Source organism: Lutjanus erythropterus, chromosome 15, assembly GCF_056507025.1.
Source record: "Lutjanus erythropterus isolate fLutEry1 chromosome 15, fLutEry1.hap2, whole genome shotgun sequence".
Taxonomy (NCBI): Eukaryota; Metazoa; Chordata; class Actinopteri; order Lutjaniformes; family Lutjanidae; genus Lutjanus; species Lutjanus erythropterus.
This window is the reverse complement of record NC_139331.1, coordinates 15,817,896-15,946,511: the sequence shown is the minus strand read 5'-3', so window position 1 is coordinate 15,946,511 and position 128,616 is coordinate 15,817,896. Positions and strand designations below refer to the sequence as shown.

The following is a 128,616-nucleotide window of genomic DNA, read 5'->3' as shown; positions in this document are numbered from 1 at the left end:
GTATGTTCAGAACAGGGAGCTTTTGTTTTCAGGATGACAGGCTTCATTTTAAATTGAAAGACAATTGACAATTATAAACAGCGAATCACTTACAGTGGAGGACTCGTCACTTGTTTTTGTGCTCCTGCAGTGTTCCTGCAGCCTGCCTGAGCTTCCCTGAGTCTGGGGAGGAGGGGACAGGGGGCAACAACTCCCTTCAGCCACAGACTATAAGGTCTTAAACAGGATTTCAACTTATTTAATATACTGTGGCTCCAATTCGCTATTTGGACTGCTGTACTCATTTTTGCACATACAAGTGCTACTTATTGCTCCTTTAAACAACGAATTCACCCCAAAAATAAAAATTCAGTCATTATCTACTCATCCTCCTGCTAACTGAAGGTCAGGTTTAGTTTTTTTAGTCCACAAAACACTGCTGAAGTTTCACAGGAAAACAACGCTGCAGAATCTCCTGAAAAGTTGAAGTGAATGGTGACCAGTTTTCAAAACCCAATTTTGAAGACCTGTATCGATTGTCACTGGTGTTTTTAAGTATGTTTATATATTTATATTTCACCTATAATTCTCCCATTCTTGTGTCTGTCCTGTCTACTCTTTACCCTTATTTGTTCCGCTTTGTTGTCCTTTTCCTTGCTGTTATGTCCACTCTTTTGTTAGCACATTGGGAGCAATGAAAAATCATAGTGAAATTATTTTTATGCGTATGTGTACACAAACTTGGTGAATAAAGCTGATTCTGATAAACACTGCAGGTTGGTGCTGCACTGTTGCTGTCTTGTCGACTTTGTGGCTATATTGAGGTGTTTGTCATGTGTGAACTTGTTTGTTTTTCATGTGTATTTTCTTTTTATGTGCCTCCGCTGCTAATACATTTGGGATGATAACGTTAATCAACAAAGAATTACACAGTGTCACATTTTGATTGTGAATTGTTGTGAAAGCTGCAGACATGACATGCCAGTCTTTTCTGCTTTTTCTCAACAAAACCCGGATGTCCTGGGTGTCTTCAGGTCGTCGGTGACATAATGAGCCCAGAGAAAACTTTGTACTTTGAAGTGCTAATCACCTCGTCGTTCCCAGAATGCTAAGTGTGCTCTTCAGTTGTCTCATCTCAAGAACTGCATGCACTTCAGCTGTTCACGACTTTGATCATGTGTGGTCATTGACAGTCACTGTTAAGTCATTATGTCCCTTGATGACTGCAGATTAACATAAAGGCAAAACCTGACAACATACAGTAGAAAGAAGTGTATCTGATAATTCCTTGAATGACCAAGGCATTCTTCTTGGAAATTACATTAAAGGGATAGTTTTGGGTTTTTGAAGTAGGTGATTACAGTCAGTGTATGGCGGTCGGCACTCCCCCAGTTTGGACAAGCAGCAGGAATACTGGTGTAGGAAGCTAAGCAATATTTTGGTTTGGTTATATTTTCACCACTTTACCTTGCTGTCAGACAGCCTTTTTTTTTTAACCATGAAAATGCCATTATATTTGCCAAATATCTCTATCTATCTCTATCTATTGGCAAAATCAGTCATTTTAAACTGGAGAACACAGGACCTGCTCATCTGCTCCTGCCTCACATGGTTTGTTTGTTTGTTCGTATTATTGAATCCAAACTAACCATTCAAAACATAGTAGTCATGGAAAAACACAAACAAACTAAAATATATAGACAGTAGTAGAGCAGCAACTCACTTGTTCTGAGAGGTAAAATCACTGATTTTGTCTATGGAGTTTGGTTGGTTTGGAGAGAGCAATATTTAGTTTATATAACAGCAGTTTCTCATCATAAAAGGCTGATAGCAAAGCAAAGTGGTGAAAATGTTAAAGTATATTGTGCAAGTAAAATTACATTTTTTTATTGACCTATTTTACTGGTGACTGTCCACAGCAGTACATCGCTTACGACAGTGGTGCCCCTGCTGCTTCTGCAAGCTGAGGGGGTGCCAACCACAATCTCTGGTAATACACTGGTTATTGACAAGTACTTCATACAGCCCCTCTTCAAAAAATCTGAACTATCCCTTTTAAGTGTCCTGCAAAAATGAGCAACGGCTCATCCACTGCTGGTGACTTTTTTTTGCAAGTGTTGGAGGTTGTTTGCATATCACCCTCCCCGCGTATTACTCAACTGTGTGGTGACAAGCAGATTCATGGAGGCGAACTGAAGCTGTTGACTGTGGGACAGAAATAATCGTTGTTGCCTCCAGGCACAGTCACACAGCCGGGAACTGGGACAATTCTCACTGGCTTTTCTCTACATCGAAACTGACAGTTTATGTTTTGACAGTTTTTCTTTTAATCAACAGACAATTAATGTGACTGACAGGTTGACAGATTGGCCTTTGTTATGAAAATGAACTCTATAAGTGAATTATGTAGGAAATAGGGAGATAGTATTGAATTTAAACATTTCATAGCCACAACATGTTTTTCAGATCCACCAGGTTAACTATTGTTTTTTTCTACAATGCATCTATAGTGCATTATGAGAGCATTCATGGTGAATTATAATGCATTTGTGATGCTTTCTGATACACTATATCACTCAAAAGAGTCATAAATTATCGCAGTTATGACTTATAATGAATTATAACTTCAAGCGTCTCTTGAATGATCTTGATTCATAATAGTGTAGTTTGGCTGATAGAGCTTATAATACATTATGACTACCTAGCCCACATGATATCATAAGTTTTCATAAAGTAAAGAGAAGCATGTGGAAGCACTACAAATACATGGTTCATGATAATGTTTAAATGCATTTTCATGCATTTAAAAGAATCACTGTCTGATTTAGACATGGAACCTTAAAAGGACAGGTCACCCCAAAATCAAAAATACACATCTTCTCCCCTGGCGTGTGGTGCTATTTATCCATCTAGATGTTTTTGGTGTGAGTTGCAGACTTTTGGAGATATCAGCTGCAGAGATGTCTGCCTACTCTTCAATATAATGGGACGAAATGGCAGTTTTTCTGCAGCAAGAAAGAAGTTTCTACATGAAACTGCAGATTATTTTGAGCAACCAGGTCATGAATTCTGGAAAAAGACAAAAGTTTTCCAAATGCATTTTTTTTGCAAGCTTCGAGCACCACAGCACTAGTGCAATCTGGTTCCACTGTATTGGAGAGAAGAAAGAAATCTCTGCAGGTGATATCCCCAAAACTTGGAAACTCACACCAAAACAGTATGGATGGATAAATAGCACTGTAGACCAGAGGAAAAATAGGTATTTTTTAATATATTTTTGGGAGAACTATCCTTTTAAAGCTTTTTTTGAAGTAAAAACTGGCCAAAAAGTCGATGACAAAATGATAATATCTACAAAATGACAAAAAAGTCACTTTGTAGATATTTCTTGGGTGTTTTAATGGTATTTCAGAGTTTGCATTTTACCGTAAAATGCCTAAAAACTGTTGATAGCTCTTCTTGCACTTGGAGCGCTAAATTTGCACCCAATGAAATGCTTTCTTGCTGATGACGCAGAAGCAGTGGTGCGTCGAAGGAGAATACATCCATTCACCGTTGCTGGAGTGTTTCTGGGGAATTTGTTTCTGCAATATTGCAGGTGGCCAAGTTCATATTATATATCTGTGACGGACAAATAGATTTAGCTTCATTGTTGTAGCTAACTGTCCATACATCATCTGTTTTATTTTGGGGAAAATCCTGCATAGTATTCCTTTAACACGTACAATAATAATGATACTGCATGGACTATTATAATATTTTATGGGTCCTTACAACAGTTGATTCTTGAGGTGTGTTTAGGTGAGTGTAAGTAGTTATAATGTATAATGAGCCCATCAGCCTCTAGTTTATAACAAGTCAAGAGCATCTATAGAACTGAAGTAGATTAAAATTCATTATAAATCACATCTGTAATGTTTTATGACTGCTGATTTAGTGCATCAGAAAGCATTACGTGTAGCAATGCATTATGGATGCATTATAATTGATTATGAATGCCCCCATAACACACCATAGATGCGGTCTTCATAGAACTGCATGTTTATGTTTGTCATCTCTTCCTTCCACTTCAATTTTTAATACTGTCACCCAGTCACAATGCTGCCTGCTTACAAACACAGACCTGTCACAGATTCCCAGAAATAAACAAACAGCCAGTAAATTGGAAATTTAATACAATAGAAATACAGTGAAAATGGACATGTAAATACAATAACAAGAACAAAAGTCTCATCAGAGAGGGTGTTTTTGTCTGTGTGAAAGAGACTCTGTGAGATGTGCCAAGTCTGCCCCAAAGCATAACTGTTCAAACTGCCAATTCTGGTGACCGAGGAGCAGCAGCAGTGAGCCAATAGTCTTTGTCCCCAGCCAGGCAGACCTGTCGGTGCACCTGCTGATTCCCAGGCCTCCTTGCCAATCTTCGACTACAGTGAAACCCAGCGAGAGTGAAACTGGCCCTGAGCCAAAGGAAGACCTGGTTGACTACTCCTAACACAATCACTAGAAGCAGGGGATCCTGGGAGAAGGACCGGCCCTGTGTGGAGAATATGAGAAAAAATAGATGACTAACCATGAGAAGAGAAAAAGAGGAGGAGGAGGAGGAGGAGAAGGAGCAGTTCATTGAACTCCTGGGAACCCAAAACCTGTCTGACATGGCCTCCACGATTGCTCAATGAGTGTACGATGACTGCACAACCTGTGCAGTGTCTATGTTTGCATTGTGAGTGACTATACAACCACACTTATATAATGGTACAATATGTAAGAATTTTTGTCTAAAACATTCAAAAAATAACTAAAATTCTCAACACAATGTGAGGAAATAACAGTTTTGATGTTATGTCAAAGACATCTATGTATTGTGTTGCAGAGATATCTACTCAGGTTAGCATGTAAGCTAGCCCCGGCCTGTCCTGTCTTGTATTTAGTACATCAAAAGGCAATAGTGACTCACTATAGTGTCCAGTCTGCCTGTTAGTCAAACAACACCGAGGTGGTTCTCTTGCTGAGTTTGGCTCCCGGCACCCTACAGCTGATGCCACCATAACCCCAACCATAAGTGGGCGCTAACTGATACCCAAAGTCCCCCTAACTCCGCTCCCGCTTCATGCTTTTCCTGTCCCTGCCTGAACCTGCTGTGTCGTCGTCATTCCCGAGGTCAGAGTCCTGGGTGCTGCCGTAAATCAGCTTGGTACTGTATTCTCTGTTGTCAAACTGGCCTCTGTTGGTCACAGAGGTTTGTTCAGTCCTGGTCTGTTAATGTGTTCTCTGGGAGGCTGCGTTCCCACATTCCCACTAATGGCTTGCTGGGTATGGTTGTGGTGCGAATTCTGGTGCCGCTCCCCACCAGCATTTCTTGCTGCCCCCTCCCGCTACAGGCCTGAAGCATCTTAGCATCTTCCTCCCAAACGTCCAAAGCTCTGATGTTAGCGATGCACTAACACAAATACTCTGTGCTCCAGGTCATTAGCTGCACGGCTGACTAGCTAACGGCAGCTACAGTTAGCAGCAGTTAGCAGTTACTTTGGCGATATGTCTCCTCCTAAAAGTCTGGCCAATTCTTACATATTGCACCTTTCAGATATGACATTTTTCACATTTTATATATTTTTGTATGAACGTACCGTGCACAGAACCTTGCAAAGCATCTGTGCTTTGCCTTTAAATGACAGACATGAAAACGGTTTCAGCGGAAAAGAGTCATAAATAAGACCTGATGTTTAAGTGTGTTTCTCAAAGGAATCTCATGACCTGCCCTGACCCATGGCTGCCACCTTTCAAGATGTTTATAACCATAGCGCTCCTGACCTTCACCTGCCCTAACTCACACAGAGTAGAACTTCACTTACTTTTATGCAAAACACAGACACAAATGGGAAAAAAGTTTGTTTCCTTGCAATCTCATCTATAATTTGGTCTTAATTTTGCAATTTTGTACATAATTTCTCTTAGTTGTGGTAATATTACACTCATTCAAGTACATCCACTCAAGTTGACATCCATAATAACATTTCAGAAAATGTGGTCTGAGAGAAAACTAGACTTCTGCACCTTTTCTTGGTTGGCTGTGTTTTCATTGGTGGGGATGAGACTCAACAATCAGTTGTCTTTCTTAAGAATTGCTTATTGCACTTTTAAACCTGTATTGGCTGTTTATTTTGCCAACACAACACTGATGCATAATTACCTCATAAAGTTGTATGGTAATGTGGTGAATGTGTTGGCAAACATTCATTTGAAGTCATGTTTCTTGCAAACCGATGATTGTAAGTCCAATATTCATTCATTTTTAGCTTTTTAGCATATTTGTCTTGTGGCTGCTAGATATGCGATGCTCAGCTGACTGTTGCTTCTGAAAACAATGCTGATAAAAGCAGTAAGAGTGAACCAGGGTGAAAAAAAAAAAACATAACTTGAAAGATACTACAACTCTCCATGGCGCTGAAAGGAGCTGTGGCGTTGGGTTAATAATTCCTTTTGTTTTCACTACTACACATTGTACTGTACATAGTCATTGGATCCACGGTTGATATAAAAATATTGATTAGAACAGCTTGTATACTCGTGATATTCCCCTTGATTTCCAGACGGTCATGGTTAGCACCAACTGGCCCATGAGTCAAAGTTCACCGTGAGTCCACGTGTGTCAGCGGTGTCATGACTGAACACCAGCTCCTCTCTGTGACCTCTCTCCGTACGACGTCGTTGGGCCGCGATGAAGGATGTCCTGCTTTAACCCGTTGATAACAGCCGTTCAAACAGAACCCTGACATAAGACTACGTGATGGACGGCGCACTGACTAATGACAAACAGACTGCTGATGTATTGGGCTGAGTGTGTGTTTATTATCCTCTCTGACTCATCCACCCTGTTTTGAACAATGCTCTGCAGAGCTGTCAGCTCCACAAGTGTTTTATGACCCCGCTGTGTCTTTATGTCGTGTTCACTTCAGTTTGCTGCGAGAAACCTCTGTCCATGTATTTTTCATGGTCACACCTTTCAGACAAATGTCAACGATGATGTGCACAATCCATTGTTGTGATAAGCCACACACAGCTACTGTTTATTCTCAATCAGTGAATTTGACTCAATCACACTCACTCTCCCGTGGCTCCAGCCCTTTTTAAAAAGGCACTAATCAGACGCAGCAATCAGTCACAGCATGGCACTGCCAAACCTCATCAGCAGTCATGTGGATTGCATTAGAATTGGTCGACCAGGAGCACGGCTGGAGGCCAGAGGTTACTTATCATATCTATGGACACAGAGATGGTTCAGGAAAAGTACCTGGGGTGGAGAGTCGGATTAGTGGGACTCCCTGCAGAGAACAGTGCTCTCTGCTTTTCACTGCTTTTGGTGACTATTTTAAATCCCTTCCCTGAAAGTAAAATAGTTGCTACTATCAGACTTGGTTGTGAATTGCAGTAACAACAAGAGGTGGGAAGCAAATAAGTACAAAGTAGAGTTTTCAGGTATCTATACTTGAGTATTTGTTTTTCTTACTTTTTTCTTTTACTTTTCATTTTAAAACAAATATCATTACGCTTTACTCCTACTTAGAATAAACATTTCAATTTAAATGACTAGGACAAGAAAACAGAAAGACATTTCCTTAGTGTATCCATCAGTGCATATCATGCACAGCAAAAGTAACAAGACAAAAAACAATGTAAAAGAGGTAAAAAATCCAGGTAAATTAGTTTACTTTAGTGTGTCAGAAATAATCATTTAAGAATACAAATGTTATTCTAAGTATACTTGTACTCTTTTGCTTAATTTAGAGTATATATAAATTATGTTTTTAAAACGCGTATTTCAAAATAGATGTCATTAAGTTCAGTTTAAATGTTAAATGTTGCAAATGGTATCTTAGTTTACTTACTAGAAGTGTACTTTTGTAAGTGTTTAGTAAGTGTAAATATATTGGAAATTGTACATTAGTTTGCTTTTTAAAAGTATGTGAAATTACAAATATTTATAGTGATAAGTTAGTTTACTTTTGAAAGGTGAAATTATTTCCAAGTCCTTTGTGATAAATTATTAGTATGATTTATTTATATTTATATATTTATTTATATAGTGTACTTTAATTTCACCTCATTAAAAGTGTATTTAAGTATTCTTACAAAAAGTGCACTTTAATATAAGTTTACTTAAAACTATACTTAAGTGTACTTTGAAAAACTTGTACAAACAAGGTAAACCTTCATTTCATTAATCAAGCACGTTAGTACATAACCAGCCATATACTTAAAGTGTTAAAGTATACTTGAAGTTGTTCCACAAAATACACTTCAAAATGTGCTTTTCTACAATTTAACTACAACCAAAATATACAAATTACAAATCTACTAATCAGCTACAACCTTGTTCAAGTATGCTAAAATTTGATATACTTTGCGTATTTATTTTTCACCCCAGGTAGACTCGACCACAAAGAAAAGGTGAGGCTTTGCAGTGGAAATGTTCTTCAATGAGCAACTTTTTTCTTTTATACTTACAGTATAAAAATACATTTCAAGGCCTGTACTTTTTAACTTTTACTTAAGTAAAGAAGTTGAAGCAGTACTTGTACTGCTCGGACTTGTGCAGTCCTTCTTTACAAGTATCTGTACTTCTACTTCAGCAAAGAACGTGTGTGCTTTTGCCACTAGTGAACTGCAAGCTGTTCTTAAAATATACATAACACAGACAATATAATTTGCACTTCATTTATTTGCATCACATCACTCCAACATGTAAAAAACACACATAGGTGACAGAAGGAGGTGGTAACTTGAGATAAGTGACCGTAATAGAAAATGTTTGTGGAGCATGTTAATGCATTAAATCCATGTTTTACCTTTCAAATACATAAACATGACAAATGACCTGTTTTAACAAACAGAATAAATTATACATTAAGATGACTTCCACAAGAAGTATAATAAAGCCCTGTCTCTGCTCACTTATATACATTTGTATATATCCAGAGTGCAAAATATGACTTTCTTATGCACATACTGTACATCACAGACACAAGGCTTTTATAAAAGTGTATTACTTTACGCTTACATTCAAGCAGAGGCAGTTTAGCATCCTCTACCTTTGTACATACAAGGAGTGTATTGAGCATATAAACAAAGAAGAGCGAATAAAAAAGCCAGGCCGATGGAGGGAGGATCCACAGGGTGGAAGTCAAGACTCCTGCAGTGCTTGCTTTCACAGATGCAGATTGATGGAACAAAAAGCCAAAGGTTCCCGCTGCTTACCGTTCCCATGCAACCTTTCACCTCAAGACGAGGGGACTTTTTCAAACAAGTTCCTGTGCCAGTCTGAGAGTTAAGAACTACACGTGTTTCTGATTTGTCGCAAACAAATCATCCTGCTGTGTTGATGTTGAGTTCAGATCAATGTAAACGTGAGAGGTGATAAGACTGTCAGAGCAGAGAGCATCAGGCCAAACCAGCCAGGGGAGCTTTCATTCACACACAGGTAAGAATGTGGCACCTCGCGCTGCAACCTGAACTTGCAGCTGCTGCATATAAATAAGCTGCTGCGGCCAGACAGCCAGAGCACAACAGAAAAGCAGCTAACGCCCATCTGCTCCAACACAGCCCCGACACTTTCTGTTTCTCTCTTGCCTACATTAAAGGCTGCAGCTGGTGGCAAAGCACACCATGCAAATTCACAACATTTACATGATGGCCAGATCATGTTAACTCAATACGTTCCTTTAAAGTCTCAATTCACTGCTACTTTTTTCTTGAGTGGCTCACAGTGTTGCAAACACATGAAAGCACAGGCACGCTTTGATTTTAAAGGAGAAATATGTAATATGTTAACTGTACTAAATCATAAAATGACCATGATATGCCGTCAGAGATGAAGGGAACATGCTAATTTCAAATACTGGCTTCTCAAACAACAACGCTGCAGTCAGTGTGTTCTCCTTTGTCATTGCCATTCCTGTTTTTGTTTGTCCATTTTATGTTTACTGGAGTTAAAATTAAAGCCGAATTGTTTTGCCAAATAAGTAACTGTCCGTGTATGAGTCGTAAGAAATCATTAATAATCTTTTAAAAGGTGCAGATGTTTGTAACGGTTTAATTAAGCAACATATTAATGTAGTCTGGCAGGCAGTAAGACAGGAAGTCACAGAAACTCCAGAGTGTGAATTTTATCGCCATCGCTCGTCACTGTCAAAATAAGATGTTACACTTGTCTTGCACTCCTGTTCAGTGTCCCTGCCAGCATGTTGTCCTTTGAAATTTCCATTCTGGTGCTGAACATTTGTTTTAGTTTGCCCCTTTTGCATTTATTAGAGTTAAAAATTATGCAGAATTGTTCACTAAATGATTCATTGTTTATGAGTCGTAAGAAATCATTTTAGAACGAGTAGATGTTTACAACAGTTCATAAGGAGATCATAAGGAGTCTGGCAGGCAGTCACTGAACTCCTGAACTATGGCTCCAACTTGCCATTTGGATCACAGCATTCATTTTTGAATTTTTGAATGCCAGGTTTTACATATTTCTCCTTTATTAAGTGAGATGTTTTTTCTACTGCTTTGGAACAATCAAACATTTGCATTAATGTAAAGGACATTGCTGTCCTGACTTTGTCTGCTGCAGTGTGAAACCAGCTGAGAATGACCCAGAATCCTCTCTGCTGTCTCCACAGATGTGCTCATTGTGCTCATATTGTGTTCCCCTTCAACCATTTGGCAAATATTTAACAGTGAGGGATGTTGAACTGCCACAGATCGGAGCTGTGACGTCAAGCGAAAGTATAAATAAATTAAGAGATTTGTCCACAACCCACAGGGTTAACAGTCTGTTCATGAGTTCAGATGAAGCAGAAGAACTTCTTCCAGCTGCACCTGGAGAACGCTTTTGTGCGCCTGTCAGAAAACCTCCTCTTCTTGGTTTTGCGGGCTTTGTTCTTAATTGCAGCGAAGATGGCCGAGTCAAACGCCTCCTTCAAGTTCTTTTGCGTGAGTGACGAACACTCAATGTAGTCCGTAGCCCTGATCTTCTCCGCCATGCTCCGAGCCCGGGAGCTCAGGACCGGCTTGACATTAGATTTGTCCAGGTTGATGAGGACGTTTACGTCCAGCAACAGGTCTGACTGAGTCCCAACGAGGACGATGGGCGAGGATGGGTTGTAAGCCCGGATCTCGGGAACCCACTTCTTGGTGATGTTGTGAAACGAGGTGGGGTTGACCATACTGAAGCACAGGAGAAAGACGTCCGTGTGGGCATAGGACAGAGCCCTGAATTCATCAAACTCCTCCTGAATGAGACATGAAGACAGAAAGTTAGTGTCAGTCAGACTGTGCACAGACATGAAGCAGGAATGAGTGAAAGAGACTGAGTCACTAAAGGTCATCCATTAACATTCAGAATGAAATCTTGTTACTGAGTCACATATTGGATGAGGCAACTGGTTTCTGCCTTCATAGTTTATCTCTCATGACATTACGAAATCAGTACATTATATTAGAGATGCAACAATTAATCAATTAATTGTCAATTATTAAATTAATTGCTATTCTGATCAATTAAACTGTTTGAGACAGATTAATCAACAATGAAAATAATCATTAGTAGCGGCCCTACATTACATAACAGATAAATTCATAATCAGAGACAATGAACTCAGGATCATAAAAACAGATAAACACTTGGGACTATAAATTCAGGACTAAGAAAACAGTCCATGGTATTTGTCTACATACTTTCTTGTTGTGAAAACAAACAAACTAATAGTTTTACCTGTCCAGCAGTGTCTACAAGCTGAACTCTGACCGGAGATCCTTCTACTTGGACCTGACCTGTTGGAAATCAATAACATTAATCAGTCACTTCACTTTATTTTACACATATTTCAAAGAAAGAAGCAGTTTCAAACATTAAAATCACACACATCAAGAGCATAAGACACATGCACACATTAAAGCACAGGCTACATATATAAAAGTTTAAAGCTAAGCCCATCAAATGACACTAAAATCTCCTCAGAGCAGCATATTCTGACTTGTATAACTATAAATTTTATGGTGTATTACCTTCTAAGCTTTGGCACATTATTGCCTATAAGCCTCTAATTCAGTGTTAACCTTCATACTGAATCAAAGCAAACACAAAGCCTCCATGCAAATTTATGCCATTTTTACAAGAAAAGTAGTTGGCAACTATTTTGATTACTGATTAACTGTTTCAGTCATTTTTTTTAAGCAAATATGTCAAACTTGCTGTTTTCAGCTTCTTCAATGCGAAGATTTTCTGCTTTTCTTTCTCATTTTATGACACTTTATAGACAACGATTAGACAATTAATAATGAAAATAATAAGCAGATTAATTGATACCGAAAAAAAAGTTAATTGACTAATGACCACTGCTGATACTGTAAAGAAAGTAGTGAATAAAAGTTGACTGACCGGAGAAGACATCAAATCCAGTCTGTTGGTACTCTGTCGGGTATCCATTGGAGGTGTAGCTGACGATCATGCTGGTCTTGCCGACGGCTCCGTCGCCGACCAGCATGCAGCTGATGACCCCGGGGTCCAGCTCGTCCTCCCGGGTCAGCCCGCAGGCGGAGGGGACGCGGGACTCGTGGTAAAAGTAATCCATGTGAGGTGGCATGTCGAGCCGCGCATTAACCGTGTTGCAAATACAGACTCCTTTCCTTCGGTGGTCGTAGTGAGACTGTAGGTACCGAGAGTGAACTAAGGAGTGTCTCTGTGTGTGTCACATACCGTCAGGCTGTCTGTCCTGCTCTGACTGACGGGAGACATGTGCGGGGCGAGACGCTTTTAGGGTGAGTTAGTGCCCAGACAGGTTGTGATTTGCATAGACACTCCCACCTAGAAGAGACAGAAACAAACCACTTTCAATACTCAAGTCCACTCCAAATGTCTGAAATGTCATTATGTTCTAACCTTTTAATTTAATCCTATTTATTCATTTATATACTCATGAAGGATTAGAGTCACCTTTATTGCCAAGTAGGTTTTACGTTGCGCTTTACAATTTCCCTTGGTATTTTGATGCATAACAAACGTATAGAAAATAACAAAATAATATATATATATTTTAAAAAAACAAGTCCTGCAAAAGTCAAGAAACATGAGTATATGGCTTAACTTTAAAATATAAAAAATGACAACAGAAATACAAAACATGTACTTTATATCTTACAGCTGTGTTTAAATGCAAGGGGTGTGCAGTTTTGCTTGGGAATGTGCAAAATACTGAAGAAAATGCACGTTTAAAGAAAACTGCACGGGGATAATAATCCAATGCGTATTTCTTTATAAGTATTTATTAATTTTAGTTTGATTTTCTTGTATGGTACTTTATTTTATTCTTTTTTTTTTTTTCAAACAAGTGTAAGTTATGTCATGGTTATACATGAAACCTGCTGCCATGTTGCTTATGAGGTAATGTTTAATAAAGAATAAAAAATATATAGTTTGGGAAAATAAAGACTAAAGCAGTTTGGAAGGCATTTACATTGGTCGATTACAAGCTGTTTTTCTCCCCTCCATTCAGGAAGAAGATAGAGGACAATCAAAAAGCAGAATAACAAGACCTAAAAACAACTTTCACCCCCAAAAGCTATAACCTCTGTTCCACTTCCCTCCACTACTAGAGACAGACAGAAACAACTTTATAATGCACTAAAACAAAGAATGGGGGAAGCACAGGCACATCAGAGTTTATGTATGTACAATAATTTCCTATGCTGCTTAATTCTACTCCGAAACAAACCAGTCACACGAAGTTTGGACGAACTGCGCCCCCAGTGTCAAATAGAAGAACTACATCAAATGTGGTCACATGATTCCGTGTGTCACCTGATTCTCAGGAGCCACCCTGTGGTGTGTAGTCGGAAGCTAAGCTAGCTGTTATGATGCATGAATGATTGAAATTTCATATATTCCTGTTTGAACTACTGCGTGAAATATTTTATTTTACACATTGCTTCTTAAATCAGATGCACGCGTAGAGAGGACTTACGGTTTCGTGCCCTTAACGGGTGGAAGTTGTGATAGCTAGGTAGCTAGTTAGCTAGCTTTTTAGCCATGTCGTCTTAAGATTGTTTCTTCGTCAGTCTGTTTATGTGGAGAGACGCTGATTTACAGGGTGTGAAACAAGGTACATTCAACCATGGCTTCAATTCTTGACGAGTACGAGGACTCACAAAACACCAGGCAGACTGCGCAGCAGCATGGCCGCCTGTCAAACACCAACATTGGGATAACTCATTCAGGTAGGTCGCCCTCCTCTCTGGAGATGCTCCGTATGATTAGCTGATTTTAGTGTGCTATAACGTTGTTATTCCCTGTCTAATGAACGTTTTAGCACACACTTAAATGTTGCAGTCATTTTGTTGATTATATTTTACTTGTTCACACACATTAGGTTTTGTGAATGTGAGACTTGAAGAAGAGAAGCCGATATTCAACAAGCAAAGGATCGATTTTACTCCGCCTGAGAAGATAAACCATCTTGCAGTCTGCAACAATCAGCTGTGCATGAGTCTGGGAAAGGACACCCTGCTGAGGCAACTAATACCATCATATCAAGCACTTAAAACACAGTTAATCATCGGTGTTTGTGTGGTTTTGATTGGATTAGTTTGAGTTAATGGCTATTATTCACTGATTAGTACTCATCTGTTGTTGGCTATTGTGGTTGATTGGAGCCTGTTAAAAGAGTTGTTGATCCAGCTGATACAAGATGCTGGTACTAATGTTTGATCTTCTGTTTCATACAGGATTGACCTTGCCAAGCCAGATCAGCCCAATCAGATTGAATTAGGGAGGAAAGATGAAAGTAAAGTGAACAAACTGTTCCTGGACCCAACTGGTGAGGAAAACCATAATACATATTCATATTATCATTTGAAAACATTGCACACAGGCCATAATTAGACAACTAAATTGCATTGTTTGTTTTGGAGACTTCCTACAAGTCTTCCTTTTATCATATTATTTTCTTATTATAATCTGCAGATTTGTTTCTCGCTTTTTGAATGCATATTGGGTTTGTAGTATCACATGAGGTACAATGCATTAAAGGAACACTATGCAGTGTTTTCCTAAAAAAATGCAAAGATATGTATAGACATAATCCCTCTAAACCCTCACTTCTGATTTACTAGAAGTGTGTGGTGGTATCTAGAGATGTAATGATAATCAAATTTAGAGTCCATGATACAATATTTATTGCCATAATAGAAAAACAAAGAAAAAATATGATGTGAAAAATGTTACTGGTTAAATAATAAATGATGTATATAGCATTGTTCATATAAAAGTTGTTTTTCTTTTTAATTTGCTTAACTTGCTTCTGGTTTCCTTCTTTAATAAAATAAAATAAAGAAGCCAGCTATGACCTAAGCATGTGCAAAAAACTGGCATGCATTTTCTTTGTCAATGAATGTTTGAATCATGTACAACTGCAAACCAAAAACAATGAAACAATGCAGCAGTTATTAACCATGTGGTATCGGGGTAGATATCTTCACAGTCCAGTGCACTTTTTTGTGGTATTGCAATATTCGATACTTTGTTATATCCCTAGTGGTAGGCGTGTCTGGGTTTTAGTGTGTCTGATAATGGTCTGTAGCCCCCAGTCAACACATCATGCAGGTTTTGAGGTTGGGACTAACATAGGGAAAAACATAGTGTCCAACAGTTACATTGCTTTCTCCGTCTCTTTCCTCTGCTCTCTTTCTGTGAGAGCTGTACAGTGAGATATACATACACAAAGGCATGCTGAATATTCTACCCCCATGACTGTCTCAGAGACTAAAAGAACTACTCAAGCCCTCTCAAATCAAACACCCAATGCTGCTGCATCATTTGTAAGATCTTGGTGGCAGTGTTATGGTTTTTATGACTTACTAACAGCAGCAGTTGTATCCTCCTCCATATTTTCCCACTGCAGGCTCCCATCTGCTGATCAGCCTGAGCACCAGTGAGTGTCTGTACCTCAACAGGAACACGCAGAAGGTGCGCAGTCTGTCCCGCTGGAGAGGCCACCTCATCGAGAGCGTAGGCTGGAACAAGCTGCTGGGCAATGAGACCAACACGGGACCCATCCTAGTCGGCACGAGTCAAGGCATCATCTTTGAAGCAGAGATCTCTGCAACTGAAGGCAGCAGCCTGTTCAACACCAATCCAGATCAATACTTCAGACAGGTTAGAGCATGTGTGGTCATCTGTCATATGTACAGTGTTTAGTATGTGTTCTGAAGTTTCAGTACATATTTGGTCAAGATTGTTTAAACTGTTCTAATGAGAACAATATCTGACTTTTCCAACCTTTTGCATATATATTTGGTAGGTTTGTCTGTATTACTGCAATCAAAAACAGTTGAAAATACTGACCTACATATTTTATTTCTTCCTCTTTGTAAGCAGTTAAACAATAACACTCTCTTCCTAACACAGGTCCACTCCCTTGAGGAGGATGGGAGGCCTGCACCAGTCTGCTGCCTGGAGGTGGAGCGTGGCCTGGAGAACAAGTACTTCATCATCGCCACCACCCGCAAACGCCTGTTCCAGTTTGTGGGGAAGGTGGCTGAAGGGTCGGAGCAGCAGGGCTTCAGCTCCATCTTCAGCCAGAACCAGGACCTGCTGCCCAGTTTCCAGGAGTTCCCGGCCAACATGGGATACAGTGAGATCACGTTCTACACCTCAAAGCTCCGCACATCTCCTAAGGCGTTCGCCTGGATGATGGGTAATGGAGTTCTTTATGGTCAGCTGGACTATGTCAGGCCTGACTCCCTGCTGAGTGACGTGCAGGTAAATGTTTGTGTGTGTGAGCTTGTTCTTCTGGTAATGGCCATGAACATGAAGGTATCGTTATGAATATTTACAACTGTTGTCATTATGGCCACATTCAGACAGAATCAGACATTGCAGTGATTAATAGTAGGGTTATATGGTGGTACAATTTTTGCTTAGAACATAACTGCTGTGAAAAAAAAGGAAATAACTTTTTCTTTCTCTGATTCATCGGCTTTCCCTTAACTCATTGGGTCTTGACCACAGCCATGTGCTCTCTGTCTCAAACAAATGGACACAAACCAAAGGAAGCTTCTTGGTATCAGTATTTTGCAGCATAAACAACTAAGCTAGACTCAGACATCGAAGCTGGGTACATGAAATAAACCAAGAGAAGATGCAACTGGGAGAGTATCATAATATGCTCTATGAATTCCGCCTTAATAGCACCAGGTTTGAGAGACATTTCAGGCTGAGTGTATGCCTGATTGCTTATGTGATTGGCTACTATAATAGGTTGCGTTCCTCCATACATTTACTCTGCTTTAACTTTTCTGCTGCATGCTGCTGCATTTTGTTCAGAATACCCTGCAGCCCTCATCACCACAGCCTAAATGATCTACCTCCATTCAAAGTGAATGAGATAACTGATGTTTTCACTGCAAGGCCTGATTCTGTCTGAATTTGGCCTAAATGTTATTCAGTCAATTACCCGTATGTCATTTTTAATGCAAAGTTGTGGTTCCTAAACAATGCTTTACACATTATACATTTGCTTTTGGTTGTCTTTATGTTTCTCATATATATCTCTCTATATTTCCTCCCTCACAATCAAACAGGTATGGGAGTACACCGCTGACATAGATCTCAGTGTCAACAAGCCCATCTCCATTGTGCTGACACAGTTCCACTTCCTTATGCTGCTCCATGACCGAGTTAAGGCCATCTGCACTCTGAATGGACAGGTGGTGTATGAGGATGTGTTCCCAGATAAATTTGGCACCCTCAAGAAGATGATCAAGGACCCAGTCGGCGGGTTGGTGTGGATCTACACCGAACGGGCAGTTTTCCGATACCACGTTCAGCGCGAGTCCAGGGATGTCTGGCAGATGTACATGAGCATGAATAAATTTGATCTGGCCAAAGAGTACTGCCGCGACCGGCCAGAATGCATGGACATGGTGCTGGCCAAGGAGGCTGAGCACTGCTTCCAGAACAAACGATACCTCGAAAGTGCCAAGTGTTATGCTCTGACGCAGAACTACTTTGAAGAAATAGCGCTCAAGTTCATTGAAGCCAAACAAGAGGAAGCTCTAAAGGAGTTCTTACTGAAGAAACTAAATAATCTCAAACAGAATGAGAGAACGCAGATCACCTTGCTGGTCACCTGGCTGGCTGAGCTCTACCTGAACCGACTGGGCCAGCTGGAGAGTGACGGTAACAGCATAATCTTCAAGGAGACCCGAGAAGAGTTTCGCCAATTTCTCAGCAACTCCAAGCACAAGGAGTGCCTGTTCAACAACCGTAGCACCATCTATGACCTTCTGGCCAGTCACGGCAACGTGGATGACATGGTTTACTTCTCAGTCGTCATGCAGGACTATGAGAGAGTGATATCCCACTACTGCCAACACGACGACTACAGCGCCGCTCTGGACGTGCTCTCCAAGCACTGCGATCAAAAGCTTTTCTACAAGTTCTCCCCCGTCCTTATGCAGCACATTCCCAAAAAAGTGGTGGATGCGTGGATTCAGATGGGCAAGAGGCTGGACCCGAAGAAGCTCATCCCAGCGCTGATGAACTACAGTCAGATGGGCAGCACCCAGCAGATCAGTGAGACCATCCGCTACATGGAGTTCTGTGTGTACGAGCTGACCGTGACGGAGGAGGCCATCCATAACTACCTGCTGTCGCTCTACGCCAAGTACAGGCCTGACTCTCTGCTGTGGTATCTGGAGCAGGCGGGTACGCATGCCTCAGAGATCCACTATGATCTGAAGTACGCCCTCAGGCTGTGTGCAGAACATGGCTACCTCCGGGCCTGTGTCCTGGTTTATAGGATTATGGAGCTGTATGAGGAGGCAGTGGATCTGGCTTTACAAGTAAGTGATGTACGTTTTTGGGGTCAGAGTGGCATGTGTTCAAATATTATACAGAATTCCATTATTCAATGCACATTTCAATCTAATATACATGGTTATCTTAGCCAGTAACATGTTATTTTTGATGGAATTGGTAGTAATTGTTCAAATAAAAAAATACATTGACTCATGGTGTAGATTTCAGAGAGTGGGATACAGTATGCAAGAAGCGACATTATGCAATCGCATTAATCTATACGTTATATATTAAATGATAGCCAGTGAGTGTTTCAGATAAGATTTGCTGTCATTTAGGGCGGGAAAAACATGGTAACATTTAAAGAAGATGATGGTGACTGAGGGAATTTACAGCAGGATGCTAACATCGTTTCTCAGTCTGCAAATATTTTTTGTTTATAGGTCTCTTGAGCACAGGCATCGGCCACTGCTGATTACCTCAAAATGCCAGATAATGGGCCTATCACTACAAAAAATATTCATCTGCGTTTTTATAATCGTCAAGCATTTTAAACATTTGATGAAATTCGACATTCCTCTAATTTGCATCGTGTTCATCATCCATAGGTAGATGTAGACTTGGCCAAGTCGTGTGCAGACTTGCCTGACGATGACGAGGAGCTGAGGAAGAAGCTTTGGCTGAAGATTGCCCGGCATGTGGTGCAGGAAGAGAAAGATGTGAAGAAAGCCATGAACTGTCTGTCCAGCTGCAACCTGCTCAAGATCGAAGACATCCTGCCCTTCTTCCCAGACTTTGTCACCATTGACCATTTTAAGGTCTGTAACAAAAATAAACATGTGCTTCTATTTAATGTTGAGGTGAAACTAAGTGTTATTTACAATCCTTTATTGATACCACATATTAAATATCCTTTCACTAATTATGAAAAGAAGAATGTAAAGCCAATTAGATAAGATATTCCTTTATAAATCCCACAACAGGAAAATTTGCAGTATTACAGAAGCAAAGTGGATAGAAAAGTAGACAAAAGCATCAGTAAAAAAACAATAAATAATAAATATACAAGCAATATAAACAGGAGGAAATGTAAACAATAGGAACAATATACACAATAGAAACATAAACAACAGCACAACAGTTGGGTTACATTTATATAAACACCATGTATTGCTTCAAAGTAATGTAATGTATTCTGTCTTCATTCTGGTTTCCCAGGAGGCCATCTGCAGCTCCCTGGAGGAGTACAACCAGCACATCGAGGAGCTGAAGCAGGAAATGGAGGAGGCCACAGAAAGCGCTAAACGCATCAGAGAAGACATCCAGGAGATGAGGAACAAATATGGAGTAGTGGATTCCCAAGAAAAATGTGCTGGTTGTGACTTTCCGTTGCTCAACCGGCCCTTCTACCTGTTCCTGTGTGGACACATGTTCCACTATGACTGTCTGTTCCAGGTAACTCCCCGCGGCTGCTTCGATAGTGCTTTTAATTAGTTTAGGAACTATCTTATCAAAAAGATTTGTGTTTGAAACTTGTAATGATACATGCCTAAACAACTTTTGTATAGAAATAATGTCCATGTGTCCTTTTTTTCTTCTGCCCTCTAGGAAGTGACCCCTCACCTTACGGTCTATAAGCAAAGTCGTCTGGAGGAGCTTCAGAAAAAGCTGGCTGCAACCACACAATCATCCAAGTCACGCCACCGCCCAGCGCCCAAGGACGAAGGAGACACATCCAGCCTGGGAAAGGGCAATGCGGGCACAAGCCGCGAGCAGATAAAGTCAGACATTGATGACATCATTGCGTCTGAATGCGTGTACTGCGGTGAACTGATGATCAAGTCCATCGATAAGCCTTTCATTGATCCACAGAAATTTGAGGAGGAGAAATCCAGCTGGCTATGAATGAAGCCTCCTTGTCCCTCAATGTGAAAAGACGTGAAAGCCCACCATCTGTGAACTGCAGACTCCATCCATACGACCCATTCAGTGGATACAGGCGTTCAACTTATTGCCTGTTGGTAGTGCCTACTGCTGCTGCGTCAGTTGTTCTCTATGGAATACATGTATTTTGTTAGCAGTATTTGAAGCTGATTTAAAGACCCTTGCACTTTGTTTGGGAGCATGTAGTTGACATTGTGGGTAATGATACAAGATGACACAGTGATGTAAAATATTGTCAGGGCTGTACGATGCATACAATGTGCCTGAACCTCTGATTATAATGGTAGAAAATGATTCAAAAGCTGGAATCAGATATAACTGCACTATACATCTATTAACTACATTAAAACATGCACTTGTTTTGTCTGTTGGGAACATAACCTACACTTAGACAATATCTGTGATTCCTTAGTTCAACCACTCCACTCCACAGGTCCTTTGTTCATCTGAAAGTTAATGTGGGGTAGATTAACAAATTAACAAGCTATTCCATAATTGACTGTTTTACAATTTACCTGTGGCACATTAAAGCTTGTCAGTACAAATGGACTGATTATTTTGGTTTCTTAAAAGTGTAATCAATATTTAACAAATGATTATAACTCACCTGTACCAAGATAGGTCAGCACATCGGGGCGATGAAGCAGGACATGGACAAGACCATACTTATGCAGCGTAAGAGAAGCATTACTTATGGTTTGGTTGTAAGCTGTGGTTGAACAGGAAGATTTAAGTTTAAGCAACTGTGACAACAGGCATAATTTGGACCCCTACCAGTACAATGATGAAAATTTTACTTCTATCATAAGACATGAGCACAAATAACTTAAGAGTATCTATATACAGACTGATACTATCACATTTAGACATTTGGTTGCATCAGTAGCAACATGTAATAATTTTAGTTAAATAAAATAAAGTAAAATTATCAATAACGTGAAAAAAACTGTTATATCAAAGACATCTATGTCATCAAATTGGCCTTCATTGGTATTCAGTAAGTGTGCAGTTTAAGAATAAAGTGGCATATTAAACAATGCATTTTGAGTATTTCAGATACAAGCTCTTAAAGCTTTTTGTTATAAATTACATCTTGTTTTTTCTGCGAAGTAAAATACAAATGACAAAATTCTCAAATGTTTTTAAATGCATATTAAATACATCTAATTTGAATACTGCCCATTTAAGGCATTATAGCTAGAAATTAAATACATATGCCAATAATTTATACAAAATAAAAATGAGCACATATCTGCTGTTAACATCAAATAATAATTTTATAATTGTCACATTTCATTGTGGATATCAAACTGCCTCACCATACCTAAAACGGAGTTCCCTTATGGTGACGTAAGACGTAGCTCGGTAATCTTCGCAGTGAACAGACACTATTAATCGACATCGGAAATTCATCGATAAATTTGGATTAGTTGCGCATTTCCTGCCCAAAATGGCATACGCGGTTAACGTGTAGCTGACTTTATTTGAAAAAGACGCCACTTGGATTTCTTGTCACATTTATGTCCTTGCAGACATTGATAGGCGAGCGTCCCTTTATCTGCGATTGATTAAAACGCCTGCTCCTTGCTGTACCCTCGCCATGGCGTCGTGTCTCTGCTCTCTCAGTAACAGAAAGTGGCCGCCTCTCTGGTGTTGCTGCCGACTCAAAGCTCACAGACTCGCTCGGCGCCTCAAACCGCCATTTTGGAGTCAGAGAACCGAGAGTCGGCAGCAGCGAAGAGAGAGGCGAAAAGGGGGACACGGGGCCGAGGTGAGAGACTCCATGGTGGTTGTTATGGCGAAGGAGCAATGGGGGAAGATGGCCGGGAGGGAGAAAGAATTAAAACATGGGGATCATTCGTTCACCAGGCAACCGAGTCCGCGCTCGTGTCCGCAACAAGGGTACGAGAGGCGCGGGCGGAGGGCCTTGCTGTGGCTGCAACGCGACTAGCCTGTTAAAAGAATTCCTATTAAACCAATATCATATCTTAATACATTGTTTAGGCAGGGAGGTGGTGGCCTTAAAGAGACAGAACCGATTTGAATACTTCATATTAATGGTGTGAAGACGTCTATGTCAAAACGCTTTAGTGTGTGATAAGCTAACGTCTCTAATGAAAAGCTATGAGATAGCAAGGATTCAGTCGCCCTGTAACAAAGGCCAGACGCAAACCGTTTCCAACGCTAATAAATATCTTTGGTGTGGTTTACTTAAACCAGTAAGCTCAGTCTGTGTTAACGCTAGCACCTTGACCCTTTACTGTCATTGATCGGAGGCAATGCTACTTGTGCTTGCACAGCAAGGCAGCTAACGGTCGTTAGCTGGCAAGCTAAATCCCACTGCTACATCCAAGGTTAGCTAGCAATCCCTGGCTAACGCTAATTGAGATTTGCTAGCTAGCTAGCTAGCTAATCATAACATAACGGTGCGACAGTAAAGGAAGCTAAATATTTCTTAGAATATTACAGCTATTTTTTCCCTCATTTTTAATAAGACCAAACTCCTTTTTGGCTTCAGTTATTATCATCCTGTCACTCTTCAGGCAGTGAACTTGTCTGAGAAAGTCATGTGAATATGTAATGAGTAGTAATTACAGAGGGCGACGGGTTTAAGTTTATCATATAATGGCCACTATCACAGCGATCACTTGCACACCCAAAAATGAAAGGATAATGTCAACCGCGTTATAATACTTGATTAAATCACATTTATAGGAGGCAATTTAAATTGATCCATTCTGACTGTTTAAAAAACTGAAATTCATTGACTGAACTGAGAACAGTATGCAGTATAATGACCTTGTGTGTTATACAAGCAAAGGGGAAACAACTCTTGAAAAATTAGATGACTCACCTAATGATTTTTCCTTAGTTATTTATTTAAATTATTAACATTGAAGAAGATTGTGTACAGTTTAAATACATGGTAGCGTTGCAGGAGCTGTGATTCCCCATTTTTTATTTATTAGTTGTTTTGACATTTTTGAACAAAATATTTTTATGGAAAATGTCACCTGAAAACCATAAGTCCCTGTGTAATACTGCACCTACTCCAAAATAAGTATTTCTGTTAAGTTTTTTTACATTGTTAATGAAAAATTTATATTCCACTGATGCGCTTGTTTGCATGCAGCTGTTAATAGTCTATGGGCACAAAATGAAGTATGAAAAAGTGGAACATCTGGAGCCTCTGGAAGCATTTGTCCTCTGTGTGTCAAAATAGTCTCATTTCAGTTTTACACTGTTGTCAGACTTGTCCAACTTCGCAAACACAACCTTGTTTTTCATTTGCTCACCCACCTTCTTGAGGTCAACATTGTAATATTTGTGCATATCTGTAAACCTGTTGATATCCACGTCTCTCATAATGTCCAAAAGTAGGTGTGTCTCTCCTTTTGACTAGGAATGTGGGCTTTTCTTTTGCACATGCATCTCTACCCCAGCCTGGTGAAAAACCCAACTGAGAGGCATATTCTGAACACACTGTGAATGCTCCTAAAAACTGACTAATACCAGTATATCCCACATATCTTTACTGAAAAATGCTCCATGTAGAATAAGGCCATATTCAGAATACCCAAACAGGATATGATGTTTACGTGACTTGTATCAAAGTCAGAATGTTGACATATTCTGAATAATAGTTGAAAATTAGTGTGCATATAAACATAGGCATTGTCAGTACTGCACAATAAATCAGAACACAACATGTGAAAGACCACAGTAGCGCCCTATGAAATCAATTTATTATTGTCATGTGACTATCAATGTGTGACTGTGGGTTTCTTCTTTTGTAGGGGTTTTCACCTTTGTCTGATCATTAATCTTGGAATCAAGAACAATGGGAACCCTTCCTGAGAAAGTAGGTGCACTGTTTCTACTGTATTTTGCACAACGATCCATTTCTTGGTACTATACGGCCTGCCCAGGCTTTGGAGGAGAGCAGTTTAATATTTGAACTAATTGGCGATTTTGTTTCCATGACAAAATTTGAGATGTAGGCAGTGATTGAAAGGTGTGGAAGTAGGCTATCTCCCACGTGCCAGACTAGCAGGAAAAATGTGTAATGGCAAAGTGAAGGCAAAACTCAGCAACTGCTTATGAACATCTCATGAGTCATCTACAAATCCTTTAAGTGGTATGAAGTGGTATGATTTAGATGAATTATGATAAAACAGCTGAGTCTTACTCATCCCATAGTTAGCAGTGTCCTGTGCTGTTCAGTCAGACTTCGAGCCATCTGCTTATCTCTTTCTGTCTGTCTCCTCTCCACTTCTGTCTTTTTAGTAAAAGTTGCTGCCCTGCTGGGCAGAGGTGTCTGTGCTGCATGGCGTCAGGGCAAGGTGGCCGGCTCGAGGTCGGGGTGTCAGGGAGCTCTGCCCTGGCTAAACCTCTCTACCTGCAGCGCCTTGAAAGAACCCTGAGGTTGGACAGTTTCCTGCGCCAGACTGCCGCCATCTTCAATGGAGACATAACCAGGTACAGGCAGATGGAGTGTGCTTTTAGAATAAGATTTGCTCCTGAGCACTTGCTAGGATCAGTTTTAGTAGGTGGTGCATTTTAAAGAGTAGTGGTGTAAATGCTATTTTCTTGCCGTTGGGAAAATGGTGGGCTTACAGCCATGTGTTTCTCATGTTCTAGTGATGACAGTGATGATAGCGATGATGTACTGGGGACAGGGCTGTCCCTGGACCCCTCCACTCAGCACACAGCTTTGACCGTGAAGAGTGAGCCATGTGAGCAAGGTGACGGGTTGACAGAAGGGAAGCCGCTCAATGGAGTTCTCCTGCAAGGTAAAGGTAAGATACACACAGAAACACTAATATTTATGTTACTCACATAATACTACAGATGCACATTCTCACTGATGACATTTAACAGTTCAGATATCGTTCATGCACGTTTGTGTGATATTTCTTCTCTCCCTGTGAACTCCACAGATCAAAAGGCAGATAAAACTAGCTTCTACAATTTCTCCAAGCTGAAGAAGAATAGGAAATGGCTGAAGGTATTTTAGACATTTTCTCCATTATACTACAGATTTAAGCATTCAGTTGATTAATAGACTGCACAAATAACTAATAGATGAATAGATAAAGATCATAAATTGCAGCCTCACTACTGATCTTGTTTTCTCTCCCTCGTTCTTCATATTTCACACATTTCAGTGTTCTACTATGTCTGCTTCCTTTCTTATGCACTGTAGAGTGAATAACTGTGATGTCATGCTAACAACAGTCATTTCTGGGTAGTCAGCTGGCAATTGATTTGAATTGCAGCAATGTAAAATCGGTAAACATATTTATATGTGTTGTCATTTATAGCCGTAGCTGTAACGTTTAAAGACATTTTGTTAAGCACATTGATCAAACCCACTGAACGTTCCTCCTGTGCTTATTTTATGTTCTATGTTGCTTTGCTAGCATCTTTGTAAACCACCCAACAGCAACATCTCACTGCTGGTCAGACTAATTGCTAGTTTTGGGTAAACTTGTGGCCCAACATGTAAATTATGTATTCAACCTAACTTTTTGTGTGTTATGTTGTTATTAATGCAATACAATTTTTAGATGACTGAGATGTATACGCTTTTAAAATACATATTAAAAAAGAAAATGTGTTGCTGCCATTAAATTGTATTGTATTAATTATATGTACATAACACAGGGCGTTTCCACCTGGAAGTTATTGTAAATAAACATTGTGATTGGTTCTTTATATCCTCATATACATATGCACACTCTCAGCCTTTTTTTAAAACTGCGTTCCTCCTCTGTTTCCTGCAGAGTATCCTGTTAAGTGACGACACCACAGACTCGGACACAGACTCAGATGACTCCGACTTCACTTTGTCTCGGGAGGAGCTGCATGACATGCTGAGGCTACATCGCTTCACCAGGCAGCATCAGAGCAAGTTCCACTCTGACCGGGAGGTACAAATGCACACACACACACACACACACACACACACACACAAACAAACACAAATGCAGTGCCCAGTAATATTTATAATAGTTTTTGAATTGTCATGATCGCTTTTTTTCTATCTGTGTTCATTTCCCCTGCAGCTTCACCAATATCAGTACTACAGCACTGGACTCCTCTCTACTCATGACCCCTTCTATGAGCAACAGCGCCATCTACTGGGTCCAAAGAAGAAGAAAATCAAAGATGAGAAGAAATTCAAGGGTAAGGGAATCTGTCAGAGTCATGATTGTGTCAGTGTCACATGACAAATTTTTATTATTATTAATTACAGGAATAGTTTACAAGATTTCAGAATTGATTGTTGACCTGCTTTTGTTTTTTGTTTTTTTAGCCAAACTAAAAAAGGTGAAGAAAAAGAAGAAACGGGGAGAGGGTGAGTTTCTGGATGAGGGGCGTCCTTATGTCACCAAGATCTTCGCAAAGTTTTCCCATGATGCTCCTCTGCCCATGGTGAAGAAGAAGCATCTCACCATTGAGCAGCTGAATGCAAGGCGACGTAAGGTCTGGCTCACCATTGCAAAAAAGGAGATCCCCAAGGTTAGTATGCGCGGCACTCATGACTTATACATTTCAGTTCAATGCCATTTTTAAGGTAATTAGTCTTAATTATCCTGTTTATACTTATTTTTCAGTCTTTCAAGCAGAAGACCTCCGCTAAGAACTTAGTACTGACCAATGCTAAAAAGGTAAGTAAAGTGTTTCACACTGCTTTACTTTTAAAATTAACTTTGAAGGGTTTTTATGTAGAAAAAGTTTGAATCATTTTGTTAAAAATACTAATTTTGATCCACATATTTCTGTTGCTGGTTCACTCATGACACTAACTCTTGACTTTCTGATGAAATTGTAGAGTGCAATCTCTAACTTGTGTTTTGCTTGTCCCAGTTGGCTCATCAGTGCATGAGAGAGGTGCGGCGTGCAGCCATCCAGGCCCAGAAGAACTGTAAGGAGACGTTACCTCGGGCTCGCCGCCTCACCAAGGAGATGATGCTGTACTGGAAGAAATATGACAAAGTGGAGAAGGAGCACAGGAAGAGGGCGGAGAAGGAGGCCCTGGAACAACGTAAACTAGATGAAGAGATGAGAGAAGTAGGTGTAATGGAAATAGTGGTCTTTGGAGATGCCTCATTAAGCTTTTGCTTTCTACACCTATTTTTTTATGGAGTTTTAAAAAAAGATTTGTAACATATTACACCCAATTTTTTTCCCTGCTTTTCTCCCTGTCTCGCAGGCCAAGCGTCAGCAGCGTAAATTGAATTTCCTCATCACTCAGACAGAGCTGTATGCTCATTTCATGAGCGGTAAAGCCAGTATGGGGGGTCCAGAGGGAGACACAGCTCAGGAGGAAATTCTGAGAAAGCTGGAAGACACTGCGGCGCAGAGACAGATTGACATTGGAGGAGGCGTAATGGTCAACATGGGACAGGAGGACTATGGTATGAACAGCTGAGTCAACTTTATTCTGCTTCTGGATCTGTATCAGTAACTGAAACTGAATATTGATGGTTCGCATTTGTGTATCCCTTGGAGGAACTGTTGACCAAGAAGCCCAGATTCAATGCCAGACAGACCAGTTATCATTATATTTATTGCTGCTTTAGCTTCTTTTTCATCTGAAGATCATATTTCATATGTTTTTCTTCCCCACAGTTTTTAGTGTTTTTTGAGCAGTAGAGATATTTGTGCAGTGAAGTACTAAAAATATGAGGCTGGACATTTATGGGCCATTGTTTGTCAACCAGTGAAGATATTCTACAATTAATGTTCTGATTGTGCACGATAACATTTTGTTTTGGACTTTGTAATATGATCTTGTGTATGGGAAATAAATATAGGATTGAATTTGATTTGAACTGAATGTGATTTCAGACAGTGAACACTACAAGTCCCAGGCCCTGAGGAATGCCAAAGAAGCCTATCAGATCCATCAAGAGAGAGTAAGTAGATGCAAAAACACCCTCAGGAGTGAACATATCCTTCACACGCACACACACACGCACGCACACACACACACACACACACACACACACATACACACTCGCCCCCTGTCCACACTGTGCTAAGCTCCAAATCTCTCCCTGTAGACGCGGATGTTTGATGAGGAGGCGAAGGACAGCCGCAGTGCGTCGCTACACGCGGCTTGCGGCTCCTCCTCGGGTGCCGGCTCTGGGTTTGGAGAGAGCTACAGCCTCTCCAACCCGTCCATCCACGCAGGCGAAGACATTCCTCAGCCCACCATCTTCAACGGCAAACTCAAGGGTTACCAACTCAAAGGCATGAACTGGCTGGCCAACCTGTATGAACAGGTACTCACGTCTGCTTAGTGTTAATGTTGTTATGAATTTTAAATTCAGTTGTAGTCTTTAGTTGTTTACTGAAAATTTTAATCACTCAAGGTCACATTTTAGTCTTTTGTTTTTTGTGTATCAACTCATTTACTCAGTGAAGCTCAGTTTTAATTTTTAGTCATGATTTTAGTCAATGTTTTAGTTATACTTTTCTCAGACAGTTTCATGATGCTGTAATAGATTTTGCTGAGTGATATTTTGGCTATAAAAACTACAATGAGAAGAAAGCAGACGATGATCTGTATGTTTAGTGAATGAGGCTGAGATTGTACTATTCAGTCCAGCTCAGCTCAGTTAAATTTGACAGTATGGCAGTGCGCCCTGAATCCACACAGAACATTATAGTACCATTACATTTGGTCCTAAAAGGGAATTATCATACATGTTATTGAATCAGTCAATAATCAACTGATATTTACCTTGGAAGACACTGTTGTATGGTGTCTTTTCAGGAGTCTTTTCAAATTAGTTGAGTTTTTAATCCAAAGGCACTGTGTCCTGTGTTTCTTGCTCTCTTTTTATAAGAGAAGAGCGTCCACAGATAGGTTGTCTTTCTTTTCTTTCCACCTGAAAGGTCACTGGTGAGGATGAGGCATGCATTTTGCTAGATTTGTTCATGCTTTAAGATGGCTGATGATCTGACTGTGATCTAACTAGGTTGTCCTTCTGAACAGAGACAACTTTTTCGTCAATGAATACTTAGAGACCTGTCTGGATGGCATTATGTTTAAATTAAAACATTTGTATCTGCTTATTTTGTGGCCAGAAGTATTAATTGCTAAAAGAGTTCAGTGCTGATGTTTTGGTAATATCTTCAGTCTCACTAACATAATACATTAGTTGACATGCCTTTTTTGGTCAGCAGATGATATGCATCAGTGTTTCTGAATCAATTAAAACCTACAACAGGGTGTTTTTTGGCCCAAAAGATACAGATTCCATATTATTTTGTGCTTATTTGAACACACTGAATGATCTCTTTTCCTCTGTTTCTGCAGGGAATCAATGGAATCCTGGCAGATGAGATGGGACTGGGGAAGACGGTCCAGAGTATCGCTCTGTTGGCTCACCTAGCAGAGGTGAGAGGGAGCCACAGGCCAAGGGGTCGCTTTTACCACATTCCTCCAAAAAGCTTTGTGGAATATTCAATTGTCTCTGCTTTATGAAAACATCTAACATCCAGCTTCTCTGTGCACCTGCATCCTTTAAAGAGTCCCTCGTTTCTGGCTGTGCATTTCATCGAATGACTCATATGTGACTTATTTCATTGTTGTTAGTGGCTGATTTGCAAATCATTTGGTCTCATAACCCCAAAAGGAGAAAAAGTGGAATTTAGGGGAAACGTGTGCTTTTCAGTGTTGAACTGTGTGTTCTTCCAGGGCTTCCTGTTATTGGGTGCTCGCACATACAAAGAGCACCTGTTGTGGCGGCTGACGGTGTATTCTCTTTTTTGTTCCTTCACAGAGAGACAACATCTGGGGTCCATTTCTAATCATCTCCCCTGCATCCACGCTCAACAACTGGCACCAGGAGTTCACCCGCTTTGTGCCTAAATTCAAGGTGGGAATCCACAACGCTGCAGAGTGAGCTCGGAAACACCTGCAAAAACATGTCTGCAGGAATCTTGTTCTCATTAGTTGTTTTCACTGCTTTTTTCAAGCTACTACAAGAAACTTTCATGTTGTATTGATTTTGGAGATAGCTGTGGACAAAAGCGGTAGTGTTTCCACCATGATAACCACAAAATATAACTAATATAACTCAGAAATACAATGATCCAACTAAAAATATCCTCCTAATTATGACTCACTGTAACTTTGCTTGTGAAAATGTAAACATGGGCACTTTTCATTTGATTTCACAGAGAATCCGACCCAGTGGCAGCCGTTAAGAACAACTATTTAGAAATAGCTTCTTGCTGATGGTTTCATTAATTTATGGAGGTCATATAGAGACATCAGTAATAAACCGTTTTATAACCACTTAAAAACACCTTGTAGTAGCTTTAACTTTATAATGAAGGTTATTTATATAACACTTTTCTTAACAATGTTACAAAGTGCTTTACAAAAGAAAATCAGAAAAGGTAGACAAATAAGGTCAAAGAAGCAAGAGCAGATCAAGTAAGATCAAACTGAAAAGTAAATAAGTATAAATGAAAACATGCAAGCTTTTCCTCAAATGCGCTGGTATTCAACCTGGGTTCCAGTCCCCCAGTTAGAGTCACCAAAGGTGCATGGGGGGGTCATGTTTTAATCCATACACAGTAGTTCAAAATCTCAGCAGTGACTCATTTCTGTGAAGAAAACTAAATGAATTTGTTATTTTTTAAAATGTATGTTACTAAAGATATAAATTTCACAGGATGAGGGTACAGACCTGAATGTTAACTGAAAGCTGAATCTCTGCTGAACAGCCTCATCATGTGTTAGAAAAGTAAGCGGTTAAAACAACCAAGTAGCTAAAAGAACAACAGCCAAATGTCGGGGAGAACAAAAGACTGAGTTTTGTCAAAAAAGAAACATGACATTAAAAAAAATCATAAATGAGCAAATTGTTTAAATAGTTCCTGAAAATTTGAGGAAAACTCACTTAACGTCTTGAGGTAATTGTAATACTATTTTGGTTACGTGCACAGTTTCTCAATGTTATTGTTATACACAAGGCTAAAATAATCTCACCCAGTTGTCAGTTTGCTCAATCATAGGAGTCAAAGTCAAAGTTGGGAAGTACTGCACCAATGAACCTCCTGCTGTGTTGTTTTTGTGAGAAATTCTGTCAAGAACTAACTAGGATAATGTATGTATAAAACAATTCATTAGGGGGCAGTATTGTACTGGGACAATGGTCGTGTTGCCTGTGTTAACACATGACTCCAAAGCTGTTTTAACTTTTATTGTTGAGTGGCTGCTCTTTTTTCTTTCAGTGTGTGTTAACCAGTCTCTGACAGGCTACATGCATTCTTGAATGTTAAAAAACCATTCATCAAACACATCAATATGTCGGCTATGCTTGCGTGCATAAACACTCACACACACTAATATGCATAAGTCTTTGTTGTGCTCAACGCTCAACTATGCCCGTTATTCTCTCAGAGTTTGAAAATAAATCAATTCCAGTCTGTTTTGGTAATGAGGTGTGAAAAGACCCTATTACACAATTTGAAGATAAGCTTCCTGAACACTCAAAGCAAGACTGACCGCAAACAATGGAATCCCAGTGTGTGATGAGTGATGTAATGATGTTCAAATCTTTTCACGTCGCATTTTACATCAACCTCTCAACAACTGGAGCAGTGATTCATACATGATGCTATGCCTTCCCAGTGTTTCTTCTGGGAACATCATGGGAGCTCTGTTTTTATTTTACATTGCTCGGTGTTTAAAGTGAGCGTTTTGGAAAAGTTTGAATATACAGTAGATGAAATGGATCCACACACAACTCATGACGAACTGTTCTTTGTTTCTCAGGTGTTGCCATACTGGGGGAATCCTCATGATCGCAAGGTGATTCGCAAATTTTGGAGCCAGGTAAGGAAGAGATGAACGAAGAGTTGTGAAGATATAATAGATCTTGGTCAGTTTTTGTTCTTGTTGTTCATATTGTTCATATTCTAGTCTCTAACCCTGTCTATACCTGTGTTTGTCTATGGTTCAATAGAAAACCCTTTACACACAAAATGCACCATTCCACGTGGTGATCACGAGCTACCAGCTGGTGGTCCAGGACGTCAAGTACTTCCAGAGGGTCAAGTGGCAGTATATGGTTCTTGATGAAGCCCAGGCGCTGAAGAGCAGTACCAGGTAAGACATTAACTGCTGCTCTGCTGCTGTGTCATTATGTGATACTGTATTCTGTATATTATTTTAAGTTTCTAATAGTTTTGCATTTCTCCTGTGCCCCATTCAACCTCTAGTTTCAGCAGGTAACACACCGTTCAAAGTTAATAACATCACTTACAGCTGACAAATAGTAAATATAATTTAACTGTATGTTTACCAATAAGATTAGCTATCCAGTCATGTTATTGTCCCAAACAAAATATCAAGATTTTCACGAACAAATCATATGCCATGTGTACCGTCTGTAGCCTGAAGTAACAAGTTGAATACAAATGGGGTGTGAGATGATGTGATACAGACCTATCAGTAAGTTCAGTGGGGCAGTTTGTGTGTTACAGTCGCCGTCCTGTGGTTTTCAGAAGGTGAGGCACTCAGTGTTTTTAATAATAGGTGCTTGTTAATGTGTTGCAGTAAATATATTGTTAACAGATGCTTCGACACTGTCCTTGTTGCTATGGTTACTTATTTTAGTTTGCAGGCTGCGCTTTAATTTAGAATGGTGGACAGTTTCACTGGAACTACATAGTAGGTGTCCATTATCAGAAATTAATGGACACCCTGTAGCCAATCACAATCAAGTATTCACCCAGACCATAGTATGATGCAGTTTAGAATACGCTGAAAATCAACAAAATGTCTGAAAAGCAGGAACATTATTGTTGTTCATCTCTACATCTACATATATATATGTATGAATTATTTCATTGGATGTTGGCCAAAATCTACAAAACTAGTCACAGAATGTCTTGAAATGAGAAATGCACCCGCATACAAACGGCCCTCCACAGTTTGAGTAATTGGTGTCATTACGGTACAGTTAAGTGTTAAATAAACACAATAAACTCATGTAGTTGTTTCACGAGATCTCCAGCCATTAACTGTTTCCTCTCTGTGTTTCCAGCGTTCGGTGGAAAATCCTCCTGCAGTTCCAGTGTCGGAACAGACTGCTGCTCACCGGAACGCCCATCCAGAACACGATGGCTGAGGTGAGCTGTGTGTGTGTGTGTGTGTGTGTGTGTGTTGGCAAGCGTGTGTGTATGTGCTCATGTGAACAAGACAGAACTGCTGACATGTGTATGTTATTACTGTCTCTCAGCTGTGGGCCCTGCTGCACTTCATCATGCCTACGTTGTTTGATTCCCACGAAGAGTTTAACGAGTGGTTCTCCAAAGACATCGAGAGCCACGCTGAAAACAAGTCAGCCATCGATGAGAGTGAGTAAAACTAAAAAAAAAAGTTCTTCTCAGCTGCTTGTTCATGTTTTTTTTTCCTACTTTCCAGTTGATGGTGCATAATATTTTTCAGCTCATTTGTACGGAAAATTCTATCATTTCTGTGCCAACATTGAACTTTTGCTCACTGTTGCATGTGATTTGTTCTGTAGCTGAACATTGATTATTTGATGTTTGTGTTTCAGACCAACTTTCTAGACTGCACATGATCCTCAAGCCTTTCATGCTGCGCAGAATCAAGAAGGATGTGGAAAATGAGCTCTCAGACAAGGTAGAATGGCGAACTTTCTACTCTGTTTGCTGAACCAGGCCTTGTGTCCAGAGCTGTTCATTTAATTGGACAAAAACTGATATTGAAGTAACAACAATCCGCCTTTTTTAAAAGACAAAAACTGTTTTTATCATAATAAAGGGATAGTTCACCTCAAAATCAAACATACATACTTTTTAAAATGTGAACATCTACCGGCCACTAACAGAAAGATATTTAAATTCACCAGCCACTAGAGTAAATTATTTTTCTGCGCCTGACATCTGCCAACCACTTTCATATTTAACCAGCATTTGGCTGGCGCTAATTTCCATCCCCAGCTGTTGCGTTGTTGTTATAGATGCAATTATTTCGACAATGCATGCTTTTTAATCTCTGATGACATATCATGGTCATTTCTTGACTTATCACATTAAATATATTACATTTACATTTACATTAATATTACATTACGCGTGCCTGAAGGGAGCCTTGAATTCATCAAGACATTCCCCTACTACAGCATTGAAATATTAGCGCGAATACGCGCGAAAAGACTGCTACCTGATTGGTTTGTGCTGACCAGAGCGCTCGCGAGCTGACCCGAGGACAGACGACACTTAGGACTCATTTGCCGATTTTGACGTTTGAATTTGGGCGGATGCTGAGGGGACCGGCTTGAGAGGCTAAAGGTAACGTTGACTGACGCAGGGCAAGGCTGAAACATGTGGTACAACAGCGAAAGCGGGCCATGGAGACACTGGTCCAGGCAAAGAAGAAGAAATGACGGAATATTGAGTACTATTTTAGAATTGATTATCTTGTTCCGCCACTGAACCCTGTATGAAAACTGTGCTGTTGCACATTTCATTGGGGAATTTGCTAGTCTCGTTTCTTATACAGCATAGTTGTCGGTCTTATTTCTTATAACGCATAATATGAATATTAGGGGTGTAACGATTCACTCATGCATCGGACTTTAATGTGTTAGATACGAGTGCATCGGTTCGGACGGCCCTGCATCGGTAGAAAGCTGAACATGAATCGGAAACATATCGATGCGGCACTAGCGTATCGATACATCTCATTGGGATGCGCATACGTTTAATTTTGGCATCAAGGAGCTGCCACTGTTAACTTTCCTCCTCTCCCGCTGTCTCTGCCTGCACCGCTCTCGCGGGACGCCCGCTGCCGCGCTCACAAAACAAGCGCTCCCTCCTCCCTCTCATGTGTCTCCTCTTCATTTACTTAAAACAGACGGCGCTGAAAACAGGGACAGAAGTGATATTGTACCGCGTCGCTCCACCAAACTTTCATAACGTTTAAGTGTAGAATAAGTTTGGGTTTTATAAGAAAGATGAGAAACTGCTGCAGATCATTGATGTAAAACGTGTTGGACAGCAGAGAACAGAGACACGAGTCCGAGCCACAGAGACGTCATGTCACTGTGAGAGCAGGTAACACTTCACTGTTCCTCCACACTAATCCAAACCACACCACTCTTCATATGAAACAGAGCAGCAGATCATCTTACTGCAGAAATACTGATATTTTAAATAGTTTTAAATTTTCTCATTTATCTCATTTCATTTACAGATGAGATTCATAATAAGATATAAACATCACTGTAATGTCTCCTTCTCTCTGTCTCTACTGTTAGTATATTTAGTAAAACTATCAGGATTTTTTGGCAACTAACAGCACTCTACAAATGTAGCATTAGTTGAATCAAAAGACTGACCCATTGCATTGTCTTGTATTGCATCGTATCGTATCGTGACAGAACTGAATCGTATCGAACCGAATCGTTGGCCACTTAGTTAGATTAGCATAAGCTGAGTGCCATCTAGTTCCAAAGCAGACATCTCTATGGCTGATGTATCCAAAACTCAGGAACTCACACCAAACCTATTTAGATAGAAAGATAACTTTAAAGGCCAGAGGAACAATATCTGCTTCAGATTTTGTGGGGAACTGTCCCTTTCTTATTCTGGTTTATTATTGGGCAAAAATGTATAGTTTATGTACCAATATTCAGTTTACAAAAGTGCAGTATTCTATTTAGGCTTCAGTGTGTAGCCCTACTTCTTCCTCCTCCTGTTTAAAGCTGCACCCGTCCTCCATCTGTCTCCCTGTCCACCTCATCGACACACAAAGTGTTGTAACAAGCTTGTGAGCAATGCTTGTGCTGGCAGATCCTCTTGACAGATGTTGGACTCGGGGTCTCTCGCTGTCACACGCGGCGCACACATACTCACTCACACGCTGTGGGAGTCTTGATACGGAGAGTCAGAGGAATGGCAGAGTTCACGGCTCCCCCACATCTGTCTTTTTCTCTTTCCCCTTGCACCCACATGCAGCCCTGCCAGCCCGCTTCCTTTTTCTCCTCCGCTCTTGTTGGTTTCTCTTGTTTGGTCAGCACAGTTCACTCCAGGTTCATGGTCGGGTTTTAAACGGTTTGTTGTTGTTCAGTTTCGCTGCTTTCATCAAAGTGTGACGCTAGATAAACCCAGAGATTTTTAATGTGTTAAAAGAATGTGGGTTAAGCTGGGCATGAAGTCTGTGCTCATAAATTCATCTTTTGGTTGGGCCCATGTGAGGTTCTAATAGAGGCATAGCATAGCAGTAATGCTGAATCATTTGTCTTTCCTGTAACCACAATTTATATATTCAGCCATTTTTTACTTTGAAAATCATCAATCTTTTTACCAACAAGGTCCAATGGTGGACGTTTCCATTCACTGTTGACACGTTACATATGCTTCTTTTTGTGTCATTTCATGTTAAAATCCAGTCAGGCACAGTAATTTAGTCGTCACTTTTAAACCCCTGAAGTTCAAAAAGGCATTTAACAAAACCATGGAGACAATTTACAGAGTCACACAATACAGTTAGAGTACAGTTTATGTTCTTTTTTTCACTTTGATCAGATATATTGATGATTTCAAGATTTCAAAGTTAAAAACAATATAAAGCAAAAAAGAGAAATGTTTTAGTCGTACATCCATTCTCTCAGTTTCATCATCTAAATCAGTTGACCCTCTCCGTAGTCATTGTCACTGATTTGGGTTCTGAATAATGTCCAATTCTCTCACATTTCTTCCAGCCTTTTTTGCAATCTCAGACGATGTGTCGGTTTTTCCGTTATGCTATCTCTATCTATTGTTCCTGGGTAGGAGGGTCCACTTTACCTCCATTTCCTTGTGATAGCTTTTTTTTTTACTAGGTCTTAACAATATTTGAACCAGACATCTATCCCTTATTAGTACATTCTCTTTAGTAAAATTACACAGATAAAGTACCATGTAGCCTGTAGGAATATCATACTCAAGTAACTTTTGCATAGTTTTGTATACACTTCTCCAAAAACATTGATACTTTATGGCATTTCCAAAATATATGTGATTGGTCTGTATCTATTACTCCACATTCCCACCAGCATACTAAATTCTTGTTTAAGTATTTAGTCTCAACCTTGGAAACGGATCAACAGATTTTTCCAAGAGACGTCTGATTCCCATTTATTTGATATATTTAATTGAATGCTTTGAAGAAGTAAAAGGTAAAATTAATAGGGATCTGAAATCCTCCTGCACATACAGGAACTTCTCAATAAGCTCTCTTTTACTCAATTAAGAGAAAAAAGAAAACGGTGATAATGATGCTTTTAATAGCAGGTTCATGTCTATGTGGATGTTAATTGCTTTAAGACTTTTTAAACACACTTGTTCTCCTCTCCTTCTACAGATTGAGATCCTGACCTACTGCCAGCTGACGTCTCGGCAGAGGTTGCTTTACCAGGCTCTGAGGAACAAGATCTCTATTGAGGATTTGCTGCAGTCCTCCATGGGTACAGCCCAGCAGGCCCACAGCACCACCTCCTCCCTCATGAACCTCGTCATGCAGTTCAGGAAGGTGCGTTAAATTGACCTTTTGGTTTTGGTTTTGATTATTTTCTCTTATTTATACTTAGTTATTGATACTACTCACTGTAATTTGGTGAAAAAAAGCAGATCTGACATTAAAAGATGTGAAAAGTTGGGGTGGCTGTTTAGCTCAGTTGGCCCTTTGCTGCATGTCATCACCTCTCTCTTCACCCACCTTTCCTATCTGCTCTTCAGCTGTCCTGTCAAATAAAGGCAAGAAAAGCCCAAAAACATAACTTAAAAAAAAAAAGATGTGAAAAGTTTTGTTGTTATTCCTTTTTCTTGCAGAAGTAATAAGTTGAATTGTTTCCTGAGGTATTGCATTTAGCTGTATTTTCATCTAATTTAGTTAAGTGATTCTGCACTTTTGTGTCTGCCAATGTGTAGGTGTGTAACCACCCTGACTTGTTTGAGCGCCAGGAGACACGCTCCCCTTTCCACATGTCCCTCAAGCCCTACATCATGTCTAAGTTCCTCTACCGTCATGGCCTCCTCCACACACAAAACCAGGCCAAAAACAAGTAAGTTCCTCCACACAAAAGAGCTCACACGCACTGCATCTTGGCAAATACAGAAGAACTCCGACGAAAACATGTCCATCAAAAGAACAAGCATTGTTTTGAATAGGGTTAGGTTTACATTTGAAATTACTGTGTAAAACAAATCTTTAACAAATATAATTTTTCTTTGCAAATCTTTGTTGTGGATATTTGTTGATTTGGGAGTTGCTAAAGGCTATTATCTCAATTACAGCTATTAACAATAAATGTCGGTCAAATTATCATCGTGAAGTTTTGCTTTTTCTCACATTTAGTGGTGTAACTCTGTCTGTCTCTACATCCTCCTCAGATTACTTCAAGTGCTGCTGTCTCCCTTCTCTCCAAATCACATCCAGCAGTCTCTTTTTCACAGAAAAGGTGAGCAAGTGTGAAACCTTGAGTTCAGACACACACACACTTGGTAATAGAAGCAGCAGTTTGTTTTCTCATCTGAGATCTGTTTCATTTGACATTGAGTCCCCAGTTTCATCCCAGTTCCTCCCTTCCCCTGACCTATTTTTCCTCTATTTACGCATTTCTTTTCTTTCTCTTATTCCTCATTCTGTATTCTGTTTTCACTCTTCTAGGTGATGACAAAGGAAGCTGTTTCTCCTTCCTGCGCTTCATCGATGTGTCACCAGCTGAGATGTCTAATCTCATGCTGCAAGGCACCTTAGTGAGGTGAATTTTTCATCCCCACATTTCTTGATTCTCTTTTTGTCTTTGTTCAAAAGAAGTCAGTAAAGGTGGGATAGTGAGTAAAGAGCATGTTATGAATATCTACTTTTGTTTGATTTGATTGAGTTGTATGTGTGGTGAAAAAGCTGGAATATTCATGCTTAACAAAATGTTTATTTAAGAAATTTAAACTTACTTTAAAAAAAGAATCTACTCTGTCCAAATGCCTCTTAGTAAAACACCAAAGGTCCAACAGCTCTAGAATTCCTGTGCTGTAATCAACTCTACACTCTGGAAGTTAAATAAATAATAATGACCAAAATTATAATGCAGTTATGGTGACAGCAGAATTCTTTATAAAGTATTTCCTTAAAAAATCATTTTATAATTAATTTTTTCCTCCCCGGCTTCCTGCTACTTTCCTTCACAGATGGTTAGCCCTTTTTCTGTCCCTCAAAGCTGCGTATCGGCTCCACTATCAGCGCCTGTTCAGCCTTGAAGAAGAGAGTCGGGAGGAAACCAGAGACTTGCAGGGGGACGGCGGGAGGTCACAGCCCAGGAGCAAGTGTCTGTCTCGCAAGGACCTAATTCTGTGGCTTAACAGACCGACCAGTTTCCCAAACACACACACCAGCCTTGTCCTACAGGTGAGAAACACATAAGACACACACACGATCACTCACACACACTGAAATCTATGCATGGTAGCCATTTGTTATACACAAGGGTGTGTGACAGACAGGTGAAACTCCAGAAGTGAGACACATTCTGCTGACGATGCTGAAATTGTCCCCAGAGCATCAGTCAGTGTTTGGCCACACAGCTTGCTCTCTGCCCCAGGTTTCCTCCCCCTCCTCTGGGATCCAGTGTGGAACCCAATCCCTCTGTAGCCCTGTGACCCAGTAACACTGTCCTCCCTCTGTAGTGTACCTCCAGTGTCTGTGCAGACCAGCATCTGTCTGTAATTCTTCTGTAGAGACAGTAATCAGTCTTCCAGCTCAGGTACACATTCTGCATTTATCAAGCCACATCTACTGTGTCACATCAATGTGGAACCTCTTCTGATCTTTGTGCTATTTTAGGATTTTTTTTTTCTTTCGTATTGAATAAACAGACATTTAAATCACACATATAAGGGATATGTGGTTGATATGATAGTGGTGTTGGCTGAAAGCTGTTCTTTCAGAACCTCAGAGGCTCTGATGCTTAAAGGAAAGCTGATTCTGAGGACGATTGTAACAAAAGTTGGAGTTGGTGTGGTGTCATCGTCTGTTTTTACCCTTTGTTTTAGTTGTCTTTTTAATGACAATGAGACATGGCCTATTTAATCACAATACAAATGACATTTAATAGACAGACCAAACTTCAGAGAATGCATTTATTAGGGCATTGAGACAAAAGATATCTGGCACATCATAACTATTGGGCTCAGTGTTGCCAACTTGGTGCCTTTTCAGACCCTTTTTGCAAATGTCTTTCTAAAAAGCATCTAGTGACAAATTTAGCAACTTACTCCATCAGGGTAAAAGCAAGATATATATTAAAATATATTATATTATAATTCATTCCCCTGCATGCTGCTCAGAGTAACGCAGACTACCTGTCTTCCTGTCTTGAAAATAAAACAACTGTCCAGCTTACTGTTAATAAAAAGGCCTATTAAAGGATGGCAGTCTGGAAAAACATGAGGCGCTCTGATGATAAAAATTAAAGTCCTTCATTAATTCAAGGATATGCCGATGCGTTTTGACTCAGTCTTCATCAGGGCATAAGTGCGATGTGAAACGGTTGTCATATTTTAAATCTAATCTTATACTATAACAACATGTCGATTGAAGAGGAAAATAAGATAAAAACGAAACAAAAAATAAAACTATCATCATGCAACATTATACTGAAAATTAAGGTTAAAATAATAGTGATATAATTCTAAGGTTCCAAAAATATAAATAGCACCCTGCACAATGGGAGCATTTAAGATGAGTAACCCTTAATTAAGTTGGTAAAAATACAGTGAGCAACGACATAATGGCAACAACAAGATGTGTAATACTGAGGGGATGATTATAATACAATGATAGCACATAGAGTGGGGCAGGCCGGTTTGAGCTTCAGTTCATTTCATCTTTTCCCCCTGATTCCTTCATGGATTAAAAAAAAAATATTGGAAATGTGATTTCCATGTGCTGAGTTTGCTATTATTTAACCAAAGATTTCTCCATCTTTTATTTGGCTTTTGGTGATCCCTTCCTTCCTACAACTGACACAACCACTTGTTTTGGTAGATCGCCCTCAGTGTTTTAATCTGTCAAAAAGACGAATGGCTTCAGATTTTTCTGTTATTGTTTAAAATATGTAGTCAGAGATGGAAAATATTCAGCTAACACAACCTCTGTGGTGTGGGTTAGGCAAATATTAGCTCTTACACGGCTCCAGCATGTTGCTGCTGGTTCACAGGAGACATGGTAAGACATGGCAGTGAGTGGTACTCTTTTTTTTGTTCCATCAAACTGTTCTGGTCAAGTGTATCACCCCACAGTTCTTTTCATCTACTCTCAAATGCTTTCATATGTGTTGGATTGTACGCTAAGAAGCACAGGGTTACATTGTAACAGCACATATTTCCTCCATTATTATGTATTATTTGGCAATATGGAAGCCTAATTATTACTTAGAAGGAGACAGTACAAAGTATAGGTGCCAGTTCAAATATACAGACCACCTAAAAAAATGTGAAAAAAATTGCAGTCTGCAAACATAACCTCACTGTTTCTGCTGAGCCAAAAAAGCATAAAAAAAACACATCCCATCAAACCCAGCAGCTAGATATGTATCACATTGCCATCTTCTACCAATTCTAACTCAACTTTCTGTGTGGAAAATACTCAGGAGAAAATGCTGTCGGGGTAATTCCATCCTCCTCTTCCTCTGCTGGCCTCATCACACTGAGTCAGGCAGCTGCTGGGCGTCTTAGGTTCCCCCCTGGAGCGGCTTAAGGAAAGAAAGAGCAGAAAAACCTTAAGAAGCAACTTCAAATATGATAGAAAGAGAGGAACTTACAGGCACCTGGAGAGCTAATACTGTATGTGTGCTGGATAGCCACGCTGACCCCAGATTCCCACTTGAGCTCCTAGAAATTACTCACTCCAACAGCTTATGCCAACTTCTTTCAACCCCTCATTTTTCTTTTGAAGCTGTGTGTAGCCGGCGCTTGCAGTGCCTCTTCTCCCTGCTCGGCTCATCGCTCTCTAGCTCTGTACTTGACAGTATGGTCAGCGTTGCTTTCAGCTTTCCTGCTGCTCCTGTTTGGGAACTGAAAGAAGCAGGCAGCTCTGAATACCTCCTTAGCATGTTTACTCATTCAGCTTAAGGGCACTGCTTCAAATGGGCTCTCTGTGCATCTATCAGGGTTTCTGCAGGTCCTTTAAAAGTCTAAAATCAAATGCTTCTTAAAATGTCTTATTTCGACAAGTCTCCAAAAATATTGAATAATGGAGTTAACATCACTTTTATAGTAAGCTGCATGATCATCAGTCAGGCTTTTAAATATTTTTGGCAGAATTTGTATTGATCACGCAGTGTTAATGTTTTTCTTAACTGACAACTGGGTCACAAATCTACTTGCCCCTAAAGGCAATTTTTACATGACCCTGTACAAATTGTCTTAATTATTAGTGGTTAGCAAATTTCAGCAAAAACCAGAGTTAATTGTCTTGTTGAATTTAGAGCTGCAACGTCTATAAAATGCAAGAAAACAGTGAAAAATGTCAATCCCTGTTTTAAAAGTCCAAGGTGATATCTATCAGTTTAAAATCCAAACATATTCCGTTATTATGATAATAATATTTCAAAACCAACAATGAAAACTGAAAACAGTATTTTAACCTATTTTCTTTATATTTTTTTAAAATTAAAATTCTGGTATTTTTTTTGTAAATTTAACATTAACAATTACATAATGTAATTGTTTATTATAGGGCTGCAACTAATGATAATTTTCTATATGAATTTATTTTCAGGATTAATCAAATAGTCTGTAAAATGTCAAATCACAGCCGTCATCATGTCTTTTGTCTAACCAGCAGTCCAAAACCCAAAGACTTGTGAAAAGCAACAAATCATCACATTTAAGAAGTTGCAACCAGCAAGTGTTGCGACTTAATGAGATGATCAAAATAGTAATTTTTTTAGACCAGTGATTCCCAAAGTGTGGGCTATGAAGGCCAAGCAGGTTGGCCTTGAGAGTTTCAATTTTCTGGTTGAAATTACCTTAAAATATTTCTGATTATTTAAAAAGGATTTAGAACTAATACAACAAACTCATGGGATGTGTTATTCTGCATTACTTCAAATTCAACAATGACTTCAAATTGGGTTGTGGCATTTTTAAGTTTGGGAATGGCTGTTCTAGACAAATAATCAAATAGTTGCATCTCAAGTTTATCAGATGGTATGAAGTCATTCAGTATGAATTTTCTCACTATCACTGTTTTGTCTGATGAAACAGGATAGAGAATTGGCTTGAAAAGAAGTCATTTTATAAACTCTGCCATTAGATGGCACTGTGTATCCACCATTTCTGTGGCGTCACTCAGCAACATAAACACACCTTTAATATATTCCATTAACACCTACCACTGCATTATACTTGATTTATTCATCTTCATCTCTTCAGCATCACCTTCGCCCAAAATAAATGTATGATGTATGTCTTGTCCAAAAGGTCTTGGCAACTAAAAGATTACACGATCATGCAGTTTATCTTGTGACAAAGGCAACTAAAATCATATAAGCTGTGTAATCATATGTTTTACATAATATTTTAAGCATGTATTTGAAAGTTTATATAACATTTCTGGCTTGGCAGCCAGTGAAACTCAAATATCCTGTTGGTGCAGTTTATGAAAACATGAGTGCTGCACTCGGTAACCTCTGTAGGTTTCAATTTGTTTACATCTATTTTGCTGCAGCAGCTTTTTATATTTGCTGTAATTTGAAGATAATGTTTTCTTCAATCTCCCCACTTTACCACAAATCAAAGAAAGCAGGAATCCGTTCAGCAGGAGGCGTAACATCAACTGATGGTTTTGAAATTGCTAGCAATTTAATGCATTTCCCCTCTCAGATATAATCACTGTGTTTGTGAAGTTTTTGCCGTAACGAAACAGGATAGTAAAGTAGATTTTGTGTGCGTTTCAGGACCTGGTGTTCACAGCGTTCAGGCCAGGCATGATGGGACATACAGATGTGATGATCTACAGTCGAAACTCTGCCACCTCCTCGCTGCGGCCCTGCCAGCCCACACTGCCACCCAAGTTCCTGCTCGCCGCCACACCCAGGGTATGGATGTGTGTCCATCTGTGTGTTTGTGTGGACAGTCTGTGTATGTGTATGTGTGTGTGTGTGTGTGTGTGTGTGTGTGTGTGTGTGTGTGTGTGTGTGTGTGTGTGTGTGTGTGTGTGTGTGTGTGTGTGTGTGTGTGTGTGTGTGTGCTGGCCTTGTAAGACAGACATGCATTTGGGTGGTCGTGGAAAGGGAAGAGGGAAGCGCTGTTGCCTTTGTAGGCTTTCAACAATGAGCTACTCTTATCTGTGAATGTGTGTGTGTGTGTGTGTGACTGTGTGTGGTTGGGATGTGGGGGTCAGTACTGTGGCTTCCAGCTGCATTTAAAACAAACAGAGCCTCTAAAAAAGGCTTCTTGCTCAGGTTGTTCACCAGCTGTTAAGCTTGCTCTTTTCCTCCTCCTATACACACACATACACACACCGAGAACCTGCTGATTCAGTGAAACCAGCCTTCATGCAGTGGTTTTTCCTCTATCTGTGCTATAAATCTGTAGAGAATACATTTCAGTCAGAGGTTTTGTTTTTTAATTAATTGTTTGATTTAAAAGATTACAAAAATAACCACATGCAAACAAAAGCAAAAGTAATACTTACAACACATTATGCTGAAATCTTCTTTCTCCCTCCACCACACACAATATTATCTTTTGTCTCAAATATAGAAGACCCAGTCTTTCTTTTTGGTTTCCTAGGTGACAGCAGTTCCCATGGAGCGTTATTGTGATGACCGCAGTGCAGAGTACGAGTGGCGGGTGACACGTAGCGGAGGGGGCACAGTCTTCAAACAGTGTTTCCTCTACGGCTCCCCTGAACTCGCTTCAGAATGGTGCGCGAGGGCCAATGCCTTCCACCCACAATGCCCCGGGGGTGTGATGGCCCTTTACCCAAGACATGGATGGTCCTTCATTCGGATACCTGGTGAGTACTTTGTTTGTGTGTTGTGTTTCTGTTTTGCTCACTGGAGTGTTTGTTGGTTTGCTTTGAACTGAGGTCATCGGTCAGGTGTGCAGCTCTGATGTAGCTCACATAGGCTAATCTGATGCTGTGTAGCTAAAGGGTAACAGATAAATGCGTGTTCACATATTAGTCATGACCAGCACTGACAATTAATGACTTATGTTTAAGTTAAGTTTGTAACGATTACAATTTGTGACTGCCAGTCCACAGCAGCAGAGTGCATTGCCATGCAGATGACTCCTGTGGACAAAAAAGTGTTCATAATAGTTAGGATTATTTGATGTAGGGTTTTAGGAGGTGCTTATCGATAGTCAGTGTATTAGGTACAGAAAATGCTGGCTAGCACAGCCTCAGCCAGGAGAGGAAGAGAGGCATACCAGCAAGAAAGCTAAGCAATTAACTACTGTGGACGGAGTCAGCAACTTAAAAAAGGTCTGCCAGAAAAATCATTATCAGTTTAAGTGTACGTTATATTTAGAATATTTTGCCTTTTCTGATGGGGAAACTGCTGTTATATAAGCCAAATACCACAACCAACCAACCAAAATCCATACTTGAAATCAGGTTACTAAGCAGAGTTTGGTTGGTTTAGAGAGAGCAATATTTGGCAATATTTGGTTTATATAACTACATCTTCTTGTCAGAAAAGTCTGGCAAAGTAAAGGGGAAAAATATTCTAAAGATAGGGTGGGCTTACACTGATATTTATTTTTTTAGGTGGACCTTTTTCAGGTGGCTTGAATACCCTTTGTTGCTGGCCCTGTCAAAAGCAGTACCTTGCTTAGCTTCTGTGCTGGTACTCCTCTCTGATCTACTGTAGCAAAAACACTGACTATCGACAAGTAGCTCATACAACTTCACTTAAAATAATCCAGACTATCCCCTTAAGTAGCTCATAGTTTGCTTTACATTAATTTATGTGAGAACTGTAAGTTTTATCAAATGGTGGATATCCAGTTTTTGACTGAAGGGTGATGTGAAAGGGGCCTGTGGGAGAATCTGCAGAGGCCAGCACAGGGTCAGCAGGGCAGAGCCGGCCACATCACCCTCCTCTGTCACTGCCTGTCTGTCGGCCAGGCGGCTGATCCCTTGCAATCTAATGGAACTGCTGAGATAAAGAGCTTCTGCAGGAGTTCACTCACGTAAACACCTGCCAGCGAGTTCCATTAAGTTTCGAATGCAGGATTGTTGGTGTACGTGTGCTTGCAAGTGCTTTATCAGAAGTGCTTGGGCTTGTTGAGTTAAGGGTCAGCTGGAGCAGCTGATTTGCTGCCAGGGTTCAGATGACTGATGGATGTCCAGGGTGAGAGAGGCCATTACAGTTTTACAGACAACACTTCCCTTCTCACTGACCTGCATAGCCCCTCTACCTCTGATAAACTGTCTCTGTCATGGATTATGATGACTGCTCTCTTTTTGTTTTGTGTTAAGGTTCCTGGCACAGAAAATGGACATGTGTGTCATTTTTACATGTTTGATAACCTACCAGCACACTAATTTTGAGGGTTTTAGTGAAGTAGGGGTGTTATTTCCTACAGTAGATGGCAGCTGGCACACCCCTAGTTTAGAGAAACTGAGAGAAGTACCAGTATAGAAGCCAAGCATTGAACTGCTGTGGACAGGGTCAGCAATAAAATGTATTTTAGCCACTTTGAAAGATATTCACGTAAACAAATCTAAATCAGTTTAATTGTATGCTTTGTTTAGAAAATTGTCACCACTTTACTTTGCTGTCAGACAGTCTTTTCTAATGGGAAACTGCTGTTATATAAGCCAAATGTCACTCTCTCCAAACTAACCAAACTTCATAGTCAAAATCAGTAATTTTATTTCGCAGTACATGGGAGTTGTTGGTCTCCAGCTCTCTATATTTTGTTAGTTAGTTTGTGTTATTGTGTGTCTTTGGTGACACAATAACACAAACAAATTAACAGATAGAGGCAGCTGTAGACCAGCAACTCCTGTTTTCTGTCCCTTTAAAGACGCACTGTTTGGTGGTAGTATAATCTCCAAACATGATTAAAAAAAAATAAATCCTATATAGACACTCTGAGAAATTGTAATATTGTAATGGTACGTTTTTGTCTTCTACCCATTTGTGTGTATACATGCACTTGTGAGAGTGTTTGTGTGTAAAAGTGAGAAACAAAACAAGTATTTGTGTGTCTGTGTGAGAACCGTCTGAAAGCTCTTGTGAAGTTATACGGAGGCAGACAAAGCGAGGAAGTTTAGCTACTGGTCATTGTTTCAGTGCTTAGTTAGGTAACACTAATAGATGGTCCGTGTGTGTGTGTGTGTGTGTGTGTGTGTGTGTGTGTGCCATCGGGTCCATTCAGAGAACAGCACTCACACGGGGCCCTGAGGTGTCTCTCACCTCTCCCCACACACTCTCCCACGCTCAGCAGCGTTGCCCTTTCTTCACACACACACACACACACACACACACACACACACACACACACACTCATAAGCTGAGGACAAGCCTCACCCCCGTCCCTCCCGCTAACGGACAGGGCTGCGAACCGATCTGAAATCAGTATCTGGCTACGGCCTCTCAGTCCGTCTGGTCTCCCACTTCTTTCTCAGCCTCAGTAGGAAGGAAGTGACCCAACACTCCGGCACCCGTCCTCCGCTGAACACATTGTTGCCACATCAAGGCCCAGATATGTACAGTAGCCCAGCTGAAGTTTCCCACCCTCCCTCTCCTCTGCACTCCCAGCCCCACACCTTTCAGAACAAATGGCAGAGCTGAATAACTGTTTGTTTTGAGCGCCATGGCGTGAGTACGGCTGCCCACTGATATCGACGGAGGAATCTAATCGGAGGACTTATTAGGAATCAGGCCACAGAGGAGGAAAAAACAATTGAGGCTGTAATGTCTTGGGTCTCAGATTTCTTTTTTGTTTTTGATGTCATTATGATGGCAAAGACAGACATTTTTCACCCAAAAAAGAATGAATTATGTAGTCTACATTAATTAGTCTACATAAGTGCATGAGACACTTCCCAGCAGTGTCTCATGCACCAAATTTTATGGTCAGTGTAGGAGAGATGTGCCAGCTTCACTGCAGAATCAGATTGCATTGCAAAGTCTGCATTATTGTAGCCGGCTTGTGGTTAGCAGAAGGTCTCTGGAGTCTGTGTCAGGGGGAGAAATAATCCGGTGGATTGTGTATTTCCCAGTCAGAGTTTCTCCAGTATCTGCCAGTGTTGTAACTGAGCTAAGACTGTCACCTCAAACTAGACTGACTAAGTTAGTGACTGACATGTAGTCATCAAGTCTGAGCCACCAGGACATGACAGGAGAGGTGGTTTTGACTATAATTTGAGAGACATTCCAGTCTTGTTTGTTTGCTAAATTGCAGCAGTTCTGCGGTTGCCTCGCTTTCACTTTCCGGAAACTTCATATATAGCAACAGTAAGGTCACTTTATGTTCAAATGGAAGCATGCGGAGAGATGCTATGCGTCAGGTTAAAGGAAACAGTTTTGAACATGCGTGCCATATGATTATTTGCAGAACATTCCAGTGTGACACAGAAATAACCTTCCTTGCTGTCTGTGTGGCCCCTGTGTCGCTTTTCAGTAATTAGAAGGAACTGTTCCACAAAATGACGGCCTTCTCGCTATAGTTCCTACTCCTGACTCTTTTTCTAGTGGTATCGTGTGCTGGGAATTGACTGTTGAGGAATGTGTGAGAAGGAGACGGTAAAGGACTGTCTGCGTATCAATCAGACTATGAGAGAGTCAAGGGAGAAGCCAGTCAGGTCTGGCCCAGCAGCCCACATCAGGCTGTGGGAAATGCAGTTCTGCCTTCCTGTCCCTTCAAAGAAACTCTCCTCTCCAGCAAAATGGCAGGAAGCTTCCCCCGGGCCCTCTGATAGACAAGCACAAAACAACACAGACGGCCAGCCTCACCACATCACCGTCTGACTCTGCCCTCTCTAGCTGCATTAAACTGGCACCGGTAACCGTCTGTGGAATTTAGGAGAGAAAAAAACAAAACCAAAGCCAAGTGTGTGTAAAGGGACAAAGATGTTTTGATTTCCTGGTCTAATTTATGGCTATTAACATGTCCACAAAAAGGAAAAAAGAGTGTTTCACTGATGCATGAGAAACTGAACTCCCATAGCAGACTGAAGGGGGAGACATTAGCCACATTATTATACCTCTGTGATGAGATCTTTGAACATGGAGGCCAAGAAGTATCTAGCTCACTCCTGTCCCTTAGCCAGCTAGCTTTCATCTGTGGTGTGTGTCGAGTTGGTGCTGGCCAGGGGTAACTAGCAGTAATCTATCTTAATGACAGAGTTCACAGTGGGCTGCTGTGGTGTGGTGAGATTCCCCCACGAATCTCGGAGTCCTCCACAGACTGTCTGTCTCTGCCCCTGCTTAACGACTCCTAGAGAACCGAGGGAAGCGCTCGTCTTGCATGTTTGAGGGGAGACTGTGATGTATTTGCAGACGTGTATATACACGCACAAAAACACAGTCCATCACTGACTTTATGTCATATGCACACTCTTAGAAATAAGGGTTTCTAAAGGGTTCTTCCTGAACGGCCGAGGTTCTGCCAAGAATTATTTGTTTCTGAAGATCCTTTTTTTTTTAAAAAAAAAAGGGGTTTCACAAGGGTTCTTTGCAAGAACCCCCTGTGTGTGTGTTCTAGATAAAACCCTTGGAATGTGAAAATGTCACTGGTAGAACCCTCTGAATGTGTTCTAGATAAAACCAATGGAATGTAAAATGATTCTCAGAAGAACCCTCTGAGTGGGTTCTTGTTGGCACCCTTGAAGTTGGAAAGGTTCTTGGTAGAACCCCCTTGTTGTGTTCTAGATAAAACCCTGAAATATAAAAAGGTTCTCTGTATAATGCCTTAGGTGTTTTCTTGATAAAAACATGGAATGTTTGATGAATGAATGAATGTCACTGGTAGAACCCTCTGAATGTGTTCTAGATAAAACCAATGGAATGTAAAAGGATTCCCAGGAGAAGCCCCTGGGTGGGTTCTTGTTGGCACCCTTAGAAGGTGGAAAGGTTCTTGGTAGAATCCCACTTGCTGTTTTCTAGATAAAACCTTGGAATATAAAAAGCTTCTCAGGAGAACCCCCTGAATGTGTTCTTCTTTTTGGCACACTCACAAGGTAGAAAGGGTTTATGCTGGATTCTTGGCAGAACTCTCTGAAAGAATTTGAAGTGGAACCTTTATAAAAGATTCTGACAGGAACCAGAAAGGGTTCTCCAATGGGGACAAGCTGAAGAACTCTTTATGGTTCTCGTCATCATCTTTTTTCCGGAGAGTGGAGTCACACAGAGACATTTTTGTGCTTTTGGAAATGCGTGTTTGTCACTTGGCGTTGCTCCAGAGTGGAGATACAGACTTCACCTCCAACTCCAACAAGGCGCTAAATTCTCCTGTTTTCTGTCTATCACTTCACTCCCAGCTTCCAAGACCTCCTGCTGGCATCTGGCTCTTAGCTCAACTGATGCTGCAGCTGCGAGAAAATTAAGTTTAAGTCCGAGTTTTGTCAATATGTGCAGAAGCAGCAAAGTAGTGTCAGGCTAATATTTCCATCATCAGCAGTGCTGAACAAGTGTTGCCCATTGACTTATTGATTGCACAGTGTAATGTATCATTATACAGTGAGGGGCTGACGCTCGGTTCGATCGTTGATTCGACCTGCTCCGTGGCCCCCCATCTGTCTCTCTTTCTCACATAACCGTCCATCCATCTTCTTTCATCAGTTCCCAATTTTTTTTTTCACTCTGCTATCTCACTGCTGTTTATCTCCTCCTCTCCACTCCGTTTTGATCGGATCTGGCTTGCTTCCCTCCCTGGTTAGGGCGGCTCCGCTCTTGGCTTTGGCAGCAGCAGCAGCAGCAGAGGGGAAGGGGACAGGACAGGACAGAAGATTGTAGTGGCGTATTAATGAAATTAGCGCCGTAGTTGGTTTGGGAGTATCAGGCGCCAGGCACCAGGGCTGGGCCGGGGTTAATTAGCTGGCAGCAGGCCTCTAATTGGGTCAGGACCGTGTCAGGCCCCTGGCTCTGGCCCTACAGGGATTGGATTACACCGTCGGGGGACAGACAGTAGGGGGAGGGAGAGAGAGGGTGTGTAGTATCGGAGGAGGGAAGGATGGAGAGGGAGCTGGAGGGTGCAGTGAATGTGGTAGAAAGGGGGAGAGGAGAGGAGGGACGGGAGTGAAGCTTAATCTGCCAGCAGGAGGTAAGGAGAGGAGGAGACGGGGAGGGCTGGCTGGGTGAATACCGCTGTTAGACTGGATTGGATTTAGGCGGGTAGGAGGGGGGGGGCTGCTATGAAAAGGGGGCAGGGCAGGTGGTGAAGCTTGATATGTGTATCCATAGCAACGGCAGAGTGGTGTGAGACCACATGGGATTTGCTTGTGTTTTGGGGTGTGGTCTCAGCACAGTCCTTGTCCTTGCCAGTCCATGATTAGAAAGTTGTTTTGTGTCCATTTCAGAGCATTTTAATCCAAATTTTTCATTCTGACACTCATGTCCTCCTGAATATGATGATGTGATCTGAGGATCCTTTTGTTTTGCCTTCAGCTAAATATGATATACATGTTGCTGCTACAATGAAAACAAAATTGAATTTCAACTGAAAGAATCTTGAAGGCCAGTTCATTTAAATTGCCATATAGGGCCAGGCGATAGACAGTAGCTCAAAATGTTATCACATTATTTTTGTCAAAATTGATAATTATTAATAAAGGTTAAATTTCAACACTTTACTTTGAATTAGAGCTGCAACAGTTATTTGATTAAATAATTAGTTAACTGTTAGAAAATTAATTACCAATGATTTTATTGAGTAATTGTTTCAGTCATTTTTCAAGCAAAAATGTCAAATATTTGCTAGTTCTGGCTTCTTAAATGTGAGGATTTGCTGTTTTTCTTTGTCATTTATGACAGCAAATGAAAAGTCTTTGGGTTTTGGACAAAAGGAGTCATTTACAAATATCACTTTGGGCATGGGGAAATTGTGATGAGCATTTTCCACATTATTTGACATTTTATGGACTGAATGTTTAATTGATTAATGCAGATTGAGCAATAATAAAAAGTATTGTAGGAAGTTTATGAGCCAAGACGTAATCATTATGCATGTTCATACCAGTCTGCATTTAGGTAAAACTGTTGAACATTTTATTGAACAATTTTCTATTAAATTTTTCAATTCTCGATTTTGTTATTGATGAAATGTCTGTTCCTGATACATATTATAATTCAGGGTGGTGGAAATCCTTGAAAACGCTTGTTTTCAAGGTTTGAAAAATGCTTGGGTTTTGAATCAAGTGTTGGACGAGTGAAGGTGAAGGACTATTGTTTATCGCCCAGACCTAGCGCCACACGAGTTAGCTATATAGATATATCCATTTTAATCCCTGTAAGCCGTCCACATTTCATGTTACATGCATGATTACTGCATATAGTTTGCTCACATTTATGACCTATGGTCAGGCATTTCACTGCAGCCACATGTAGCTTATAATGTAAGCCATAAGTGTTATGTTGGAACGAGACAGACCACCAAAGCCCTCCCAAATCGCAATTATTCATTTACTTGGCTTTGGTTTATAGGGTATGGCAGCGATATTTAGAAGTAGGGATTTTCTGTATGCAGCCCTAAATGTTTTGAACTCGGCCACCTCTCTCTGTAAGCCACATCGCTGGGCTTTGGGGAGTTTAGATAGTGGCAGGGTGGGAATTTCTTTTTTTTTTTTTTTTTTTTTCAGTCTTGTCATTTCTGTCAGGCATCTGTTTCCCTGCTTTCCTTTGATCATTTAGCATTTTTTGTATCAATCTTTTCTTTGTAGGTTTGATGTCACTGAGATTTAAATATGCTAGTGATTAGATGCTGCCCTTGAGCTGGTACACAAAGATCAAAATGTAGGAGATACTATCAGTGTAATCAAATATCAGATTTCTTAAGGAGCAGAGCAGCTCTGCTTTTAATGGTCTGCTTCATAATCCAGTCATAAACAAGAGGATTACCCAGACTGACATGTCTCTTCATACAGAAATAATAGTATCCTACTGCTTAATATGGGATTTTCAGATTTGCAGTTTATGCCCTTCAAGAATTAGTTTAAATACATACCACATTTAGTCCTGTTTGACCACAGAAATCCTCAGATAGGGGCTTGAACCCATCTTCAAACATGACATCGGAGTCTGGAGGCTTAGATGTAATCTGCTAAACAGAAACAGATTGGTGGCAGGGGTTGAGCAGTATTGCCATATATGAGCATTTGCATCTTTGCCAAGTGCTGGTTTGCATCTGGGTGGTTGGCAGTGTGGCTTGCAGTGATGGTTGGTGCCCTTGACTGAGCAGCGGCCCTGGTTAGACTGGCACCTGCGGTGAGGAGGCCCCGTCTTCATCTCAACCACAACATCACCGCCGCCGCCACCGTGCTAATAAAGCCTCACTGCAGCCGGAGCCACCACAGACCCCCTTCACTCTCCGTCTGTCCCTCTCTCTGTCTGGACCTTTTTCCTTTCTGCACATGTCTGATCTTCGACATGTCCCGCTCTCCCCTCCTTTTACTTTTCAGTTCATCCACTTTCTCGACGCCAAGGCCAATTATAGGCCTTTGATGGCCGGATACAATGTTTGTGTATCTCAAAATTTGCGGTGCTCTTTGGTCTCTTGGTATGCATTGAATTGAACCACAGAAATGTACAACAACTGCCTACTGTACAATAAATCTAAAGCTAGCTGGATCTGCTTCAGATTTAGCTTAGTCTTAGTCCTTTGCTATTTGTGTACTATGAGTATCTTTTTTATTATCCTTCTATGGCTTCCCCCCCCTATTTCTTTTACTTGTGCAGTTCATCTCAGTTATTTTTATTCACTTGGATAATGTAAACCCTGTTTTGCACGGGACAAAACCCTCGTAACAACTGCTAACATCTGGCTTTTGTCTTTAATTGGAAAGAGTACAATTGGCATTCTTTCCTCGGTCAAACAACTGTGTGTCCAGCTAGTGATGGAAACATGACACCTTGGTGGACATGCTAATTTATGCCTGTTTTTGGAGTCAACGAAAGCTCATCTCCTCTGTTTGAAACGATTGGGACTATTTTGCCCCTTTTCCATATGCATGTGCTGCCTTGGCTTTACTCGGTTTGACTCAGTGAGAAGGGATTTGCTCCTGTGGTCAAGCGGCTGTAAAACAGTGGATAAATACATTTCTTATAAATTATTAACATTAAAAGTCCCTCCTTTTTGTTTGTTTTTTAATCTAAGAGCTTTTAACTTTTGAACATGAAACAGTAAAAAAAAAAAAAAAAGTAGATACCTGAACAGTGGACAGAAACTTCAAAGTGCAGAAATACACAGAGACTTTGAAGAACCTCCTTCTCTCTGGTCTCCTGCACAGACATCAGTTGAGTCTCAGCTTTCCAGCACATATCAGAAGAAAAAAACAGTGGCAAAGTTGTCTGCCGGCAATAGGAAAGGAGTCAGTTACATATTTTATCAGATTTAGCTGCATTTAAAATACTGTGTATACTTGCTAATGTTGGCGTAAAACAGTATAACAAGGATTGACAACAGTTATGAGAAGAATGTAGCCTGCAATGCAACAGCTGTCTGGAAGAAACCCAAACATTAACATAAAAACATCTAGAAATAACTTGGATTCAGATCTCATCCTATCAACACTTACTCAGGATCTCTAAGACCATCATGGCCAAATGTGTTTGACAGGCTGACACCACTCCACAGTGACCTGTAGGTGAGCTGTCCAATACCCACCCAGAGTGTTTCCCCTGTTCATCTGTTCTATTAGTTCCTCTTTAACACCTCTACAGGGCCTGACCTTGTTTGGGGGTTATACTAAAGGGTCACGGGTCAGAGTTCAGCTCGAGTACACATTAGCATAGAATGCTACCAGTTAAGGAAGAGAAAGATCCAGTTGGTTTTGTGACTCATGTTGAATCATTGAGCATACTAGAGCTGCAAAGATTAGTTGATCACCAGTTTTGGTTTTGGGTAGTTGTCAACTCTGAAATTAAACTCCAACTGTTTTGTTAATCAATTTATTGTTTTAATGTGCAAATGTGCACATTTCAACTTCTCAAATGGGAATGTTTCCTGTATTCTTTTGTCCTTTATGACATTAAACTAAAGATATTTAGGTCGTGGACAAAACACATTTGAGGACATTACCTTGGGCTTTGGGAAACACTGAGCAATATTTTTCACAATTTTTTGGTGATTTTGTTGACCAAACAACAAATCGATTCATCGATATCAAGAAAATAATTGACAGCTTAATCTGTAATGAAAATAATATTAGCCCTGATTCATACCTAAATCATACAAAGGTTTCTGAACTTGTGTTTTGGATTGATTGCATGTGATTTAAATGCAGTTGCTTACATGTCATTGACAAAGCAAGGAAATAAGACTTGGAAATATTTGTAAGTCCAGGTTTTCACTGTACAGAAGAGGCTGGGAACAAGTGTCCCAACTCGAGTATGAGATGGCCGAGCCCGACTCTCCCACAGGGACTCTCTTGTAACCCTGGCCCGACCCTGTCACCTGACCCTGGACCTGGCCTTTAGGTTCTCCCCACTCAGGGTCGCGACCCCTTGGTCAAACACCATAGTGTCCCTGTCAGTGGGTCGATGGCAGCCCCGGCCCTTCTCTCATTCTGCCATTGTGCCAGATGACGTTAATTCCTCATCAGCTGGACGTGGAGGGAACCACTTCAGCAGCAGACCCTAGGTCACGTTGCTCCCCATTTTGCTGTCTGTGGTCAATCATTCGATGGCTGAACAACGCCTGATGTGGCGTTGGCAGCAACGTGACCAAGACCAACTGCCGGACCTATTTGTTCGTCTTTTGTGCCATTGTGTGAAGTGGAGTGTAAATCAATTTTTCTCACCATTTCTCTTTCTTTCTGGCTCTTTCTCACTCTCTCTGCTCTCATCAGCACGTCCAGTCAATAAGGGCACATGCTTTATTTAAACAATCACTCGATCAGGGACAGATTTAGGAGGATTGATCCCTGGGCTGATCCGCTCTGGTGAAAGGCTCTTTATCCTCGAGAATGCAGCCTTATGGAAGGCTTGTATTGATTATGGGAGTGTTAATAACCTCTGAATTGATTGGGCTGCTTTTCTATGTTCTGCCAGTCAGCAGATGTATTACGTTATGATATTATTTTAACATACTAAATCTTTGCAATAAGGGAAAAGAGTGACATGACAAGCTATGATTGTTGATTTCTTTGCATGAGAATATAGAAACATTTTTCAGCTTTGTTTACTTACACTTTTACGTACTTATTATTTCTATTTCTATATTTCTATTTTCTCATAATTCTTTCGTTCCCCCCAGGACTCATTAAGTTATTTCTGATTGTAATTCTGATGAGAGAGTCCATTCTGAACTGATAAGCCATATATATGTATAAATATATATATATAAGTTTTTTTCATGTTTTGTAAATGACCCTTACCAAAAAGGCATTTTCAAAGTCCCCCTTCACTCAAAAATATGTTTTTCTTCTTGTTCCTACAGTTGAATGTTTGAGCTTCACTGTACAGAATGATGTATGTGCAGTGTGACATTAGAAAAATGTTTTCACGTTCATCTGCTGCCACGTTCATGTGGAAAGTTTCTCTGTGCTCATTAAAAATCTGATTTTAAATTTTCTCGTAGACAAGGAGAGCCTGATCACGGAAAGTGGCAAACTCCACACCTTGGATATCCTGTTGAGTCGGCTAAAGGCCCAGGGACACAGAGTTCTCATCTACTCCCAAATGACTCGCATGATAGACCTGCTGGAGGTACACACACACACACACACACACACACACACACACACACACACACACACACACACACAGGACAGTGATTATGTTGTGTTTCCTAATAGTTTGCTCTACCGAAATTAATTAATTAAAAAATAATTGTGTCCCAATTGAAGACTTTTGAACCATCGCATAAGACACACATATGCACACACTGACACAGATACGTGTAACAGCCACCAAGAATAATCTTGTTCTCTTACGACACACCTTCAGTGTGTCATCTTCATATTTCTGTGTTGTTCGAAGACAGTTGTTTAACTCGACCATTTCCACTGGTGAGATATTGAGCTCCAGTAGCTCTAATCAGCCTGCCTGTCCCTCGTTAGTGCACTCATTAGACGGCTAATTAACAGGTCAAGGCTAATTAGCGGGGTCTCATCTGCAGGGGAGGCAGCCAGATGGGAGGGATGACTGGAAGGAGCAAGAAGAGAGGAGAGGTGGAGGGGAGAGGGGGAGATGGGAGTGGCAGGGGCCTATGGGTTACAACAGAAAGAAATTCTGCAAAAAAATTGAACACAAAAGTAGTCAGAGGAAGCAGAAGGGGGAGAAGAGATGCAACACGGGGTTTACATTCGCCAGCATGTGCCAGTTTTTTTTCAGTATCGTGTAGCTGTTCGGCAGATGAATATAAACAGGCAAAATGTCTGGTGTGAAATATACCAAATAAACCACTGTGAATATCCAAAATTAAAATAGCATTTTTAAAAAAATCACAGTGAAGTGCTGTGCACAGAGCTGACTTAAACAGTTACTTGCAAGAATGACATTGATTGGTATGTTTTGACCTTTTGTTATTTATGGTCACATCCTCTATATGTCCAGATGAGGAAGAGACAGAGAAATGATGCTAACTTTGGTTGATGCTGGACAGTATTTACTGTACATTTTTCAAAGCTTAGTAATCAAATGCAATTATCACTATAGCTAAAACAAAACCGTAATAGTAATCATGGTTTGTTGTGAAATTGATTTTCATTTCAAATCTTGTATGTACTGTGCTTAAATGACCTGAAACAAGCTATAATTTAAGCATTTATGTGTCATGGGTGGGCTCTGGCACTAAAACAAATAGCACTACACCTCTGCTATTATATAGCTGTTTCAAACATGTCCGCCAAAGTCTAGCATAAACTCTGATAGGAGTACAGAAGTAAAGATTACACAAAGCCAGAAAAGAGAAAAGCCAGGGTGAGTTTGATTGCCTTTATCTACACAAGATAAGTGCTTTAATGAGCACAGAGTCAACACCGATACATCATCATATTGTTTAGGTAATTGATGAACAAGGGCTGTTAAAATCACGCTGAAGAAAACCAATGCATCACTTCCTCTGAGTTAAAGCTTCTTGGCTAGCTGTAATCTGTTTGCATGTCAGGCGCAATCAAGGGTTGAAGTTCAAATGATTTGTAAAGTCTGCGTCAGTGTTCTCCATAGGAAAACAACAGTGCAGACCAATTTTGCCTGCGGTCATGTGTCAAAAGCCTTGGTGCAATGCTCTATTGTTGCCTCCATGTTTGTTGCAAACATCACTTTGGAGCCAAAAGCCTTGGGCATGATGTCATTGGGAATTCCTTCCCCATTCACACAGTCCAGAGCTGTTTCCACAGCCAAATCTTTAGATGGCAGATGGACCCAGCCCAGGTGGTTAAGGACCGTCTTCCTGTGTGTCTGGAAAACAGCGGGAATTGCTTGTGTTTAAGGCCGAAGGAAAACAGCAGTGATGGCTTAGATAATGCGGGACAGTCACTCGGTGTTAATCTTCTTTCTTAGTGAATGTCCCACCTGTAGTCATCCCGCTAAGTTATGATTCCCAGGTCTATTGAGGCAATATTAAACTGCCTTTTTTACCATACAAGTGACCTCATACAGTAATGAATGGCTGCTGCAGCATCTCCTCCACTAATGGATTAGTGAGCCCCACAAATAAGTGAGCCCTACAAATAAATTCATATATTCATCCAATCTGGCTTCGGTTTTCCACCAGCATATTATCTTTCTCATCGGTTGGGGATAAAAAGTTGCAGATGGAGTTGATTTCCTGAACATGAGACCATGACTAAGAGAAAGAGTGAAGGAGAGGCTGATGCTAATCTCTGTCATTAGTGTCATTGTTTTCGTCGCCGGTCGGCTGCCGGTTCTTCTGGTGACATCATGTCGTCGGGTGATGGATCGCCGAGATCCGGGTGGCCTGAAGAAAAATAACATTGTTGGCTTTCTCTGGCAGCAGCCGATAGTGGAGCAGGACCGCCAAGTCACTGCCCTCCTGCTTGAGTTCTGTGTCTGCGGCTGCCTAGGCGGCACTTTACTGTACTGCGAGTCTGCGGCTTAGATTACAGTGCCGGCGGGAATGCCCACACTGACTCTTTGGTAGAGCAGCCAGAAAATCAGCAGCAGATTTTTAACAAAGGATACAGATTACAGATACACAGCTCTGATTATATTAGCATGTCAGTTCCTCTTTTTCATTATTAACCAACACAATAGTAGGACACTGTGACCAATTGTGCCATACAAAGCATGGATTTAATTTGATTATGATGCATTTATGATACATTCTGACTATTGTTTATTATTATTTCTGCTACACTGTGATTGTAAATCCAATAGAAAAAGTTTAGCATGTGACAATGAATCAAGAGCCATGATATAGGGATTGTGGGTAGTGGAGTGTTCTTTTATTGTCCGTAACTTTGAGAATGTTGTGTATGGATGGATGATGCTGCAGTTTGCAAGCTTCTGACACAGTCCACATTCATGTGAAAGTCTGAACTCTGACACTGGTCTTAGATGTGAGTGGCCCAGAAGCCTGTTATACTGATATGACATCACGCACCTGCTGCTGCTGGAGGACAGATCACTCAGTGCTTGTCTTTTTGTTTGATTCAGAATCCATTTTGACTGAATTAATCGAAAAGGGGGGCACAGTTTTCAGTCTCTTGCTCCAGTTTCCCTGAAATACAAAATGAAACATAACTGGCAACTACATGGTCTGCAGCCTTTTTATTAAAAAAAGTTAACTGCATTAATTAATGAATTAATGATTTTAAAAGACTCCTACCGTCCCCTGCATGTTTGACAATAAATAATGAGGGGGAAGTGGAGTTTTGCGCTGTGTGTGGTGTTATTTACATTATGTTACCAGCAGTGGAGAGCAGCATCTCTGCTGCACCGTAAGTTCTGAGGAAAGACCTCGCTTTCCAACATGCAGAGCAGGTACAGAGCAGGTATTTTTCACTCCATCAACTTCATGTTAATTGACATTTAGTAAATCGATTATTGGCATTCATGAATCAATTCAGAATCTTCCACATCTGCATCATGATGGATCTAAGAATCAAGTATTTCCTCCGCCCCTATGCACAATATGCACATTGACATATGACATATGAATCGCCCTGGCCCTAAAAGAAAAACAGCCAATATTCACAGAGAATGTTAGAGAATTTTCTTAATAATTTATTGAAACCAACGAATCAACTCAAAATAGCTTAATTGTATAATTGTAAACTAATCAATTAATCGTTTCAGCTCTACAATTAATCAAACTTGGGGCTACTTCCTGCTTATACCGCTGAACTCCCCAAGACCTGTTAGGTATCAAATCAGTGGAGTTCCCCTTTAAATTAACTGTACCACTCTAATAAGTTTTGATAGCTTCTCCTGGCGGTTAGAAGATCTTGGTACTGTACAGTATGTATTGTGGCAATGAAAGCAGTTATGACATACTGGTGTGAATTACAACTCAGCCCTAATGAAGACTTGTGTTTCAAGGTTGGCAAGTTACACTCCTGGCTGGCTAAAATGTATTTTTAACACCACTACGTCATGCTCTTTCAAGTAGTATTTTTGCAGTTGTTGGGTCGGTAATGGACTGTGACCATGCACACTGTGTTTCCAACCCAAGAACTGTAATAAATACACAATGTGACTGTGTACTTAGGGCTTTGGGGACTCATTATTGTTTGTGAAGTTTCGAAGAACCTGGCCACAACTCATTGCTTTTTGTAAGAGGTGGTTTTATGCCAATGCTGAAGCTTCAAAGTAAGAATCCAATTTGACCTGAGACAGAAATATTAGACTGGAAAGAGGAAATTTCATCATGCTTTTACATAAATGTCTTTTCTCCCATTCCTCTCTCCTTCCATACATCATTTCAAGTTTGTTTGTGTCAGATATCACATCCATAAAGATTTGTTTTTACTAAATATAACCCTGCTGACAGTTAAATGACCAAGATTAACATTTCATCCCATCAGGTTGACCTGAACCAACACTTTGATTTATAACATTTGCAGTGGAACACATTACAAAATCTATGAAAATGTGCACAAACATAGTGGTGTCACATATGATTTAACACCAGCTTGAACAAAACGGGTGAAAGTTGCCAGCTGTTAGGGTATAGGTTTCAGAGTGGCAGCACTCCTGGATGAAAACATGGCAGTAGAAGGCTGCAAAGATTGTAATACTGTTTTTACACCAAAATTAGCACGTATATGCAGGGTTTTTTTTAACATGCCTAAGCCCTCTAGAAAAAAGTGATTAATCCTTTTCCCTTTGCCAGTAGATGAATTTGGCTTCCTGTTTTTTTCTGATGTCCACCAGAAGCTGTGACTCAACTCATGTATGCGCAGATAGAAAGAGAAAGCTTACTTTTTGTTTTTGCTTGTGTTTACTGTTTCAAGTTTGGTTTCAGACAGATAGGAGTCGTTCAGTAACTGCTGATGAGAACCTGATCCCCAACGTTTTCCTGCTCTTTCATAATAAAAGGTTTTAGATAACAAAATAAGTGGGGGTGTACTTTTATTATGAAGAATTTATTAAATAAAATTTTGATTCACCATTTTATAGGCACTCAGTTAAAGACAAGAATGTCATCAGTAAGTACACACATTCAAGTGGGTGCAAACTCTGTTGCAATGGGCTGATGCACCAAGTCAATCCGAATAAATCAAGCAGCATGTGTATATAAAAGGAGCAAAAGAGATGCAGAAATTACTGATGGAGGCAACAGGCTTTCGTTGCCTCAGCTGAAAGGGGGCAAAAGTTAGCGTGTCCACCCGGGTGTCAAGTTTCCATCACTGCCCGTCAGAGCTTTCACTACTGCAGTCATTTCAGACTGAATGCCAATTGCAGCCATGCCCACTGAAGAAAAAAGCCAGATGTTAGTGTGTGTTTTTTTTGTCCAGTGTAAAATGGGCTTAACAGATGATGACCAAGTCTGAGCAATCTCAGGTGATCTTCTGCAACTTTTTTTTCTGAAAATTTACTCGACATAGATGAATCTTTAAGATTAGGAAAGCTGAGTAAGGCTTTCAGCAAGAGCAACAATATCTGCAACATCCTGCTGGCAAGCTATCAAACCCCAATTCAACAAGGTCAGCAGCAGTTTGGCGAGCGCCGAGCTAATGGTCCCTAATGTAGTGTTCACTCAGAGCAGATGGGGCGGTTGGGAACAGAGCCAGAAGCACAGAGAGAGGAGGGCAAGAGGCCCCGAGTGTCATGACAAGAGGTTTGGATGTGGGGGTCACAGAAAACATAGTGTCAAATCATTGCTATCATTGGTAATGATTGTGTGAGGTGAGCTATGATGTGTGCCAGTAATTGTGACTGGTTTGGTGGTTGGGGGGCACTGACATGTTTGGGTGAGTGGGTCAAGGGTTCAGGGCAATGCTTAAAGAGATCAACATGTCACCTCATCACTGCTGTTGCACTCAAGAAGCCCTCCCATCAGACCTAACACCCCCACACTTAGTATACAGCAGCTTAGCAGACATTTGGGGGGATAGAATATCAAATTCTGCATTTCTCAATGTCTCTCTGGTCTGGGATTGAGGTTTTAACTCCAGCAAATGTGCATAAGAAATGTGGGATTTTGATATTTTGGACACAAAGTTGCTGTCACACAGAAAATCTTACATTAAAAATCAGTATTACTTCATCCTTGGAACTTAACTAGTAGACCTGCAGGGCTTATCAGCTCCTCAGAGGAAAAACTTAAATAGCACTGCATATTTAAAAACTTGTTAAATTCAGTAAAAATAGTTCCAGATTCCAGTTTCTCAAGTTAATATAGTCTGCAAGTTTATTGATTTCAGAATCGGCAGTAAAGGTGATCCAGGAAGGTTAAGTAGCACAACTTCATGAATTTAAAAACCTCATTAATGAATTCCATGCAGGACTGGATCCAGTTTGTTTCATTAAAGGGGTAGTTTGGATTATTTGATGGGGGATTATGAAGTATTCATTCATAGTCAATGTATTAATTACAGTAGATGCAGTCAACTTGGAGAAGCGGTGAGCGGCACCAGCATGGAAGCTAAGCAAATGTACTGCTATGGACAGGGTCAGCAACAAAATGTATTTTAGCCACTTAATGTCCACCAGTATTTTCACTTCTTTACCATCCATGTCTGACATGAAACTGCTGTTATATAACCCAAATAGCGCTCTCTCCAAACCAACCACACACTGTAGACAAAGTCAGTCATTTTACTTTGTAGAACACAGGGCTTGCTGGTTTACTGCTGTCTCAACTGTTAAGTTTGTGTGTGCTATTGTGTGACTTCAGTGAATCTGAACCAACTTCCAACCAACCCATTGTATATGACCACATTGCAATAGCAAACATTTTCTAATATTTGGATTTTTGGAGACGATGAACATAATTATCTCATCAGTTTTCTTCATCATCTCGTCTCTCCAGGAGTACATGGTTTACCGTAAGCATACCTACATGCGCCTGGATGGATCCTCTAAGATTTCTGAGCGCAGAGACATGGTGGCTGACTTCCAGAGCCGGTGGGTACAGATAGATGCGATATGCAGCGTGTGTATGTGTGTGGGTATGTGCATGAAACCAAAAACCCCCCTTTTCTTTTGCCAATAACTAACCGTAAATCTGCCTTTTAATAGACTGCAGCAATCAGTGAACAGTTTAGACTTACGTGTGTCCAAATGTGTGTGTATATTTCCTCCACATGCTCTGGTTTACATTAGTGTGCAGCTCTGAGGCGCCGCTGTTACTCTACTTCTAGTTGTAGGTGAGGGAGGAGAGTTTGTGGTTTATTTTGCAGCACTCTACCATCGGTATCAAGTACATTTCCCATGTAGCTCTTCTCTTAAAGTTTTAACTAGCTATAGTGAACTGTGTCATTGTAAATTATGCCCAGTTTTCCTGTCAGGCTTTAAGTTTCTGTGGGCATTTTTGATAAAGGTTCTAACCTTACATTGTAACTTAATTTTGTGCCATGACACTATATATGGATATTTGTGCTGTACAGTTGTAATTGATATGTTTCGATTTCATGTGCCCCTACCTCCCTCTCTGTCCCACTCCTCTCCCACTCCTCCCCCAATGCCCTCCGCAGGACGGATATCTTTGTCTTTCTGCTGAGTACGAGGGCTGGAGGGCTCGGCATTAACCTGACCGCTGCTGACACTGTGAGTCTCTGAGGGAAAATCTCTTCACTGATACAATGTCGAAGCGTCAACAGCACGAATATTTCCTAAACACAGTGAAAGTCAACGCAGTGTACAGTATCTGCCATGTGTTCTGTCTTAGAAGAGAGTCTTGACCAGCATGTCCCAAACTTAATGTAGGGACTCAAAAGACAGAAGACGACTCTTGGTGACATCAACCCTTGGATAACAGTTAACACAGGAGCAAGAACTTGTAAACTTGTTACCGTTGTGAAGTACAGCTGGGGAAGAAATGTATCAGCCATATAACTAATTAGATTAAAAATATAAGCCATCACAAAAATGATGCGTTAATTACAGAACCACTGTGATATGAATAGATACATCACAAACATGATCAAAAAGTCATCTGATAAGGTGATACTTCATTACGCTGGTAATACAAACTCAAGACTTCCTGAATTGGTTTCAAATTAAAAGCCCTCTACCATTTCAATGGACAGTGCAAATTCATTATGAGGTGGTGAAAAAAATGTAACATTACACACAGCAAATCAGATTTTTCCTGTGATGGTATAACTGTAATGAAATAAACACGTCATTTAAGTTCATGGTTAGTTGAATAGTCTATCAGTTCATAAATGTAGATTTCATGGCAATTCATTATGTAGGTTTGGGTCCTTGTGAGATGCCAAATTTCTCTTTTGTGTCTCAAGCTGAAAAGGTTTGGGAACCTCTGGTCAAGATAGTTTGGAATGGCTGGTTTTTCAACATAAATAATATTGGCATTGTGACAATAGATATGGATGCACGTGTACTGAAGCGGGAGGGGTGAACATGCATGTATAAATTATGATCTCTCTTTGTTTGTCAACATCTCTCAGCATAAGCTCCCTTTGTGTCTCTATTCTATAGCCCCATTCAAGAGGGATTAGCTTTCGTGACAGTCAGTTTGAAGTGACTGTTAACACAGGACATCTGTCATGTTAAGAGGGATAGCACATCCCAAAAATGACAGAGAAGGGAGAGTTTGCATACTTTCATCACACAACAATACAGCAGGATTAGAAACCTGACCAATGTAGATCTTGACATCTTTGTAGCTGTAGAAAAATGAAGTTAAGATCTTATTTTGTTTCTGTCCAGGTCATCTTCTATGACAGCGACTGGAACCCCACAGTGGACCAGCAGGCCATGGACAGAGCTCACAGGCTGGGTCAGACCAAGCAGGTCACTGTGTATCGCCTCATCTGTCAGGGAACCATCGAGGAGAGGATCCTGCAGCGGGCCAAGGAGAAGAGCGAGGTCTGAAACACACACATACTTACTCATACAATGCACATAATATGAAAAATGGGGAAACAGATTCAATTTAAGAGCTTTTAAAAGCCTCTAATTTCAGTCATCCTGCAAATATGAATTATTTACAGAGTTGAATAATGCTTTATTGTTTACGTGTTATAAGATCCAAAGGGTGGTGATCTCTGGGGGAAACTTCAAACCAGACACACTGAAACCCAAAGAGGTGGTCAGCCTGCTCCTGGACGATGACGAGCTGGAGAAGAAATGTGAGTGTTCTTATACATCTTTGTCGTGATTTTATTCGCTTTTCTTTATTATAACCATAATGAGGGAATGAAAAAAAAAAAACTTACATTGTGTCTTCTCCTGCAGTGCGCCAGAGACAGGAGGAGAAGAGGCAGCAGGAGGAGAGCAGCAAGGTGAAAGAGCGCAAGAGGAAAAGGGAGAAGTACGCCGAGAAGGTACAGTACAATTTGAAATGGCAGGAACCTCAGACATGAGCAGTCATCTGTGTGCAGTTGTATGGCTGATAGGGCATAGAGAAGGAATTAGTAGAATAAAAAACTCAGAAAAGAATTTATATGAATTATAAAATATGAAAATAAAGAGGTGAAAGGGGTAGAAATTAGGTAATGGAGACAAGGGAGCAGCTCACAGAGGCTGCATGAGCACCTTGCTAGTACTTATTACAAACAAAATTATGACCAGCCATCAGCCAAATGCTGGGAAAACATTCATCAGCTATGTGCGAGGTGTGTGGAGAGGGTGGGGACTGTTTGTATATTCATGAATTCTTGAAAACTAAAAGAAGGCAAATTGTAGAGCTAAATGTCAGCCGTTTTAACTTATTTTACAAAAAAGCATATCAGACACACTTTATTACTTCTTGTAGAGTATTTTATATTGTTTAAAACATATCTAGAGGTGGACTTTAAAGGAGCCATGCATTTAGATTTGGTCTCTTGGCACATTTAGTATCAAAGGCAAATGTCATGGCAACCCAACCTTTTGTTTGAGATATCTTGTCCTGGATTGAAGTAGTGCTAAATGAGAGGTCAGAGCATCACCAAAATCATTAGATGTCAACCTCTTGAGGCCATATCCAGACCAAATTTCAAAGCAATCTGGCATGTACTTGTTGAGTTATCTTGCTCTGGAAAGAGTGTTGGACAGACAGACCAACCAGCTGAAATCTCGGCATAGATGTGCTTAGGCCTCGGAGATGAGACTAAAATATGTGAAATTTAGCTACCATGGAAATGGAATGATAAATAACAAACCTAACCTGTCCCCTCACCCTATCCTGTTCCTTTTCTTCTGTTTCTCTCCTGCAGAAGAAGAACGAGGAATCGGAGAACAAGAGGAAAAAGGAGGTGAACCTGGTCATTTCTCACGCGCCCTCAGCCGACAACTCCAACCTGTCTGCAGACGGAGAGGACTCCTTCATCAGCGTTGAGATGGACTCAGCCATGCCCAGTCCCTTTAGTGAGGTGAGGGAATCCAGGGGAAAACCATTGGAGGGAAATACTGTTTATTTGATTAATGTTACAGAGGAGGGTAATGGCTGCTCCATTGGGTCACTTTGGCATGAATCCATGACTGTCTCCTCTTAATATTTAATCCTTTTATGGTTATTGATTCATTTGTTCCATATGTTACTTTTTCTTTCATTCTGTTTCTTAATTCCTTTCTCCCTTTTTTACTTTCCTTATTTCCTACATTATATATCTGTCCTTTGCTCCTGTGCTTCTCCTCATTGCTCCTTGCATCGTTCCTCTATCGTTTCCCTTTGCCGCACCGGCCTGGTTCCCTTGTTCCCTGTGGTTCTGACCCCCAGCCTGTGTGTATGTCTGTGTGTGCTCCTGTGCACGGCCAGATCTCCCTGAGCAGCGAGCTCCAGCCCGGCTCGTTGCCCCCCGATGCCGACGCAGACGAGAGCAGCAGCGACATGCTGGTCATCGTGGACGATCCGGTGTCCTCTGCACCGCAGTCTCGTGCCACCAACTCCCCCTCCTCTGTGTCTGGGTCGGTCTCCGACAACATGAATGGTGAGAGAGCAAATATGTTTTGGCTGACCCCTGACCTTGATGTTTGAGCGGGTGGATCAATATACTGTATAGCTGCCGTTACTGTATTTCAGGATCGTACTGGAACGATTTGAGTGTACAATGAAATGTCCTGATTTTACTAAAGCCAGTTCAGGCTGTAAAACCTAAAATGGAATCTTCTTATCATGTTTTATGAAGCTCCTCAATAGCAATCTATAATATGTCTTAAAGTAGAGCTGCAAAGATTAATCAGTTAAGTTTTTATTAATCAATTATTAATTGCCAACTATATCGATAATAGTTGTATATCGAATAATTTAAGAAAAAAAAAGTCAAAATTCTCTTATTTCAGTTCCTTGAACTGAATATTTTTTGTGTCTTTACTCCTCTATGACAGTAAACTGAATATCTTTGGGCTGTGAGTAAAACAATACATTTGAGAATATCATCTTAGGCCTTGGGAAACACTAATTGACATTTTTAACCATTTCAGACATTTTAAAACAAACTGTTAATCAAGAAAGTAATTCACCAATTAATCGACTATTTTAATAATAGTTAGTTGCAGCCCTAACTTTAAGTAAAGTGTCTGAATACTTCTTCCACCACTGAATTTGAATATATTAGTCATAAAGATTTTAATTAGCAGATGAAATCCAAAATATCCAAATCAGTATGGAGCTTTAAAAACCTCAATTCAACCGTAAAGTGTAGAATATTGGAAATAAAATGAGTACACAAAACAGTCACCTCCTATAGGGACATTCCTTCATTGTTTTTATACTCTATTACAAGTAGTATGGCATACACTGTCAAAATGTTCATATTTAGCGGTTTCCTAATTTCGGATGATCCTGGTACATGCAACCTATGCAGTTGCCCTTCACTCTAAACGCTCTAAATGTGCCAAATAAGGCGTAACCTTGAGACAGAATTATCATGTGAGAACAGTGTGACTCACATGAAGGTCATTACTGCACACAGAAGTCCGGCTCGTTATGTTCCCCTCACTATCAGGACTTGTGTTTTTATAGGCGTGTGTGCATTGAGACAAGTCGTCTGTTACCTCATGTGTATTATACAGCTGATTTAGATTTATGAGGGTTTTATTTTGCCTTTGGCTGCAGTGTTTCAGTATGTTCTGTACTGTGGGATCCAGATAGATAGTGAGCCTATAGTTCATATTGCTTACAGTGTATTTGTACTTTGGATGCGTTGCAACAAGGTAATCCCTCTTAAATACGTGCTGCTTCATTTGGGATTTTTGCTGCCATGCTAAGAGGCTCCTGCCAGAGAGATTATTAATAGGTCCTGCTAAAAGGGCCCAGTGAGCTGGGAGAAAGTTGGTGCTTTCCGACGTGTGAATGACGTTATAATGAAAGGTTTGAAGGTTAGAATATTGGAGCAATTGGTGAACTTGGACAAGTGAGTGAAAAGGGAGGAAGAGTAAGATTAAGGCCTGAAGGGAGGCTAAAATGGGGGATTTGTGGAGGGGTTTTCATCTGTGCCTGGGTGTTGGTGATACGATAGGCTCATCTCCCTACCAGAGAGGGGTTGTATACCTCAGAAAATGCAGACCCAGTGGAGAGAGCAGGGGTGGGGGGGTTGGATTGAGGGGGTGGAGGCAGAGGAGGTACGGGGAAGATTACCAGTGAGGCAGACACTGGCTCTAATTCTGCAAACAGTGTGGAAAATAAAAGCGGTGTTTCCGTTTTTGCTTGAACCTGTACTTAGGGTAAAGATGAGTAATGATTAATGTGTAATAATTCTTGACTATTACATGAAAACTTCCATTTGAAGTTTAGGTTAAGGCCAAGCCAGACAACATCTCTCTTGCAGAGTTGTGTGTTCCTGATAAACTTGACTTCTGTATCTTCTGTCTGTGATGTGTCTGTGTTTGAGAAAATAAAATTCGGATTTTGTTTTTTCCTTCTTTAGGTGTTTCGGCCTCAGACACGATCAGTCCTGGCAGAGGCAGATCTGGGCGGACTCGGGGACGGCCTAAAGGGTCAGGAGGCGGGCCAAAGTCTGGAGGGAAAGGTCGTGGGCGCAAATCGACAGCAGGGAGTGCAGCAGCTATGGCAGGAGCGATGGCTGGTGCGGCAGCTGCATCTGCAGCTGCTTATGCTGCTTATGGTTACAGTGTTTCTAAAGGTTAGTGGATATTGTATATGCTAAGGTTGTTGAAATGATTGATACTTCAATACTTTTTCACAGAAAAAGTAAAACAACAGAATCTCCGTTAATGATTACATTAGATAGGGATGAAAGTACCAAAACTATGAAAAGTGCTCATTCAAGACCTCAGTTCAGTCTGCCTGAAATGTGTCTCACAGCAAAACCAGTGTTTAGTGACATTATCTTTTTTGTACTAGTACTGTATCAACTTTTAAAATTCTGGTATCGTGACAGCACTTACACACAAATAGATGCACACTTGCAGGCCATGCCTGTCCTGCACAGAAATCAAAATGAAAGATATTTTATGTTGCAAATGTCCTTAAATAGCATGTTATCACACTTCTTAGTCAATCTTCCCTGATGGCTGTGATCAGATAGAATGAATGACTTTCCTGAGCCTGGTTGCATGTTTTCTTCTCCATTGTTTGACATTTTTGGGAAAACTTTGTTTTCACATAAACTCTTTTTGCATTTAACTGTAACTGTCAAAAACAGGCTAAACTAGCCTTGTTTGACTAAAAACAAGTTACAACTGAAGAGAAAGGGCTTTGTAAGCGGACTCGTGGAAGCAGTGTTTGTTTGAACTACATAGCAGTGTGTGAGTTTGTGGTCTTTTCTGCTGACCTGATCTAAACATCGTTCTCAAAGCTTCTTTTTCAGTGAGTTTGTTGTTCTGGCTAAGAGCTACAATGCCAGAGAAATAACTGATCTAAGATCTTCAAAGATCAGTAGAGCAACAGTCATGTTATATAATAACCACTCACTACTTCCACTTGTTTCTTCTTTGGAATACTCTTGATGTTGAGCTACCACAACAAAACTCAGCTCCACAATGATTTTCATATTAAAGCATACCTACAAAAGCAAAGGCTGAAATTACTTGACAAAGAAAGATGACAACAGTACAGTATAGAACAGGGCCTTAAGTTCTGGGAGAGCCATGACTAAAAGCAGAATCAACTATGGCATTGGTATAAATCCCATCCCTAACCAGGCCCATGTCTGATCCTCCTTCCAGCAGGCCTCGCTGCGTCCAGCCCCCTGCAGCCTTCCCTGGGCCGGTCTGGTACCAGCCCCGCCTTCAACCCCAGCAGGAGCTCCTCTCCTCAGGCCAAAGGAGGCGCCTCCACCCCGAGCCCCCACAAACAGCTGGCCCACAGCCACCACCACAGCAGCCACGGTGCCGTCAGGAAAGGCAAGGGCCCTGGAGGTCCTGGGGCTCGATAATGCACTCATACACACATGAATGTGCCCTCACACACACGCACAACTGTCTCATTGTAGAACCCACACACAGAAAACTGACCTACTCTCACTGTGATTCCTACAGATACCCTACACCCAGACTAAGACTAATAAATAGGGAATACAGTATATATAGCAACTGATGCTCACTACCTGGTGGACCATGCTGTGTCTGCTGGCTCAGCAGCTAAAATGACTCTCTTCAGTCTTCTCACACACACACACACACACACACACACACACACACACACACACACACACACTTGAAGGTACAGTCCCTACCAGCCTCCACATTTCTCAGTTCAGTTTTATTTTAAAGTGTCAGTGCACAAAATCTGCCTTTGAGTATTTCTGTTTGCATTGTGACCAGAGTATTTCCAAGTGCTTTTTGAGAAGACAGACTGTACTTTTCTACTCGTGACAGAAAACTCTTGATTTGCTACCTGCAGTAGTTGTGATGTTACAACGCAGACGTGAACCAATACATGTAGCTTAAAGGGCTTTGAAATAATCCTTGTGATTGCCAGGGTAGGCAGGCAAAGGAGTTTCTGTCAAATGCACTGAGCCACGTCTTCCGTTTTTTTTGTGTTATTATTGATTCTCATACATGTACATTAGGTTATTTAATTGTTCTGTAGATATGCTCAATGCAAACTGGTGGATGATTCTGCATTTCACGGAGCTTAATGTGAACCTGTACCTTACCAAACAATATGTCTACGGCTTTTCTACTAAAGCTCTTATTTTTGTAATAAAGGTGCGAGTGCCCACACCAACATGGCAGGTCTTAGCATTTTGAAAATTTCTTGTTGATAAAATGTATTCCCGCACAGAAGGAAATGAAAATTGATTATATATTTTTTGTCCAATGGGAAACTGAAAGATGTAAAAAAAAAAATTATTCCAAAATGAGGGGGATACGGCAATGCTGCTAACAGTAAATTTATATATTCACTCAGATTATTTGGTTGTCTAATATTTAAGTTATTTGAGTTATTGTTAAAAATGGGCAATTCACAATAATTGCAAATGGGATGTTCACCTGTAAAACAGTGTAAATTGTACCGAAGCCATTTTTACTTTTCAGAAATCGTTTTGTTGTGATGAGGAGTCTGTGGTTCTCTTTGATGTCGTTGATGTTTTAGGGAAGAAAACAAGGTTTGCATTTGTGTCCCAAGTTGAGCACTACATCTGTTCTAGGTTTGTTTTAATACTGATATGTTTGTTTTGTGTTAATAGTGTGATTAAAATATGATGTTCTATATTGATGTACATATTGATGAGAGCGACATTTCCTCTGGCTTTTCCCTCATTTGCCTGTCTATTTTTATAGGTCATGTGTACATATGAAGAAATGCGTCAGCCATTTTACTAACAGGAGGAGCCAAACTGAAAATAAATGAGTGCTAAATCAGACTTTCTGCTTATTCTGAATTGTTTTTTGTTTTGTGCCTCCATGCCGGCGCCAGCCATGGCGAGAGGCTTGATGTTTTTGGGTCGTCCACCATCCCATTCTTGTGAGCGTGATGTCTCAAGAAAGTCATGAGGGAATTTCTTCAAATGTAGTAGAAACCTCCACTTAGACTCAAGGATGAACTGATTAGATTTTGGTGGTCAAAGGTCACTGAGGCCTCAGATCTGCCCCATTCTTATGAATGCAATATCTCAGGAACACCTGACAGGAATTTCTTTTAAATTTGGCACTCAAGTTCACTTGGACTCAAGGATGATCACTAATCATCTGTGCCTCTTGTGGAGTTGATATCTCAACACCTTGAGGGAACTTCTACAAATTTGGCACAAAGCGGTAATCCTGGCTTCTGTTCATCATATTTCTATTACTTGTATAAATCTCACCGATGTATTGAATCAACTGTGGCTTTTTGAAACCATAATTTTGTGGTCGTTGGCAACTAACTTGTAAAGCTTCAAATCTTAGATTGTTCCGCTTCCTTTTCCATGTTATGTGACACTCAATATACCTGCAATCATAGATTTTTAGAAATGTTCACACACTGAAATTGGAACCCAAGATACAACAGTCACTGAATTTTAAAGGTCATTACAAATCCCTCCATCAGGTCTGCTACAACTATTTTTGCTCTCTTCTTAAGTTAACAATTTAAAAACACGCTTTTCACAAAATTCTACACAGTTCTTTATAATAGACAGCATTCAAAAGTAAGATCTCATAGGTCATATCCAGTCCTAATTTTGTTTAGTCAGCTGTAGTCTTTCCAGAAACAATGTCCCTGTCACTCAGGATAATCTACAGACTTTGCTGAGGGAAATTTTCATTGGAACTTCTTTCTATTGAGGAAACAATCCCTCAGTAATTGGGACATTGTTTTTGGAAGGACATGTTGAAATTGAGTTTTCCAAATGTCATTTTAGTGCTTTGAGCAGCTCAAACCAAGGCTCATTCTCCTCCATTGGTATTTGGGTTGGAGGCTGATATTCATAACCCTGGCACCTAAAGCCTGAGACAGATCTGAGAAATGTTTGTGACATGGGTGTACTGACCCTTTAACAGGTACAATGTACATAATGAATCACACCTCAATCAAGGTAATGTGTTTATTTTGTGGGTGGCAAAACCCTAGGAAGTGAATACTCTGAAGTGCACCTGAATTGAAGTTATGTGTATATTTTCACATGATTCGGTGTAGAACCGGTGAGATTTCATCTCGATGAGCGCCTCAGCAGCATGTTCTTCCTGGTGCACTCTGACATGACCGCGGTGCAGACTGTAAACACAGGACTTCCAGGTCTGGGCTTGTTCCCGGCCAGCGGTTATATAAGCCCCTGCACCTAGATAGACTCTTGACTTGAACCACGTCCAAGGTACAAGCTGCTCCGGCCAATGTTTGGGAGTGCCCAACGTATGTTTGTATATGTGTGTTTGTGTGTATGCTGCAGAAACCTGTTCCAAGAAGCAGAGTTATCTGGGTAATGCTGCTGAGTACAGTCAAAACTGTTTACCCGGCAAAGTTATCTTACTAAGTTTAACTCAGTAATTCTGCTTCTTGGAGTGAACTTGAGACCTTGTATGGTTGTCAAGTGTAGCAAGTACATATGCAGCTGACATTTGCACCTTTTCTGTTTGTGACTCTTAGAACAACTCAGTTTGCCCTTTTGTGGACATGCACTGTAACAGTTAAAGTTTTCCCTTCTCACACTGTTTTATAAAGATTTTAAAGGCCTAGGGAGGTGACAGTTTCCAGTAAGTCTTAAGAAAAAAAAAAGCCCATATTGGAAAAACATCAAGTGTTTTTCCAGTTCCCTCAAATCATCTTGTGCCTTGGTCTAGGTGTAAGTCATCTGCACTGCTTGCCACAAAAACAATATAAAAAGTTTTACTGGAGTGATTCAAAGCTTTGAAGTATTTTTTTTGTACAAATCAGAAGGGCCTTACCGATACTAGATTTGTTGGGCCAATGCTATTTTTTATAACAAAAATATTTTTTGCAATGATGTCAGAAACAAGTCCTCTATTTAACAATAAAAAGGATCAAATGTATACTACATGCCGTCTTTAAAACTAATGCAATCTGCCTTCTGCTCTGCATGAGTGTTCATATTGGCCAGTATCAGTCACGTTCTACAAATCAGAAAAAACGTTGGCTGGCATTAACAGTTATACAGTTAAGTGTTCAAAGAAAGCTCATGAGTCAGTAACTGGAAAACAAAGCATCAAAAGTGTTCTTTAACTTTTTATTGGTGTTTGTCCATACTGGATGGAAAAGTTGCAACATGCAACTTTTTACACAAAAAAAAAAAGTTTAATACCCTTTAAAACCACAGCAGTCATTTTGTCAACTGGCAAACAGGTTTGACTAACAATTTCAAAGCTTTACCGTCTTAATGGACTGGACGGAATTGTGACTGTGCAAATAAAACTCTTAATGCACCTTTAAAAACAAATTCACACGTTTACAGTCAACAATTCATACATTTGTTAACGTACAAACATGGACTAGGTGGAACATTACAATGTAAACATGAGGTCATGCTTCAGAAAAACCAAATATCATGCTTCCCTTTACTTATCACTTCAAGTACACTGGCTGGTTATGTTAAATTGCACAACATAAAACATGGGCATGACAGGTGAAAAAGCCTCTGTGTGTATAGTGTGTGTAGTGTGTGTAGTGTATTCCTCCACTATATAAGCTAGTGAAACAAAGGGTACGAGCTACTGGGCTGTTAACAGGTAGGACACCACGGTCAGCGCTGCCGCCTCGATGGAGAACAGGTGGTGGTCCTCCACGTGCGGGCAGCTGCTCCTCATGAACTCGGCCAGCCGGAGCAGATACTCCAGGTTGTGGCCCGTCTTCCCTCTGCATATGGCGATCTGGGTACCGATCTCCTCCGGGCTGGCCGGCCCCAGGTACAGGGGGTTGTCGGTGGTGGCGATGTACAGCAGCGCCTGAACTGGCTGGCTCTCGCCCTCTGCGAAGAAATCCACCATTTTGGTGATGTAGCCGCCGCAGACCGTTTCGCGCACATTGAGGTACTTCAGGGACTCCTCAACTTGAGAGCCTGTCACCTCAAACGCAACACCCCAAGTGCTCGCCTGTGAGAAAGGGAAAATGTATTCAGTGATTATGCTGTGGGGATAAAACTTAAATTTCTTAAGCCTGGAAACTCTACTGCAGTTTCAACAGCATCACTAGCTAACCAATAAACAACTGTGTGGGTTCCAGAAATGAATTTCCTATTCATTTACATCATTGACATTTCAGAAAATCCTGATACCAAGCCATAGCCATAAAACTAACACTGGCACAAAGGGGAAAAAAAGGCAGGTACAAGACTGTATTCATAATTATTAGTGAATAACTACTCATCCCATAAACCACTGCAAATTATACTTCTTAAATTCTGTCATAATATATGTATTGTTCATAACATGTTGTAATATGTTGAAGCTTGTTTTGTAAGTACAGAAATTATATTCGCTGCAGCATAATGACATTAGATCATCTCATGTTAGCTAATGTATGCTACCTAGCCAGGCTTCCTGCTAGTGGAACTACCTGTTCACAGCCATGGTAAACATTTCAAGGCCCAGTGTGGGGGATTGTCCATCACCTGGAGAGGTGAGTATCTTTGTCATTGGCTGAGGCTGTAGCTCCACCCCTTTAAAGTTCACCAAACTGAACACAACAGGGATTTGTGGCCACACCCCTTAATATGCACATATGACCAAGCTCTTACACTTTAGAATTGAAAATGGTGTAATTCTTCTCCATAATATCCCATGTGCTTCACTTAAAAAGCATAATTATCATATGGACTTGTGGCACATACTGTCTTCTGTGAGTCGGAGCTGGTGGCAAGTCTTTCTTGAATGGTTACAACATCATGATAATATAAATTCTATATTAAGAATATGAATGGGATTTTCACTTCTGGAACCTCACTGTTGAGAATTGAAGTTTTTCCACAGCAGCCAAATCAATATAAAACATAACAGACACTAATTAAACTCCTGTTCCATTAAGCTTAGCCTATGGAACAGAACCTTAATTAGTATCATTTATAACACCTGTGTTTACCATTTCATGTCAAAATGGCTGCAGTGGAAAAAGGCCTATAATGAAGGAGGACTTTCCACTTACGTCATCATCTTCAATCAGCGTCACCACTCTTCCGGGCTGCGGGGAAAGGAAGAGAAACGGGTCACGTCATGGACAACGCCTGAGACAGTCTGAGCCAAGCAGTTCACAAACAGCTGCCAACGGTGCCAATGTAAGCAAACCAACGTCATGTCACAGTATAAGCTAAACATTTAGTATCTCACCAACTCGTCGTTCCCGCGGTGGAAGTTGTCTCCGTGCCAGAAACGTCTCTTGTAGCCTTTCACATAGCCGACCTTGCTCCTCTTGTACTTGAAGTCCGGCTTCCACACCAGCGACCCGTACCCGAAGATCCACAGGCTGCTCTTCCCGGCGATTATGTCTTGAGGCTTCATTGTTGATCGATAGTGTTGACGTTCAGATGAATCGATGGATCACTCGTTCAGTTTAGTTTTCGGCTAGCTTAAGACGACTAGCTAGCTAGTGTTAGCTTCCTCCGGTCCAGCAGCAGTGGTACCGGCTGGCTCGCAGGTATACCGCGGACGGTACTGGAGCCCAACTGCTTGGCAGTTGCGAAGATGGAATTTCGCAGTTGATTTCGCCTTGCACTATGCATTGCCATTGCATTAGATTTGCCGCATTATGCCTTAAAAATCCATGGCAGCCGCTTTGGCCTTAAGATCGATAGTGAAAAAAATCAAAAACCGTTTCGGCCAGCTGCTACGCCGGCCGGTAAAGCTACGACTTTAAAGCTTACGAGTGAAAAAGATCGAGGTTTGATTTAGAGATGTTGGTTGTAGTTCTTCTCCCGAGCCAAGAGGCAACGGTGATTTGAAGCGTTTCCTCGATAACATGGCGAAGCGGCGCTCACGCTCTTATACAGGCCAGGGCAGGTGGGCGAGTCCGTACTAGTGTTTTTGGCCAATCACATTCAAGGTAGGCTTGCCTTGTAGCAGTTTTACCCAATCAGATTTCGGTGCGCCAAATAAGGCGGGAATTCAAACAAAACTGGATATACTATTGGCCTATGTTTTACTCGAGACGCACACCCATCTTTCAACGTGATTGGCTGATGAACTGTCACTCCATCTGACTCAATTTTTGATTGGTTGCTTAAGTTGTCACTCTCTAAATAGATTTCCATATGGTTCAGACTGGATCTGGCTGATGCAACTTCCCACAGCATTTCAGGGCCATAGGAGCAGCCAGGCAACATACCAAGACATTGCATCAGTTAATTCAAAAGAGAGGCCTATATAGGGTGATGTATTTATTTTCACAAGATATGTCATGAGGAAAATAAAGACAAACAATAAAAAAATAAAATGATATGTTGAGTCAAATACCACACAAATTAAATGAATCATTCTGCCAGTGAGAATAACATGACCAGAGCACAGTATGCATGGAAATCACTTTTGACATGTCAGGAAGTAAATAAGCACCCTACATGGATGTTTACAAGAGCAAGGGCACGAGAAGGCTGTAATCTAGTCCCACAGCTTAAAGATCCGATGGCAAGACAAACGTCAGTGACCACATCCATCTCAGCTCAGTGCAAGCAGCTTGAGAAAAAAAACAGTTACTTGGGCAGGTACTTTTCAAAGTTTCTGTTATTCAGTTCTTTCAGTTTTGTTTTTTGTCAACACTTCCATGGTCACGGTGACTCACCTGATATGAGTGGGTGGTTCACTAGTAGTTCAGTCTGTTATCAGTGAAATCCCTCCTCTTGCACAATAGACCTTTTCCACAGCAGCAAATTGATAAGAAATAGGGGAAACACAGGTGTTGCCAATGATACACATACAAAGATCCTGTTCCATTTAGTGTAGCAGGGTCTTCCCAGCCAGCATGCACAGTACCTGTATCCTGACTCTGTTTGACCTGAATGGAATGGAAACTTATCATTGGTAACATCTGTGTTTACCGTGCAAGTTTATGTCAAAATGACATAAACATGGTAAAGGTCTATCAATTCCACTTTGTAAACACACGTCTCTTTTTTTATCCTCAACAAACATCCTGCTTTGCTGACAAAATGCAAGCTCATAGATGGAGTATGTGATTTTTTTTTTTTTAAGATTATTTTTGGGGCTTTCTGCCTTTAATTGGACAGGGACAGCTGAAGATATATGACAGGAAAGGGGGTAGAGAGAGGGGGAATGACATGCAGCAAATAGGCCAGAGGCGGGAGTCGAACCAGCAGCCGCTGCAGAGGACCAACAGCCTCAGTACATGGGACAAACGAGACTATGTGATTTCTGAGTTTGATAACCACCCCTAGTTTAAAATGTGTGCACACTCTTAACAAACCTACACTTTAAAAAAATATTTTAACTTAAAAAAGTCATTGTCTGGGCTGCCTTAAAAATTTTAAGTTGACTGAATTTGACTCGAGTTGAGGTAATTTTGTAATGTTTCAAAGCAAATAAACTTTTCTAGGTGAATAAACTTGATGTTAACTCAGTTATACTTGTGACCAGTAAGATGATGACATTAAGCTGAACCAACAACTCTAAAGTCTAAAGTAAAATTGATGAACATTACAAATTTGATTTTCTTTTACATTAAAACTTCATTCATTTATTAATTTTCCAGAGGAAAGGGGTAGGGACTGAATTCAGTACTAAATTTCATCATCACAGTGTTTTCATTCTTGTGAAAAAGCAACCATGATTTATCTTAAAGTGTGTTAGAGACACACAGCAAGTCTTCATTCTTCAAGCAAGAGAAGGGTCTCAGGAGAGTTGTATTTCTCAAACCATGCATGCTGGAAAGTCTGCAAATATGCTGATTATGTTTTTTTTTATAAACGTAATTTAATGAGTTGAATGAATGCTGTACAGTACATTCATTCAACTCATCATTTTATGTCAAAAGACATTAAGGAACTCATATTTTAAGTTCTATAGTGTACTGAAAATAAATACTAGAAATTTAAGTTTAATTAACTTGAATAAATAAAACTTGTATATTTAATGATAAAAGTTAATAATAAAGTATTAATTGATTGTACTAAATTTCTGTTAGATTTTACAAAGAAATGCTTGAAAATAAAGATAGTAAAACTAAGAAAAAATAGTAGTGAATCAAAACAGCCCAAACACTGCACCCAGGGGAGACACAACAGGATAGAACAATGATCAGAAAGATGGGAGACCTGATCAGATGCCCACCACTCCTGCTGGATCTGATATACTGTAATAGCAGAGGCTCATCTGTGCTCAATAGATAGATTATCTATAAATAGCTGGCATTATCTGCCTTGATAAGAGGCCAGACAACTGTATCAGCTCTTCATTAAATCTAAAGCGCCACACAATCCAGGCCTTTGAGCGAACCTGTGTCATGCACAAGCCTCCATCCCATGATTCCATGGCCTTTCATGTCCATTCACCACTCCTTGAGCCTGTTGCTACAGTATCTCCAGGCTAAGCCACACTGACAGCCTGTAATCTAATCTAGTGCATGGATTCACGGTTTTGGCTTACCAATTTATGAAATATTCACCTGTAAACCTGTCTTTGCTGTCAAACTGATATATTTAAAATAGATAAGATTTCAAGGTCAAGAATAAAACATCACCATATGTTGTAACCTGTGTGGTCTTTGCCATCAGACGCCCATGTTTCTTCTTTTTCTAGCCCACTGCAGGCAAACAAGATAGATTGCATGTATGACTCCTGTGACAGTGAAGGCGGAGGTTGTTTTTCAAGTATGATGTAAACATGCTTTAGTAGGTCAGAAGCTTGTGGCGGGTTACTAGGACAGGCCAGCTGCATCTAAAAGTAGATCCTATAGAATGTGCAAGAAAACATCCACGCCACATGTTTATGCTTCAGATTGTGTCTCAAGTTCTTCCAGTAGGTTTGTCCAAATTTTTGGATACATCCTGTGAAAATAATTTATGGTTGAATGCTCTAAAATATTTAGATGACTTGTGGCTGTTTCAATTATGTTGCTATAAACTTGAAGCTAAGCGCACCTGGGGTTTTATTTTGGCATGCACTGACCACTTACTTCCTGTGTGTGGGTTTTTTACTGACACCTAGTGTTAATTAATGAGACAACTACAAGTGCAGTGAAGGGCAAGGTTGCAGACAGTGGTGAAAGAAGCACCAAGATGTTTTACTTGGGTGAACGTAGCAATACTATAGTCTAAAAATACTTAGTTACAAGTAGTTCCAAGATTCATGTTACATAAGCGAAAGAGCATAAGTATAATCAGCAAAATGTACTTAAAGTATCAAAAATAAAAGAGATTATTATGCAGAATGGCCTCTTTTACAGTGTTATATTATTATAGAATATTAAAGAATTCTGTCTTTATTACAAACATATTCATAATGTATAATGTGTATAATGTAGTAGTTTGTCAATGTGGAGTCAGTACTTTATATACTACTGGGTAGATTAGTAGTGTATTACATAACCAAATAATACAAGCCTAACATATTTTTTTAATGTAAAAAGTAACAGTAACTGTCACTAGTAGTTAAAAATGTAGAGTAGCATAAAATGGAAATACTTAAAATACAAGCATATCATTATTGTCATTAATTACACTACTTAATTAATTGTACTGCATTACTTTCCACTACTGGTTGCAGAACACTGGCTGAAAGCATCATAATGAAAAAAATACATACTTTAAATACTTAACTACAGTGCTGTTTATCCATCTAGATTGTTTTGGAGTGAGTTGCTGCGTTTTCTGAGTCTGCCTTCTCTCCAATATAATGGAAGGAGATGGCACTAAAAGCACCAAAAAAATACATTTGAGAAGCTCAACAGTGATGTCTCCATCCAGAAATCATGGCCCAGTCATTCTAGTTAATCCACAGACCTTGTCGTGTGCAGTTTCATGTAGGAACTACTTTGTTTTCTGAAGTTGCATTGTACATTCAACAACAACAACAACAGAAAAACAATATAAATGCAACCTTTTTTCATGAGTTGAAGCTAAAAAACTCTTGGACTCATTCTGTGCAGACAAAGGGTGTATGTCCCTTCACCTGAAAGGTGTATCTTATACAGACACCAATTAAACAGCAGGTGTGTCTTGGACTGGTTACAATAAAAGTCCACTTTAGGCACTGAAGTATGACTATTTCACAGGACTACAGATACCCAATTTTTTTCCAAGGCGGGCAAAGTCATGATTGCCTTGCAGTCATTGCCTTTGTTGGTTGGGTTGATTAGGTTGAGGCATGAGGAGTGATCGGTTGGTGTTGGTTGGTGACCCGTCCCTTTAAATGAAAAGAGGTTTCAGCAATGAAAAGAAGGCAAAGTAGCATCTAAGTAGATGTTTTGCACTCTTGATTGCAATTGAGAATCATAAGTCCCTCTACAAATTATGTAGAGACACTTCCACATTCCTTGTGAAGAGATGGGAAGATTTGAATTTTAAATCTGCCTCTTCCTGATTTTCCACTCATGACATCAACATCACAGATTCCCCTCCTCTTCTTCCCTCTTCAGAATAAATAGTGCTGATTAGCGTGTTTGTCTGAGTTTCTGCTTGTTTTGAGGTTGTTTCCTGAAAACCCAAAGTCATCTGTGCAGACTGAAGAAAGCGATGCGTGAGAAAACCCGCTGGCCCGCGCCGGCATGTTCTGCATTTTTTAATCAGGGAGGAAACAGGAACTGATGTCACAGGGTCACAAACAGGATGCTGTGATTATAACACAATGAAAATGCCTGGCCATGCTATGGAGACCCAGAGGCCAAAGAGCAAAGCCCTAGCATGTGTTTGTCACTGCGATCGAGTGTGAATGACGGAGTGTGTCTGCTTATAGGTGTGAGTATGATGATGATGATGATGGGAAGAAACTCTGGGTCAGGTGACAGACTAAAAGGGGAGGGGGGCTTTAACTAGAGGATTAATCGTTATGATAACGTGTGTTTTTCTTCTCTCGGGCCGGAAGCACACTTTTCCAAACTTTACTTTTTACACTCACACAACAACACAAGCCTTTAGATGAGGATGCCTAGGTCAACAGGCTAACAGGATGTGTGTGAGGGAAAAGCTGCTGAGTGTTGATTGCTGTTGATTAGGGGGTGTTGACTGTCACAGGATTTCTGTTAAATGGAGGCAGGAGAGGTTTGATAATGCGGATGACACGTCTTTATCAAAAATGGAATTTCAAACACATACAAATGAATTTTAAAGGGATGGGTTGGATTTCTAGAAGTGGGGCTGTATGAGATACTCATCAATAGTCAGTGCATGGCACTCAGTACGCCTCCAGTTTGGAGTAGCAGAGAGGAGTACCAGCACTGAAGCTATGCAGTGCACTGCTGCAGACAGGGTCAGGTTTAGTAGCTAAAATAGAATCCATATCAGTTTAATGCTATGTTAAAATTATATGGATTAAACATTAGTTTCGATGCTACATTTAGAATATTTTCCCCACTTAATGTTACTGTCACAGGCAGGCTTTTCTGACAGGATGCTGCTGTTACACAGTATAAGCCAAATTTTGCTCCACAGGTGAAATCAGTAATTTTACCTCGCAGAAGACAGGACTTGCTGGTCCACTGCTGCCTCAATCAGTTTGTTAGTTTGTGCTATTATGTGACTTTGTTGAATCCAAACTAACCCTTTAAAATACGGGAGTGTTACACAAAAACACAGACACCAACCTGATAGCGGTGGCAGCAGACCAGTAAGTCCCATGTTCTGCAAGGTAAAAATAATGACTTTGTTGTGGACTTGGGTTACTTTGGAGCGAGCAATATTTGGCTTATGTAATAGTGGTTTCCTGTAGGAAAAGACTGTCTGATGATATTATATATATATATATATATATATATATATATATATATATATATATATATATATATATATATATATATATATAGTGTTTTTTAGCTGATTCAAATACATTTTGCTGCAATCTTGTCAACAGCAGTTCATTGCTGCTTCTACAAACTGGGGTTATGCTGACCACCATCTTCTGTAGGTAATACATTGATCATATGCCTCATACAAACCAACATCAAAAAATCTGAACTATCCCTTTAAGACAGACTGATACATGGCTGATATCTGGAGTGGCAATAGACTGACCAGACTGCTCTGACAAGTCAACTTTTCTTCTTTTTTATTTATGTGGATTCATAGCAGATCCACTGGCTCCCATCTGGTTTCCCCTCCCCTCAGTGCCAGGCCCCTCTCCCCCAGCTTTGTCTGCAGGAGTGGGTAGTACAGAACCGGGCATTGAAATATTGCTCTTAACCCTGAAGGAGAGGCAGGCAGTTGGGGAGCCTGTAAGTGCTCGAGTGTTTTTTTTTTTTTTTTTTTTATGTTCACTCTGTGTGTCATGCACACGGGCCGAGAGGCCTGGCATATGCTGCTGTTTTTATGGCACTACAGACTCACTGCGTGCTCCCCCCACGGCATCTGTTTGGTTGGCTGTGTGTGTGTGTGTGTGTGTGTGTGTGTGTGCGGACGCGTGTGCGAGCATTATGAGAGGTGGGGTAGGGGTGGTGGGAGTGGGGGGGCGTTCCCCTTTGCCCTGCGCCTGGCTTTGTTTCGCCATTTCCAGCTTGAGGGGGTGGTATCCGTGGAAACGGATTTGAATTTCAAGCCAATTTAGGGCCGGAGAGAGAACGAGGGGTGGGTGAGTGGGGCGGGAGCCAAAGGCGTTTCCAGGAATTACTCGAAGTAGTGATGCCACACACCCATGAGGCTTTATGTCTCTACATAATGTCCAAAACATTAAATATGATGTGTGAATGCAGGCAAGCAGCTGGATTTCATATTCATAAACGTGCCCGCAATTCAAGAGAGCCATCTGAGCATAGAAATTGAGTAAAGGGTGAACTTTTTAAAGCTTTGACAATCTCCCCTAAAATCAAGTCCAGATAAAAATAAAGGCAGATGCTATTTGGACCTGGGGTGGATTAGCCAATGTGGTTGTTTACACCCACATGTATATAGCCTAGCATGGCAGAGACAAGCACCTAAGAGTCTGCAGCAACAATGCTACATGCACCTGGGACTGAGGGGCTATTTACACTTGCATGCCAGATACAAACCATGATATCAAACCTTATCAAGCAGTTTTGTTGCTCAAATTTTAAGATTATAATTAAAAAAAATGCAAATAATAAGTCAATTAAGTCTAAAAATGTAGTTGACGCTCACTTCTAATTTTATACCAAAATAACACCATTCAGGGATAGTTAAGATAAAAATTAAAAGCAGATGCTATTTGCACCCAAGGTGAAATAGAAATTGTGGCTATTTACATGCAGATGTAGTGTATAGCCTAGCATTGACAAACACATATGTGTCTGTAGCTAACAATGCTATTTGCATGTGGGACGATGTGGCTATTTACATATGCATGGAAGAGACAAACCATTATCTTTCAATGAACCCAACCAAGTAGTTTTGTTGTCTAAACCTAAGCAAACTGTGAATGAAATTTAAAAAATGTACACTAAGCTAAATATGTAGTTAACACTGATTTCTAATTTCACACTAAAATAAAACTATCTGGGAAAAGTTCAGACAGAAAAAATATAGGCAGATGCTATTTACACCCAGGGTAGAAGAGCCAATGTGGCCATTTACACCTAGGTGTATTTGCAACCAGGCAATGTGGCTACTCATACCCACCTGGCAGATACAAACCATGATCTTTTCCTAAACCTACCCAAGTAATTTTGTTGTGTAACGCTAACCAAACTGTGACTGAAAGCTGAAAATTATCATTAAAAGTGTATTTGCTAACTCAATAATAAGTTAAAAAAATAGTTACAGTGACTTCTAATTTGACACTAAAATAACACTATCCCGGGATAGTCCAGATAAAAAATAAAGGCAGATGTTTTTTGCACCCAGGGTAGAATGGCTATTGTGGCTATTTACACCCAGGCATATACAGCCTAACACGACAGAGACAAACTCCCAGGTGTTTGTAGCCAACAGTGCTATTTGCACCCAGGGTGTAAATGGCTAAAGTGACACTATCAGGGATAGGGCTCAAACCCTGCCCTCACACAGCAGAGTCCTATGCTCAACCCATTCACCTACTGCAGCATCTTTGTAACAGTGAATTTGTCACTATTTATAGCCAGATTAAGGTGGTCAGGTGTGAATAGCCAAAAAGCTGCTGTGTGCCTATTCTCACCCACGTGCAAAAACACACACAGAAAAAAAAATGCAACACACATTTGATCATCATTTGTACTCAATTTCATTATTTAAAAACCTCAAAAATAATCTCAGTTTCCATTTACTGACATCAAATTAAAAACAGTTTTCAAAGAAGTTTTATTCTTCAGAAGTTTGGTCCTTATAAATATGCATTATATACAAAATAATATTATAAAACATATAAAGAGCAGTGTGTCATATTTAAATTAAACTCTGGAAATAATCATTTTAAAAAATTACATTATTGGTTCTGTATTTTTGAAATTTATTATAGGCAGGCAGTGGTGTGACAGTCTTTTCTCCTTGTTTTGAGTCTTTGTCTCAGTCAAGTTGCATAAAAACACTTTTCTATGCAAACTCTTGGATCTTGCTGGCACGGCACTGACTATTGCGCTTCTGTGGTTTTCTCTTCAAATCCTTGTTGATTAGAAAGTATTTTCCCCCGATTTATTTTCGTAGTGCAAATGATCCAAGAACAGACAAGGGCACAAATTTCGCATTCAGACCCCCTCTTTTAAGGCTTCTAGTGAATTTGGGCTGCATACAATCTTCACCGTTGCGTGGAAAAAAAGTCCAACCAGTCATTTTCACGTGATTGACAGTTGAAGATTAGTTTCAGACATTCATAACTCTCAGTGTTTGTGAGGTTGGATTGTGACGGTGGGTGAGTTCACTCGTCTCGACCCTGAGTCTTGCATAGCAGGCGAAGATGGCAAGAGTGAGTGTGTGTGTGTGTGTGTGTGTGTGTGTGTGGGGATTTGAAGGGGTCAAATCTTAGGCACCTTTTTTACTGATTGGTTGGCTGTCAAAGTCATCATGATTATCACACAAGGCCGGGTCAGATACGAGGGGCAATGATCCACCTTCACCTCCGTCTACTGTCCAGGATGGCCGAGATTATAAATTAATATTTCACCGATGCTCTGTCAGTCTTCACACCAGTCTGTACGCCAGTCCGTTTAACCATTGTCACAACTGAGAGAGGTCCATCACTGTACAGGTTTTGCATACAAACACTCGGTCAACATAAAGTTTCTCAGTTCTGTTATGTTTTGCAGAGCAGAGCTTTCTGCCCTCTCCAGTTCTCAAGTGTTCCAGAGCAGCAGTGGACATCTTAAACAATCTCCAGTCTCTTCTCAGAATTTGTAAACAATCCAGAATATGAAAATTCTGCCTCGATTGTGTTTTTTTTCCTCCATCCCTTCGCTTTCAGACCCCTCACAGTTTATACCTGTGGGATAAAAAAGGAGGGGAAGTAATTAGAGTAGAAGTGCAACAAAATGAAATAACACAGTAATCCCAAAGCTGAAACCTCTCTTAAGTGTTTTCACAGCTCTTTTTGAACTATTATAGGTCATATGCTCCAGCATCAACTTCATATTTTACTTGGAAATGAATATCTCAAAAATTCCACAAAATGCCACAGCAGTAAAACATAGTACCTTTGAGACCGAGCTGAGCCAAACATGTGCGAGGAATCAGTATAAGTTCAGGCTTTAGGTCATCACATGGCCAAGATGAAGAATAGCCAGTGTAATTTACAGACACAAATATGATTGGCTCTCCCCTATGAAAGCCCATTTCTGCCAGTAAAAGAAAAGAAAATCCCATGGTAAGTTATTTTTATGAGATAAAAAGGCATAATTGTGGGATAAAGGTCAAAATCATGAGTTAAAAAGTAAGAATTCTGAAATAAAATGTCAAATATTTACTGACATTACATTTACATTATTTATATTACTATCATAATTTCAACTTTTGATCTCATAATTTTGACATTTTCTCTCATAATTATGATTTTTGTAATGATATTTCAGTTATTTCTCTCATAGTAATGACTTTTCATCATAATCTCAACTTTTTTCTCATACTTGACTTTGTTTGGTTGTGACTTTTTAATCTCATTATCACGTTTTCTCTCATAACTGACTTTTTATCATGTTATCATGTTGTGTTTTTAATCACGATTTTGACTTTTTGTTCATAATTTTGACTTTTTTTCTCATAATTATGACTTACCATGATGATATTTTTATCTTTTACTGATGGAAATGGGCTTCCATATTCCCCAGCCTAAAATGAGAATCCAGTCTTCCTCTAAATAGTAATAAATGTTGGTGCACTAGTGCACCAGTGAGGGATGGTGCACTTGGGACAACATGATGCATTTCTAGTACGGAAACGCTGATGAAGATGTAATTTTTTTTTGGCTTACCTCAGTTGCTATGACGCATTCCCTCCTCTCCTCCGCTATAACGAATACCGACTGGTACATGGAGTCTCTCGAGGAACATATCGTTGATATCCTACACTCTGGCTTTTCACTGCAAACACAAATCACACTTTGTGTTAGCACAAACTAGAAGCACATGGCAGAGCTCTGCATTAGGCATACAAATGTCAAATATGTATAAACTCTGTGTGAATGAAGAATGTATAGTTTGCAAGTTGGGTTCAAACTGTGGCACAGTATCCATTAACAGTTGTGCAACAGTCATTTCCAAACTGTATGAACACAATAAATAATGGAGATCTATGGAAACTTCCTCATACTTAACAGATTATCATATGTCTATATTATAGTCTAGTACATGCTGTGTGAATATGGTTCCTCTTACCTGTACATTCTACTCAAGGGCATTTTGTCTTCTAAACATTTGTCATAAATAAGACTTTTATCCTCTTGTGACTTTTCATCCTTGAACTCCTTTGATTTCGAGTTGTAAGAGTCCAAGTGATAGTTTTTGTGGATAAAGTTTGATTTCTCTGAATCACAGTCCACCTCCAGGCCGATTTTCTGGTTGGTGTTTTTCAGCTGGGATGCTGGGATGAGGTTGTCTCTCTGAACATTGGATAAGTTGTTCATAGTCTCTGTGTCCCCCCTTTCTCTCTGGGCCTGCTGGTGGATGTGCCTCAAAGCCAAGCCCACCATGCACAGCAGCACCAGCAGCGCCACAAGCCCCACGGCCAAAGAAACTGCCGCCCACTGGAAGCCATCTTCAATCCCCCCGTTCACAGGAGAGGAGATGGACACAAAGGACTCGCAGCGAGAGCCAGTGAAGTCTTGTGCGCAGATGCAGGTTGCTGGAGGCTTGCCTGGTCCGCCGCCCCCGCTGCAAAGACCGCCATTTAGGCAAGGATGAATGGTGCACTCGTCCAGGATTCTGTCACAATTGCGTCCACCGTATCCGGTGGGGCAAACGCAGGTGTAGTCGTTGATTCGGTCCTGGCAGGTGCCACCATTGAGGCAGGGGTTACCAGCACACTCGTTGATATTGATCTCGCAGCGCTGGCCAGTGAATCCTGCGCGGCAGCTACACACCCGCATACCGCCATGGATCAGACACAGACCACCTACAGAGGAGGAGAGGAGGATGGTTAGTATTTTGAGTATGGAAAAATGAGTCTTAGATATAAAATAATAGCAATATATTTTCTCTTTAAAGCACAGGTATTGGATCGGTACTTCGGTGTGAGCTACTGAAGATGGATAGCATTTTGGCTCATCTAAACTAAACTAATTCACTATTGCAAATGCTATGTTTTAAAAGTAGCAAGTAGTCACACTATAAGAAAAAGTAAATCATGCACACAAGTCAAAACTTTTGAATCACACTGGCAGCGAATTGTGACATGCTGAAAGATTTCCGCAACTAGTTAGTATTAGGGTTGGGTATTGTTTGGGTTTTTAAAAATACTGATGCTAAAATGATATGATAATGATAATGAAATCAGTACTGGGGCCTAGAAGGTGCGTGAACTGTTACTTAAAAACTGTTACTCGCTAAAGTATATTTAGACTTGAAATTGAACAACATATTAACTGGCATGAGGTCACACAAGTAGTCAAGCATCTCTCTGCTTTCAAGTGTCCTTGTGCATTGCCAGATTATTCCCCCTGTAACACCATTGGTCCTAATTGGCCCTATTTGGTGCACGTTTCACCCAGTCCTGGAATCCTTTTGAGTGAAACACAGCTAAATGTTGGACCGTATAGCCTGGCATGTTTGCAGTGGCTACTAGCTGACAGTAGGGTATCTGCTGCCAGATCCATACACTGTAGAGACTAATGTTAGTAGGCAGTTTGGTGATGCGTCTGTAAGGTCAGTTTGACAACTCAGACGTGGGTCATTGAGGTGACGCACTGTGGTCTGTGTTATGATTCAATCCAAAAGGTACTGGCTGTCCAGGAACCTTTCGGTAACCAATCCTAGCTAGTATCAACAAAAAGAACTAACATTAGCATCCAAAATGACAGACATTGCGACATCGAGGAATTTCAAAATCAGATGGAACATGATCTCCATAAACCCTCCCGAGAGGCCCCTTCAGTTCACACATCTCTATCAAATCCACAATGTGACCACAGCACTGTGTATTGTTCTCCCAACACAGACCAACCCCTGAGCCCTCCATGTTTACAAGAAGACAGAAATCGAGCTGCGCTGGATATTTGTCCCCTTTCATCAACAACCGCAGTGAGCTGTGGCGACATTTACAAGCTGCTGCTCTGAGCTGCCGAGTGTTTATACGGAGGACAATAGACACCAAGTTCCCACCAATTCCTGTTGTTCCTCGCTGCTTCCAGTTGCAGGAATTTGAAGGGGGGAGAAAGAGCGAGGGGAAGTTCAGTAAGAGGGGGGGTGCAAAGAGGAGAGGAAGACTATACCATTAGCACAGGGAAGCGACGTGCACTTGTCCACTCTCTTCTCACAGTTGAGTCCGGTGTAGCCGCGGGGACACTCGCACATGTAGCTACGGCCATTGTCCTTCTCCCAGCATTTGCCACTGTGGAAACATGGGGAGTCGGCGCAGGTCAGCAGGCTGTGCTCGCAGTGGGGACCCTCGAAAGTTTGGGGGCAGGTGCACTTGTAACCACTTTCCAAATTCTGGAGAAATGGAAAAAGAAAGGAAAAGTTAATCAAACAGTCAAAACAGAGGACACAGACCTTATTACAACTGTGTGTGTGTGTGTGGAGGGGGTCTTAAAACAGGTCTTTTATGCCAGTAAAAACTTTAGTTACCCCAACACTTATACCCTTTTCTGATTTTCTCATTTCTGTTTACCACAGATGCACACTACATGCACTGACTGGCCCAGCACTACAGCACTTGTTTTTAACAGACAAAAGTGACAAATGCGATTCATACCACTGACCAGGGTAGATAGGACAGTGAAAGAACAAAACAATTCGGATTAGGCCTCTATTAAATATATATTTTCAATTACATGATTTATTACTATATAATTTACTGGTGGGGTGAGGGGACACAACCCAGAGAATCAGCTAAAAATATTAGATGTATGTGTTTCCATCTCCAGCTCACAACTGACCCCTTTTGATTGCAGTGCTTATTATGTGAATTTTTACTGCTCAGAGAAACAGGTAGGTTTTAGCTTCAGATTAAATTCCTGTGTTAAATCATGCTGTTTACAAGGTCAAGACTCTTTTCTGGGGAAGTGTTTGCAACAGACGTACACCACATGTTTTGACTGGCCCAGCACTACAGTGCTTGTTTACACCAGACAAAGCTGACATATGTGGTTCATACCACTGAGCAGAATAGGTGGACACACAAGCACAGCACTTTGTGAAGGTTTTGTTTATGTGTGAATTATTTCAAAAGTGGACTCTGCTTCTGCGAATTATATATTTTCAATTACATAATTCATTTCTATATAATTTATCCTTGAGAATCAGCCGAACAAAGAGATGTATCTGTTTTCAACTCACTGTGCATATCCCTCCATTCCTGCAGGGGTTGCTGTCACACTCCTGCATTTCCAGCTCACAGTTGACCCCTGTGAAACCAGGCAGGCATGTACATGTATAGCTGCCCTGTCCAGTGTTCATACAGGTGGCGCCATTCACACAGGGATGATGATGAGTGCAGAAGTTCAGATCTGGGGGAGAGAAGAGTGTTTGTTTACAGGGAGCCTGCAGGGGTAAAATAAATCAATCCAGGATGTGTACGGAACTATAAATGGAACACTTCAGAGGAAACCTAATTTACTAATGCTTTCAAGTTGATTCAAATGAAAACAGTGTGGAAGTAACACGAGAACATCTTTTCAGTGGTCCAAGTTGTGTGGTGGTGTACCTTGGTCACATAATAGGCCTCCCCAGCCCTCCTGACAGTTACACTGCCATGGCAGCTGGCAGGTACCATGCTTGCAGGCCGGGTACTTCTTACATTCATCGCAGAACGTGCCCTGCCAGCCGTCTCTGCAGCTGCAAAATGACAAAAGCAGATTCCTTGATTAATAATCCTCATATTGTGTATCTTATAATTACCAAGAATAACATATCTGAATCTGGTGCTTCACTTTTATTTGATTTTAATTCTATTAAAACATGCAATCAGTCGAGTTAGATTAAATGAGAGCAGACCTCTGTGTTTTATAGCCCTGTCATGGATTAGCTGGCAGTTACATTATGAAATCTGTCATCAATCATGTCACAAGACATTAATAGCTGCTGCACAGTTGGATACAATCATTAAATGCTCATATAAATCCATCATGAAAAAAACAAAAAATGCTTCTTTCAGAAGGCTAAGTCATGCATCAGCACTGGTGATTATGTTTAACCTCATTACATAATTACAGCTAATACATACATCTTTATTTTTAACTTATCTTACTTATATTGTCATGTTGTTTCACTGGTAAATAATAATAAAACATTTGTATACTGTACTTTACAAACTCAAAAAATACAAATGTAACTACAGGACAAACCCATGTTGAGGATAAAACATTCATGGAGGATTGTGCTGTATAATGTAATAATACAAAGGTGAAATATGACTTTAAAGATATCTGGCAGGCAGCCAACAGTCAAAGTCATTTTTTTCTTCTTTCCCATGAATATCTATTTCTCAGCACTGTGTGCAGCAACCTTGTCGGACCATGGGATTGTGGGACTTAAGATGTACTTTTAAGGTTCCAACATTTTGTGCTGAGTGAGCGCTGAGCAGAGGCACGGGCGCAGCTTTACAGTGTCGGATATCTGAAGGGTTTAACCTCGATTTGGGTCTGTTTTAGCGGTGGGAATGATGGATTTGTGTCTAAAAAGAGGGCAGAATAGGATTCAGGAGGAATTTCTCACAGCAAGAGGGTGAGTGTGTGTGTGAATTATCCTCGCTGATGAGTGAGTGAGTGAAACAGAGCAGTGACAAGAAAGGAACATGGGAAGCAGAGAAGTCGGCGAGTGACGCAGGGAGACATGAGAGGCTGAAACTGAACTTCAACCTAAACGCTATATGGAGGCAGGAATAGCCCATGTGTGGATCTTCAAAGGATGAAATATCCCGCCCTGCTCTGATTGGTTGTATATAAACATGATTTGCAGGAGACAGAGTTGCTGATGTTAATATGACAACGAACTTGAAAATGGAAATGGATTTCAGAGAAACACAATAACCAAAGCTCTACACGTGGATGTAACTCACAGAGTCTGTTCCCATATGTGTTCCTTCCCACACAACAGCCAACACCTATTTCAACACTTAATAATTATTAATACTTACACACACTCGCCAGGTTTGGAGCAGTTTCCATTCCTCTCGCTGCAGCCCTCCAGACAGATAGCTGAAGCAAAGACAAAAAACACAAACATACAGTCAGTCTGCTGCTCTTTTTTTACTGTAGTGCTCCAATCTGGTTGCTTTTATAACAAAATTTCATAACTGTGCCATGGTAACACATTGGGTATTAAGTTCCACAACTTTCAAACTGTTGAAAAACAGCAAGTAAGAACTAAAATCTGGTTTAATCCTAAGAAATACTGTTAGAATTAAATATTGGTTTAAAATGTTGTTACTTAATTATGTATATATAAATATTACTGTATTTTTGTACAACATTCTGTTTAATATCAAGTTATTATTTTTCAGTATTACCTCTATCACTTATATCACTGCCAATGCCAGAACCAAGGCTACAGAGCTCTTATTTTCTTGAAATAGCTGACCATGAGCCTCTCAACTTTCCTCCATTGGATCTAAACCTGTCCTGCCACACCCCCAGCTGTCCACGGGGGACATGGGTTGCGGGTGTGTTTGTCCCTGCTTTTAGTGTACCGGCGGCGGTCTTGCAGGACAACATTTCAGGCGGCTGACGGTAAGCGGCCGGTTTAGTGCAGAACAGATGCTTGCTCTCAATAGCAGACAGCTGTCACTATTGTTGTTTGTGGTCTGACACAACCATATCTGCAGCTGCTGCTGCCGCGCGCCCAACAATGGAGGGACTGAACATCGGTGGCGCGTGGCGGATAATAATGCCGTGATTAACCTTGGCGCGTGCAGCCCGCCGGGCCCGCGCACCCCCCGCGTATGGATTAAGTTACCGGGCACGCGCTGTAGTACAGTACTTCATGAAGGTACAACATATATGTTTTTTATAGGCACACATTCTCAGTTGTAATTTAGGTATGACTTCCTTTAGAGGTAAGTAGACCCTTTATGACAACAGCCAATCTGACATTAAATACTAGACACAGGTGTTATCAGTGATAGTAATTAAGGTTCAAACAGAATCAGGGTGCTGCTATTGTGCATGATGGCCCTGCTGCACTAAATGGAACAGGACCTTAATTAGTATCATAGGTAACACCTGTGTTTGCCCCACTATGTAAGGGCTAACACACAGTGAGGGCTATTCAACAGGCCTCCACCCTGCACAACAATGACCTGTTCACTGTACATTATCACACTACTTACATGACTTCTGACTGAAAAAATCAATAATTGGACACAATGTATTAACTTTAAAACTGATTTTATTGCTCCTCCAGAGTCTAAGATCAGATCTGTGTCCATAGCAACAGTCTATTAGCAATGGTCTGCTATTCAGAAATAACACTAATGGCATTATAGACCAATCAGAATGGATTATTTAACAAAACCGTATAATAAATAAGGGATATTTAACTGTTAATGCCTATTTATTGCTTAACACACCCCAACAGGGGTGGTGCAAATCAGAGTACTAATTACATGGCTACTTACTAAAAAGCAATTATGTGACATAAAATGTTAATTTAAACATTATTATTTTATTGGTGGAAAAAATATTTCATGGCTCCTCCAGAGTCTAAGATCAGAACTGTCCATAGCAACGGTAAGTTTTTCACAGCAACGGTCTGATACTCATAAATAACAGACTTTAAAATGCTGTAATTGACCAATGAGAGCCACACAGAATGAAACTGTGTTCTGTGCACTACATGCCCAAAATGTGCACTATCGTTCAGTGTACTTGTGTGAATAAACAGTAGTGTTTATCTTTTTGCATGTCACGCCTCTTTGCTGTGTAACCCTGGTAACATGTGCCAACGACAAACCAATGTTAAAAAATATGTTACGCCTACCAAGGTGAAACCCTGCTCACATTTAAGCTGAAGCTGCCTTGTCACTCTCTGCCCCTGTAATGTTGTTGTAATGTTGTTGTCACTCCTGCATTGCATTGTGGGATGTTTATGCTGGCTTGGTGTCCAGTGCTTGCAAAATATTGTCTTTCCCTGGAAACAGTATGTACCACATGTACTGATGGTTTCAGACATACTAAAGAATCTTGCATACTGTGTTAGTGTACTAAATAGCATATTAGTATGGGTGCCACGAAAAGGGTCTATAATAACAAAATGACCAGGTAAAGGCACACCTGTGTAAGCTAATTTAGATATTCACAAGCTAATAGAAATGATCATTTAGCCTTTACAGCTGTGCTCATTAACACCAGCCATTTGTTTCCAGTTTAATTAGGATGGTTTTAATGATTACAGCTCTGTATGTGAATCTAAAATGTGTGCAGCGTGGGTTTCTGTTTTATTGTGCTCAGAAATGAGGCTTCCTCAACCTCCTTAAACGTGTAAACCCAAATGACCAGGCTTGTTAAAGCTGACGTATGGGAGTGTGAGAGAGGGGAGGAAATTATAGTGTCTGAAAGATGCCTAATCTATCTTTCTCATGTATATTTTCTGTAGTCACCGACGATTGATGTGTCTGTAATTGCAACACGTGAGCCCATCTGGTTAGAATTTGGCGCCACAGTCAAAATAGCACATGCCAATTTCTCTTTCACCACTAAAGTGACACGGATGACAGATCCGCTGTCACCCGTGTGGTCACATATACAGCACATGGTAACTATTACTCTCACGGTGCCTCCTTCCAATCTACTCTTTGATTAATTTGTTTTGGTGAAAAGGGCCCTCGGTATTGTGGAGCCAAATGGCATCGGGCCTCCTCGTAGGCCCATTCAGAGGCGTCCAAAACATGGGAGTGTTGCTCTATGATTTGGCCAAGTGGGTTTGCATGAGTATAATGTGCCTGTTGTCATGCTAAGCTGTCTGTCCCTCAGCCCATATTCAATGAGTGTTCGCAAAACCACAGCCAATTACACACCAGAATTATATGACTACAGATTATATGAGGAGAATATCTCTGAAAAATGCATTCTACACCACAATTGCCTATGAAACTTGCCAAATGTCATTACATCGTGTCTTGTTATAGCACTCAACATCTTGTGGACCTAAAATGATGACCTATGGGTAATCTTTCAACTTCATAACCATTGATATGTTGTGTAAATCTCTCTAGGACCTAAACCATAATGACAAAGGGCAAAGATCGTACACCATGAAGAAATCTCGCAGAAGTAACATCGCTTAAAGGTAAGACAAAATTCTTATCATCCCAAGCTCCACAGCAAGGCCAAAACAGATTTCACTATCTTAAGCCCCGCCTCACACACCTGGTATTAAAATGTGATCTGCATCTGGTTACCCTATCCAGATAAGAAAAAATGCATGTTAATGCAAAGTGTAAACACTAAGTGATCAGAATGTGATCAGATCTGCCTGACCACATCTGGAAGTAGTCTGGCTTGTATTGTGTTCCACACTTAGGCAGGGGTAAACACAATCCAGACAACAATCGGGATAACATTTCTGAATACAGATCCCATTTAAATACTAAGCATAAATCAGGTGTATAGGTCACTTGCAAACATCTGGACGAGCCTCTCATGTTAAAAAAATACACCGACATTTGTTCAGAGCAACTCTGAGCGACAAGACTCCACTGTGAACTCAAAGAGAGCAAGACCAGACAGTAAATCAGCTAGATGTGAACAGATGTTTCGTTGATTACTTACGTTCTTCGCAGTATTTCCCCTTCCAGCCAGGTAGACAGGATAACTGCCCGTCACGGTTGCAGGTGTAGTGGCCGAATCGGTCGTCCCTGGGCGTACACTTTTTGGAACAACTTTCCCCATAGTAACTTTCGTTGCAGATGAACCGGTAAGAATATCTGAGCTCAGTCTGTTTTCCAGTCTGCATGTCCTGAGACCAGTCAGTCCCTACACCCAGCTGTCTCTGGATGGCGAAAAAGCTAATCAAAAGGTCTGGGTTGTTGGTATCTGAAAGAGGAAAAAAAAGACAAAGAGGAAGTCTGAATTAATTTATGTTCTGGGGTGATTATGGTTTTATGTCAACCAACTGCATCATAAATGGCTTATGGGTTCAAAAGTCATCCACTTTCGCTTTAATAATCTACCCAGCAGCACCAAGCTGCATCCCTTATCAAATCCCATACAGCTTAGATGAAAGATAAACTCAGGTTGAAATTTCCTCTTTTCTTTCCGTCAGCAAAAACATTCCCAGGCCCAGTCCCCCTCTTCTTCCAAAGGGCGGAACAGAGTAAGGTGTAAAATACAGGAAGATGTAGTCAGGGGTTTTTGGCAGGCGCTGCGTATTCTCACCAAAGCCCACAGCTCGTTCCCACGCCAAAAATAAACCAGAGGAAGTTCAATTGTATTGGGCATAAGAATGAAAAAGGTGTTCTGAAGTTCATAACAAAGGGGTGAAAATGTGTGAAAAAGTGAACAATTAGCAAGAGGCGGCGAGGAACATGCTGAGTGACTGATCTGTATTTAATTTTTTTGCTTTGTTTGTGCATGTATTTGTGCAAAACTGGGAAAGTAGATGGAGAGGCTCCTGTGTTTAAATGTACAGACAGAGCTCCCTCCTGTGGGTAAAAAATGCACTTACCTACAGGTAGATTTCCATAAGGTGAATGCCAGGCTTCAATTATTAATGAAAATGACCCCTAAGGAGGAAAAAACATGCATTTAATTAATACTTATTGCACTTAAAAAAAGAAGCTCATAATTTAGGAGAAGAAAGCTTGCATGGTTTCTTTTTTTATTGTATTTGCTTGAAATGAGATATTTCAGTGTTTTGCATTTAAGTGCATGCTCTTCTTGGTTTTGAAATGAACGACGTGGTAGCAATCCAATCTTGTTTGTCGCCTCAGTGTTACCTAATGATATGGATTAGATGAGCTGACCAATAACCGGTGCGTTCCCAAAATGCATCGCAGCTACCTGACACAACAAAATAGCGCAAAACAAATAAAGTGGACGCACAGCTCCACTGCTCTTACCGGCCATCCGAAGTTGAAGGGTATCTGAATCGGTCTAGTTAAAGTGCCACTGTCCTTGGCGCTGAAAGAGTTCGTCCCCAGCACCGCTGTCATTGTACTTCCAAAGATGCAGTCACCTGGCGAAACCACAGCCTGATAGTTCTTCAAGCAAATTCTGAAATAAGTCCTGCAGTTTGGTTTGCACGCGTTCCCGTTTGCCAGCAAACCTTTGTGATTTTTAAATTCGTGCAGATCGAGCTCAAAAACACCGGATCCAAATACCTAAAAGAGAAGGAAATATGATTTAGGAATAGCTTATTCTTTTAAAAAATATATATGAAACAATTTGCTCTCCATCTGTTTTCTGGACCACCGGGGGGGATGTTTTATTATCATCCTTCATACCTGTGATATCAACGTGGTGCTGAATGCGATGGTAAAGGTGAACCAGGCTGCCATCCTTCTCGCTTCTCCAGGGCAGCCGCGTCACCAGCCAATAAAGCAGCAAAACCTTCCTATTCCAAAAGTATTTACACCAAGGTAAACAAATGGAGAAAAAGAAAAGGGGGAAAAAAAATCTCTAAATGTAAATCCTTCTTCACTCCAAGGGAGGAGTTCTCTCCGTAGCTCCTGTTGGCGTGCGTCAAAAGCGTCCAGAGAAAGCAACCTCCAAGTTATCCAAAAGGTGAGTGAGGGAAGAATATCCACAGCCTGTCTGTCTGTGTGTGTGTGTGTCAGGCGTCCCCTGGTCGCATGGTGCCGTATACTCCACAGTGGCTCCGGGGGTTGGTGCGTGCTTGTTTTGGTGCTGAACTTGGTGCGTCAGTGCGCCACGGATGTTCACCACTCGTCTTATTACTCGTGAATGAACCGTAGTGTGTCTCCTCCCAGATATATAGACTTGCACTGCTGCTGCTCATTACATAAACTGCCAATCACGCCGCCGGCACCGCCCACTCTGCATATTCAACCCCCTTCCCTTCCAACCCAACAACAATTATCCAGATTTAATACCCACTGCTGGCACCGTGCTGCTGCTGCTGCTGCTCACTGACTGACCACCATGGATACTGGGCGATTATTAACAAGCCCCTAACATCTGTTGGCTTATTTTTAGCGCACACAATACGCCCGGACGCACATTTTACTACCACATTATGGACAGTGTGAGTGAGGACAATGAAGGAGAGAGACGAAACTTCGAGAATAGAAATTCAATTACTGCCTTTTTACTCCTTGCACCCGTGTGCCCTCGGTTCCGCTCAATTGCACGCCCAATTAGCCTCGTCTTGAAGGAGACGTGCGCACCGTTTCCTTTGACATCCCTCACTCCACTCTCTGTGGGGTCAGATGTGGCTCTCCCTCGGGCTGGATCACAAACAATTGAAACTAGAAATGGGATTAAAAGAGAAGGAAAATAACTGTGACGACAGTCACGGGTAATCAATTATTTATCGATTATTAAATTAATCAACTATTTTGATGACTGATCAATCATTTTGAGTAAATGTTAAAGGGAAAACTCTCAAATGTGAATATTTTCTGGTTTTCTGTAGCGCTCCTACATGAATCTATATTGTGTTGATTTTGGATGCCCCCTGATGAAAAAAGGTGGTTGTGTTTCCACCGCAATGACCACAAAATGACATCAAAATTAAAATTAGCTATATAAAAATCTTCTTCTGCTTCTTTATAACTTACTGACGTACAACTTAAGGTGTGAAAAATGTAAGAATCTGACCTTGGGGGCAGCATTGAGAAAACCTGTATAGAAGTAGCCACTTTTCTGACTGATGGTCTCGAGGTATCAGTAATAAACTGAGACTTTTTCATCACCAGTTAAAAACTCATTCTAATTTTTTTCTGAATCCCTCTCTTAAATGTGAACATTTTCTGGATAGTTGACAGTACACTGAATATCTTTGGGTTATGGACAAAACAAGACATTGGAAGACGTCTTCTTGGGCTTTGGGAAACAGTGACCATTTTTTCTGACATTTTGTGGACCAAACAACGAATCGACGAATCCAGACAATGACTGACAAATGAATCCATAATGAAAATATTCATTATTGAAGCCCTATGTTCTTTTAGACATTTGTAGGCAGAACAGGTCCCGAGCCTATGACAGATACAATATGCACTAAATGCTCTAAATTAACCTACAAAATCTGTATTTTGACTTTAATATTGAATTCTTATTAACACTAATCCTCCTTTTACGCACGGATACGCAAGTCTATACACTGTGTCCAAACTCATTTGTTTCCAGCATGTTATTTTGGGTGTGTTTCATCTCGTTGGTGGTGTGTGCCCCTTCATGCCCACCCATGCGTTTTACGGTTTAGTGGCAGCGTGCCTCCTATTGTTGCGACGCGTGTCCCTCTCTCGCCCTCATGCGGGTGTAATGTGCGGGACGGGAGACATATAACTATTCAGCTGTATGCAAATGAGCCCTCTCTCCCTCCTTCACACACACACACACACACACACACACACACACACACACACACACACACGATCACCTGCATGCGTAAAATTGGTTTATTCTTCCCCGTAGCCTTTAACAGCTAATAGGAGTGACACACCGGGCAGAATTGAGATAAAACATTTAATCTGATGGCCTGAAATCGACAGAATCATTTTCCCACGGGGACAAATAACTTTACACGTGCATAAATATTGAAGGGTGCTATTAATGCCACTAAAATTATTAATTAAATTGGTCCTTCTCTTAAGTTAATTAATTTAATTCCACTCACAAATTAATACAAGGCAAAAAGAAAACAGTCTCTAAAGAAACTGAAATACAAAAATTAAGGAAATTCTATACAAACAAATAAAATTACATACTGTGGTTAAATATGTGACTAGTAATCGCTTTTCCCCTCAGTTTCTCCTTGTATACATGGGTTGTTTTTGATAGTCTGATTGGTTGTATTTGTTATTCGATCGCCCGTTTCTCTCTCATTTACCATCTGGTGGGAGAGACTGGCAGCCCGACGCACCGTTTTGTATCGTCTGTTCACGGAGGGGACAAGCCAATTTTCTCCAACCTGTTCATCTAAATTCTGTTTGGCATCAGTTGTGCGTTTGTAGAGGAAGAAGAACTACAGTAATCCCGTAGTAACATGCAGAAGGACCTGTTATTTCCCATGTTGTGAGGGAGACTGGAAATATCATGCAGCAACAGGGTTTGTCCACAATTATCCCACATGAAGAGGATACAATAGGCTTCTGTAAAATAGGATATTAAGGTCCCTGAAGACAGTTTTAACTACCAAAACACTGAATAATAATTTATTTCATTAGTGTTCTGAACTGTGCAATTGTGCATGTGTTTTTTCATACTTAAAAAGTGTTAAAACTGTTTTCATCTGCCTTAAGAAATGCACTGATAAAATTAAATTAGGAAAGGATTAAACAATGAAACAAGCACACACTGGCCCAAAAAGATAAGAGAAAGATATGAAAATCTATATTCATAAGCAGAGATGGATCGTGTAGCCTAAACTAAAGTAGTAATATGCAGTGTAGAAATACTCTATTACAAGTATAAGTTATACATTCAGAATTTTACTACTATGTAAAAATGCAAAAGCATTGGCATCAAAATATACTTAAAGAACCAGAAATAAAGTAGCCATTATGCGTTATTTATACATTAATTAAGGAGCTAATTTCTTTAATGTTGCAGATGGTAAAGGTGGAGCTAATTTCACTCACTTTATCTGCTGTGTAGCTTATCAGTCTCCCTAAAACTATCAAGCTATTTATCTTAATCTATAATACAGTAATCATTCAATTATTAATCCGAATCTGCCAAACAACTTTAGACTTAAATTATAAAATAAATGTAGTGGAGTAAATAGTAAATTATAAAACAGCAACAAAATAATAAAACATTTAACAGGTATACAAAATATATACTGTAAACAAAATCATACAGGAATTTAGTGGAATCAACATTTTTTTTTTCATTAACTTAACATAAATGTACAAGTTAATTAAACTTAAAAAACTCTTCTGTTTATTTTCCAGAACTTATAACCATGAGTTCTTCTAACCTGAAGTCTTTTGACTTGAAATGCTGAGTTGAATGAATGTGCTCTACAGAGTTCAGTCAACTCATTAAATTAAGTTTCTAAAGAAGTGTGATCAGCATATTAGCTGACTTGCCAGCATGCATTGTTTGAGGCCCTTCTTTTTATAGTTTGAAGAATATATGTGATTAAAAACTTGTTGTGTGTCTCTAATACTTGTTAAGATAAGTGAAGTCTGCTTCTTTTCACAGTAATGAACACACTGCGAACCACAATGAAGGTACTGAATTCTGTGCCTCCCCCCTTACACTTACACCAACTTAATTTCTTAAACTTAATGAACATGTTTTATAAAGTACAACTGCATTAAAATCAAGTTTATTTGACTAAAATATTTATTTTGAATCATTAGAAATTACCTCAACTTTTTCAGGCAGCCTGGAAAATAACTTTTTAAAGAGAAACAAATTGTTATTTTTTACTTCCCTCTCCATAACGTGCCAGCTATTATCTATGAATTAATGGTTGATGTAAATCTTAAAACTCTGTCAATTTTTTCCCTTGAACTCTATATGATCTCTGCATGTTTGCGTTTCATCTGTTGTTTTTGTTCGGTAGCTGCTGCACTTCACTGAGAGTGAAGATGGAAAGCATCTATATTTATTCAGTGTTTATGTGAGGCAGACATAGTGGATTGGTTGAATGCTTGTCATATTGACACACCTGTTGTGTCTCCAGTGGGTCCACAGAGACACAATGGCATCGGCTCGGCGCGGCTGTGTGCCATGTGGCTCCTCTCTGTGTCTATATGCCCTCAGCTGCTAATTCTGTTACTTGTTGACATTACAATGTTGATGATTCTTTGTGATTCCATCAAATGAAATCTCAGACTGAAAGCTGAATCTTTGATACTCTTCAGAGACTAACAGCAGCATTATTTATCTGCACTTAACATTGTGTTTGTTTTTTGTCCAGAGAGGTGAACCAAGGTTTGCTCTCATTATTGCACCGTCTGTCCTGCCAGTAATGGTTTTTAATGGTGAATATTACCCATCTTATCAGCTTTTATAGCCATATGTCTCCAGTCCAGCTACCATAGAAGTGCCATAAAAAAGGGTGACAATAGCAGTTTATAGTCAGTTTACCAGGTGAGCACAGCTGATAACACAAAACTCTCCTCACAATGAGGAATAGTGAATGACATGTGAGCTGTATGTGCTTTTCTACATAGCTGAAACAAACCATACACGCCAGCTATACTTTATCATAATGCTGTCAGGTGGCCTCCACTTTTATTACCCTGCTTTCACGCATATTTAGTTACCTTAAAGAGACAGCTTACCCCGAAATCAAAAATACACCTTTTTCACCTTACCTGTAGTGCTATTTATCCATCAAGATTGTTTTAATGTTAGATACAGAATTTTTGAGATGCCTTCTCTCAAATATAATGCAGGTAGATGGCTAAAAAATCCCAAAAATACATTTGAAATACTTAACAGCAGTGTCCCTTTCCACAAATGAGTTACTGAAGATAATCCACAGACCTTATTTCATGTAGAAACTATTTTCCTCCCACCAAACATAACTACATTCACCAAAAGTATCACTGTGCTAGCTAGAAGGGTTGTCTTGGCACCACATGTCCGTAACTTAGTTGTGCTTAAAAAGAAAAAAAACTTTGTGTTGTAGTGCTGTATTAATTAGCATGCTGATAAGGAATTTCGGATGCAGCCAATGTTGGCTAATGCTAGGAAAAATTAACACAGCCCATTTATCTCCAACCTCAACAATGTATCCAACAAGCCAATTAATCAACTGAAGATGTCAATGAAGTTGTCAGTCACTGCTCTCAGGTACGGGAATGTGGCACGATTGATTTAACGTGAATCAGTGCTCTGCAGTACTGATGTTATTCGGGTGGTACTCATAAAAGTACTGAGTTCAGTACCCAGCTCCAGCATTGATACAGTTGGCAGGTGTAGTTCAGTAGAACGAAAATACTTTCCACATGAAACCGCTCACAAAAGGGTCTGTGGATTATTTTGAGTAACTGGATTAGAATTTCTGAAAAGAAACACTTTTGTTGAGTTTTTAAAATGTGTTTTTTTGTGTGAGTGCCATCCAGTTCTATTATATTCAAAGGCAGACATCTCTGTGGCCAATATCTGCAAAACTCACACCAAAACAGTCCTGATGGATAAACAGCACTACAGGAAAGAGGAAAAATATGTATTTTTGATTTTGGGGTGAAACTTTTATGAGAGTACTGTGTGTTTTGTGAAAAAAAAATCTAAATTAAGAAAATGTTTAGAAAAAATATCCCCTTAGTTGAATAAAAGTGCAGAAAAACCAAAAGCAAGCAAACATAAAAGCACTGTTTATAAAGTTTAAAATCATGTGGCGTGTGTCCACAGTCACACAGCATTGGGCTTAGCTGAGGCACTGATTGAGCTGCTGTCAACAGATGCTTTCTGTGGTTTTATTTATAACATGCCTTGCTGAAAAGCATTGTATTATTACACTCTTATGCAATGCCAGGCAGCAACTGGAGCCTACAACAAACCAACTGCTGTGGTGCGGCTCATACCGACACTGTTTGGACCCATTCACTAAACCGCAAGCTGGGTCCCTGCATGTATTAAGATGTCGCATCAAAGCTTTCTGCTTTTCAGCAACACAGCGTGAATCCGTCTGTCCAGACTTTACTCAAGTCTTCATCCCAAAAGCTTTGATGTGTGTGCACGAGTTTGTATGTGTGGGTGTCATGGAAGACGAAGAAAGCATCTTGTCTCACGTCTCCTCTGCTTCCCCTGTTGCCTCGCGCTGCTCAGAGAGAAAACGTGGGTTTGCAGGTCCACATCAGATTGTTCCCTCTGCTTGACGGATGTCTTCCCGATTGTTTGTGGATTTGAGGGACGCTGTTTGAGAAAGCCACAGTTCCTGTTCTCACCATTCTGGCCAGTTTGCATGAATAAACTGTGATCTTCTGACAAGGAAGCGTAAACAGGTTGATTGGTCAGAGAGCGGATACGAGAATATCTATTGTTGTCGATGGAATGTGGAGAATGCTCTGCTCTATTAAATATGAAGCAAGAATGCTGCCATGACGTCAGCCTCTCAGTTTATCACCAGCATCATCATCATTTTTAGTTTTTTATGAGGCATCTGGAAAAGAGGGATGAAAGCTAGTGCATATGTGAACACATCTGTAATGCAACTTAAAACGAATAACAAACTTTTAGACAAATATGCTTTCTATATATTTTTAAGACTCAAATTTACCTCTTACCTAGATTATGATAAAGTAAAACTAAAGTAATGTAATCTGCAACATTTTCCCGAAAATGTACAGATTTATATAAACATAATATTTATAATTTATGTCCCACTAGTGGGTGGTGTTGGTATCTGCAGAGACCCTGCCCTTTGCCCGTCTGTCCAAAATGTTGATAGTTGATGGGAATGAGTCTCAACAATCAAGTATCTTCCTGGTGCATTTGGGACCAGCTCCTACTTATTCTGCCTTTAAGGAAAGGTTCAGCCAATGCAGTCTTAAAACCAGTGGGAGCAGAGCCGCTTGGATGTGATAAATATTCACCTATGTAGGTCCAAGACATGACCTTCAAAAAGTTAAGCTGGTCTAACTGGGTTGAGGAGACAGGTAGTGAAGTCAACACCAGCTTAGACAAAGTTTGAAGATGGTCTCATAATTTATGGGAACAGGGACAATCTAGGAGTAATAGTGTCACGATTCTCCAAATCCATGATTCACTCTGACTCTATATGTCATATGTTTGTTTGTTTTTTTTTAGCACAAATGCCTATTTCAATGTTAAACAATCAAGTCTTGATTTGTAAAGATCAACAGATCATTGGTTTTATGTCCTTACAACTGTCATAATTTACATTTTCACATTCTTCTTTAAAAAAAGTTAATATGGCATTAAGTTTGCGATGCTGTTGGCAGTTCTCATGATGTTTTTTATTTGAACATGTTGGATTGGGGTGAAGACAAAAAAAAAAGTACTGGGATTTTCGATTTAAATTGTGGCATCCCTAATGACTAAGTATTCAAATTTGCCAGTCCATCCATTATGACATAATTTATTAGTCTTTAAATGTGACCCTGCTGCTTCCCAGGAGCTTTTCCTGTGTGCGAAAATCTTTATAAACTGAGGCAGGCCACACAACAGTGGTAGCAAGCAATTCACATACAGGGTTAGTAGTATACAGCAATTAAAAATAATAATGTATATATGTTAGAATGCTGTGGTATTGGATTGGTACTCTGTGTTTGGTTATACGCAAAGTTCAGGTATCAGAAAGGAAATGAATGGTATCAATACAATACAATACAATACCAGGTAACTGGAGTGCTCAGCACCTACTGATCGTTCTAGGATTTCCAAATGCAAGGTAGTTGCTTGAATGGCAGCAAGAATGCCTGCTAACAAACCTGCACCCCTTACATGATTTGAGGGACACACCTTATGGCAATCGAATCTCCGACCCCCCCACCAATTTTCTGCAGTAGGAAATGATGAGCTGCTCTAAAGACTTTGGATTGGTTTGGCAATGGAGTTTAAAAAAAAACACTAGTTGTTTCAGTCCAGTTTTGGCAGTGAATGCTGGGAGATTGTCCTTGGGCGCTATTGAGCAAAGTGTTTAGACTTGTTATTCTGCAAAAATTATCAATACAAATACCGACTCTGGTTGTCGATCTTTGGCATAGCTCTTATTCCTCCTTAATTTCTAAGCATGTGATGCATAATACAAGGAGATACAAAGAGCTCAGACTACAGCTAGTTTTCTAATTGTAAAATGACCTGAAAATTAAGAGAGAGCGATTTCTGTATTTACCTATCATTTGTCTATTTGCATGATTATTAGTTGAAAATATAATCTAATTCTCTAGACATAATTAAACTCTTTTACATGGACACATAAAGCTGTAACACATTCAGCAATAAGCTTTTAGGCTACAGACATTGGGAAGAAGACAACAACATGTTCTGTTGCTATCAGAGGACACATGGATTCATTTAAAGCCTTGACAGTTTTTACACGTCTTAACTGCAGACACGACTTGGACACACGTTATGGAAAAGTAACAGAAGTGCAGCAGGTGAAATAGATTTAGACTTCACATCATGGGAGTATGACAGCAGATTGACTTGGCGTTATATACTACATGTCTGTGCGGTCGGACATATTTATCTGATCCTGTTAAGCTGGCTGGCGGGACACCTGTTATATTGATCAGGAGGCCCCGGCCATATTTGCTCTCCTTAATGCAGCTTATGTTTGAAGTCCAGCTGGGCTTTACCGTAAAAGTATTATAAATCTTGATTTAAGTGAATGGAGGCCAATATGTTGTAGCAGATTGACAGTGACGTTGGTAGTAAGACCAGAGGGGGGAGGCAGATTTACGACCTGCTCTTCAGAAGCACAGGTTCAGTTCTCGGCTGTACGCCGGGTCCCTCTGAGCCACACCTGAAAGAGCTCCCTTAAGGAAGTAACTGGTGACCTACATAAAAGAAAGTCCGAGAAAATCAGTCATCAGATTGGACTGTCTCTGGATTTCTCATTTGCTGCAGTCGCAGGTGAAGGAAATGACCTGCAGAGGTTGAGTAGTTAAGACTTGTTGGTCTTTTTGATGAAAGCCAAATGAATGTGCAAGTGAAATCTTGTAAAGCGTTTTAAAACCTGAAGTCCTTATGTTGTGTTTGATTTGATAAAATATGTTAAAAAATATGTTTCTAGTTTTCCTGTATTTTTCCTCTATTGTTCAAGTTGCATAATAAATTTTCAGCTTTTTGCTGTTAAGTCTTAAGTTGTTCTTTTTCGTTTTACATACAAACAGCTAAATAACAGTATGTATTTTGTAATAAATACAGTTTTATATTGTAGATTATAGAGTAGCACTGTAAAATAAATTACACTAACATTGTCATAACAGTATAATGCTGTACTTCATTTTACAGTACGCTAAAACTACTGTCATTAATTTCACAATTGTTTACCGAGGTATGAAATACAAGAAGTACTGGATAATTGTTGCCAATGAGTTACTGATAATTTGACAGTAATCATTTTACAGTGCAACAGAATAGAACAAAATATGCTGTAGATGAATCCATGAATTTGTATTTTAATTCAGAGGTTAGTTTGACCGGTCACGTACTAACAGAGCAGGAACAAGTTCTCATTGACATTTGGGCTTCACAGGAGCATAATGCCCCTCACATCTCATCTGTCTGCCTCGCTAATGTTCTCCCTCATGCTCTGTTATGGAACTTTCTTTTTCTTTCTCTGGCTTTTTAGTGTTTACTACAAACATCGGTGCACCAGCACTGACCTGGCCTTTTGACGAGTACACTGGCAACATGAACCAACAGGGAAGGTGTCGTCATCGTCATCAGAACGCACCTTTTCTGGGAACATCGTGATCTGGAGGAGGGGGTTGAGGTCAACTTTTCTAAACTTACATGGGGTACATATGGTTTTTATTCAGCTTAAGGGTTAATCATTAAGCTTTGTAGTGCAGAACAAGCACAAAGCGCTGATGATGGTGTTAGTATCTGATGATGATGATAGTAATTCAAATGCCTGTTAACCGGTGAGCAGTCTTGTATGCTTTTGCCGTTCACATTCACAAACATTGTCCCCTGGTGACCACTGTAGCAACTGTCTGGACGGCAGGAGCTATCGAGTTACCTAGCCTGGACACACTTCAGTTTGTGTGTTTACTTTCTTTCTGAAGCCCCTTTACACTGAACTAAAAACCGACTTATGATCACTAACTCCTGGCTTTTGTCTTCAATGGGAAAGGCTTCAGTTGCAGTCACTCTCGAGTGAAATGACTCTGCAGTTAGTCGCTGGTATTTATTGGTCCCAGCATGACATTTTTGCCCTTTTTTGCGGCAGAGACAATGAAGGTTTACTGCCTCTGTCAGCAACTTTTGAGACTTCACTTTAGCTCTTTTTTCATACACATGTGCTGCTCAGCTTGACTCGGTTTAATTTGGTGTATCAACCCAGCACAGCAGGGTTTGCACTCATTTGAAGATGTGCATTTTCCGATGACGGCTTGTCTTGGGTTGGTGGATAAACACATTCCATAATTCTTTACAATAACAGTCTCCTAACATTTTGTTATTTAAAAGTTTTTATCATGAAGCTGCAAAATCAGGAAATGTTGGGTTTTTATCAGCAGAAGCTTAACACGACTCTTACCCAGCTGAAAGTGAACATGAAACAGTAAAATGCTAGTCTAAAAGTTGTATAATTTTTACCCTTTCTCTTGTGCTTATCAACAGTATTTCATAGCAAGTCTCCCTCATGCCATTTCACCCACCGACTTGAACTGGTGATTGAGAATATCAAGAACTATACCAGCTAAATAATGCATAGGAAACATAATAAATAAATGAATGTCCAACTCCACCAAAATTTGGGCAAAAGGCAAGCTATAAAAATTTACTCAGTACTCAAAAGAGCATGACTGTAATTTCATATTTGGAAATTGGCCTTAAATTTAATTAAACAGTGGCACAAAAAATCTTACATTTAAACACCTTGAAAATTTGTATTTAATAAAACTAAATATTTCAACTGCAATCAACAAACATATATGGTCTTTCTGGAAAATGGTCAAAGCGGACTGAGAGAATTTTGGAAAACCCCTTCAAATTGGATGCAGTATGTGTGTAAGTTAATGAAATTTAGGTGGGATCATATTATGGGACCCTGGTGGGGATGATTCAGAAGTCAGACTCACATGCTGTGTGATTACTGACATGATCTCAGAGTATATAGATTGTATAAATTTGCTGCTTTCTCCACTCTTCAACTCTTGTAGCCATGGAAACACACAGGCTATATAGGCTAAATTTAGTGACAGCAGCTCCTGAAGTTGATAAAAGCATTGAATATCATTCAGCATGAACAGAAAACCATCATTATTCATTCAGATAAGTGGAGGGACTCACACCACTCACTGATAATTAATGCTCAGAATGAATTCATGTGCAGTCCATGATCAAGAACATACATTAGTGCAGTGATGATGATGATGTAGTGACTGAAAAATAACACAATAACATTGCACTTTATTTTACATTACACTAATAAGACATAACAAGCTGCACTTTGTATTGAATTTGACAAAATCTAAAAATAATATGTTCCTTATTAGCCAGTACTTATACCTTAATTAGACACCACACACCTAATGTTACATTAAGAAGATGTAACAAGCCATATTTTCTATCAATTTAGACAAAAAATAGAAATAATATGTTCTTTATTAGCCATTATGAGACCCTCTATTAGACCCTCATTAGACTTTATTAGAAGGTGACTGGGGACACATTAGAACATTTACCCTAACTGTACTGTAAACCTAAGTGTATTATTTCCCACTGTGAGACCCTTATTAGATGTTATTAGAGGGTAAATAGGGACAAATTACAACTGTACTGTAAAGTAAAGTGAAATCACATATCTGCTACTTGAGATACACTGTCTTTGGCTGGCCATAAGACCGACCATATTATTTTTAAATGGGGATTTAGCACATATGTGATTTCATTTTAGTTTACAGAACAGTTTTGATGTAATGTGTCCCCAGTTTCCCTTCTATAAGAGTCTAATACTGTCTAATATAGAACATATTATTTCTAGCTTGATACAAAGTACGGCTTGTTACGTCTTATTAGTGTACTGTAAACAAAAGAAAAAAATAATATTTTAATCTGCCTAAAGCAAATTCACGTGTTTTCTGCATCCTTTTCTATCTTGAATATTAGTTCTTTGATAGTTCATATATCAGTCACTTAAAAATCAAATCAAACCTCCCATACGATGAGCAGGGGGTGTGAGAATCCACTACACAAATCCCTCCCCGGGCACAAATGTCCCAGCGGATTGGTGCCACAAATGCGCGTGTTTAGGAGTGAGAGTGAAGTGGGTGTACACAGTCTCTCCAAAGCCTTAACCACAATGAGATTAGTGTCAGTCGGCAGCATTAATCCCAATAGTCTCCCAGCAGCAGCAGCACCAAGCTGGCCCACCGTTGTTAGCTGAGGAAAACACCACAGGGAGACTGAAGGGAGTGGGCTGGAGCGACTTAACCAAATAATGGATTAATCAGATACGGCTAGAGGAGGAGACGTCTTTTTGCATAATACGTAAAGCAAAACAAATGGTGGGATGTCAGTGATACAATAGTGTCAGATGGGGCAGGCTGAGTGATATCATGGAGGAAGGTTTGGTTAAATGCCGGTTTTTAATTAGGGTCCAGTTTTGAATCATGTGACCCTAAAATAGGCTTAACAAATCCCATTGACTAGAAATTGTCATTTTGAGATGTGTGGCAAATATTATGCATTATTACAATTTCATAATGGATTTATTGTTTTAGTCATTTTCAAGCAAATATATATATATATGTATATTTATATATGTATATAAAAACAAATATATTGCTGCCTTTCTTTGTCCTATCTGACAGAAAACTAAATATTTTGGGGTTTTGGAGTGCTGCTTGAATAAAACAATCTATTTCAATAAATCTCTTTGAGCTGTGGGGAATTATAACAGGCATTTTCATTATTTTATGACACGTTATACAAAAAACAAAACATTTAATCAATTAATGGACAGATTAACCTCAATCCTACCGACTGGGGTAGGAGGTATACTTTTTGTCATATCTCACAGGCGCTTTAATTTTTAATGTGTTTAATGTATTTGGGTCCGGGGGAACCCCAGTCAAAGAACCCAGTTCAGCCTATGAAGTTTCACTTGATGGAACTCTTTATTGATTTAATTCACGGCTCCAAATGTAAAGTATCACCCATTACCTGGGGTGTAGGGGCACTTATCATTTTGAATGAGGCAAGCACAAATACAGCAGACACAGATTTCCTCATATGCTCTCTCTGTTTTTGTTTTACACGTGCTAATATGGAATTAACTGTAACTTTCTTAAAATAATTATCTTTTTTTTTTCAGATGACATTGATGACACAACTAATAAAGTATAAGACAGAAATGAGTCAACGTTCTGCTATGATAGTTGCTTCTTACAGTAGTCTTACAGTAGTGGGGTCCCCAGAGACCTCAGTCAGAGGATCTTCATTAAAGATTTTAACCCATTTATTTCACATCCACTGTCATATTTTGCACCTACTTAACAATATATAACAAAACAAAAATTCAAAAATCAATTTCTTTTTAATCGTATATTGAAATCATGGCTAATCTTTTCTTCCAAATGCTTCCTATGACGAGTGCTTATGCAAGCTAGAACCATAATGTCAGCCAATAATATTGTTACATCCACCTGTCAATCAATCAGTCTTCAACTTTTAGCGGTACAGAGCTAAGGCTAAGATTCATTAGTTAGCTTTTTAGCAGCAGTACAGCGTGTTGATGTGTCTTTCAAGATGTTCGTCACCACAACACTTGCCCTGTTTACCCAAAATACCGTTGTTACAGGCCTGCTGGCTAGAATTTATTCCGTTTAGAGAGAGTGGTATCTATGACAGCAGATAATGTTAGCTAGGGTCCAGACCTCACTGATTAATGTTACTGTACAAAGCATATCTTTATAATTTGTACAAAACACAACTTAATGACTCTATTAACTGATTTATGTGAAACTGGATCATATTTTATGAAAAAACATTTTTTCCCCCTATGGGATCCTCTAACATTGGTGATTTACAGAGGTTCTGTTAACTTAGCTGCCAGTAGCGGCCAACAGAGCCGGCTCCCAGTGATGGCGGCCAGACTCGGACCAGAAACAGCCTCAGACAATACAGAGGTAGTTTATAGAGTTTTCCTGGATGCTTTCTGAAGCATCCTGATGACTTAACTTTTTGCCAAAGTAGTTAACCGCCAACTGCCATTAGCTCGGTTATCCATGCAGCTACATCAGCTGACATCCTCTGGTTATCAGGAGCCAAACCTGGCAAGAAAACCACCTTTGTATTGTATTTCGGTGTTCAATCCCAGTTTGACCGTGCCCACTGAGAGCTCCCAGTCCAAGAAGAGTCAGCTAGGTTAATGCACACTCATGAATAACACCCAATCAGCGCTATTGGCTGCTGCAACAAGTCCCTCCCTATCTGCCAGTTTTTACAGGAAATGTGTAAATATGCAGAAGAAAATAGTATTCTGATTTATGTTTCATGTGGACTTCAGATATGTTGGTAGGGTTAGTTGCAGTCCTAGCGGCATCTATTTAGCTTCTTATGTCTCTTGATCCATTCTTTGCTTTGAATAGCATTGATTGCTATTTAATATATTAACATTCGTTTGCTGCAGACTGGGCTGTAAGATATGGTTGGAACAGAAAAGCTAGTAAGTGAAAAGTGGGAGGTTAGATTATTTTGTTGCAAATATTGTTCCCAAACATTAAGAATGCACTTCCATGCTCAATACATAAATATTATATATTATTATTGGATTAACATAAGATTAGATGCTTATGGAAAGTATTTTGCAGCCTGTGTTGGTGACCTTAGAAACACACCTATCTGTTTTTAACCTGTCCTGCTCTTTTGGCAAAGCAGCAACTCTTTTGCAAAAACTCTCTTCTACCCACTGATTCCCCACCAGAGACATCCCCAGGCTCCCGTCCCCTCCCTTCCCCTCCGACGTTGGTACGATCCAAAAGCCCGGCGGTTTGTTTGCTTGGGAAAGGAGAATATCCTCTGAGGTCAAGTCAAACAGGATGTGCTAGAGTGTGGTCCTTCGCTCCTATTGGCTCTTTGTAATAACGCTCTCGGTGGGGCTAACACACACACACACAAACACATATGAACATGTGCTTGTGTGTGTGTGTGCGCAGACACATCTGAAATGCCATACCTAACAACCACAAGCTCAGTTTAGTGAAATGCCTATCTGACAGGCGATCCAGTTGTATTTATCTTAAAAGAGGAGTTTGTGATTAGAGCAGCGTGCTCTGGGCAGGCTTGTTTGAATAAGACGTTGCGTTGGGAAAATGTCAAACACTAAAACTAATAAACAGAAACTGCTGCAGATGAAGACACCACTTAGTGAGAGCAGGAGTGGGACAGCGCAATCAGAGGAATCGCTGCATCAGCAACTGGTCATGGCTTACTTGAACTCACAGAGGATTTCTTCTTATTTCTTTCGACCTCTAGAGTTAATTAGCAATCCTGGAAATGTTTGTTAACTCCGGTGTATCTAAGCAAACATGAGATTTAGTTATTTTATAAAGCATCCCCTCAACTGTAATTTCCAAAACCCAGAAATTCTTTCACCCACTTCAGGCGCAGTGTGCAGGAGAAAGAAAGGACAAGCAAATTGCAAAACAGCTGCACAATAGACAAGTTTTGCTGATGAAGCATTTTTCATGAAGGGTTATTTACATCATGTACTTTTATTAAAGGGATAGTTTGGATTATTGTATGAGGCACTTATCGATAGTCAATGTATTACCCACTGTAAGTGGTGGTCAGCACACCCTCAGTTGGGAGAAGCAGAGAGGAGTACTGTCCACTATTGTGGACAGGGTCAGCAGCAAAAGATATTTTTTACCACCTAAAAAAGGGCCATTTAAAAAAATCTAAATCATGTTAAGTGTATGCTATATTTAGAATATTTTCATTGTACTACCTTGCCAATAGACAGCCTTTTCTAAGGAGAAGCAGCCATCATATAAGCCAAATATCACTCTTTCCATAGACAAAAATCAAATATTTTAAATTGCAGAACACGAGTTGCTGGCATCGATCTGTTAGCTAGTTTGTGTTATTGTGTGATTTTGTTGAATCCAAACTATCCTTTTAAGACACCAAAGCCACCCAATAACACAAACAAACTGATGATGAAGGCAGTGGTAGATCATCAAATCTCCAATGAACTTTGGTTGGTTTGGAGAGAATGATATTTTGCTCATACAGTGGCGGTTTCCTGTCCGTGAATATATTCTAAATATAGCGTACTGATATAAACTGATATAATCTTTAAGGTAGGCCTTTTTTAAGTGGCTAAAACACCTTTTGTTGTTGACTCTGTCCACAGCAGTACATTACTTAGCTTCTGTGCTGGTACTCCTCTCTGCTTGTCCTAATGTACCACCCAACATATACTATAGCTAATAAGCTCACTATCAGTAAGCACTGCATGAACTATCACTTTAATGCGTACTGTTTGCCAAATTCAAAAAAAACTGTTTCAGATATATTGATGAGGTGAAACAAAAGACTTGACCATAGAATGAAATTTTACCCCATAGTGCTTTGACACAAACTAAAAGTGACATTTATACTATTCAGGAATGCAATGATGAAATGCATTAGTCATCATCCTAATTTCAAAATACAGTCCATATTGTTTGAGTCATATTGATTTGAAAAAGCAAAACAAGATACCTTGCCTTAGGATATATGAAGCAATTCTCCTGTGCAGGGGTGGGATATATTATCTCCATCAGAGATTTTGTCCAATTTGATTAGTGTCCTCATAAACAAACAAGTGTACAAAGTAATTGAGTGAATAAACAGATGTAAAGTAAGAGCAAACAGAAGGAGACCAATCTGGAGTCCTCTTAACTTTTTATATTTTGTGCACATGCACACAGAATTTGGTCTGAGTTGGGTTGAGATGTTTTGGGATGTTAACACCAATTGGAAACATTTCCTTTATACATATCTCAGTATTTTCATCATGAAAAATGGTCTTCTGTGGGATGTGAAAACTACTGACTCTGACTCTGACCATCCTGATCAAGTTTTTCACTATCACGGTAAATTAGCATCATTTATGGGATATGAGCAGTATTAAACAGTAACTATGCATGTTATGCATGTTACTCAAGGAACTGTATTTACTCTGTGCTTGTCTTGTGCGGCAGTCAGCCTGGAGCCTTGAACAGGCAGCGCCTGAAGGCAAAATAGTGGTCACATGTGCCGGCCACTGACTTGTCTGCGACATAGACACAGGAGTTTGTGGGCAAGTGGTCAAATGTAAGTTTGCAGTAACCTGATTACATAAGAAAGCACTGAAGAAAACCATTACAAAAATTCTGAGGTTAAGCAGTCTGGACTCGACTCACATGACTTAGACACCAGTTTGACTCGAGTCACAAAATTGATTACTTTAGACTCGACTTGACATCATCAAAAAGACTTGCAATGCAACTTGGACTTCAACACCAATGACTTGTGACTTCGTTTGGACTTGAAACTTTTGATGTGACAACACTTGATAAAAAGTCTGTTATCAGGGTCCCATGAATCAATTCTTTTATTTTCCTGAATCTTTACTACTATCCATTCCCAAAACTTAATTCCCCAGATCCACTTAGTTTGAACCAATCGGACATCATCCAATCAAACTGCACGAGAGAACCATGAAGAACTAAAGTTACGTTACTGAGCTCCAGTTGGAAAAAAAAACTATACCAAAGGTAATTTTGCTTGTGTACAAAACACATTTGACATTGCACAAAGGGCGGTAAGTGAAGGTACACTTGTTAAAATGGCAATATGTTTGGTGCAGAGTGCATTATGACTTGGGACTTGACTTGGGACTTGAGTGCAAAGACTTGAGACTTACTTGAGACTGGTAAAACAGTGACCTCTGTTGAGGTTTTATAGCTGATACTACAGTTATATTCTTAATGTTTCAAGGACATGTTTAAAATATGTCATTTATGTAAGATGATGGAAATAATATTAATACTAATACTATAAATTGGTTAATAATCTTCTTCTTAATCTTCTAAGATTATTTGGAGTCAGTGCAGTTCAGCAGTAAAAAGTAGTTGCCAGTTATATACAGTTTCAGCATAGCAGACAACAAACATTGTTCCTGCATGTTGTCTTTTAGCTCAGGTACACTGCTGATGACTCAGTCACCACATGTTTTGTAGTCCCACATCCACAGCACTCCGCTTGGGTTCAACAGATGACGTCTCTATGTCACTGAAAGGTTAATTATGTGATATAAAGGTGTTGTGTGTTGTAGCATTTAACTGACATCACATGAGGATATGATGACAGAGTTTAGTAACACAACAGTGAGTTCTCCCAAGTGGATGGCATGAAAATTGTCCTTTTTTGGAGACAAAGGAGGAGGATACTGAAAAAGAGGTATGAGATTATTAGGATGTAGAACATCCTAATAGGAGACCAATGGTTAGGAAATTGAATCAGTTAGGAAGAAGAGGTCAGAGGAAATGACCTCAAGGTCAGTGAACCTCACCTCTAAAGCTCGTAGGAAGGTCTCTGTCACGGTGCTGTCCTCTGGGTATGTGACAAGCTGATTAATTTATATCTGCTGAAAGGACCTGATCCTTCCGAAAAGCTCACATTACAGAGATAGTTCAGATTTTTTAAGCGGGTTCGTATGAGGTACTCATCCATATTGAGTGTATTAGAAGCAGTAGGTGGTGGTCGGCACACTCCCAGTTTGGAGAAGCAGTGGGAGTATCGTTATAGGAAGCAGTGCACTGCTGTGGATAGGGTCAGCAGCAAAATGTATTTTTAGGTGGCTAAAATATGTTTTGCTACTGACCCTGTCCATGACAGTACATTGCATTGTCACATGACCCCACTTAAAAAAATCCAAACTATCTCTTTAAAGTTTAAAGATCCATAACAGATGGTCCAACCTTTCTAATTAAGTTTCACACCGCAAAGATTTTTTTTTTTTTGCATACATACAACATTTGCATGCTGACACAATGCAGAAGGAATGTCAGATTGCAGCTCTCACCCTGCTTATGTGAATATGATGCAATACAAAACCTTATTACATCACTTTAGGAAGCTAAAGGTGAATCAGAAGTAAAGAAGAAGGGTGCACAATATTGAACTCATCACCCCACAAGCAAGAAGAACCACTGGCTGGGGGGTTTCTGGTCTGCTACTGAGGGATTCAGCAGCCCCACTTAGCACTGATTAGCTCAGGGGCTAATGAGGTTCATAGCTGGACCTTGTGCATGGCTTTCCTGAACCGTAAGAGGCCGAAGAAGGCTGAAAAGAAAGATCTGAGGAGTAATCACACTGGGTCTTTACTACTTGAGCAAGGGTTTCCTCGATGTTGAGCGAGCGCAGAGGATGGGATGAAGGAAGCATGTAAGGAAAACTGTCCCGGGCTGGAGGATGAGAGTAATGATATTTCTGTTTATCTGCGGAGATGGTCCTGAGGTATTTTTGGATGGCCGTTGTTTTTTCCTCCGTAAATTCCAGGTTCCGGCTGTTTTTCCTTCTCCTTGTTCCCAGCCTGTGAATGCAGGGCCGCTTCCTCTCCCTCCTTCCTATTCTGAGCCTCTGATTGCATGGAGGTGGGGGTGGTTAACAGGATAGTGTGTAGATGTGTGTGAGAGCAGGAGGGAGTCGTATGTGTGTGTGCGTTGTGAATCTGCGGGGAAGGAATGTTGCAATATGTATTTTTTCTGTCAGTCGGTTTCAGCTAATGAAAACGTGTGTGTCTGAGTGTCTCGGCTGTTGGGTGTGGAGGATGTAACCATTAAAGAGATCAGCGTGTCAACTGTTCCCCAAGTGCTGCTTTCTCCGATCCAGCTGGTGATGGGAGGTGTGTGTATGTGTGTGTGTGTGTGTGTGTGCACTCCATGCCCTGCACACTCCTCTCAGCAAGGAACAGACAGATGGATCTTTGCTTTGGCCAACGTTGTCTGAGTCTGGCTTCTGATCCGACTATTCAGTCCTGCTGCAAATTACTCCGTAAATTAACCTGCTTTTATCTGAATGAGCTGCAAATATGCCACAGCAAAATGATAAATGCATATAAATACAACGTTTGCATCCATACTGTGTAGTTAGACACTCTTATAAACAAAGATGCTAACTAGAACCATAAAGGGTTCTTCGACTTGTCCCTTTTTGGTTCCTGGTAGAACCTTCAGAAAGATGCCTTTTGGAACCTTTTCAGAGAGTAATCCAGCATAAAAGGTTAGAACCATTTGTGAACGGTTTCACCAAGAACAAAGCAAAGGTTTCCCGGTGAGAGGTTCTAAAAGATAAATCGTCTACGGTGTAATGGCTCTACACAGAACCTTTTCTGTGGGTTCAATCTCCTAGAAGTGTTTTCACCAAGAACCTTGTCATATTCCAAGGGTTTCATCTTGAAACCTTCCAGAGAGTTCTACAGAGAACCCTATGATATTTAAAAGACTTTATCTAGAACCCAACCAGGAGGTTCTACTGACAACCCCCTTATATTCCAAGGGTTTTATCTAGAGTACATCCTGGGGGTTCTACTGAGGAAAAAAGGGTTCTTTGTATGAAATGGGAGCCTTAGTCTTACAAAGTACTCTTGACAAACCCTTTCTTCAAAAAAACGGTCCTTCAGAAGCAAATGGTTCTGAGTAAAACCTCTGCCCATCAGGGAGAACCTTTATTTTTAAGAGTGTGTGATTAAGGTCAATTTTCTGCAACTTCAGGATATCTACTTTGCATTTATTTCATGTGGATGCATGTCAGGCAATAAACATCACACACACATACACACATGCTGCTTTTGATTTGTTGCCTCTTGGTTGCCATGCAATCACTCATGTTGATACAACATTAATCTCACTAAAGCATTTATTTGACATGTTGGATTGGGGTTATCAAACTGACGACTAAGCTGCTGAGATCTTCATTTTTGTGATTCTTACTAGTGCATAAACTGCACTCAAGCCTACAAATTTATAAACTTAGAAAAGGAGGGTGAATATCTATATTTGGGTAAGGTAAGAAAACATTCGTGTGGGATTATTTTGTAATTTCATTCCAATTCGAAATGTTTACACATATAAATTTGATTTCATCCAGCCGTAGCTGAGTGACCCTGTGGGTCGTGATTGTTATATGTTATTGTAAACACTTGAAAGAATCAAGTCTTGCACAGAAACACATTTCTGGTCCAAAACTGTGAGTTTGTCAGCATTGGTTTAGCCTCTTTGTTTCAGGCCTTTTACAGCAAACAAAGAATTATGTATTTCTCCTATTGCACAGCCCAGTGAGAGTAAGACATGACTCATGTCGTACATAACACAGGACAAAGTATAATTGAATTTGTTTTTGAGTTTCAGGGAAATAAACCTGAAGTGCAACTGGAAAAGAGAGAGATCCATAAAAAGTACATAAAGGGCTTGTTTATCGCAAAGCAAAACAACAGTCAGAATGAATTCACTTTTATCAATGTTTGTTTGTGTAATTATAGTCAAGCTGCAGTTTATACATTGTTCTTACAATATGTTTCCTGTGTAAAGCAGCGGTGGGGGACTTGCAAAAAAATCAACGTCTGTTACATTCAAGCGGTTGCCAAATGAGTTTGCACAATGCTGATTGAGCCTATCATCGCCAGGTAAATCCCTCTTTATTTCACAGTATCTGTTTAAATCTGGTGGCGACATTCTCATGCTGATGTACCAGTAGTGATGTGTTTTAAATCAGCCAGCAATGTTTGGTTTGACAGAACTGAAGGAGGAACTACTGTACCAACAGAGTAGTCTGCAACAGCTACGAGTTCCCTGTCTGCACATGACATAAGCACACATCATAAAGGAAAAGTTTTGCAGTTTTGGAAATATGCTTATCTCACATTCTTGAGTTAAATGAGAAGACTGAAACCACTCTCATGTCTGCATGTTAAGTAGTACTTGGTTAGCTTAGCTTGAAGCCATAAAATCTGTCTGCATCTATTGTTTTTCCATGTCTGTTTAGATGAAACCATGCCCACTTCACTGTATGGCATATGACATATGACAGCCAATGACAGCTACAGTAGCCTGGAAGTTTGTTTTTCACGTGGCTAACTAAATACGATACGATACATCCATGGTTTATACAAACAACCAGCTGTGGTGCTAATACAGTGGATTCTGAGCTGTAGTCTCCCCAGAAAACACAGACCTCTTCAGCTTCGTTGGAGTCCCTCCTACCCGACCTGCTGCTAAACACAAGGAGCGTGAAAAAAGCCAAATATACGACAAGCAATGTTGCAGCAGGACTGCTTGTGATTTCTCCCTCTGCAGATGAAATTATGTGTCTAAGTTACTTCTTCATGAATAGCATAATTGTCGAAAACCAGCCCTGTTTCTGTATAATCAGGGAACAGTTTAGTTGTAAATCTGTCCTTTTGAGGAATGTTCCTATAAAATAGGTGCTATGGATCATATAAGAAGTGCGACTTCTCAAACTCTTAAGTTAGTCTCTCCTTTGACTGCTTTGTTGAGGGGAAACTGATACCTCAAGGGTGTCAGCAGTGATTTCGACTAAAGAAAATAGGTTTGGTCAAAAGTGCATGACTCACATGAGTGTTTTTTCAAACAAGCAACGTGTTGCTCTTTCTATTCCCTGACACAGGAAACAAGTTGGAATATCCTCATTGAAAAATGCTAAACAGCAAAATTCATCAAATTCAAGACCCCATGTCGCTATTTTCTAAGCTACTATAGCCGACAAAATGCCAAACTATTCCTGGAAATTATTCCTACTAGAGTCATGCACATTTGGAGCAGGTGACATACAGTCGGTCAAAGGGGAAAGACAAAAAGACGTGTGTGTCCTCTGGTCCTCTGGATGAACAGCTCAGTGTTGACATGAAAACAAAGTCACACTGCAGCCTGCTCCTCTGTTTACTGCACAACAAGCCAGCTAAACCACCGCCATATTGGATTTTTCCTCTGTCTGCAGTTTTTGGCTTCATGACTGAGCTACGTTGTTTAATGTGGAGTGTAAACACACCAACATGCTCGAATAGACAAACGTACCATGTCAGACTTGTTTCGCTGTGGGGGTCTTCCATTTATCTTTCCTCCCGACTGCACTTGAGTGTTTTATGCAGCCTGATTTATCAGATTTATAGTTTGATGAATCTCCAACGCTCCTACAAAGCTTGTGAGGTGAACAGCACTGTGGTGTTTCCCCAGTTGTGCTTTTACTATCATTTGGCATTCAGGAAAGTACACGGTGAATTTGTAAAACTATTGTTTGTATCTTTCCCATTTATCTCACACAGTAAATCTCATATTTTGCTCTTTGTCTGCTTCCTCTCAGGGACTTTCAGCGATATTTGGCCCGACAGCTGAGACGCTTGAACTCTTTTTTCATTCCACTTATATCTAGACGGGAGATAGATGCTGTTGCATTTTCTGGGGATTATGAAAAATGTTTCTTCCCCAGACAGGCAAGAGCTTTCTGCTTCAAAAGATATGTTCTTATCCTCTTTCCCCATTGGACGGTTGTCTGGAATTTCCAGCTGAAAGCAAAGTGATAGGGGTAGTGTTATCTGTGTTTAGACTATAAATGTTTATGAGGAATATATTTTTCAGTGTAGCAAAAAACAGACCTTGTGTGTGAGTGTGTGTGTCTGTTTTATTGTATGTAAGCGTTAGGGCTGGACTGAATGTCTTTTTTTTTCTTAACTTTTGAAGCCTCTGTTGAGATTGTCAAATGAAAAGTACAATGAGAGAAAAAAAAAAGTGGTGTAGATGATATGGCTAATAAATAAATCTCTATATTTTTAGGCAGTTCCGCAATATAAGATATATAAGTCGATATACAGATTTCTTTAAAATAACATACTGTAAATTGTCTAATATTACAAACTAGGACAAAATCAAATATCATGATATTTTTTTTAACAAATACCTTGATGCTGACATTGTGACAATATTATAGGGGTAATGGTGTTTTTGCAAAATATTAACACAGAGAGATTGTTGATAAATATTCATCAGTAATGTGGATATAATGACTAAGTAATGGCAAACAATAACAGTTAGAACAGTTCAGAAAATTACATCACTTTTCTGTAATGCAGCCTTTAAAGTCAGGAAAAGACAACACTTGTTCCATATCATGATATAAAGATAGACAAAATCCAACATGATATTTAGTTTCATATCATGATTACAGCTCGCTGTTATCATAAGTAAACAACATGTAAGTTCTGCTGCTTTCTGTTTCACATTATTTTATTATTAAAATAATAATAAAAGATGTAGTTTAAGTGTGTTGGAAAGTAGCGTGGGATCCTGGGAGTTGTTTTTTTTTACTTTTGCAGACAATGCAGGTGGAAATATTGCTCTTATGCTTTTTCTTGTTGTAAAATTTTACCTGCACTTCACCTGGTTCACTGTCTGCTCTGAGGCTGCCCTCCTCTGCTGTCTGCTCTGTGTGTGTGTGTGGGTGAGAGTGTGTGTGTAGGAGCTGAGTATGTCTCGGTCGAACTTGCAGAGGAGAGGACAGGGAAGCCAGCACAACCATAAATGACAGCAAAACTGTTATTTTTTGTTTAATTCATTTCTGTCTCTGTTATGAGTCTGTCTGATGTATTAAAGTAGCCCAATCTTTATCTGCAACTATGCAGAAATACAGGGTTTAAACAGACTGAATATAGAGTGATTTAGAATTCAAATGGCAATTTTATTATCAAAGCTTCGAAGCTTCAAACTGTTCAGTACAGCCTTAGTGAGCGTGCAGCCAGTCAGGTTAGAAATGGACAGATAGGGAACTCACCACTGCTGAGGTTTGTTTTACAGGGATAGAAGGAATTTGTCTTTTCCTGCACTCATACATCAATATGGCAGATGTTTCCTAAAGGATGGATCATGAGGCCTTTCAAACGGATTCACAAACTACCTTAATTGCTGTTTGTTTTGTCTCCCACCCCCCCCCCCCCCCCCTCCTTCCACTCGCGGTCTTACGTCAAACATCTGAGGAGCATTTTCAAGAACAAAAAGGAACTCATATTGCCTCTGCATATTTGGCTCTCAGACACACACGGGGAACTGTGTATTGTTTCCAAGCTTTTATCCATCCACCATTTGATCTCCGCTCTCATCCACAGTCCAAAATGTGCTCAGCCTGCTGCAGCTCTCTCATTTGAGCTGAATAGTGAATCCCATTCATGGTGTTTTTCCATGCCTGAGATGGGTATTGGGCGCTGATAGGATATCAAGCACACCTAAGTGCTTCCCTTTCCTCCCTCTCTTTATTTTCTTTCCTTTTCTCATCGGCCTCTGCCTCTCTATCAGGCCCCCCACACATGCTCTGTGTCACGTCCTGTAGCGAACAACAGCCCTACCTTCCCTGGAAGGCACGGCGATCGCTCCCATAGATCAATCCTCCACATGTGTACACGACTGATGGAAAGCACGGAGAAAGATTTACTGCGTGGACGTTTTTTGGAAGACGGCAAGATTAGTCATGTTTTATCCTTCCAAACTCTCACTCTCCACCCATTTCCTTCTAAATCAAACATACACTGACACTCTTATCTTTTTTCCGTATTTGTTTTCCCATCCCCCAATGATCCACACTGAAATTAATACAAGGATTATTATTTGAATCTCACTCTCTTTCCATGTGTTTATTAACCAGCAGCCATCTTTCAGCCCCCATCATAATCAGGTAGGACTGTGTTTGTTGATGTTGTCTTGGTAACAACATGGGTTGCCAAGAGTTGTCCAACCACTGCTGAGAAGCAGCAAGTTTCCAAAGCTTTGTCTTTTAAAATACCCTCAACTCTATAGACCAGTCTGTTTTATCATAAAAGAAATCTTAAATTTAGCATATCTTAAAGGGATAGTTTGGGTTATTTTACTGGGGGTTGCATGGGGTACTTATCAATAGTTAGTAAGAGGAGTACCAGCAAGGAAGCTAAACAATGATCTACTGTGGACTGGGTCAACAGCAAAATTCAGTTTAGCTACTTAACAAAAAGTACACCCAAAAATCAATATCAGTAAAAATGTACACTATATTTAGAATATTTCTACCTCTTTACTTTGCCATCAGACAGCCTTTTTTTGGCAGGAAACCAGCATTATGTAAGCCAGATATCACTCTCTCCAAATCAACCAAACTCCATAAGGAAAAACATAGATTTTACCTCGCTATACACAGGAAATGCTGGTCTAACGCTGCCTCAACTACTTCCTTTGTTTGCCTTATTGAGAGACTTTGGTGTTTTAAAAGGTCAGTTCAGATTCACCAAAGTCACGCAATAACACAAACAAACTAACCAGTCAAGGCAGGGCTATTCCAGCAACTCCTGTGTTCTGTGAGATAAAATTTATGTTTTCGCCAGTGTAGTTTGGTTGATTTGGAGAGAGTGATATTTGACTTGTATAATGGTGGTTTCCTGTCAGAAAAGGCTGGCCTACGGAAAAGTGATGAAAATATTCTAAATATAGCGCACACCTAAAAAAAGAAATAATGTAACTGGCTAAAATGAGGTTTGCTGTTGACCCTGTCCACAGCAGTTCATTGCTTAGCTTTGTATCTGGTACTCGATATCCAGTATACTTCATACAGCCCTTCTTAAAATAATCAGCACTATCCCTTTAAGGAAGCTAAAGAAATGTTCAAATTGTGAGATTTGGTTAACACTTCCCCAAGACACATCCAGCACTAAGATGAACAGTGTCATCACTCAAGCGTGAGTGGCACATTATCCCGAGCTGTCTACTTTTTCAAAATCCTGGCAAATGCCATGTTGACTGTGAGACAAGTTGTTAGGGCTTGCCAAGGATGTACAAGCAGGACAAGCTCCGTCCTGACTGGCATCTTGGTTTCACATCCAGCAGGGAAGGAATGACCTCATGTTCAAGTGACTCAACATTTGTCTCAAGTGGTACACTACGTGCACAGGAATACCAGTGAACTCAGCATGATAATGAAATAAAGTCCTGAATGATGTGGTGATGCATGCGACTAACCGGCATTGCTTCACATGGCATGAAGGGGAAGAAATGAGCTCACTGTACAATGAAAACTGAACTGAGTAATTTGACTATATCTGAGTTAGAAGTGCAGTTTATGGCTGCCTCCAGCCCTGCCCTCTCCGTGGCAGCGGTGATTCATGTGATTTAGAAGAGTGTGGGAGGGGAAGTGGGGTGGAAGGGGAGGAAGAGAGGCAGGAAGTAAGGGGGAAAAGCTGGTCTATCAACGAGGCCTGATAATGGAGACCCACAGGAAACCGCTGAGGAGGATTTTCCACGATGTCGCACAGGAGCCCTGGCACTAAAGCCGACCAACACACACACACACACGCAGTATTTTACCCCTTCCCCACCCCCACCTCTAATCCCACACAAACAGGGCCACCCACGCCCACATGGGTGTCGTGTAATACCTCAGTGTCCCCTCGGCCTTGCATCGACCGTCTCAATCAGTGTTTTTAAGTTGATCAGCAGATCTGTCAGCATGTTCTCCTTATCTCCTCCTCTGGCTGCACCTGCTCCAGCAGGGGCACTGTGCCAGCTCCCATCCCAGGCTGTCATTGGCTGGCAGCTCTCAGGTCCACGGGGCATGTTGGCCAATAAACAAGATGAAACACGAGTGTACACAGAGATAGACGAGGCCCTCATCTTCATCACACTCTGAAAAACGAGGGCTCCAACAGGGTGCTAACTAAGGTTCTAGCCAGAATCATTTCCTTCTGAAGAACCTTTGTCAAGTGTTCTTTGAACCATCATTTAAAAGGGTTCTCAGTAGAACCCCCTAAATGCCCTTTATTAAGCCATCTACATAGAACCAGCCATTTTCTGGTTCAAGCACCTAAGTTTAACTGTTCTGAGCGTTTCTACCAAAATTAAATTGGCTCCAAACCCCAAAAGTTGGTTCCCAGCTGGAACCAAAAAATGGGATTCCTATGGAACTAAAGTGAGTATGTCATGTTCTACAGGTCGCAGTGCATTGTGCAATGCTCTCTGTTGATGACAAACTTGATTACAATGGTTCCACTCAAAACTGGTGGAACCATGGGCTGTTTCATTGCCTCAAGAATCGTGAATGGATCCAGCTCAAGTACCAGAGCCAATTCGGTGGGAAAGGACCTTATAAAAGGTTCTTCCATGAACCAAATAGGGTTCTCCTGCAAGGACAAGCTGAAGAACACTTTATGGTTCTAGTTAGTATCTTCATTTCTACGAGTGCATAATTTGAAACCTACAGCTGTGGCTGCACAAACTGCACCGTGCTGCGTCTGATCGAACATCAAAACATCTTCAAATATGAGTCGTCGCCAAACAAACACGCTAAAGAGAAAGGTGTCCAAAAGGAACCTGGCTCCTGTCCAGATCAGCTTGAAAGGAGAGCGAAGAGGCATGTGTGTTAATGTGTGTGTGTGTGTGTGTGTGTGTGTCAAACATGTTTGTCCCATACTCGGACAGGGAGGGGTCCTTGTTTTCCTTCTGCTCTTCCCTTTGGTTACACTGTTGTTTCCCAGGCCCCCCCTGTATACAACACATCCCATTAGGAAGGCTGCTGCTGCTGAGACCTCTTTCACACACACATACACTGATGCGTGCACACACACACACACACAGCATGGACCCAGGAGGAAAATCAATGCTGAGAAGACCTTGATTCTCTTCCTATGGTGCAGTCGTTAGGGAAATGGAGAGGCAGTTCCATCTGCGTGCGCCTGCTGCTAACGACATCTTTAGGCCCTCCGACGCTGTT

At 40.4% G+C, this 128,616-nt stretch overlaps 5 protein-coding genes across 9 annotated transcripts; 2 read left to right on the top strand and 3 right to left on the bottom strand.

The window, feature by feature from the left end:
• Positions 1-10,352: 10,352 nt before the first annotated feature.
• On the bottom strand, positions 10,353-12,768 carry rhov (ras homolog family member V). Its single transcript, XM_084737160.1, has 3 exons — positions 12,404-12,768; positions 11,738-11,796; positions 10,353-11,255 (listed from the first exon to the last, which is right to left on the bottom strand). The coding sequence occupies exons 1-3, from the start codon at positions 12,606-12,608 to the stop codon at positions 10,809-10,811; spliced, it is 711 nt and encodes a 236-aa protein (XP_084593286.1). The 5' UTR covers positions 12,609-12,768; the 3' UTR covers positions 10,353-10,808.
• A 1,042-nt stretch (positions 12,769-13,810) lies between these two features.
• On the top strand, positions 13,811-21,313 carry vps18 (VPS18 core subunit of CORVET and HOPS complexes). The gene is made up of 9 exons (XM_084738166.1): positions 13,811-14,238; positions 14,391-14,532; positions 14,746-14,837; positions 15,921-16,174; positions 16,427-16,780; positions 17,602-18,864; positions 19,429-19,638; positions 20,039-20,275; positions 20,429-21,313. Exons 1-9 carry the CDS (start codon positions 14,136-14,138, stop codon positions 20,723-20,725), a joined length of 2,952 nt encoding a protein of 983 aa, XP_084594292.1. The 5' UTR covers positions 13,811-14,135; the 3' UTR covers positions 20,726-21,313.
• Positions 21,314-22,369: 1,056 nt separating this feature from the next.
• ino80 (INO80 complex ATPase subunit) lies at positions 22,370-73,334 on the top strand. Of its 5 annotated transcripts, none has more exons than XM_084738162.1 (37): positions 22,370-22,535; positions 24,562-24,626; positions 25,052-25,243; positions 25,406-25,563; positions 25,705-25,772; positions 26,551-26,697; positions 26,833-26,953; positions 27,084-27,289; positions 27,385-27,438; positions 27,638-27,841; positions 27,984-28,188; positions 28,622-28,689; positions 28,837-29,058; positions 30,099-30,179; positions 30,565-30,660; positions 32,571-32,630; positions 32,761-32,903; positions 33,844-33,928; positions 34,039-34,156; positions 34,360-34,445; positions 38,172-38,339; positions 38,738-38,871; positions 39,200-39,267; positions 39,477-39,570; positions 39,998-40,214; positions 44,767-44,907; positions 45,605-45,830; positions 57,566-57,693; positions 64,427-64,521; positions 65,091-65,163; positions 66,289-66,447; positions 66,608-66,710; positions 66,817-66,905; positions 67,779-67,934; positions 68,282-68,492; positions 70,431-70,646; positions 71,695-73,334. In XM_084738162.1, exons 3-37 carry the CDS (start codon positions 25,092-25,094, stop codon positions 71,898-71,900), a joined length of 4,758 nt encoding a protein of 1,585 aa, XP_084594288.1. In that variant the 5' UTR covers positions 22,370-22,535; positions 24,562-24,626; positions 25,052-25,091; the 3' UTR covers positions 71,901-73,334. The 5 variants fall into 5 exon arrangements, with proteins under 5 accessions (XP_084594288.1, XP_084594289.1, XP_084594287.1 ...); XM_084738163.1 differs by having other exon boundaries at positions 22,373-22,535; positions 25,406-25,557; positions 71,692-73,334; XM_084738161.1 differs by having other exon boundaries at positions 22,373-22,535; positions 71,692-73,334.
• A 2,523-nt stretch (positions 73,335-75,857) lies between these two features.
• Positions 75,858-78,292, bottom strand: chac1 (ChaC, cation transport regulator homolog 1 (E. coli)). The gene is made up of 3 exons (XM_084738017.1): positions 77,725-78,292; positions 77,543-77,578; positions 75,858-76,494 (listed from the first exon to the last, which is right to left on the bottom strand). Exons 1-3 carry the CDS (start codon positions 77,893-77,895, stop codon positions 76,114-76,116), a joined length of 588 nt encoding a protein of 195 aa, XP_084594143.1. The 5' UTR covers positions 77,896-78,292; the 3' UTR covers positions 75,858-76,113.
• An 8,477-nt stretch (positions 78,293-86,769) lies between these two features.
• On the bottom strand, positions 86,770-99,977 carry dll4 (delta-like 4 (Drosophila)). The gene is made up of 11 exons (XM_084737324.1): positions 99,507-99,977; positions 99,123-99,383; positions 98,729-98,786; positions 97,834-98,097; positions 94,203-94,263; positions 92,772-92,902; positions 92,405-92,574; positions 91,339-91,558; positions 89,288-90,023; positions 88,885-88,993; positions 86,770-87,900 (listed from the first exon to the last, which is right to left on the bottom strand). The coding sequence occupies exons 1-11, from the start codon at positions 99,558-99,560 to the stop codon at positions 87,895-87,897; spliced, it is 2,070 nt and encodes a 689-aa protein (XP_084593450.1). The 5' UTR covers positions 99,561-99,977; the 3' UTR covers positions 86,770-87,894.
• Positions 99,978-128,616: the final 28,639 nt, after the last annotated feature.

Coding starts and splice junctions, on each gene's coding strand:
- vps18 (XM_084738166.1), top strand. CDS start 14,136: ATGGCTTCAATTCTTGACGAGTACGAGGACTCACAAAACACCAGGCAG. Junction 14,239..14,390: donor CATTGGGATAACTCATTCAG/GTAGGTCGCCCT, acceptor CACACACATTAG/GTTTTGTGAATGTGAGACTT. Junction 20,276..20,428: donor ACTATGACTGTCTGTTCCAG/GTAACTCCCCGC, acceptor TCTGCCCTCTAG/GAAGTGACCCCTCACCTTAC.
- chac1 (XM_084738017.1), bottom strand. CDS start 77,895: ATGAAGCCTCAAGACATAATCGCCGGGAAGAGCAGCCTGTGGATCTTC. Junction 77,579..77,724: donor ACCGCGGGAACGACGAGTTG/GTGAGATACTAA, acceptor CTTTCCCCGCAG/CCCGGAAGAGTGGTGACGCT. Junction 76,495..77,542: donor CGCTGATTGAAGATGATGAC/GTAAGTGGAAAG, acceptor CCTTTCTCACAG/GCGAGCACTTGGGGTGTTGC.
- rhov (XM_084737160.1), bottom strand. CDS start 12,608: ATGCCACCTCACATGGATTACTTTTACCACGAGTCCCGCGTCCCCTCC. Junction 11,797..12,403: donor TGGATTTGATGTCTTCTCCG/GTCAGTCAACTT, acceptor GATTTCCAACAG/GTCAGGTCCAAGTAGAAGGA. Junction 11,256..11,737: donor TTGTAGACACTGCTGGACAG/GTAAAACTATTA, acceptor TGTCTCATTCAG/GAGGAGTTTGATGAATTCAG.
- dll4 (XM_084737324.1), bottom strand. CDS start 99,560: ATGGCAGCCTGGTTCACCTTTACCATCGCATTCAGCACCACGTTGATA. Junction 92,903..94,202: donor TCCAAACCTGGCGAGTGTGT/GTAAGTATTAAT, acceptor GTCATTTTGCAG/CTGCAGAGACGGCTGGCAGG. Junction 92,575..92,771: donor AGGCCTATTATGTGACCAAG/GTACACCACCAC, acceptor TCTCTCCCCCAG/ATCTGAACTTCTGCACTCAT.
- ino80 (XM_084738161.1), top strand. CDS start 25,092: ATGGCGTCAGGGCAAGGTGGCCGGCTCGAGGTCGGGGTGTCAGGGAGC. Junction 34,157..34,359: donor CAAGTCAGCCATCGATGAGA/GTGAGTAAAACT, acceptor TTTGTGTTTCAG/ACCAACTTTCTAGACTGCAC. Junction 66,448..66,607: donor GGGCCAAGGAGAAGAGCGAG/GTCTGAAACACA, acceptor ACGTGTTATAAG/ATCCAAAGGGTGGTGATCTC.